At 44.0% G+C, this 144,179-nt stretch overlaps 2 protein-coding genes and 1 long non-coding RNA gene across 3 annotated transcripts; 2 read left to right on the forward strand and 1 right to left on the reverse strand.

Annotated features, from left to right (window-relative positions):
• The first annotated feature begins 4,074 nt into the window (after window positions 1-4,074).
• On the forward strand, window positions 4,075-10,106 carry Hebp2 (heme binding protein 2). Its single transcript, XM_005065843.4, has 4 exons — window positions 4,075-4,476; window positions 4,958-5,093; window positions 5,572-5,752; window positions 9,306-10,106. Exons 1-4 carry the CDS (start codon window positions 4,369-4,371, stop codon window positions 9,502-9,504), a joined length of 624 nt encoding a protein of 207 aa, XP_005065900.1. The 5' UTR covers window positions 4,075-4,368; the 3' UTR covers window positions 9,505-10,106.
• A 7,339-nt stretch (window positions 10,107-17,445) lies between these two features.
• Nhsl1 (NHS like 1) lies at window positions 17,446-78,970 on the reverse strand. The gene is given in 10 exon segments (XM_040728438.1): window positions 17,446-19,372; window positions 22,677-22,806; window positions 23,386-24,331; window positions 24,333-24,510; window positions 24,512-26,645; window positions 35,872-36,003; window positions 39,817-40,009; window positions 55,217-55,341; window positions 75,496-75,648; window positions 78,612-78,970. Coding segments are annotated over 10 exon segments (4,776 nt in total). The 5' UTR covers window positions 78,670-78,970; the 3' UTR covers window positions 17,446-18,645.
• Window positions 23,345-86,677, forward strand: LOC106020776. The gene is made up of 4 exons (XR_001196206.3): window positions 23,345-23,475; window positions 80,298-80,459; window positions 80,825-80,881; window positions 86,422-86,677. It is a non-coding gene; the product is annotated as an uncharacterized LOC106020776 (long non-coding RNA).
• The last annotated feature ends 57,502 nt before the right edge of the window (window positions 86,678-144,179 follow it).

Below are 144,179 nucleotides of genomic sequence, written 5' to 3' on the forward strand. Positions count from 1 at the left end.
GAGAATTGAACTTGGGTCCTCTAGAAGTGCATGCAGCCAGTGTTCTTAACCGCCGAGCCAACGCTCCAGCCCCTGTGGACACTACAGGGGCAACCTACATCTTCTCCAGAACCTCTAGGGTCTGTCTCAACCAAGACTTGAGGGTATCTGGAAGTGACTCACTGGAAGGGGCTGAAATTATCTGAATACTTGTTAGTGTCATTTGAATGTAACATAACCCGTATGTACTTGTGAGATTGATCACTTGATCTCCAGTCAATGGCATTATTCTGGGATATTGTAGAACCATCATGGGTTGGAAGTTGACTAGAGAAGCAGGCTGTGAAAGCACACGTGGGCCTGACTTTTTAGAGCCTGGTTCCACTTCCCATCTTCTGTTTCCTGACTGCAGACTGTGATGCCACAAACCACCCCACTTTCCTATTAGCACATCCTCTCCATCATGGTGGGCGGTAGCTCCATGAACCAAGAAGCTGTTTCTTGTCAGTAGTTTTTAAACAGCACCAATGAAAGTAACCAGTACAGAAAATGGGTACCAAGAGTGGAGCTAATACTGGGGTGAGCCTGGCAAGCCATTTGTGAGCCTTTAGGACTACTCTGCAGGAGGAATATAGGAGAGTTGGGAGTTGCTAGGAGACAGCAGAGGTCTGTATTCATGAACTTTCCAGTCTTTCCTGGACATGCACAGAGCAAGGACACCTCTGGATTGCCATTGTACACCCCGCCCCTCCCCCCTGAGGTCAGAGAGGCTGCTCTGCCTTCTTGTTACAGATCACACATTCCAACAATGACCTGGTCACAGTCCACTCACTTGTCATGGTTTCCTCCTCCATGCACTCTTAGCTGGGGAGTCTCTGTGTGCAATGGCCTCCAGGTACAATCACTGCCCACTGCCCCTCAGTGCAAGAGAAGGTTGTTAAGAAGCCTTGGGGAGAAATTACATGTGCCAGAGGAGCTTCCTTCAGGCATAAGGTAAAACGCTATCCGTCATGAGTCCACTGTTTATGAATCAACTGTGTTATGTGGTGTGTGTGTGTGTGTGTGTGTGTGTGTGTGTGTGTGTGTTTAGTCAGACATCTCTATATAACAAGTCCGGTACTGATTGGCTGACAAAAATGTTGTAGCCAAAAGCTCACAGGAACCTACTCTGTATTGCCCTAAGGTAAAGGTTCAGGATTCACTGATCTCGGTACTCATGGGGACTGTGTAAAACGTGACTACCACAGACATGAAGATTCAGCTACTCTGAATCACAGCAGATTTGTTGTAACACCTAGACAGCAGTGTGCAGCCTGAGGTCTTTGCAGAGTTCGGGCAGGGAAGAGCGAAGAAAGAAAGTAACTTAAACTACCCGGCCCGAACAATGGGCTATTTTCTAGCAATGAGTGAGGATAGAGGATTGATCCATGACCATAGCATGCGTAGACCTTGAAAACACTAGTTCTCTCAGTAAGTGAAAGCCAGTCAAGGGGGAATCACACACTGTGTGGTCTATTGATACAAAATGATCAGAAGAGGCAAATCTATAGATGTGGCATTCTGTGGCTGTGATAAAATACTATCCAAATGCGACTTGGAAAGAAAAGATCATTTGAGTCCCAGGGGTTGGGACGAGGGTATGGGTCAGAAGGGAGAGTGACTACTCATCTTCGAGGGCTTGCTTTTTGCAATGGTAGATTACTCTGGGATTAGATAGTGCTGCTGGGTTTCCAACTTAGTGAATATGCTAAGTGCCACTGAATTGAACACCACATTTTGTGGAATAGAAATTACATCTACAAAGTCAATTGTATACCCCCGAAATACAGTTTTCAAAGCCAGGTAACTGCGAGTATGTAGGGAAACTGAGCACCCACACTCTGCTGGTAAGAGTCTCAAATGGTTAAAGAACAGCTTGACTCACCACTTGACCCAGAAATTCCACCCAGGAGAAATGAAAAAACCTATGTCCACACGGAAACCTGTACACAGTTTGTCTTCTCTTCCCCCTTCCCCCCCCCCCCGTCTGACCTTCTCTGCACAAATGCTGATGGCAGCATTATTCATAATAGCCTGAAGCTGACACAATCCAAATAACTACCCATTGATAAATGAAGTGCTTATAAAAGGCATTATTTGAACATACAAAGCAGGGATGCTACAGCATGCCCTAACCCTGACAATATTTTAAACAGAGGAAATTTGTCACCTAGGAGTACACACCGCCATGGTTCTGCTCATATGAAGTGTCCGGGAGGTAGGTGTGGACACGGTGATTTTGGGAGACTCTTACACCATTCTAGTTCCTTGACATTTTCCAGAAAGGACCTAAACACAGAGTCACCTGCCAGGATGGGAGGTGCAGGGTGGATAGGCCCTCTGTTCTGCCTTGGTTTTAGACTTTTGGGTTTCCAATCAAACCATCCAAAGGTTAGGTGCAAGCTAGCACTTAGCAGATGTCTCTAGGAGTCAGGGGTCAGTGTCCTAGTTTGCTTTCTGATGCTGTGATAAAGTACCAGCCTAGGTGACTTGGGAAGGAAAGGGTTTATTTGGCTTACATTTCCATACCACAGTTGGTCACTGAGGGAAGTCAGCAATCTGGGGGCAGAAACCGAAGTAGAGACTTGGAAGAACACTGCATGTTCCCAGGCTCACCGTCAGTCAGTGGTCTCTCTACATAGCTGGCTGTGCTGGAGCTCACTTTGTAGACCAGGTGGGCCTCAAACTCAGAGATCTGCCTGTGTTTCTCCAGTGGAGTGTTCGAATTAATGCCATGCATGCCACCACTCCCAACCCCAGTTACCTTTTTTATATTTCCCAGAACTACTTGCCCAGGGGCGGCACCACCCACAGTGGGCTGGGCCCTCCCACACTAAGCATTAACCAGATAAAATGCCCCACAGACTTGCGTACAAGCCAATTTGATGCAGACATTTTCACAGCTGAAGTTCTCTCCTTCTTCCCAAGTGACCCTAGTTTATAGCAAATTGACAAAACTAACTAGCACAGGGGTTGAGGAAACACTAAAGGCTGAGGTGGGGTATTGATTTAAAAAAAAGTCCTAGCATTGTAATGGTTGCATAACTCCATAAATATGCTTAAAAAGCATTAAGCAGCACATTTTATTTTTATTGATCTTCTGTTTTTGAGGCATTCTCACAAGGTCAGAGTGGGGAGGGCAGTGACTTCAAACTTGGTGTGTAGTCAAGGCTCACTTAGAATTTCTGAGCTTCCTGCTTCCAAACCATAGAGCTGGGATCTCAGGGATGTACCATCGTGTCTGGCTCACTGACTAGTAGGGGTAAATTAATACATATGCATGTAATTCATGAGGGAGGAGGACCTCTGGAGTCTCTGACCCAAGAGCTGTGTCATTACTGGTTGCTGGGACATGGAGGGTCATTTCTCTTTAGGAGTGTGGGCATCGGTAGGTTCCCCGAGCCACAGAGGGTGACTTCCGCTCGAGTGCACAGAAATCGCACTAACTGAATTGGGTGGGCTATACAGATAATAAATAAAACGATTTGAAGTTGGGAGGGAGATGTAATGGGGAATCTTTGAGGGGGTTGAAGGGGAGGGCGGGAGGAGTGGCTATGATCAAGATATATTATACACAGGTATAAAACTTTCGAATAGATGAATTATGTATGAATTTATTTCAATAATCTTTTGGAAAAAAGTAAGAAACCCAAGCAAAATATCTAAATAGCGCCGTTGCGTGCTCTCGCCCCCCCAGTGATAATAAGATGTCTCAGGACTTCAAATCATTTCTGGAAAAGGTCAAGGAAGCAGATAGCCCAAGACTTCTCCCAAAGACTCTGGGTTTCCACTGACTTTCCACAATGAACAGCTCTGGAAACTGTTTGGAGACCCTGGCTGCCTTACATGTATAAATGCGGCAGTTTATCCCAGTTGGGACTCCAGAGTCTAACCCACAGCAGGGGTCAGAGTCACTAGTGCTGGCTCCTGCTAGTCTGAGCTCCGGCTGCTGTGGCGGGGAGGAGACTGGTTTTGCAGAGGAGATGGCAGTAGGGAGAGGCGCCCGGACCGGTTCCACAGAAACCAAGGGTGCAGTGGCTCAGGTCTCCGCCCACTGCTACCCACAGCCGAACTCTGAAAAATCTAGACGGCAGAGACTCTGCAGAGGAGCCGGGTGACGACAGACCAGCTGGCGGATCCTGGCCCACCTCCCTATCCCTGCCGAGGGGCGCGGCCAGGGCTGGTGCACGGGCGGGGCCCCTTCCCGGCTCAAACCCCGGATTGTCCTACCATCCCCAGCAGTCAGGGCTGCAAGGCAGTGCACCCGCGGGGCGGGGACTTGGGACAAGGTGACTAGTGCGCACAGACAGGGCGACCCAGTTGCGCACCCCTCCGGAGTTGTCATTGCCCATGGCCGAGGAGCCAGAACCAGAGCCAGACCTTGGGGCAGCCCAGGGCGGAGTGGAGCCTGCGGTGGAGATGCCGGACTGGAAGGCTCCGGAGGACACAGACCCCCAGGTAGGTGTCTTCCAGGGTCCAGGGTCCGCAAGGTTGCATCTGGGCTGCTTTACAGTGAGATCGAAGAGTCAATAAAGTCACATAAAAAGTAATATTTCAGTTCCTGCACAAACCAGGCAGGAGATGAGTTGTTTACCACCACCACCCCCACACTGCCCAGTTGAGAGCCATGTCTCCACTTCCTGTTTGGGGGGGCGGGGTAAGGAGGAACTGGTTGCAATGCAGACCCAGTACTTCTAATATAAAGGATGCTTGTTTCATTTAACATAGCCTTAGGGCAGTATCAGCTCCCCCATCCCATAGGAAGCTCTCCGGAGAGGCCCTTCTTGTCTTAAAGCCAATAACCTCAGGCTAGACCTTGGGGCCCCAGCAGTCCCTGGGTAGGTGGTCTCCTGGTAGACCAGGGATCAAGGCTACTGGTCTTTCTGACTCTCCCGATGTCCAGGAGTTGCTTCTGGAAGTTTTCTCTGTCCCATTTTAGCCTGGAAGTTATGAGATCAGACACTACGGACCAGCTAAGTGGGTCAGCACTTGTGTGGAGTCTATGGACTGGGATTCAGCCATCCAGACTGGCTTTACAAAACTGAATGGCTACATTCAAGGCAAAAATGAGAAAGGTAAAAGACCATTGAGTTTAAACTTACTGAAGGAATCTCGTTTGTAATAGATGAATAACCAGACTATTGAAATCCTAATGTTTCTACACACGATTGGCCCCCGAGAAACAGTGTAGCTTGAGGAAGGTGCTGCTGGGTCTACCTTTCAATTCTATTCGCCCCCAATTTTTGTTGGATGAAATGGGACTTACCGGTGGCAAATGTCTAATAATTTGTGAATGATAATCAGTGGTACCAAGTGACAGGAATTTGTGCAAGAGCACTAGCCACAAGTCATAACTGTGTGTGTGTGCGCGTGTGTGCGCGCGCGTGTGTGTGTGTGTGTGTGTGTGTGTGTGTGTGTGTGTGTAATTCTACAGGTTTCTTAGTCTAGAGTATTAGGAATAAAGCACATGGGGAACCTTGGCGGATTCCATGGCTTTAAAAATTCAAATTAGCTGTGAACACGCTAAAGGTGCTTTCACGTTTCATGCGGCAGAGATGAAAATGAGGAAGACGGCTCCGGTGACAAGCTACGTGGAGCCCGGCTCAAGTCCTTTCAGTGAGTCTACCATTACCATTTCCCTGTATGTCCCCTCTGAGCTGCAATCCGATCCACCCAGGCCCTCAGAGTCAGATGTCTTCATTGAAGACAGAGCTGGAATGACTGTGTTTGTGCGGTAAGTAGTAGATAATTCACAGCCCGGCTGACTTCAGCCTGTTTTACCTGTGTGCGTTCACCATTTAGCTCCTATGCAGGCTTTTTACCCTTCTGTAAGTGCAATCTAATGCACTCATGGTGTTTTCCCACTGGCTCACCTTTAAAATGTCAGTGAGGTCTATTGCAAGATGAAATCTATTTATTGAAAAGTCTCTTAAATACCTTCCACATATAAAATATAGCACAAACTATATCACACAGAGCACAGGGCCACCCTTTCCCATAACCCAGGTAGACCTGAACAATAATATCTTCAAAAATACAGTATATGATGTCAGCTTAGTGTTTGGGCTGACAAAACAAATACTATACACTCCGTAGCTTATAGGAAACAGAAATTTGTTTTTTGTAGTTCTTACTAAAAACTGGGTTCGAGTTCAAGGTACTGAGAGTTTTAGTGACTGGCGGGACCATTCCCTGGATATATGAGCACACTTGATCCTCTTTGTAAGGCTGATAATCCCTTTCATGAGGCTCACCCCATGACCTAATCACTTCAGAGGCTCTTAAAATCATCACAGGAGCTTTGTGTCTTTCTCATACAAAATGCATTCAGTCACATTCTATTAACCCCAGAAAATAGCCAGATTTTCCTTGTGGCCACCAGCTCACAAACAACAACATGGAGACTTACTATTAATTATGAAAGCTTGGCTTTAGCTTAGGTTTTTCCCCCAACTAAACTAGCTCTTATAACTTAAATTAACATTTCTATTAATCTATGTTCTGCCATGTGGCTTGGTTACCTTTCCTCTGTACTAAATGTCCGACTTCTTCAGTATGTCTGCTGGCATCTCTCCTGCATGCCTAGATTCATCCCGAGTACCTCTCTCTCTCTCTCTGGAAGTCCCACTTACTCTTTCCAGCCTAGCTATTAGCCATTCAGCTCTTTATTAAGTCAATCACAGTGGCACATCTTCATACAGTGTAAACAAATACTCGGCAACACCAGAATCTTAGCTCATTTCAGCACTGACTCAAAGACTCATTTAAATATCATCCAAATAAAATCTGGCTGAGACTCAAGGCATGATTCATCCTGAAGCAAATTCTCCCCAGCTGTGGGCCTGTAAAGTCAAACAATCTGTGGGCTTCCAGAGTACAACAATGTGACATACATGGGAGAGATAGCCTCATTCCAAATGGGAAAATAGTAATAGGACTCAATCAAGACCCAAATCTCAAGACTTTAATCTTTTTGACTCTAGGGTCTGTCCCCCAGGTCCATGGGACTGAAGGTTGAACATCCAAAGCTTTGCTGGAAAAAAAATTAGGCTCTTGATGCCCCACACAGACATATCTCATAATTTTGGGTGCCCCCACGTTCGGCAAAGTTGTCATAGTTTAGAGCAGTGATTTCTCAACCTGGGGATCGCAACCCTTTTGGGGATCATGTATTAGAAATCTTGCTTATCAGATGTTTGCATTACAATTCACAACCGTAGCAAAAATACATTTATGAATTAGTAACAAAATAATTTTGTGGTTGGGGATCACTACAACATGAGGAACTGTATTAAAGGGCCACAGCATTAGGAAGACTGAGAACCACTGTCTTAGCGTCACCTCTCTGTAGATTCTACCAGGTTACTCTTCCAATATGGTGTTCCATTAGGGATGACTGTGTAGTGGGGACTGTCTGTGGTGGCCCAGCCCTTGCTATTGCCCTCTGCCAGTGTGCCTCTAGGAATAGACAAACACTGTTAAACAGAATAAACATGGTCATTGATCTTCTTGAAGGATTGTGTTTTATCTGAATCTGCCAGACTGTTTTTTTTTTTGGTTTGGTTGGTTTTTGATTTGCATTGGTACATTTGTAAGGAAACTTCTACCAATGAAGCATATTAAAAATACTTTTTAGTTCTCATTTTTAAGTAAAAACCATTGTTCTAACTTTTACTCTCTTTCCCTTCCTATCCTTGTGGTGGCTCCATTCCTGTTAATCTGGCCTGTCTCTCAGCCCGTGTTGTTCATACCCAGATCTGGTCAGGTTCCTTTCTGCTTGGCATCATGCAGCATGATCCCAAAAGGTCATAGGTTAACATGCAAAGTTCTGGCTTCAGCTTTCCTTTTGGACCCCGTTTTATGCTTCCCTGTGACAGAGCTTTGTACTTCGCTGTTTCCATTTTTCTTATCCCCGCTTCCTTTGTCCAGGAAAACCATCCTTCATTCTAAGACCAGTTCAGAAGACCACCTATTAGCCTGGACTGAGTGACATCCTTAGTATTCCCAGAGCCCTTTGATCCTGTCTCTGTTAAAATACTTTCTCAGGATGTTTAGATAATGCTGGCAAAATGTTAATCTTTCATTGGACCATGAATGTGTAGACATACAAGTTATATTGTATTCATCTGTAACCCATTGTGTGCCCCAGAGGAGGAAAAAGGGGGAAGTAGTTAATTGAATGTCTGACTCCAGTCTGTTGGCATACTCTCGTAAGTCCCAGGTACTTGGGAGGCTGAGGCAGAAGTTAACTTAAACCTGAGAGTTCTGACCCAGCCTGAGAAATTAACACTCCATCTCAAAGTTTGAAGCAACAATAACAGAACAAAAGGAACACGATACAACAAAGTCCAGCTTGATGGCACATTCTATAATACTAGCATTGGGTTGGCTGAGTTGCAAAGATAATGAGCTTGAGGTTAGCCCTGGATACATAGTGTAATCAGATTTTTCTTTGGGCTGCCAGTTCACAAATAACCACACAGAGACTTATTATAAGTTAAGAAAGCTTGGTCTTAGCTTAGGCTTGTCCCACTAGCTCTTATAATGTAAATTAACCTGTTGTTATTAATCTATGTCTTATCATGTGGGTTTTTACTTTTCTTTCATCTTGCACCTCCCATGTTCTCTCCTTGTCTCCTGGTGTCTCCCCTGCTCCTCTGTCATCTCTTCCCCTTCCCCTCTCTCTCCCTGGAAGTCCCAACTATCTCTCCTGTCTAGCTGTTGGCTGCTCAGCTTTGTATTACACCAATCACAGAAAATATATCTTTACACAGTGTACAAATATCCCACAACAATGTATTGCCTCTAAGGGTTACCTGAGCTATATAGCAAGACTCCCTGATGCACAGTGACTTTTGAGGCAGCCTGCATTGTGTATGAGAGAGAAAGGGATGGGAGGGAGATAAGGAACTTGGAGTGTGGAAGAGGAGTGAGTGTCTGAGGGGCTTCTGTGTGGTTCTATAAATTGAAGCATCAGCTTGTTTCTGGGAAGTTGCACTCTGGTCCTATCCTGCAATCCTCAATGTACATTTTAATAATGTTCTGGAGTGACTTTTGTATATGTTAGCCCACACAAGAAGATGTGAGTTCCAAATGTGCCAATGGATGGGACTTGAGAGTTTTCCTGGGTCTCTTCTGAATGAACTTAAATCCTGGACATGGAAATCAATGGCTGCCTAGGAGCCATTTCACACAGCTTTCAGGGCCCCAGAGCCCGCTGTTCATCTTAGATTAGCGTTGGTACCTATAGTAGAACTATTCATGTGTAATCGCTTTCTCCTCCATAGGTCTTTTGACGGATTCTCCAGTGGCCAAAAGAATCAAGAACAGCTTTTGACGTTAGCAAACATTTTGAGGGAAGAAGGAAAAGTTTTCAATGAAAAGGTCTTTTATACTGCTGGCTATAGCAGTCCTTTTCAACTACTTGATAGAAACAACGAAGTGTGGTTGATTCAGAAAAATGAGCCCTCTAAAGAAAATGAGTAAGAAAATGAAGATGACTGCCAGGGGCAGAGCTTCTGTCGAATGCAGACATCAGCAGCACCACAAGTGAAGTATGTAGTGTCTTCATAGTGTAAATACCTGACATACCGGATACGTCTGTGACCCCAAAGAGGTCGCAACCCGCAGGCTGAGAGCCGCTATTCTAGGGTATCTTATACTAGATACCATCTTGAATCATGCTTATTTCCAGTGTGCCTTTTTGAGAAGCTTTATTTAGGTCTAGGTACCAAGACAAATCTGCAAACAGGTCATACGTGAGATGGCCTCTGCTTCTATGAGGATTAAGGGAAACACCATGCCATTTCCCTCTTATTCACACTATGACCATCAAGTTGCCTTCCTCTGCTTGGACCTATGACATTTGAACGCTCTACCTTCCATATAGTAGCAATAAATATGTTAAAGGTTTGTCCTACATAGAAGTAAAATTATGTCAGACACAAAAATAGTCTCTCACTGCTACCACTGTTACATTTTTCTGGTGAATCCATGTCCCCATCCAGCTACTGCTCCCTGCATAAAGAAATCTCTTACCAGAAAGTATTGACAAAATTTGGAGACAGAAAATAAACTGATGAAATGGTGACATGTCCTCTGCTATTTGACAGGTGTGCCTTCTGAAGAAATATATACCTAATTTCAGCATTCACTTGAATTTTTAAAGCATGCCACGTAGTCTTTCTAGAGGTTTCATGGAAACTCTTAGTCTTTCCAAGTGTGGGTTGGAAATCAAAGAGGTTGGAAAGCCTTGCCTCCTTGTTCTGTCAAGTCTTCTCGTTGGGAAGATCAACTCACATTCAAGTTCCTGGAAGTTGTCCCGAGAAGAGCTCTCACTCTAATGTGGGTTCCTGGGTTGATGGCTTTGAGAGCAGGGGCCAAGCAGGTTAGATTTCAGGAACATCCTGATGATTAAAATTGCTCACAAGTGACCTGGCTCCCACTTCTCATTGACTGTGTAAGCATGGGCCACACAGTCACTTCCTGAGAAATAATCATAGAGGATGCTAAGGGGCCAGGAGATTGGATGGGGCCAAGTGATGCATGAGGTGCCCCAACTTTAATGCCAGAAGGTGTCTTTGTAAAATTAAACTCTCTAGAACAGTGTTCTCAACCTTCCTAATGCTGCCATGTTGTGGTGACCCCCCCAGTATAAGATTCTTTTCATTGCTACTTCATAACTATAATTTTGCTACTTTCATGAATCATCGTAACTATTTTGGGAGACAGAGATTTGCCAAAGTGGTCCCAACCCACAGGTTGAGAAGCGATGCTCTAGACCACCATAGTTACACGCTTCTAGATACCTGATTCTGAGTGCTTCGCCTGAATCCTCACAGTTAAACTTCAGAATAAACCACATGTGAGCATCATTATTTTATACAAGGGGAAACTGAGGCACAGAGATCTTAGTTGCCCCAGACAAAACTGTAAGGGCAGAGGTTGTCCTGGTGTTCCTTTCCTTCCCTCACCAAGCCAACTGAGGTAATAGCTTACACAAAGAAACCCTTGAGACAGTCATTCTTGATACAAAGTAAGCTACATTTCTGGTTTTTAAATTACAGGAGATATAAAAATATTCAATCGTCAGTGTTATTTCCTTGAGTTGCATGTTGAATTTATTGATTTCTTACAAATCTATGCTTGCCAAAAAGAAAGCACTTTTATAGCGTGGATATATATGATCACTAGCTGGGGGATGCTTTTTGTCTCTCCTACTGATGAAAGTTCACAGTACTAACTTCTGTTAGGAGACAAATATTTCCAGTATTTAACATTAAGTCCTATATGAAACATTCATAATTTCTGTTTTAAATGGGAGGAACCTATTTATGATGACTAAAATGGAAAGATGTTAAAAAAATACCTGATTTTTGCCCCATTCAAGTTCAATGTATTCCATTTTCCCTTTCTCTTCCTCTAGAAGCTAACATCATTTCAAGTGTAAATTGGTAGATCCAGACAGAGTTTTTTCTCTCTGGCCAGCCTCTAGGCTATTTGGTGAATTCTAAGATGGTAAGGAACCTGGTCTCAAAAAACAAACAAACAAAAAGCCCAACAACAACAAAAACCAGACTGAACATCTCCTGATGAAAAAAATAGCCAAGGTGAAAGACACTTAAAGTGCTCAGCATCCTCAGCCATCAGGGAAATGCAAATCAAAACAACTCTGAGGTACTATCCTGCTCCTTTCAGAATGGCTAAAATAAAAAACACCAATGACAGATTATGCTGGAGAGATGTGGAGAAAGGGGAACACTCCTCCACTGCTGGTGGGAGTGCCAACTCGTACAGCCACTTTGGAAATCAGTATGGTGGTTCCTCAAGAAACTGGGACTCAGTCTACCACAAGATCCAGCAATTCCACTCTTGGCATATACCCAAAAGATGCGCATTCATACAACAAGGATATCTGTTCTAATATGTTCCTAGAAGCATTATTTGTAATAGCCAGACCTGGAAGCAACCTAGATGCCCCTCAACTGAAGAATGGATAAACAAAATGTGGTACATTTACACAATGGAGTACTACTCAGTGGGGTTAAAATAAAACCAATGGAATCTTGAAATTTGCAGGCAAATGGATGGAACTAGAAGAAATCATCCTGAGTGAGGTACCCAGTCACAGAAAGACAAGTATGGCATGTACTTACTCATATATGGATTTTAGACATAGAGCAAAGGATTATCAGCCTACAATTCGTACCGCTAGAGAAGCAAGGAAACAAAGAAGACTCTAAGAGAGACATACATGGTCCCCCAGAGAAGGGGAAAGGGCAAGGTCTCCTGAGCTAATTGGGAGCATTGGGGGGGGGGAGAGGGAGTGAGGAGAAAGAAGGAGAGAAGAGGAGGGGAGAGGAGGATATGATGGAGCAGGAAGATTGAGTCAGGGGAAGAATAGAGGAGACCAAAAAATGAGATACCACAATAGAGGGAGCCATTATAGGTTTAAAGAGAAACCTGGCACTAGGGAAATGTCCATATATCTACAAGGATGACCCCAAATAACAATCTAAGCAATAGTGGAAAGGCTACCTTAAATAACCTTCTCCAATAATGAGATTGATGACTACCTTATATGCCATCTTAGAGCCTTCATCCAATAGCTGATGGAAGCAGAAGCAGACACCCACAGCTAAACACTGAGCTGAACTCCTGGAATCTAGTTGCAGAAAGGGAGGGGTGATGAGCAAAGGGATCAAGACCAGGCTGGAGAAACCCACAGAAACAGCTGACCTGAACAAGAAGGAGCTCATGGACCCCAGACTGATAGCTGAGAAACCAGCATAGGACCAATCCAGAATGTGAGTGTCAGCTAGGAGGCCTGGGCAGTCTATGGGGCCTCTGGCAGTGGATCAGTATTTATCCCTAGTATACGAATGGACTTTGGGAGCCCATTCTACATAGAGGGATACTCTCTCAGCCTAGACACCTGGGGGAGGGCCTAGGTCCTGCTCCAAATGATATGACAGACTCTGAAGATCCCCCATGGAAAGCCTCAATCTCCCTGGGGAGCAAAAGAGGGTGGGGTAGGGTGGTCAGTGGGGAGACAGGGGAGGAGGGAAGGGAGAGGGATTGACATGTAACACAAGATTGTTTCTAATTTAAATTAAAAAAAGAAAAGATAGCCAAGATTGTTCCCTGGCCTCCAAATGTACGCACATATCCATGCATGCTCCCACACACATATGTGCCTGTTCACACAGAGGTGAACACAGACATACTTGAAATGAGCCTGTGAGACAAAAAACATGGAAGGTTGTGTGGCTGTCACACAGCATGGCCAGGGAAGGTCCTTCTGAGGAGAGCCCCAGGAGAGAGAATGATAGAAGCCAAGAGCCGAAGGGTACATCTTGGGTAGATGCGGTGATGGCCAAGGAAGAGGTCATGCTCAGTGACCACACAAAAATGCTGGACATGCTGCCTGCTGAGTGGGCCAGCCAAGCCCCTAGGGCACTGGCTCTATGGATAAAGAAAACTGCTGACCTTACACAGGGCTTTAGGATATCCAGAATCCAGGGATTAAAGGGCTTTCTAAAGCATGTATGGATTGAGTTGTAGCTGAGGAGGTACAGTTCCCAGAGTTGGGACCTGACTTAGAAGTGGGGTTGCTGATGTAAAGCTGGCAGTGATCCTACTCGTCACTGTGACACTTCCTTCCTGAGATTTGGCCAAGGGAGGGACTCAAAACAGGAGCACAAGTCAGACACCATGGAGGAGCATTGCTAAGTGGTCCACTGCCACTCCTGGTTGGCTCAATTACCATTCGTGTGCAGCCCAGGTTCACCTGCCCAGAGTTAGCATTGCTCAGGGTGGGCTGGGCCTTTCTGTGTCAACTCAACTGGCAACCAAGAAATGCCCTCGCAGGTCAATCTGATGAAGGCAATTTTTCAACTGAGGGTCCCTCTTGCCAGGTGTGTCAAGTTGACAACCAAGATTAGCCATCACACCCACTATACACAAGAGCCTACGCCCTATCCCCAGTGGCTTAAGAAATAAACAGATCAGAAGGACCACTTTTAAACTGTCAGGTGTGGTGCTTCGTCCTAGGAGTCCTACTGATGAGGAGGTGAATTCAAGGAGATTGCTGGGGCTTCGTCAGCCATCCTAGCCTACTTCACCAATTTCAGGCCAATGGGAGCCACTGCCTCCAAAGTTAAGGGGACAACACTGGAAGATTAGCTCCTGAGGTGGGCTTCTGGTTTCCACATGCATAAACACACACGAATATGCAGATGCACACAGAAAAATAAACGATTACAACTCCTTCACCCATACAGCCAAGCAGAAAACCCTGCAGGTCAAGTGTGAACTCGGATGGTGAAATTAACTACAAGACCAGCCAATGTCCAACCAGACCAGGTCTGTGATGCCTAGATAGATTCAAATGTCTGAAACACGGTGAGGACAGGCTGGCAGGACCCCGCCCCCCCCCTTTCTTAAAGAACAGGTCTCTAATCCAGGCTGGTCTTGAATTCCTTGTTTTCATTACTTTTCTGTTGCCGTGATAAAGCACCATGAGCAAAAGCAACTCACAGAAGTAGGGGTTCATCCGGGGGTGGGTGGGGCAGGAAGTTGAGAGTTCATATCTTCAAAAAGCAGGGAGCAGAGTGAACTGCAAGCATCTGTAAGAGGCTTTGGCCCCTCGAAGCCTGCCTCCAGTGACATACCTCTTCCAGCAAGACTCGAACCCTCCCCAAACAGCACCACTAACCGGGGACCTAAATCACTATATCGAACAGGACCTTGACTTTCTAATCGTCTTACCTCCGCCTTCCACGTGCAGAGATGTCAGGCCTGACCACTGTTGTAGGAAGCTATCCTCTGAGCCAAATGGCTGCCATCTTCAGGCATCCAACGCGGCCTGCTTACCAGATATCGTAACTACTGGGCTTGTCGAACTGTCGATGTTCCCTCTTGGAAGGAAGGGATGGGAAGGGTCATTACCCTCACCTGACTAGCCAGCACTCCCAGTTATATCCAATTCTGCCCTAATTGCTTGCTGCAGGAGTCTCTGGGAGGGGCTACAACTTGTGGGTGGGGAAAGACGAGGGGCGGGGCTTCCCTGGGGAAGGGAAGTCATCAACCCAGCAAGGTGTACACTTTCCAGGATGGATACTGTAAGGTGACCCATGCTCCTACCTGTAAGTAAGCCTAAAAAACTCATTGACTCTGCTGGGTAAATGTTGGTGAAATCATACCCCAGTTTGTTACTGGGACCTCGGGAGGAGGAGTAGACATTGTTTGTCGTTTCCCAAGGGAAGACATCTTAGCAAGAGCTAACGCACCTAGTTTATGTGGTACTAAGGCTCAGATCTAAGCCTGGCGCACGTTAAGCAAAGATTCTAGCCCCACCCACACAATTTTGACTCCCTAGAAGATTGTGAACATCTTGAGCCTGCAGGAGGACCACTTTCAGTTATTAAAATAGAGAACTACCCATCCTCTGCCCTAAAATAAGGAAAGGCAGTGTGAAATTCTTTTCTCCATAGAGCAACAGGTGCTGCCCAAAATCTCCTCTTGGCTTCCAGGATTTTAACCACATTTAAATTTCTATCACAACCTGCTAAGGCCATGCTGGCTCTGATTTAGGAATAAATGGCTATGTGCCAAAGATGCCTGGTCACCATGAAGAAAGTAGCTCACCAAGTGATTTACAGACTCTGGAACCGGAAGGAGCTTGTGTCACCACTAAGCCAGAATAGGAGTAAGGTATGCTAAGGTAAGGCCCCCAAGTGAATGTTGTCATAGTAGAGAAGCTATATGACATAGTTGAAAAGTGTCTTCGGAAGTGACAGATGTAAAGGAATTAGCCACCTGAGTTTGGTAGATCCTGTGGTACCAGAGGTATCTTTGGTAACGAAAACAACACATGGGGCTGGAGAGATGGCTCTGCGGTTAAAAGAGCTGGCTGCTCTTCCAGGGTTCCTGAGTTCAAATTCCAGCAAACACATGGTAGCTCATAACCATCTATAGTGGGATCTCATGCCCTCTTCTGGTGAACAGTTGTACAAGCAGCTAGAGTGCTCCTATACATAACCTTTAAAAACTATACAAAGGCAAGAAAACAACACAACAGACCACTTGCAGTGTGTAGTGAGTGTGGAATCAGACGGGAGGAAGGTGGCTCTGCTGGTGAGTGCTTGATACACAAGCATGAGGGTCCAGATTCAGAGCCCTGGCACCCATGTAGGGCCCTGTGCTCTGTAATCCCAGGACTGGGGACATAGAAACAAGCAGATCCCTGGTGCTCACTGGCCAGACAGCCTTGCCCAATCAAGTTCCAGGTTCAAAGAGAGACCCTGTCTCAAAAAATAAGATGGAGAGCAACAGAAGACGTTCAACATCAAACCTTTGGCCTCCACATCCATGCAGATCATGCAGATCTGGCTAGGTGGCTCTCTCTCTCTCTCTCTCTCTCTCTCTCTCTCTCTCTCTCTCTCTCTCAGAACTGTGTGCATGTTCCTGGGGTCCTAAAAGCAAGTGGTGCTAACAATAAGACTGAATTAATAGCTTCTGGAATACAATGGGATACTGGAGGAGACAGAAACATGGGACTGTAAATGGTATCATGCCCCCAACTGTTGTTACTTGGATCCTATAAGAATTGCTGCATTATAAAGTTGGCAGAGCAAGCAACACCCATCATAAGATGCAAGTGATGGATCCTCACTGGTACAAACATTTATTTGCACACGGGCTGAGGAAAACATTGATGCACAAACAATGAGAGCTATCTAGCATGTCATCTGATTCCCAGGATACTAGCTACAGGGTATCACCTGTGGCTGGAGATAATGCAGACACTGCATTATCTTTCCTTGTCATTATAATTCCTCAAATGAACTGTTACAAAATGTCTAGTAGTCCCTATTGCAGATGTTTTTTGATCTATAGTTAGTTGACTTCCTGGATACAGAACTTATGGATCCGGAGAGCGTGTGTGTGTGTGTGTGTGTGTGTGTGTGTGTGTGTGTGTGTGTGTGTGTGTGTGTGTGTGTTCGTTCTTGCCCCAACATGAAAGGGTTCACGTACATTCCTTTTTTTTTTTTTAGGTAGGCAAAACCCAACATGACCTTTCTAAGATTTACAAGAAATGATCTGTGTGCCCCAAGTAATTGAAAATTAACCCAAAGGATTAAAAAAATCTCTGTGGCCATGTGTCAAGCTGTCATTTGGTGTCAATGGCAAACCACAGCAACTTTAGAAGCTCCGTGTAACCACTGGGAGAAAAAGGAGGAGCGTAGCTTATTTTGGGCACAGGCAACCTGGAATGAAGCAAGGGGCACAAGGTGTCACAGTAAAATAAATACTTTGCACACTCTCACCCCAATTCTAAAGCATGTTGGAATTCTGCTGGGAAGAACCTGGAAGGGGACTCAGCAACTCAACTCATAAACAAATACAAAGACCACACAAATCAAATGGTGCAAAACAATCTTTTTAATCTAAAAACTCATTTCCCAGGGCTAATTAATAGCCAAGCCCTACCAATTTTATCAGTTTCTTCCACTAACAAGAGTCAGCATTTTCTCCAAAGTGAGAGATCCTATATAATAGAATTTTGGTAACTCTTCTAAGTTAGGACATGATGCTGCAAGCAGTTCAGGGGGGCAGGGGAGATAGCTGTATTATTTTTCTTTGGTATAACCAAAAGGAGACCCAAAAGTTAGCAAATGTCGACATTGCAAGCGACAAGCTGTCACATGGAAGTTTAAGCTCTGGTTTGAAAACAAAAGAGCTCTTTTGAAAGGAAAAGTCTCACCCACCCACCATCTACACAGTGCACGTTTTCCGATTCAATTCTGAAAATATTTTATTTAATAAGCAGGAAACAAGCCCAACAGCATCACTCCCCCCCTCCTCTCACGAGACCCTGCTCTTCTTGCCTCTCTTCCCTCACTCACTCCAGTACACCACCACTTCAGCTACTATAGCATCATCACCTCTGCCGGACAAGGGCTTGGCTGCAACTCAAGGGAATTCATGTTTAAAAATAAAAAATCCACCCATGCTTCCGACATCAGGTTAGAAGCGTGAGCAGTAGGCACAGGACATAGACTCAACACTTCCAGTCGGGGTATTTTTACAAAAGAAGGAGGAAGCAGCAGCAGCAGAGCCCCTCCGCCACAAAGTACCTGAACCAATGAGTTGCTTAGCCATTTCCCGGTCTCTTCAGGTTTCCATGTTGTGTCTTGAGCTATAGCACATGCGCACACGGCCATGTTCACGGTTAGAATCCGCCTCGCTGCCTCTTAGCTTACTGAACTTACTCACTCCCATAACCCATAATGCATTGAAAGCAGTTACCACCATGGTCCTGAAGTCTATCTACCTTGACTTCCATTTCTGTACACAATGTTAGTGTGTGTATGTGTCAGAATGAAGTGTCCAGAATGCACACATATACACACACCTGGCATTTTTGGGAAAAACCAACAAACAAAAATCTTCCCCAGGAAGCACTTTCAGAAGTTGAAGCTTCTACTTGCTTTTAAGCCACATGGCGAGTGAGTCCTAAGTGACCGGCAAGGTTGAGACCTCCCCAACACCGATGCTGAGTGGGGTCCCCACAAGCCAGGAAAAGGCCACATAGACTTCCGAGTGATGCACTTCCCTCCACCCTCACTCAAGAGAGGCAGGTTCTGACCCTAACTCTTCACTACCCGCACAGTGCTCCAAGAGACCTCTGCCCTCTGCCCTTCCCATCCCATCCACAGAAGTGGGCTCCTCCCTACACGGCAGGCTGTCTGGGTCCACCTTCTTCCCCTCTAGCCTGTCCAGAGAGCACCCCCTGGCAGCATCCAGGGCCCTGTGCGTTTTGTTGTCCGCTGGCTCCACAGGCTCTCCCTCTCCCTCGGAGATGACAGTCATCGGGCTGCTCTGGATGCGGTTCCGCATGCTGTACCTGCTGCTGGCCGCAGAGGGTGGCGTCCGGCTACGGCTGTACCGTGGGCCTGAAAAGGACAGACTCCGAGGCATCAGGCCTTCGTTCTTGGCCCACTCCTCCTGGGCCCTCCTGTTCTTGTTGGGGGAGCAGCTGGACGGGCTGTCCGGGACGTCTGGTGAAGGCTCCGACCTGGATCTCTGGAATCGAGGGTCCGTGGACTTGAGCATCTCTGCTGCCGACATGCGAGCACTGGTGTCCGAGCGACTGCCTTTCTTTAGCAGTAGAGCTTTGAAGTTGTCACTGCTGGTAGCACTCTTTTTCATGCTTCTCTGAATGGACCCTACTTGCTTTGGAGAGGCCAGGCTAGGTGCAGCACCCGTGGGTGTCACTGGCGGGGAGGGAGAGTGATTTCGGGTGTGATCGTCTTCTGAGTCTTTGCGGCCAAGGACTTTTCTTTTAGATCTAAATTAAAAACAAAGTTGAGATAAACGTCAGTCCTCAGCCACCCCTGCTGCAATCACCTGCCATCTTCCTGTCACCTTACTGAACAGACAGACAGACAGACACACACACACACACACACACACACATACACACACACACACATCAAACATTCAAGATGAGCCCAAGAGCTTCTCTGATATTATTTACTATCGAAGTCAGGGCACCAGAAGTCCCTTGCCCCCCATAGCAGCAGAATGTGCCTAAAGTACCTTCATTTAACAGTTCTGCCCAATGGAAGGGCAATGAATGAAAGAACAGTTTCAAATTTATGGAGCTGGAATAGAACTTAGAAGGAGTCTCATCTAGTTGTGTATTAAAAAGGGAATCTAGACAATGACCCCCCCACAAACACAGACGTACTCAGCACAACTTGGTCTTGATGCACCTTCTTGCCATGCAATCATTTATACTGATTACCTCCAGAGCAACTCTGTCTTCCCAGTCTTCCAGACACTAACCGGTGCTATTATGTTTTGATTTGCTTTTAAATAGAGTGTGCTAAGGCACAAAATGTCACAACCATACTCTCTGGAATTTAGAGCCTTTAATTGTAGATATTGAACTAAAAGAGATGGCAAGGTTTACAAAAACAAAACAAAAACAAAAACAAAAAACCCGGTTGTTTCTCAGGGAGCAGCTGCCTCCAACAAAATGAGTTAAATTTAAATTTCTGATGTCTCTGCATATCCTCTCTCTCTGTCTGTCTCTCTGTGTGTGTGTGTGTGTGTGTGTGTGTGTGTGTGTGTGTGTGTGCGCGTGCGTGCATTTCTAAAGATGATGGCTCTAGCAGGCAATTAAATAGTTAACACTGGCTTAAAGTCTAATTGCTTCAATAAATATAAAAATTTCACACCTCAACTGCTGTTCTACACTTTCCATCTGGCTTTAAATCTGAAGGGAGTTAATTTGCATGATAACACTTGAAAGTTGTGCTTCAACTTGGATAGTCTTTATGTGACATTATGAATTTAGGTGCTGAAGGTTGTGAACGTAACATTCTAAGAGTCCCAGGTTTCAGATGGACTTTGATTACATCTGCTAATTTGGTATTAATGCTGACAACAGAAATTAGCATATAACTGATTTCTGTCTTTTCGATCCACTCCTAAGCTTGGCCTGTAATTCTCCCATGTGTGCAGGGAATGTTACAAACTGGCTGATTTCTATATTTGTAATAGATGGCACTGTCCCTGTAGCAGAAACCACATTCTCCAGTGCCTTCTGAAGGCTGCCAAGATAAAATATAGAAGAGACCTCTGGAATATTTTTAGGAAAAAAATCTTCAGTGATTTGGCTCCACAACAGTTGGATTTCCTTGAGACCAAGTATTTAGTACACACAGCAACTTGGCAACACACATCCCTGTGGCTTGTGATTATAAATACAGATTCCTGTATATTTAGAAACTCAGTACATTCCAACCTAAATGAAAGACATTAGGTCTCAGAAGAATTTCCTAACAGTTAAATTCCAATTGGTTTCATTTAATTCAGAAAATACTTATTATGTGTCCAACATGGCCATAGTTAGAAACATCTGCGTAAACCTCTACAAGCATCACTTAATTTGCTTTCCAGAGATGCATTTCTCATTTCCCAGTTTTGAGAAAGAACCGGGTAGCTAGCTCCCTTTTTATTTCTAATGATATCAAAGAAACCAAAGAAGCAACAGAAAAGGGGCTGGTCTTTAGGGTCTGTTAGACCAATACGACAGTTGGGAGACAGGAACTAAACGAAGACAAGATGCGCATAATTCTTTGTCAACTCAACTTGGTCAGTTCATTTCCCCACATTAGATGATTCTGTGTTGCACAGCGTTCTAGTGAAGGGAGGAACTTTCTTCCACCCATCCGGGAGCTGTACTGGCACGGGTTATCTATACAGAGAATCAAATGATTCTATGGGGTACTTGGTCTCAGAAGGAAATAAGGGGCCATCACTCAGGTCAAAACGAAGTCTTGACAGCATAGAAATATTCACAGGAGTTATCAGAATACCTGGTAGTAAGGAAACCTAAGCAGCAAGAACATTTCTTTATACAGCGTTAAAATGTTTGTACATATCTGAATCTTATCGTTTTCTACTGTGATGCCACTGTGGAGAGACTCGGTTGTACACAGCCAAGCAATGTAATAAACAAGGCTGCAGTGTGCAATCAGTTACTCTCAAGGGTAATCATCTAAACACAGGTAACAAATAAGTTCCTTTGAAAAACCTACTGACTGTACTTCTTTAAAAAGCCAGCAGGTGGTGCTAGGGGTATACGGTAACAAAGTCCTTTTTTTTTTTTTTTTGCTCCTGCAAAAGAACCATTAGAGACGTTGGAGTGCTCAACCCTGTCTCAGGACCAGCAAAGCTCTGAGATGTGGAAGAAGCAAGTGGAAAGGCTGTTAGATCTAGATGTGGTGGACGTCTTTAAGGAAATAGCATTTTCCAGACACAAGGCGACAGACCTACAAATGAACTCACAGTCTATATAAAAAAGCTAGACAAAGTCCCAGCACAAAAGAGGGAAGCTGGGCACAAAGTCACACCCCTCATCAAGAAGCTATTCACAAGTGATAGCTTCTTCCAGAGGAAAAGTCACACTGGGTATATCAACAACCACACTCCAGGGCAGCTCCAGGGTAGCTAGCTGGTCGACACAAATTGGACTCCATGGTTTCTAGTGGCTTTGAAAGAAAAAGAATTTTTTTGAGAGAGAGAGACAGACAGGAGGGGTGAGAGGGGGATTTGAAGAGGCTGGGGCAGATTTGGGAGTAATTGGAGGACAAAAAGAAAATAAAACATATACTCTTGATGAAACATTGAAAGAGCAAAAAAAAAAGCAGTATAAAATTACGGGTTTTCTAAAAAACAAACAAAATGATAAAAAAAATCAACTAAAGCATTCTTAGTAAGATGGCTCTGTAGGGCTAGTCTATGTATCCTAAGTCCACAGAAGGCAGCCTTCCTCACCCTAGGGCAGGATCCAAATCTTGTAAACACTGGGTCACATGACTGACACACTAGGTGTCTTGCCAGCCACAGCTGTGTCAATGAGGAGGTACCACACTTTGTCCTCAATGTCATCATGGAAATCAATGGAACAAAGTAAATCAGAAATCAGACTTAGAGAGAAATTAAAGTATAAGAAAGATTTTAAAATGAGTAAAGTTGAAGAAGCCATGCCTGGTTGACAGAAGACACCTCAAGATGACAGAGGTGCGCCCAAAGAAGAAATTAGAACGCATACTAAAGTATCACAAAGGAGCTTGGGGTACCTGTGAATGGCTGCAAACAGGTCCTCTGTGGTCATGGGTCTAGTGGGGGTCATGACGTCATCACACCCATCTTCCTTAGAGAAGTCCCGGGAGTCTGAGGAAGAAGCTGCATTGGGTTCCAGCAGCCCAGCTAGAGAGAAGAAAAACAGGCAAACACGAGATGCTGTGAGTGACTAGCACTTCAGTCCTTGGCCCTGCCCTGCTCTGAAACATTCCTGACAAAGTGAGAGCCACGGGGAAGCGGGTGGGTCTGCAGGATGAGTCTTTACAGAGAGACGGAGATACAACACCGATAGTCGGGGCTCAGTGTTTCCTGCTACAGACTTGGGACGAAGTTGCTCTTAAATGTTGTTAGCACATTTCTTTGTAGCTCTTCTGAAAGGAGATTACCCCTGCTGCTGAATATCCAGCCTGCTGCGCTGGCACGGGCACGCATACACACCACACACACACACACACACACACACACACACACACACACACACACACACACACACACACACACCTTTTCCCTCTCTTCTCTTGGATCCAGAGTTTTTAAAATTTTCACGAAGCAGCTTGGGTAATGAGGTGTCAGAAGCCCACACGCTGCCGGCCCTCGCCTAAGTCTGGGCTGCTTCGCCTGCCTGCTTGCGTGGAGTGTTCGGCAGCCCTGTTTGGCTCAGCTCCAGAGCATCAGAGGAGTACAAGCGAGAGCAGCCAGGCTTACCTTCCCTGCCCTGTTGAGACAGGCAGCTCTCCGCATTGCCCTCACCATCCACGCTGCTCTCGGCTGACTCTTCTTCCTGTGTGGGGCCCGGTGAGTCACTGGGCTGGACCATGGGGGCATTGGTCTCCAGGCAGCCAGGGGACAAGGACCCTGCAGCTCCTCTTCCCAGAACCGGACTGCCTGGGGTGGGGGCCGTAGCATGAGAACCAGCTCGGGATGCTGGGCTGGGTTTCTCCTCTTGGCTGTGTACAGCCTCCTCCTCTGCCCTGGAAGGGCTGGGCACGCCTGGGAATGCTTCGCTCCCGTTCTCTGTGGGCTCCGCTGTGAAATCTCTCTGCGGAGGTGGTACCACCAGGAACAGTTTGGGCTTCTTGGAGATGGGGGGTGGCTTCCTGCTGGGTGAAGAGTCTGGGAGCAGAGTGGTCCTGAGGCTGGGCCCCGGACACGGAGCTCCATCACTGCGGCTCAGAAGGCCGCCAGGCTCGGCTGCACTGTCATGGTCACCCTGACTCTGGCTCTTGGCAGGCGAGCTCGTCACAGAGGCAGGCTGGCTTTCACTCTCCATTTCATTTATGCTATTTCGGGATTTGAGGAGAGCAGATGGCTTTAAGTGATACTGTGGAGCAGTCGGAGTTCGTTGTTCCTGAGCTGATGGTTCAGAAAACAGGGCTGCCTCGGCGCCTGAGTTCTTTTTCACTGGTCTCAACTGTACCATCTGCAATGCCTCCGTGGTGATCAGGGGCATGGGGGGTCGGCAACCCTCCTCCTTGTTGGCAGGCTGCCTGAGGGCCTCCCTGGAGGACTCGGACTGCCTAGAGGTTTTGAAAAAAGGCCTGTTGTCTTTCATGAAGTTGGGGTCCAGGGGAGGAGCTGGAGGGGGTTCTAATGGAGGTGCTGGCAAGGGAGGTGAGGGTCCAGGAAGGGAGGGGCTAAGAGCTGTGGGGGGGAGGAGAAAGGCACCTGTCACTGGGGGAGCAGAAGGAAACAAGGGCTTCTGGTGGTGGCGGGGGAAACACGGGAGAGGGAGGCAGGGGAGAGCCCTCGCAGCAATCTGCTGGAGGAGGAGGTGGTGGGAGAGAGGAGGACCTGTCTGCCAGACACGGGGGAGGCAGAGGGGGGGAGGGGAGGGGGAGGAGCAAGGGGCGAGGCCAGGGCAGAATCCAATTTCTTCAGGGTGCCACTTCCTTCTGTAGAAGTATTAGAAGAGAGGGACGTGGACGAGGAGGAGATGGACACTGAGGAGATTAGAGACGACTTCCTTTCTGGTACCTTGGGCTTGGCCTTCCCCTTCCCATTTGCTGGTGACATGGATTTTAAAAATACAGGCACAGGGGTGAGGGCTGTGGGCGTATTAGACTGGCTGGAGTACCCACTGGATGGAGAGGTCACTCTCTGCGACTTCTCCGGTGATGTGATCTTTGGTTTCACTGAGTCACCAGGCACTTGGGGCATTGGGACTCTGGACCCTTCTTGGATATGGCAGACTGGCCCATTTCCAGTTGGCGCCTCCCTGCTGGCCGAGCAGCCCCCTGTGGGGTTCCCTGGATCTTCCTGCAAGCTGGTGTAGTCAATGTAGTAGCCCCAAGGGTCTGTGTATTCTGACTTGACGCTGCTTGTGTCACTCTGCGATGGAGTGACCCCACACAGGGAGTACACGTTGGGAGTGGTGGTGGAGGTCATGCTGCTGCCCTCACTGACAATGCTCTGGCTTCTGGAGCGAGGGAGCCAGGGTTCCTCAAAGTCACTGCAGGGGCTCTGGGAAGGGGAGCTGCTGCCCTTGCCAGGGAGGCTTTGCTTCAGCGAGTGCTGGAGTGAGGCAATCAGGCTCTCATTGAGCACCTGCCCGTTGGACGGGCTGTTCTTCTTGGGAACCCTTCGAAGGGAGTCCGTCCGGGAGGGTGGCAGGGGTGGTTTCTTTGCTTTCTTCAGAGAGAAGTTTCTGGAAAGGGATTTATCCTGGTGATTGGCCTGATCCCCTTGGCTTCTCTGAGCCCTTCCATCAAAAACATTGACCATGCTGTGCCTGGGATTCCCAAAGCCATCACTGATGTTGTACAAGTTCCCAGTCTCGTGTCCAGAATCACTGTGAGTGGTTATATAGTAGCCATCGTGGTCCTCTGAATACAGGGACCTGGCATCCTCCTTGACAGATGTTTGGTCCAAGCTGCAACTGCTCATGTTACTCGTGGGAGTAGAGCAACCCGGTGTTGCCAGGTGTGGCTTCAGTGGGGATGCCCGCCCATTGCTGGAGGCTCTGCACTCCCAGGGCTCAGAACCGCCATGCCCCCTGCCCCCTGAGTAACTAGACTCGCTCTTGCCATCCACCTCTGGAAGGTGGGCGGGAAAGCTCAGGCTGTTTCTACAGTGGTAGGGTATGGCTTGAGACCCATTCTCCCTGCTGGCCGAGGCGCTCAGAGGGACCTCTGAATCACAGAGGGACACCAGTGCAGTGGCACTAGGGGCAGAGGAGGCTAAAGCCTGTGAATGAGTAATCTGACTCTCATTCCAGCGGTGACTGGGGGACTGACGGTCATCCTTCAGAGAACATCTGGGCATGGGGCGGTCTCTGGGCTTTATCTTCGAGTATGTGGATGAGCCAGGCATTCTGCTGTCCAGCTGTCCCATGCTCTGAGCAGTGTGAATAACAATGACCTCCGAAGAGGACAGTAGTGTGGCATTTGGAATGACACTGGTGGAGTAGGCTGCATGAGGCGAAACCACACACGCTGGACTTGCTATGCTGTCGCTCTCCGAGAACCTCAGTTGCTGGGATTTAGGCCTCGAGAGCATTCCAGACCTCTGGGCGCCCCCTACATGTGCAAAGTTTTCATGCCCTGGGGAGCTACCCCCCTGGTGGCGGAAAGTGTCTTCCATGTTGTCAGCAGAGCCCAGGGCACCCATCCTTGCCTCCAGGGAATAGGTGCTTGCTCTCGCACCGGACCGTGGGAGACTGTGGAAATCAGCATCATTATTGAGGCGCGATGGGAACACGACACCAGCAGAGTCGCTCAGCACAGACATGTTGCCGGAGGAGCCGGGGAGGTGGCTCATCTGGGCAGCGATGCCTAGCCCTTTGTGGGCCCTGATCCTCCTCATTGATGGTGGGATGACTTTCACATCTTCTGTCTGACAGCTGGAGTCCCTGGTTTCCGAGCACTGCCCGGTAGACCGATAGCTATCAAGCCTTCCTAGTGTAGAGTAGCCGTCTGGGGTGTACATTGAGTGACGGTTATCATCATCATCTTGGCCAGGGACTGACACTGGAGACAAAGCAGAAAGAGGCCTGTTATCTGAAAAGAGAAATCCATAGGTTACTATCACCTGTAACCTTCCCTGATTCTGTTGTAATAAAACAAAAAAGAACACCATCAGCCTTTTTCTAATTGACTCCGTACACTGTTGAGCTTAACTCTTCCTGGTATCTCCAAACCATTACCATCAAGTTCATGTAATTTTTTAAATTGGAACTGTAACTCATCCGATAACATGAATGATGCACATGACATTCTTGGGTGCCTAAGAGATCATCGACTGAGTACTGTCTGTGGAAGATTTACTTTTCAAATAAGTGGGTTTTGCAGAGTGTGGTGGTGTACACCTATAATCCCAATCCTGGGGAGGTAAAGCAGATGATCTTGAGTTCTAGGCTGGTCTAAGCTATATAGTGACACCTCAACCCACAAACAACAGGACCTAAAGAGATAGGTCTGGAAGTAAAGTGCTTGTCATGCAATCATGAGGATCTGACTTCAATCCCTAAAAGCATGGTGGGTAGCAACCTTGACTAGGGAGGTGATGGGTAGCCATCTTGGCTAGACAGATGGTGGGTAGCCACCATGGCTAGGGAGGTGATGGGTAGCCACCTTGGCTAGGGAGGAGGAGTCAGGTGGTCCTACAGGGAAACCTCTCTAGCCTATTTGGTAAACTCCAGACCAATAAGAGACCCTGCCTCAAAAAGCAAAGTGGGTAGATCCTTTTGCTTCCACATGCACACACATCTGCATAGGCACTTGCCCCCCCAACCCTGCCCAACATCACAAACACACATTCACACACACACCCCAAACAACAACAACCCCCAAATAACTGTTAGTAAACGCTTCAATGTAGCCTTTCCCAGACTAGGTGACAGAGCAAAGTAGAGCATCCTTCAAGCATCCAATAAATAGAGCAGTCAATAGGGCCATAGAGATACCATTCAAACGATATTGGTCTGAAACCAGTTTTAATTACATTGATTCTTTGGTCAGAAGGAAGTCCTAAGAAAAAGAAAATTGATTTATGGGCCCATCTGTGTTTCAAGCATTTCATTATCCATCTTGAGCTATTATCATCTGTCTGTTGGTGACATTCAAAATTCAACAGCAATCTGCTGTGTTCTGGTTGGGGGAAGAGCTACAAAACTGATCCAGGGAACATTTCCTCAAAATAGGGATATTTATTTCTTGGAGTTTACAACCAACCAGAGAATACTATGTTCAGAAGAGAAAGAAAGAAACATAAGAAGGGATAAACCGAGAAGGAAGTGGATCATAAAAACTGTAACTGTAAATAAACAGATGCCAAGCTACATAGGAAAGGACAGAGCTTAAAAAGAAAAAAAAATCACAAAGCCAAGAACTTATCCAAAACATACTAAGAAATAGACTCAATCCCTAATACAAATCAAATCCTTAAAAAATAATGCCAAAACAGTGGTTGCATGTTTTTTTTCCTTGTCAATGTGAAATATGTATGGGGAGGGTAGATAAAAATAATTATACATCAACAAAATAATTGTAAAACGTGAAAACTCCTAACATGATAGTCACATATATTACTGCATCATCTTGGGATAAAGGGTGACAGGTCATATGAAAGGGGAAATGAAAAAAGGGGGAAGTTTTAAGTGGGCAGAGAGGGAGGATAAAAACCACTAAGGATGTTTGAAAAAGCCACAGGGATTTTCATATTTTACATTTGCCTAAAACTACATATAAAATGTATGTGTTGTGCACCTGGGTTTAATGAAGTGAAATAAATTTACAACACTTAGGGTGATAATGCTCTACCAAGGAGTTATAGACTATCTAACAAAAACCTTAGTAGCAGGCATAAGAAACTTCCTTTCAAGTTGTTGGTCAGGGGAGTCCAAGAAACTTCCCAAACACTATGAGGTATTGCTGTTGTCCGTGGTTGCCTCCCAGAAGTCGAAGGTCTATTGCTGAAGACACCACACTTTGGACATAGGACTTGGTGACTTGGAGGAATGGAACTGAAAGCCTCCTATAGGATTAGCCTTCATAGGGCTATAAGTTGGTTAAGGGTGAAAAGCAACCAATAGTCATAGCCAGCTGTGATATTTAACAAACCACAACAATAACTAGCATGGCAAGATATCCCCAAAATGCAATAGTGGCACTTATATGTAAGTGGTAACCAACAACTGTTTAATTCAGTGGATCTCAACCTTCCTAATGCTACAACCCTTCAATACAGTTCCTGAGATTGTGGTGACCCAAACCATAAAATTATTTCATAAATGTAGTTTTGCTACTGCTACGAATCACAACATAACTATCTGTGTTTTCCAATAGTCTTAGGTGACCCTTGTGAAAGGGTCAGTTGACTCTCAAAGAGGTCTTGACCCATAGGTTGAGAACCACTGGTTTAATTGGCCACAAGGATTTACTTAAGAAAGGAGTTGAGGCCTGGTGCGGTAAACCTAATCAACTATCCATGGCTAGTGAAGGTAGGGGTTTTAAATGCAAACTTACTACTTCCACTCCCCTAAACTAATGTAATTCCTAACTACAGTCTAAATACTTATCCTTATACCCACAGGGAAGTGTAGCTAATATCAAAGGAGCTTCTTTTTGTAGCAGATGAAGACTATTACAGAAATCCACAACTTGTCAAGATTTGGAGAACAACTACCCGTGGGGTGTCCAGATCCAACTGACAGGTTTACAACACAAGCCAAACACCTAAGGCTCAGGAACATCTAAGAAGACGGAGTGCAAAGGTTGTAAGAGCCAGAGGACCAGGGAGTCTGCTTCATGTCAATATATATAATTGCTTCACCCATGAAATCTCAATAATATAACTGGCTAAACAACAGTGATTGGCATGCCAATGTAGATGGGGGAAATCTCAAAGGGCCCCACTTCTAGAGGAGGAGCTATAGGCAGTTAATGACTTCTGATAGAGAGAAAATTAGCCATTCCCATGGATGAACCTCCTGAGTGGTTATCCAGCACCAAGCAGTCAGTCCTAAAAGCACACAAAAGAGCAACACTAAATGAACTCAGCAGGATGTATTTACATATTCATTAACGTGTGTATAACACACGCACACACATATACATACACATACACATGCATACATACCTACATATATGAAACCATGAATTTGGCATGGGGTAATGGGAGGGGTTGGAAGGAAGGGGGAATAGTGTATATACAGTACACATATGAAAACTTAAAAGGTAAATTTACTTAAAAAAGAGAAAGAGTAATGAAAAAAGTGAAATTCTACTCCAATTAAATGGAAAGCAACAAGTTATAGGTCATCAGATACGCTCTGGAAGTAAATACTAAAGGAGTTGAGCCCCAGGCTTTCGCTGAGCACTGCCAGCCACTTTCAGGACAAGATTTCCCCTGCCCCACAAAACAAACCATCTTTGTGTGTGTGTGTGTGTGTGTGTGTGTGTGTGTGTGTGTGTGTGTATGTGTGCGTGCACGCGCTCCTGCATTAATCCTAGAGATGTCACAGTACAAAGAAGGTTCCCTAGCAAAAAGTCCTTTCCTTCATGGTGACAATGGGGACTCATTTTATACCTGTGCTATTAACAAAGGTGGTCTGTCACCTTTTTCTACCCTCTTTCACGTATTCATTGAAAACAGGTGGTGATGATGTACACCTTTAATCCCAGGACTCCAGAGGCAGAGGCAGGCGGGTCTCTGTGAGTTTGAGACCACCTTGGTCTACAAAATAAGTTCCAGGACATGCTTCAAAGCAACACAGAGAAACCCTGTCTCGGAAAACAGAGAGAGAAAGAGAGAGAGAGAGAGAGAGAGAGAGAGAGAGAGAGAGAGAGAGAGAGAGAGAGAGAGAGAGAGAGAGAGCGCAGACAGACATATACATAAAGGCATCTCTTAGCAAGAGGGCAAGTGACATGGTACAACTCAGCCTCATCAACATCAGGCCCTAGGAATGAGCCTCCTGGCTCTGAGGAACCTTATAATATTTAATAAATAATATGTGGTTCCTACATGTTCAACCTGTAATGCTTGGTCAACAAGAGGAACTGTTCATGAGAATGCTGGGAAAGAAGATGTTTTGCAAAGACTGATGAACAAATTAGAACTATCATGATGTGGAGAGGTTGGGATGTTGCTGATGCAGAGACTAATTACTTATTCTGAACAGCTTTAACCCCATCAGCAGACATTCCATGCATGCCTCTGCGTTGGAATTAACACCCTGTGACTAATAGATAAAAGCCTTTTGGAATCTATTAAGTTAGAAGACCACTAGCTTCTACCAACCCAAAGCTAAGAGTATCATCAAGATAGCAAGTGAAGCCTATGGAAATGCTTCCCTGTCTTGCAGTAGCCACCCCTCTGGTGTTCTCGTCAATACTCTTTAAACTTAAATTGATTGATGAAAGACTTCTTTGTTGTATATAAATGTAAAGCTTCATGAAACATGGAATTTAGGGTAGCCTAAATCTGTGTTCCTGGGCCATGTTCCCTTAAACTGGAGGGAGGGAGGGAGGGAGGGAGGGAGGGAGGGAGGGAGGGAGGGAGGGAGGGAGGGAGGGAGGGAGGGAGGGAGGAAGGAGGCAAATGGGCAGGAATGGAGGCGAAATATTTACTTTAAGTATAGAAAATTACAAGGTACAAGTTTCTAGCACCTGCTGGTGTTGAAGGCAGGAGGCTGGTTTGTGCAGGTACAGCTCAATTTTGAACATTCAAGGGTATCTCAATTCTATTTCATAAGAGATCTTTTTCTTTCAATACCAGAGATGTCAGCTGGAGATGTAGTTTGGGGATAGAATCCTTTAGTGCCTAGTTTGTGAGACCCAGAGCTTGATCCCTGGGTGCGTGTGGGGGGGGGTTAAAAAAGAGAGTGCTAAATAAAAGTGCAACCCCCTCCCCATAAGTCTGTACAGCTTTGTAGTAGATTTTCAATCACTACGATGAAACTGTTCAAATGCCACAAACAAAGCCAGATGCCTTTGGGTAAAATTTAAGGTGTGAAGCCGCTCTAAGTTCCAGCAAACAGAATGAGAGACATCGTATAGCTGAGTTACAGCGTTCTTATTAAAATAACAATATTTCTTAAGGACACTATAAAAACGGATGAGGAACAACTAACATAAAACCTATCAGAAGGACCACAACATTTCTGTTCCCAAAACAAACTCTAATATTTCCACAGGATGAATTTCAGTTGTCTCAGTGCAGGGCACAGATGAAGCAATGTGATAAAACACAAAGCTAACTACAAAAGGAGGACTAAGAACAAAGGTCAGTCATTCAGGAGCCACCAGAGCTATGGAGCTTATTTGAATTTAAAACATATAAGTAGAATCTTATCCAAATGTTACTTCTCATTCTATCCCCCAAACCTACCAGTCAATATTTAAAAACAGAATGCAATAAAATCCATATGGAAACTTAACTACTGTAGAAGCTTAGACAGACACAAAGAAACCATAAAATAGGGGAAGAGAATGCCCCAACCAGACATCATACACCACCAGCTAAAATCCCTAGTACCAGAAATTGGCTGTCTTTTTGAGTCATTGGCCAAAGGGGTCCCACAGACCATCCATCCTGGCTGAACATGACAGGCTATTGCCAACACTATTGCTTACCTTCTACATCCTGATGGCAAGACCCTATTCCTGAGGATACAGCATAAGTTATCAAACCTGGAGAAATTGAGCTGGAGCCCAACTGGAATCTTCACCCCTACTGAACAATGTTCACAATGCTGCCAATGGAGAAAAGCAAACCCCAGTCTCACCCAGCTATGAACCCTTCCAGATACATTAGCAACCTGCCTGTGTGATATCCTGGTGTACACATGGTATGAGAGTAACCAAGCACTTTCTGATTCCGTTTAAGGCCCACGAGATGGAACCAACACCTGACACTGCTGAGTGGTCAAGAAAACCTACCGTTATTATTCTGCAAAAGGAACACAGCAAAACTTGACTCCCAATGACACACTGCTATACCCACAGATGAGAGCCTTGCTCAACCCGTATCAGAGACAATTCTTCTTGCAGTACGTGGGAACTAACACAGAGACCACAACTGGCCAATGCATAGAGAGTGAGAGACTTTGGAAGACTCAGTCCGAAGTGGGATTTTTTTTTCCCATCAAATCTTTCTCTCAAGACTCAGGAATCTATTCCGACAATAAAGTGGGAAGGTTGTGAGAACCGGAGGTGATGGATGCCTCCAAGGAATCAATGTCTTCTAGACAGAACAGCATTGATGCACACAGGAACTCACAGAGATTGTGGCAGCACACACAAGGCCTACCCAGGTCCAAGACAGACAGGATCCCAGCACTGAGAGGGGAAATTGGACATAGGCTCCCTAACCAATCGATACTTGCTGGGAGAGGGAAAACGAGTTTTTTAATGGAGTAACAATGGGTCACTACACTCTGGCTCAGGAGCCATTGGCCAATACAAGACGGCTCCCATGTTGGCTATAACTGTGTGTGTGCATACGTGTGTGAGTGCACACACATTTTACTTTGTTTTGAGAAATGGGTGGGTGGGGAGAAAAGGAAGTTCTAGCGGGAATTTGTGGAAAGGTAAGAATATGATCAGAATATTCTGTATGGAAAATGTTTAAGAACTAAAAATTACAAAAGAGATGCTATCTAATTGCTTCTTTTTAAAGAGTTTAGCCCAGACTTGACCCAAACTCTCTGTGATGCTGAGCATGAGCCTGGGTTTCTGATGGTCCTGCCTCACCTCCTCAGTGCTGGGGTTACAGATCACGTCTCTCTTAGGGAGAGATGATGATCAAACCGAGCGCTTCACACACAATGCGCATACACTCTACCGTCTGAGCTACGTCACCAGCCCCAACTGTTGTCTGGCTTGTTCGTTTTGAATTTTTGCCCCAGTATTGCAGATTGAGCCCAGGGTCTTGTGCATGCTAGGAAGTGCCCTGTCACTGAACTGCAGCCCAGGCCCCCTCCCCCTTTTTATTTATTTATTTATTTATTTATTTATTTATTTATTTATTTAATTTTTAGCTTTGAGACAGTCTCACTAAGCTACCTAGGCTGACTCTGAAGCCATCCTGTAGTCCCAGGAGACATTGAACTTGTTATTCTCCTGCCTTGGATCTCCGGAGTAGCTGGGATCACAGACCTGAGCCTCCTGCTCTTAAACACAGTGGCCCCCAGGTACATCATTGGCCATAGAACAATGATACCAATTGCCCCTCCTGTGTGGCAAAGGTAACAGAATAGGTAATATTGACCAAGTGATCACTAGTGGTGATCCCATGTCCCATGCCAAAGACCTGCAGCCAATGGCAATTCATCTGCTTCCAGGAACCTCCCATGCGCTGGGACGCCAGGTGAGAGTCACCATGCCTGGTTCTGCCTTTGCTGTTTTGTTTGTTGGTCTTTGCTTGCCCCCTTTATTTTTAGTGTGTGGGAGCATGCATGCACATTTAAAGGGGGAATTATGAGAGTGCAGGTGACCTCAGGGGTCAGAGCTGTGGGATCCCAGGTGGCTGCTGTCCACACAGTGTGAGTGGGAACCAAATCCTGGTCCCCTGTAAGAGCAGTGCACTCCCTTAACCTGAGCCATTTCTCAAGACCCTCCCTGCCTTTGCCTTTAAAGTCTTGCGTTGGAACAAGGTCACTGGAGCTATGTGTGGCAGAGGCAGAGCACTACTGTTTTGTTGTTGTTGTTGTTGTTTTTTGATTTTTGTTTTGGCTTTTCGAGACAGGGTTTCTCTGTATTATTTTGGAGGCTGTCGGTCCAGCCTAGCCTCGAACTCACAGAGATCTGCCTGCCTCTGCCTCCCGAGTGCTAGGATTAAAGGTGTGTGCCACCAACGCCCGGCTGAGCACTACTGTTCGTATGCAATGTTTCTGCAGTCCAGAAGGCAGGGTGTAAACACTCTAGGACTGGACGCTGGTAAGGGGAAGATGCCGGTTAAGGAAGAGTGGATCTGTCCTTCCTCCTGCAAGGTGTTTAGACATCAACCCTGGAGGGAAACAAATACATGCAGTCTCTAACAGGACCTCAAAGCTTGTAATTAATATATCACTGTTGCTAGGGTAAGCTCATTTTGACTCAAAGACTTATAAGCAGTTTCAGAGATAATGACTCTTGCATTTCTCGGATGTAACCTTCAACAGTAAATAAAAGTAAATGGAAACACCAGGCTAAAGTCATGAAGCAAGTCACAGGCTGACAAAGAAGAAGCGAATTTCAAGACAGTAACATTATGTCCCACAGTAATAACAGTGACATTACAGTGTACCAGAGACCAAGTACATGGTGTATATGACTTCATTTGTTCCTCAAACAACCCTATGAGATAGACTCCATTAAGGTCATCATCCCAGGTGGATAATGGAGAAGGGGACGAGAAAAGGTGGAAGGATGTGTTTCCTGTGCTAAGCTGTCCCTGCTGGTTCTCCTGCTGGGTCCCATTGAAACATGAGGGAAGGAATGATCACAAGAGGCACATGACAGCATTATCGCAGCATATGAAAAAATAAGTATGAACCCAATGGTCAAGCAGACAGTGAGCTAACAACTCCACTAGCCTGATTTGTTTCCAAGTTTAACAAAAGAAGCTGTGAAATTGTTTGCCTTACATGCAGATGTTGCCAAACATATATGAACATATTTTACACTTTTGTTACATGTACTTATTACGTGTGTGCCACGTCACATACACTTTTAGGAGTTGATGCTCTCCTTCTACTGTGTGAGTCCCAGGGACTGAACTCAGGCCAATAGCCTTGGCAGCAGGTGCCTTTACCTGCTAAGCCATTTCAGCAGCCTCATGACCATTTTCTATAGCATTGACATTTACCATTACATAACCTCACACTGCCACCTCTTAGGACAACATGACACCAGTATTGTCGGGTTTATAGCCAGTGTTTTTCCTAAGGTAGACTCTTAGAACGAGGCTTCCATCTGTGAAATCCTAGGAGCTAAATAAAAAACAATCTAAATAGAAAGGACATGGAAACATAGAGTCAATTCTCAAGGTCCCTGGAGACGATGGAATTCTTAACTTCCACGGTGCTAAGTTCCCATGGAACCTTCCCCATCCTTCTTCCCCAAAGCAGCTCCACTGCACAGGGACCGCGTCCCCTAGGACCTCACCCAGAAGCTGGCCACCAGACAGTATGGAATTGACAGCACCACATGGGGTTAGTGCGGTAAATTGGAGCAGCAAGGAGGGGCAACAGAGTGCAGTGCTGGTGAGTCATACCTAGCTCCTTCTGAATGGTGTCAGGGATTCCTGAAATAGTCTTTCTCCTTTTGACTTTCTTCGGTCGTCTTACCAGAGTGTCTGTGTAAATTAGAGACCGCCGAAGGCTGGCCTGACGATCAAAGTTCTCCCCTAACATAGAATGGTAGAACAAGCAAAAGCAATGTTATTGTCAAGCAAGCCGACACCATGCACGTCCTTCCAGAAGCTTGTAAAATGATAAAGAAAGTATTAATAATGAGGTTAGGCAGTCACATGATGATGGGGGCTGAAGGACGAGTAAAGAAGGAAAACACATTATCATCAGAAGGCTGTCTCCAGGGTCGACTGTGTGTCCTCCAAACGAAGGCACCTTCCATCTCACCTCCAAACAAGCTGCAAATTTGCTAATGACACACTGCAAGGATGATTCTTTGTCACTGGAGAATGAATCACCTGGCAAGTGAGAGTGCTTTGATCACATAGGTCAATCTTTACATCAGTGTGTATGGACCAGTGGCAATAAATACATTGTGTCCATCTGGTCATCCCATAGAGACAAGTGTCATGCTTACAACAAGCCTAAGACTGAGCTTACCAGATGTCAGTCAAGAAGGCTAACAATTTGGATGGGGTATGAAATCATTGCAGTATGCAAGATTAAGTCAGCCCAAAAGGCTAATAGCTTGGATGGGGCGTGAAATCATTACAGTAGAGACGGGACTGCGATGGAAACCAAATTGCCTTATAATGATAAAGTACTTCCACCATGGTGAGACCAAGCAATACCACTGTTGTCAAAGCTGAACTCTTCCTTTCTTGCTCATAATTTCTTAAGGCGCTAGGGCTTGAACTCAAGGCCTGACACACCATGGGCGAGTGCTGCATCCCCGCGTCCTAACTGCATCGTTTAAAGTTTAGTGCAATCTCAGAGGGTAGAGCCCCAGTACCACATCCACAGAGCAGTTTGCCCAAAGATCAAGCCAATCAGCACACTGTGGGAAACCAGAAAATAAGGTCTCTGCTGGCATGGGTTACAGACTCATCCCGAATTATTTGCCATTTTAAGGGAAGTTTTGTGGTATTGGCCTTTTTACATAGGTATTCCCTTAAAAATGAGATTTTTTGAAAACACACACATTCATATAAATCCCATACTTCTCTTGTCATCTTATGCACGAGAAAAGTATGAACCGGACACTCTTGTTTAGTAATATTGTCATCTCTTCAAAGTGGACATGTGGTGGACAATGAAACTTCATAGAGGAGATGAAGTATGAGCCTGGCCTCATTAAAACGAGGTAATTTTTAAACACGCACCATCCATTGAGGAGCAGACTAATAAATGCTTGTAAATTTGCAAATCTTTGCAACTTCGTTCTGAACAGAGAAAAGCAGAAGCAATTCAGAGCCGGGCCTGGAACGCCAGTAGGTACCATTTTCTGATAAATAGGCCACACAGACGCATCTTTAAAAAGCACTGCAAAGGGGAAGTCTTCCAGTGCTTTATTAGTTTATTAGCGAAAGAAAAGATGCTCCTTTTACGGAGGCATTTCAAATGGGCAAAATATTATGAGAAAGCTGCATCTAGTGTCCAGTTTCCTGTCCCCATGCTGTTGGGAAGAAAAAAACAACAACAACCACTACCCAATTACTAAGAAAATTGTGAAGCCATCCATATGAGGTCTCTACAACCTTCATATTGATTCACGTTGTGACCTAAAAAAGGCTATGTCACAGTCTGGGGTCTACACATCTCACCAAATAGAAGCTATGACTTGTGTACCCTGGCATCCTCGACGGCATTCACCTAATGCACAGTGCCATGTAGTTAGAGATAATTATCTATTGAACTGAACTGACACTGGCCCAAATATCAGAGAGAAACAATTTGCGAATGCTTTCCCAGTGTGTTGTTGGCATGTACACTAGTCTTTTAGGTGGAAGACTTGATCCATGGGGCAGGCTATGGGGCATAGTCACATGTTCTTTTTATTTAAAACATTCAAACTTCCCCTCCTTAACCTTTAGAACATACCAAGGCTCTGCAAGACGGCAACTAAAGGGATTAAATGGCCTTGCAGGCCAGCGGCTCATCGTGTTGAGTTCCTAGCTCCGTGATCTGTAGCCCCAGCCCTGATCGGCGCCACTCTGGATTTAAAGCCATACATGCACTGGCATTTGTTTTTCCAAAGCCTCACTGAAAAAGCAAATTAGGGGATCAATCATCACCTAAATTTCCGACAAGCAGTGGCATTTTTATCTAATTAAATCTGTAATTTTAGAAATAAACAATAAAGAGAAGGAGGCTGGAGAACCTGTGCCAATCCAACCACCTAGAGTGAAAGCTTTAAACTTGTGGTTCTTTGGCTCTTTGGACCAGACTGGAGAAGTACATCCTTAAGAAACACGTGTGTCCCTGTGAACACACAGATCAGTATGTATCCAGATGTTATGTCAATGTTGGTGCTATGTGAAAATGCCAACCACTCAATTAAAGATAAATTGTGTTTTTACAGAACTTAGGCTGTCCAGTACATTCTTAGCATTCATTCACCTTGTGTGGGTGGCATCTAAAAGCCTCCTTTTATATCCATGCAATTCACATCTGCTTAGATGCCAAACAGGTGAGAAAGCTCGGAGAAACACCTCGGTGAGCCATCTGTGAGGATGCATCCCACTACAAACACTGCTTTCTGCCTGAAACTCTCCTTATTCTAATTTCACTCTCATTTCAAGGCAGAACCTTTTACTCTAATTCCTCTAAAGGCTGTAGTCCTTCATGGCACAAAATGCATAGCTTATGGCATTACTATGCAATCATAATTAATTACATTTCTTCTGTATTTAATCCAGCAAATGACTCTTCTCCTGTAGAAAACACAAGCACACCGACGCCCAGGGAGAGAAGGAGGCAGGCACCACACTGCTCTACCCCATGGCTACTTCTGAAAACGGTATTTTAAAGATGCGAGCTAGGTGGAAGGGAGGTGCTCACAGACATTAACAGTGCTCTTTACAAAGAGAATGAACTAAAATGTCACACTGTTTCTTTAAGGCTTAAGTTAGAAAAAATGGAAAATATATACATGGAATTGAAAATAATTCATGTACTTATTTATTAAATTTCCATGGACATTTTATGCATAATTTCTAAATATACTCTTAAGATTTTTTTTAAACAAATCTTACCTAAATGTTAGTATCCCTTGCAAGTTTACTGGTACCATGGTAACAAGCCTTCCAGCAGCAATAGTCTCAAAAGACAGAGGGATGCTGTGGGCTTTCATCCTAATAGTTAATGAAAACTTCCTCCTCTTGGTCAGCCAGAATTAAGAGCATAGAGACCAGACTTTGTGTAGATTTTGTGTATATGACACTAAATGCTTATTTCTATGTAATACACCATCATACTTAGTTGATGCTACTAACCTGTGTGTGTGTGTGTGTGTGCGTGCGCGCACACTGAGGATGACACCCGTGGCCTGGTCCAGCTACTATGAACTTTTTACCATTTGTATTGTGTGCCCTTCCCACACCGCTTACCAACTCTCTTTTCCATTTGAACAAACAAAGGGTAAAAAAAAAATACCTAGTATACACAGAAAGAAATATTTCTTTCCATTTCTAGAAAGATTTCTTATGGGTGCATACAATTTTTGCTCCTGAGGATCACATTTACAGGATATTCCTACAGAACCAAATCTTAGCTAAGAACGGTGCAATTCAAAAGCCATCCCATGCATGAATGGCTGAACCATCGAGTTCTCCCTTATTTAACAAACAGCAGGTGTTTTTCATGCACACACATATGTAGTTCTAGTCTTTCCTTTATCAAACAAGATCAGGAGGCCAGCCCATAGTTCTTCACTCGGATGCATAAAGAAAATGCTAACAGCATACAGCAAGCAAAGCCACGGACGCTGTCCCAAAGACATCATGACCCTGTCTGTCCCTGGAGCATACCAGTTATGTTAATAGGAACCACATCAGCCTGGACTGTCTGGGCTTGCTGCCTTGTCTTCTCTTCTGGTGTTGGCAGCGGAAGGGACTTGGTCCAGTTCGTCTGAGTATGAAGGTCAGAGAAGTCAGCTGAGGTTGGCGTTCTAGGTCTCCTGATGCTGATAAATCTTTCTTCTTCAGATGAAGAGATAGAACACTGCAGAGAGAAATAGAGAAAACAAGTGTAAATAATTAGCAGGAATAGTTACAAGTAGTTATTTAAAAAATTAGACTAACTTAAAGCAAGCTCAAGAATGGTTCCCCTTCTAAGAACAGAGAGATAATCTCTTCTTGCACATGACCTTCCACGTGTACAATTCACCTTGCCCTTCGTCTGGAGAATGTCAGGGTGGCAGAAAGTTCTGCTGACCCACAGAACCTTTACAATCTTCCAGTTTTGCTTAACTCTGCTGTGGTTAGAAAACCTATGGATTTAGTCTAACATTAGAAGCCCGGAGAAATGTCGCTAAGGCCACCACTTTCTATTTGTATTAAAATTCAGTTTTGTTCAAAGTAATTTCTAGCTTCCATCTTATTTCCTTTAGGCTCCGACCTCAAGGAACATTTCAAAATGATGGAGTTCAACCCCATTATGCACGTCTGAAGCCATCTAGACCGATAAAAAAAAATGAGTGTGAAATTGTTACATTGTAAGAGGCTGACTGAAGCTGGGCCCTATCAGAATTCCCTGACAACATTCTAGCTGTGTCTTCTGTGATAGATTAGCACTCTCACCAAAGAGCCCTTTTTTCAATGCCCTTCCCTGCAACACCTGAAGAAGTGTCAGCCGAGAAAGCTTTGTTGGTAAGCATTTTAAACAAGACTTCACCAGAGCCCTGGGCAGTCAGTTCTGTAAACTGACGACCCATGACCCAAAGACCTCAAAATATATGCACCATGCTTAGGAACAAAAGTAAAAAAAAAAAAAAAAAAAAAAAACAACAACAACAAGAGAGCAGCTGGCTTATGTGAGGAAATTGCCATCTAAGATACACAATAAATGTAAAAGGACTAAAGTTTATAGAATTTAAACTGAAACACCACTATGTATATAAGGTGTTTAAGAAGAATTCTACTGCTCTGGGTGTTGGTGGTGCCTTTAATCCCAGCATTTGGGAGGCAGAGGCAGGTGGATCTCTGTGAGTTTGAGGCCAGCCTGGTCTAAAGAGCAAGTTCCAGGACAGGCTCCAAAGCAATACAGAGAAATCCTATCTCAAAAAAAAAAAAAAAAAAAAAAAAGAATTCTACTGAAGAAAAAAGAGTTGTGAACCTACCCAAAGTAGGCACCTGTGTAAGCAGCTACCAGATCAGCTCAACCTATCTTGGTCTAGCCTCTGCAAAGCAAAGGTAACTGCTATCCACCTTTGTTTATGTTATTTAATAAAGGGTCACATACTGTCCCCTCTCTCTCTCTTTCTCTCTCTCTCTCTCTCTCTCTCTCTCTCTCTCTCTCTCTCTCTCTCTCTCTCTCTCTCTCTCTCTCTCTCTCTCTCTCTGGACTTGTTCGCATTTGAGAAGATTTATCTAGCTTTAAATGGCATGTCTGGATGTCTTCTAGGATCTAAGGAAGATCTCTAAAGGGACACAAAGAAGAAATAGAAACATAGAAAGATATCAGTCCATCACTATCATGTGATATTTTGATCACATTCTGACAATAAAGCTTGCTTTGAACCTGAGGGTGGAGCTAGCCACTAGATGACCAAAATTAACCACAGAGGTTTTGGAGGACTCAGAACAGACAGACAGAACGTAGAAGGGCGGGGCTTAGAGAGGATCTCAACCCTTTTGGATGGAGGAATGGAAGAGATAGGATGTTACTGGTCACTTCTCTGATCATTCAGGTGCGTACCCCGATATTTGACTCTCAACTTTTTATTGATAAAGAATAATTACATGAACACATCATGTCACCTCAGACACAAGACTACTGCCACCCTGTTTAGTGCTTGAAAACAAACTGCCTGAAAAATACCCATCACTTCTACTACTTGAGGGACACAAACCTGAAAAACGGCCTAGGGACAAGGCTGAACACTATGAAGTTCCAACCTCCTCTGAACTCTGAACTTTGCTGGGAAGGCTTGCCCTGCCCACCTCTGCACTGGGAGGTACTGTTGGGTCTTAATAAATGTGCATGCATTGTGACTTTAAATGCGATGGCAGAGAGCACATCAGACATAGAAAGGACTTAAGAAAAGCAAAACACATGAATTGAAACTTTCTTTTATTGCAAGGAGAATAACAATAATAGAAACACCGTAGAGCTAAAAATATAAATCATAGCAGGGCAGTGGTGGCACATGCCTTTAATCCCAGCAAGTGGGAGGCAGAAGCAGGCGAATCTCTGATTTTGAGGCCAGCTTGGTCTACAGAGGGAGTTCCAGGACAGTCAGGGCTACACAGAGAAACCCTGTCTCAAACAAACATGTGTATGTGTGTACATGCACGTATAATTAAATGTCTCAGTATATATTTTTACTATTGCTAACTTGCAAAACACAAGAAGACCATCTAGTGTCTTTTCAATCTGGGGAAAATGTGGATTAATATTTGTACTGGGACAAATTCATTCAATGTACAAGGTAAGCATGTGTCACTGACAACTTACTATGACACCAACTTGAACACCGGTCTGATTATCAGATCACACACAGATCCCGACAGAATTCCCAGAAAGACGATTTAGCTGGCAAAGTTCAATCCCTGGAACTCATATGACAGGGGAGAACCAAGTCGTGCAAGCTGTCCTCAGACCCCCACATGCCACAGCATGGCATGTGCTTACTCACACTTGTGCAAAAATAAAACAAAGATTATCAAATGGATTTCGGAGGCTCCCGACGCTGAGCCCATGGATGCAAACCCATTAGTTCCAGTCTTTTTGCAGTTTTGACATCTCGTTAAGTTTGACTTTTAACACATTTCTCTAACTGCAGACCCGCCCAAACACATATTAAAACTGATTTTATTTGAGAATTCCATGGCAGTTTGTATAACAGTGTCTGATGTTGAATCTTAATCAAGTGAGTTAGAAGGTTACTCCAGCAGAACAGGTGCCATAAATTTGGAAAGAAGCAACTCCTGGCCAAAAAGCCACGAAAGAAGGGACAGTGAAGGCCTGGGCTGGTGGCGGACAGATGAGCTCCTTTGCCAGGTGAGCAGTGACACCAAGGAGCAGTGACAAGCACGATCTTGTGTCCTCAGCACCCTGAGGTGGCTCAGCAGGTCCACTAACCTACTTTTATGGGTGACATCGGTGTCTACAGCTTTCCCAGTGAGGCAGATCTTGCCTGCAGTTTTGGTTACCAGGGGAGGATTCCTGGGGCTGGCAACCGTGCGACAACTCACTCACAAAGCATTTCTATTTTACCAAGCTCCCAAAGCTCCCTCTTCTCTGGCCAGCCAATTTCCCAGGCAAGGGAAACACCAAATCAATATGCAAATGCGGCTGTTTCGGTACCATCATCTACTGAAGGAAAGGTCGGGATCGATGACTTTCAGAATGATCCAACTCCCACGCCTAATCTGTTTATAAACACAACAGGGACCAGGAAAACCCTGCTGAGTCCAGTGGCAGTCTTTCATATGGGTTCTGTAGAACCATGTATTAGAGGCCTGCTTCCCAGCATCATCCTACCAAACAGTGTTGGGACTGTAAGAAGATGGAACTAGGTGAGAGGACTTTGTGTCATGGTGGGGATGCCCTCAAAAGGAAGAATGGAGCTTTGGCTCCTTCCTTTGCTGACCTATTTGTCCTCTGCGCACAGACGGCTGTTTTTAACGCCTGATTCCTCATTTCTGCTATGCAATGCTGCCTCTCCACAGGCCCCACAGACAGGGAGGCAGCCAATCATGGGCCGAAACCTCCAGTCTACAAGACATTAGTAACCCTTTTCTCTGTACAAAAGGTGTTTTAGTATTTATTATGACGACTGGAAGATGACTAACAAACTCTTGTAAATCAGTGGCTCCTACACCAGCCCCGTAACTGGTTTCCTCCTCCTGACTTTGTCCACCACCCATCTCCACCCCTCCCTTTCCTGGGCTCACATCATGGCACTTCTCTCCCCAAATCCTCCAGAATCCTTACTTAGAAATATCAAATAAACCAAAGATGGAAAGACAAAGCCGGTGACAAAAGTGAAGAAACTGGGGGACGGGGAGCAATGATACCCCTTTAATAAGGAACATGGTACAATAAAAAGAATTTGAATCTGAGACGCCCTGGACCCATCTCCTCCCTGCTGACGTCTAAATATGCGATTATGTGAAAGTATTCCCTGTTTCTGAGATTCAAGTTCCAAACAGTTAAAACAATGGTCACAATTATTAAAACACCCATTTCGTGGGATTCTTAAGGAAAATGGGAAATAATATGGGGACAAACTCTGGAGATGGTTTAAAGTGTGCTGGCTGCAAGGATTACAAAGTTAGAAATTGCAGGACTCCTGGAGGAGTCGTACATATGGATGACCTGTGAAGCCAGGATAATCAGATCATTTTTTTTTAGTAGCTGCCAAAAGCACTCAAATCCATTGCCTCAGGCAGAAAATTCCATGTGGGCAGAAGAAGAGACAAGATGATTGGGAAGGTGGCCAAATTTTCATAAAACAGACATTGTCTATTGTGCCGTTTTCTTTGATGTCTGGCTTGGAACGTTCAATACAAGTAATCATCATTATCCAAACACACAGTATGCTGTTCCGGGCGCTACACACAGGACTTTACAGACACTCACTCATATAACACTCTTGGGGGTGGAGGTAGAGCACAACAAGATATCATCTACATCAAAACTCCAATACCTTTGAGAGCAAGAGTCGAGCTATTAATAATTACACAGGCGAGCAGCTGCAAACCAGGGTTGTCCCCCGTGAACCATACGTGGTTTCATCTCTTTACAGTTAAAGAAACCAAAGCTCATGTAAGGGAGCAAAGGAACCGGCTTGAACAGGTACGGAAGCTGCCTCGAACCTGTGCTCTCTGCATCGTGTTCAAATGAGCAAACGAGCCTCCAGTGCACAGTTACGGCCATGACAGAGGCTCCTGCCGTTGTCTTCAAAGTCTTCCTTTGATTTAAGTATTTCCTTTAACGAAACCTAAAACACCCCCGGGGTGCAGGTTCAAAAAATAACAGGAAACAGAAAAGACAATTTCAGTTTCTGTTACTACCACCAAGGCCAGCCATTTATTGCCAAAATTCCAATCCAACTCATCACTCTGGGGATGAATTTTAAACAAGAGGTTGAGTAACTGGCACCTGGTGCCCCTTCCCTAACACAATGGGGCCTCTGTGCGCGGTTCCCAGAATCGATGAACACGCCACAAATGCAGCCTCCCACGATGGCACCTGGAGCACCCCCCTGTCTACTTGCAGGAAGCATTCTGGCACCTGTAACAGATCGCCCTTCAAACCTCACAGGCACTGAACACTGAAGGAAAAAGTCAACACAAGAACAAAGAGCAGGGGGACTTGTTCTGTGGTTCCACAGTTGAGACACAAGGGCATTTTCTGGAATTTCTAAGAACCTCTGCTGACAGCACTTTTCGCTCCTGGCGCATTTGTTTGCTGTGTAGATTCATGCAGCGCAAACAATTGGAAATAATTTAAACATTTTTTTCTTGCCACACCACATTACTGCTTTTAATATCAAAGGCGTGTGGCTCTCATTAGCAAATTACCTTTCTTCATCCCTTAAACAGATTGTAGGGTCTTAGACTTGGTAAGAGATCTTGCATGGGGATAATTAGGATAATTACTCTAGGACGATTAGCCTGAGTAAATAAACAGAATGCATACCCTTAGGTTCTCTCTTCCAAGGGATGGGTCCTCACCCTCTGCTCTATTAACAGCTTTCATTTTAGGGCAGAGCTCCAGCCTCAAGCACTTCAGGAAGTGTAATATTTGCTGGGTGCAAATCAGATGCTTTTCATTAGGCCCTGTGCAGCCTAAGCATGTGTTAGCTCCTGCACTTCCTGTATTCTTCAGCTTCCCTTACCAGGCTGCCCCAAACCTCCCTAGGAAATACAAAAGGGTTTTCCCCCTGGTAGAATTTGCCCTGGAGAGTGGCTTCCTCTGCACTCTCGAAAGTTGTCAGCCTGGCTTTGAGAATAAAGGTTTTATTTTTGCTTTGTTTTGTATTTTTTAAACACTGTAAGAACTGAATTGCAGTGTTGGCCTTAACATGGAAGTGCCATAGACTGCTGGCGAGGAGAGCCCTCGTTGCTTGTGGGATCCCATCGGATGTGAAGCATCAGCTGGGTGATGGATGAAGCCCAGTCAAGACGGCAATCCATTTTGTTTCTCTACTATCTTCTTTCTGGCTTTGGTGTCAGGATCTGCTGGCTGATGCATTCAGGGCCTACACTGCAAGATTTCTGACTGCTTGCCAATCAGCACAGGCAGCTTCCCTGTTTTCCAGTCACCCTAGCTACCAGTCCCCGGCCCAGCCCCCATGGTCCCCTTCCAATAGGCCCAAGAAAGAACAGAGCAAATCCACTGCTCGATAGAGTTAACTTAGTAAACCAACTTTGGCAGAAATGACAGCATGTGTGCACCGAGTCCTCTGGTCTGAGAGCATTTCCTCTCGTTACATTTCTGCTCTTTCACACACTATTCTAAAGCTTGCTTGTGTACATAACATACACCCTCTACTAAATTTACCTTTGGTTCTTCTGTCTGACATGTAATTTTATAGCTTCATCTCTTATCCTTACTATAAATATGAAAGCTACTGACTGATGAATAAAACACTGATTGGCCAGAATCAGGCAGGAAGTATGGGTGGGGTTGCCAGATGAGGAGAATTCTGGGGAGAGGACACAGAGGGTAAGTCACCAGAAAGATGCCATGTAGCTGCTGAAGAAGTAACAGGTCCGGACATTCTCCAGTAAGATAAGGAAATACACAGATTAATAGAAATGGGTTAATAATTAAGAGAGAGCTAGCCAATAAGAATCCTGAGCCATCAGCCAAACAGGTTCTAATTAATATAAGCCTCTGGGCATTTATTTGGGACCAAACGGCTACAGGCCCTGTCAGGACAGAAACTATGTCTACATTTCTTGCATATTAACTTGATACCTTCCTAAATCATTGAATTGCCTGTATTATTTGTAACAACTCAAAATATATATATTTTTTCTAAATTTAACAAGTACACATACATAAAATGTGCCAAGAGTAGTAACCTCAAAGGTTCCAAATTTTGTGCTTGTTTCTTATATGAGACATGACATCTATCTGTCTGTCTGTCTGTCTGTCTATCAGCGCTGGGCATGGCACTCACGCTCGCACAGGAATGCTAAGCACTCAGTCCTCCTCTTACGTCCCATTCTAACTGAAACAGCACACTTATGGTGAGGACAGAGGAAACCATCTGGGATTGGATTCTCCCCCTCCTTTTATCTTGGGTTCGGGGGATAGAATTCAGGTCATCAGGTTGGCATGGCAATCATTTTACCCTCTGAGCCATCTCCCTAGACCTCACTCCATTTTTGTGGTTTTATCGGGAATGGCTGTTAAATTGTAATAAATACCTTGTCAGTATCTACTATTTTAATTACATGATTTTTATCCCAAGATTTATTAATACATTCAATATTAATATTCAGTTGCTATACTTTATCTAAGCCCATATACTGTCATTAAAATAAACCTCAGTTAACTGTAGATTACTTGTACTTTAATGAGCTGCTGGTCATGTTTCCTAATGATTTATGATAAAGCTGATCTTCATCAGTCAGACTGGCCAGTTAATCTGCTTCCTATAGTCTCTGGCAAACTAGTCTGTTAAAAAAAGAACCGAACTTGTAGTTGAAGAGATGGCTTAGCCATTAAGACTCCTCACTGCTCTTACAAAGGGCCTGGGTTTAGTTTCCAAGACCCACATGGCAGCTCACAGCTGGTGTATAGGTAGAGATCTCATGTACCCGCAGCACTGACCACGCCCGTTTGGTCACTGGTACATGGGGGAAGGCAGAGATAAAGTTCAAGGAAGGAGGGGTCACTTTCTGTCTTGAGTGTTGGGACGAGGTCGGAGACCTCAGTTCTCAGCTTCTCCCGTAAGTGATTTCTCCCTAATAAAATAACATACGACATCCCTATCCTGTGTATGGTAAACCTCTGCATCACTGGTGGAACTTACAGTTCTAGAGGCTCCAACACCCTCTTCTGGCCTCTGTAGACATTGCACGTGCGCACGCACACACACACACACACACACACACACACACACACACACACACACAATGTACATACACACATGCAGGCAAAACACTCCCATATGGCAGAAAAGTAAATAAATCTTCAGAGAAAGAACTGAGCTTTTCCTTTTGCTCTGGAAGTTTCAAGCACTGGAGTCCACCCTTCCCACTTTCCCTAAGACAAGCCTGTAAAAACATTCCCTCTCTTCTGGGGCCAGATGTGATGTATCCCGTAAATTATAAAATCAAATGTGAGTGATTTCCTACTACCCACACAACAAGTCAAACTCCTTGATTCTCTCTCCATGGTTCCGGTTCCTACTCCAGGTCAACTCAGGACTCACAGGACTGACTACCTCACACCAGCCCAGCCCTTACATCTCACATCTAACTGGCTTTACACCTACTCTCATGGACACACATCCTGACCTGTGCATTGCAGGATGCCCACATTTAAGATTTGTTTTTCAAAGGCAGTTTAAGAATTAAGCATCCTACAGAATTTTCTGACAGTGGTAGAGAAAATAATCAAAAGGGCCAGATGTTTCTACCTGAGACACCACTTGGGTGGGGTGGGTTCTTGTGACGGAGGAAGCTATAGTGACTGGGCTTCTTTTATTGTGGTTTTAAGAGGATTTTGAGAATTACATACTTGGATTTGGGCAAATCTGTGGTAAGGGAAGATGCCCAGTCAACAGACACGTGTTTAAGTTCAGGCAAGAAATTGATATTTAAAGCTGGGCAAGGCAGCCAACACCTGTAATGTCAGTATTGAGAGACTAAAGCAGTAAGATCATCAGAAATTCAAGCTACATCAAGAATGCCAGGTCGACCTGGGCTACAGTGTGAGACTCTGCCTTAAAAACAAGATATTGAAATTTAGAAAGCTTCCGTACACGGGATTTAGAAATAGGAGGATTCACTGAGATCACCCAAGGCATGAATCTGTTGCGGAGGAGCGGAGATACAATGACTTGAGCCTACAGTGTTGATTTAGACACAAGGAAGAAAGTATCCATGACTAGGAAGTCATGCAAGTAAGGGACAAGGCAACCAGGACACAGTGTGGAGCTACGGGAGCTAAGTGAGGACTCCAAGCAGATTCGCAAATGATGTCAGACGATGCCGAGAGGAGAGGATGGATTGTTAGAGCCACCCGTGTGGCTCCACGGAAGTGACTGCTGGGCACGAGGGAAGTTTCAGGAGTGAGCTGAGGACAGAGGCTTCGAGGGCTTCAAAGGAAGCTGTGGAGACAGCAAGTCTAGACAGTTCTTTGGAGAAATCAAGAGGAAAGGAAAATCTGGTGGAATTGGAGGGAGATGAAAGGTCAAAGGAAGCTTCCTCCAAGATGAAAGAAAACTCAGTGTGTTGGTATAATGATGGTTATGGGGCAAGCAAGAAAGCACCCATCTGGCCAGGGAGGGAGGGGTAAGTTGCACATCTTAAACTCTCTAGAGGCTGGCCTTATTCGTTCCACTGGGAAGAAGCTGAGTGCCTGCTGAATGCCAGGCCAGAAACTGGGCACTTGGGAGATAATGGGAGAGAAAAGGATTAGCAACTGTCTACCCACCGTGGTGGCAGGACAGGAGGGGTGTATACAGAGAGAAGAGGTGCAGGCAGGGCAGTCATGTGGTTGGGGGAAAGCTGTCTTATTTTGGTTTTCCAGAGGCTAAACCAGGCATGGGTTAGCAGTGGACTAACGTGCCCTGGTGCTTTTCTCTAGCCCCGTTGAGCTAATTAGGCTGCAAACAAGAAGAAGCCTGGGTCAAAGTGGGGGTGAGAGGTTGCTGGTAATGCGACAGGAGGAAGAACTCCGGCAGAGATGAAGGAACACACAAAGAAGAGGACATGGTGATGGCTACATGGTAGAAACTAGGGAAAGCCTACCGCAGACGTGGAAAGGGTGGGGTTGATGGGCTGGATACTTACAATGATGAATTCATAACGAGCATCTTGAAGGACCAGGATGAAAACCGTACAGACTCATCCTCACTTGCTTTCTTTCACTTCAGCAAATCCCACGGGACACACTTTAGAAACAAACCTAGAGCTTCTGCCACCGCCACCGCCACCGCCATCCCTGTCCCCATGCTTGCTTTCTCCCCTGCAGTAGCCTACTGTCGGGCCTCTCTGCATCAGTCACCAACTCCCCATGAATCCATCTTCATAAACTACATCAATTATCCATTCAGATGACGTTACTTCCCTGCTCTGTTCACCCAGTGACGTCTCTTCTCACCCAGGATCAATCAGTCTGAGGTCATTGGCTGCCTCTCCCGTGGTCCTCATTCCTTCTCTTCCCTTTGTCAGCCACCCTCCTGCCCTTCTCTCCAGCCGTTCTCACAGGAACCATTCTACAGTCTCCAGAATTACTGTCTCTCCTTCCTAGAGAGGTCTGGGATATTCGAGATGTTCTTATATGTCATCTCTAACTTTTGACACTGCCACTGTGTTGGATGTCTCCAGCTAACATGGCAGTCTTGCTGTACTAGAAGAATCCTAGACACTGCTTTGTTTGTCCTCATGATGCACATCTCCACTGGTACTTACTATATTTATTCCAACTGTTCTCTGCTGTTATTCCTTCAGTGGCAGGGATCTTGACTCACTTGATGGAGCCTTAGGATATGGAACTGCTTGGTGTACTGAACTGCCTTATAAATATTTGCTATAAGTGAATGAATAAACTGCCCATTCAAAAAGATCAATCTTAGCTGGGCAGTGGTGGTGCACGCCTTTAATCTCAGCACTCAGGAGGCAGAGGCAGGTGGATCTCTGTAAGTTTGAGGCCAGCCTGGTCTATAAAGCTACCCAGAAAAACCCAGTCTCAAAAAATAAAAAAGAAAAGGAAAAGGAACAAGATCAATCTTATTCCACTTCCAACATTCTTTTTTTTTCCAGTTCTGTTTTGTTTTTTAAGATTTATTTATTTATTATGTATACAGTGTTTTGTCTATATGCTTGCATGACAGAAGAGGGCACCAGATCTCATTACAGATGGTTGTGAGCCACCATGTGGTTGCTGGGAATTGAACTCAGGACGTCTGGAAGAGCAGTCAGTGCTCTTAACCTCTGAGCCATCTCTCCAGCCCCCACTTCCAACATTCTAAGCAGGGGCATGAAAACATTGCATGCCTAGTAAAATAGCTACAGAAACAGTGCAGCAGAGATGGAACCTGGAATTGCTCTCCCAATAATAACAAAGGGAACTGCGACTCGCCGTCTCTTCAGCACTTCCTGGATCTAATTCCTCAGCTATCTCTTCCCTGGTGTGACAGCTCGGGTCAGAAGACTTTCTCTTTCAAATATGACTAAATGTCAAACACCTAGGTGATCTAAGAATACCACACTGGGTACACCATACTGAGATGCAAATGAGTGATGGTATGTTCAAGGGTGTATCTGTGTCTGTGTGTCTCTGTGTGTATGTGTCTGTGTGTGTGTGTCTGTGTGTATGTGCCTGTGTGTCTGTGCGTGTGTGCCAGAGAAAATTGTGGGACTCTGTTCTCTCCTTCCACCGTGTGGGCTCTGGGGGTTGAACTCAGGTCATCTAGCTTGGTGACAGGTACCTTCTTTGGCTGAATCATCTCATCATCCCCAAGTGAGTTTTTTGTGCGGCACAGAATCAAGAAATGATGGGCGTTAATAGAACATGGAGTGATTTAGCCCAGAGGTGGGGCGCTAAGGGGAGGAGGTAGAAGGAAGGGAAGAAGAGGGATAATAAGAAAACTAAAGGGTGGATTTATGGAGGGAAGAAAGAGAACCAGACAGCAGAAGGGACACAGGGTGAGGAGATGCAGACTGGGACAAATGGGAATAAAGCGTAATGACACCCATGTATGATGGTGCCAAGATGAGACCCACTACCTTGTATCCTAACCTAAAAGAATTAATTTTTTAAAAAGTACGATGAAGAAAAAGGAGATTTAATATGATGGCGGTATGGTTAGGTTTAATTGTTAACCTGACAATCTAGAATGACCTGGGAAATGAGTCTCGATGAGGGATTGCCTAGATGAGGTTCCTGTGAGCACATCTATGAGGGATTATCTTGATCAGTCGGGAGACCCACCCACTCTGGATGGCACCATTCCCTGGACGGGGGATTGTATAAAAGTGAAGAAGGCAGCCGGGCGTTGGTGGTGCACGCCTTTAATCCCAGCACTCGGGAGGCAGAGGCAGGAGGATCTCTGTGAGTTCGAGACCAGCCTGGTCTACAAGAGCTAGTTTCAGGACAGCCTCCAAAGCCACAGAGAAACCCTGTCTCGAAAAACCAAAAAAAAAAAAAAAAAAAAAAAAGAGTGAAGAAGGCAAGCTGAGCACTAGCATGAATGTATTCATTCATTGCTTGCTGCCCTCGGCTGCAGATGTGATGTCTCTAGATGCTTCAAGTCCTTGTCATCTCGACTTCCCTACAATGGTGGTGTAACCTGAAATCAACCCTTTCCCCCTTGAGTTTCCTTTGTAAGGGTGCTTTATCACAGCAACAAGAAAGGAAGCTAAGATGGCATGGTTTCTTAGTTGTGATTAAATTAATATGTATCTAATACCAACACATTTTATAATACAAAATATTTTGGTATTTATTTTATTCTGAAAGACATTTATTACGATTTCTCTTTTGGGGGAGATGTTAGTCATGACTGGCAAGCATTCTACCTTTAAACTATTCTTCAGATCTGAAGTAGACTTCTTAACAAACTGCCTTGAGATTAAATTTAGACCTAACAACCAAAACAAAACAACCAAAATTGATAATACTTAGTGTATGTTGAAAAAAAAAATAGTTCCCGTTAAGCATCAGTAATGGTGTCTTCCAAGGATTTCAAGCCAATGAACAAGTATTAACTTAGACTTTTTAAATCACAAAAGTAACAGAGGGAGCCTTCGAAGTTCTTAGAAAACAGCTCTCCTTCCACACACGTCAGGGGGCCTAGGATGTATCTGACAGAAAGGAAGAGCAAGCGAAGGGGCTGGCGAGACGTTCAGTGGGTAAAGTACTTGCTGTGTAAGCCTGGGGGACTGAAGGTAGGACCAGTGGTCGGAGGAGAGGACTCCCTAAAGTTTTTCTCTGACCCCCACATGTGTGTACACACACACACATACACATACACACACATACATACACACACATATATACACACACACATACACACATACATATACACACATACATACAGACATATACACACATACATACACACACATATACACACATACATACACACACTATATGCACACACATGCATATACACATATATATACACACATACACACATACACACACTACACACACATACACACACATACATACACAAACACACACATACACACACATACATACACACATATATACACATACATACACACATATACACACACATACACACATATATACACACATACACACATATACACACATATATACACACACATATATACATACATACACACACATGCACACACACACACACCATCACATGTAACAGCAAATAAACATTACTTTTTAAAAAGGAAAGAAAAGAAAGGACACATAGGCTTCAAGAGTTCTGTCTGTGGTCCCACTTTCTGGTTCCTGGTGAAGGGATAACAGTCAAATCTCACTGCATTGTCAGCATGAATAAGCAGGTCTCCATCCTATTACAGATCTTGGAGAGTTGCCAAGATAACCAAGCTGCTGCCAGGGACCCCCTTACACGTGGATACAGCTTATACAACCATGCCACGCCCAGACACCATTTCTGGCTCATGCCTAGGCGCTATTTCTGGGCCCACCATTGGCTCTTCCTCCTGTGGGCATCAGTGGAAGGCTGAGGTCTACCTGGATACATACGGATCTCACTGTAGGCTTCACTCTTCATTTTCCTTATCCATGCAATAAAGAATAAGAGATTTTGATATTCAAGAACAGGCCAATTTTGAAATGGCTGTTTGTCCCTTTATATAATAGTAAGTAACCATTCTTGTATGCCTTAGCAAAAAGACTAGCCTAATAAGTCAACCCATCCTTTAGGAAATAAAAGAAAATCCCAGTATCCAGGTGGCGAGGAAGACAATGAGATCTGACACCCTCTTCTGGCCTCTGAGGCATCGGCATGCTGTGTACTTGCATACAGTCCAGCCACACACGTGCCCATAAAGTAAAACAAAATAAGTCTTCAAGAAAGTGCTTTCTGAGCCAAACCCGATCCCTAAATCTTACTTTAATTAATTCCACTGTCTGTCCGCTTCACTTAATAAATGAAAAGAAAAATCTCCACACACTTTCATTCTCTCATGTGCATTTAGAACTGATGTTGTTTGTGCTGCATGCAAGAGGCTGCATGAGAAAAAGGAACCCAAAGGTACACAGAGTCCCAAGTGAACTGGCCAGTGTCATAAAACTAAGTAAGGGCATTACCTACACACCTGGCCTATTCCAGCCTACCACTCTTGAAACGGTGGCTTTTACATTTTGTATGCGTTTGAATATATGGTTTATGCCTCTAAAGCCCGTGTTTGAAAGCTTAGTCCTAAGAGGACAATGTCAGGTTCAGGATTGTCCAACAGTCAGACTACCGGGAGGTTGACAGGTCATTCGGGACATGATCCTGAAGGGAACTAAGGTGGTTTTGGTTGAACTTTCTTGCATCCTGTTATGAGGTGTGACCTGTTCTCTCCACCATGATGTGAGAGTCAAGAAGACTCTCACCAGAACTGTATGCCATGTCTGTAGTCTCCAGGTCAGAAACAGCCTTCTGTGGTATTTTACTATTGCCTGGAACAGACCTCTGAGAGGTGACTGAGCTCCCAGTCATATGCGAAACAAAACATTTTTGAAAGACATCTTCTGCTAGTCAATAGATATTCAAAGTGCATAAATACGCAGAGTAAACATTGCTTTTGTGAATTTCTTGGATCCTGGCCTTGGCTCTCTTTTGTGTAAAAACTAGAACAATTTTACGCTTGAGGATAAATTGCAAACATGTTATTGAGAGCTTCTGGTGGGCTTTTCACCCATCTCCCTGTCTGCATGAGATCATACATGAGTCAGAGTACTCATGTCAAAACCAAGGAACTAACCCGTGACAGAACTCAACCGGAGGAAGGGGTTACTCTGAGTCCGTCAGCTTCCCTCCGCTACCGGGTGCCATGCAGATGCGGAAGTTAGCCTCACCTTTCGGTCTGCGCCGGCATCCTCGTCTTGATACTCGTCGCATGGGCTGGAGCTGGCTGCAAAGGTGGGTCCCTGAGAATAGTACTGAGAACTTCGGCACCCATCTCGCCTCAGCTTGTCACATTCTACAGAGAGGGCAAGAAGTCATTAGAAACCAGAATTTCTGGAAGTCCATTTTACTTAACTTTTCCAGTAATATTTTCCCTAAGCAAAATAGGATTTCAAAATAATGATATAAATGATTAAGGGTTAAGGCACTAAATACCACATCAATGCACTTTAGGTGAATCTTCAGAGGGTGCCACTAGCCTATGCAGTAAACACACTTGTCAGCAACTCTGTTCCCAGGAAGTTGAAGGTTAGCATAATTAAAACACTTGTTCGGTATGCTAGGCAAGGAAGCAGTGAACTCAGAGTGTTACCCTAGGGCCTTCGTTACTGTCACAGAACTACTGATTGTATTGTAACAGCTTTTCCAAACCCACAACAAGAGTGATGGCCAAGCCATGCTTGTTTCCAGGACTTACCACAAGTGACATGTGAGATCACAGAATGACTGTGATACTGTAGCTTTGCAGGGAGATGGGGTGGGGGAGGGGAGGGAGAGCTCAGGGGGCTGGAAGCAAAGTCACAGCCCTGAAGATGCTAAGCACTTGGCCTGTAATTGAATTCTGATATCAAATCTGCTGTGTGGCATTTCATAGGAAGCTATGCGCTAGCCAGAGCTATCTGCCAGTCCACAGAGGAATGCCTGGCCAGCAGCATGGACAGTAACAAGTCCACGTGCCTTGACTGGCAAGAGGCTGGGGTCACAAGGGACACCCATGCAGGGAGGACTCTCATCATCTGGGCTAGTGTGTGGGGAAGGCTCCGATGGCTTCTCAAAGCACCAGGAGCTTCCCAATCATCACCCAGACCCATTAAAGGGGCATTTGCCAGACAAGAGGACCTGCAATGAAGTCCCTTAAAAACCACCTTTCAAAAGCAGCGAGAAGTGTGTTTTTCTAGGAGTTTTCTCTTTACAGGGCTTTTTGTTTGTTTTGCTTTGTTTTTCAACAGGGTTTCTCTGTGTAGCCCTGGCTGTCCTGGAACTCACTTTGTAGACCACACTGAACTCACAGAGATCCTCCTGCCTCCTGAGTGCTGGGATTAAAGACGTGTGCCACCACTACCCGGCTACAGGGCTTTTAAAACCATAGAACCAAAAGCAGAGCCACAACAAGGCCTCTTCACTGCTCCTGTGTTAACAGAGAACCTACAACTCTCACTAGAGAAGGACAGTCACTTCAGTAAGAGATAAAGTGGTGAGGGTTTTGTCGCTGTTTATGAACAGAAAATAAAAGTCCTCATTCTTTATTGCAATGGGAGTGGATGGAGGAAGTTTCTAATTCAGAACTATTTATCAGATTTAAAAAAGAAAAAAAAGTCCCAGACAACAGTTACTAAGCTCTGAAAATGTCAAGGTAACTGTAAGATCACTAAGTAACAACTTCCAGTCACTTACGGGCTGGCAAGTATTTGTGACACTTTTTAAAGCGCAATATTCAAGTGTCTGATGCTTCCAGAAGCCAAAGGATTTTTAAAGTTAGATTTACTTTATATTTATTTACCATGCATGAGTGTATGAATGAAAATTCACTCATGCAATCTAGCCCTTTAGATGGAGAAATATTTTCACAACTCCCCAACAGTTATCAATTTCCCTGAGATAAATACAAACGATCTATATCTACTGAGATGATGTTATAGGAAACAGGAAGGGTAGCTTTCAAATGGCCTTCCCTGAAAAACTCTGGGGTCCTTGAATATTTGATTTGATTTTCTTTAAATACCCACCTCAAGGAAAGGCTAAACTTGGTAACACTCAATTCAATAGTTTTACAAGCTATATCTTATCACATCCCAGGATCTGGCACTTAACCTCCTGCTAGATTCACTTTCCCATGGCCCAAGAAATAGACCATTCCAACCATCTCTGTACCACCGAGTCTTCTAAGGGCTGTGGTAAATCTTGCAAAATGAACCACCACAAACTATTACCATCTACAGTTACTGCTTCAGCAATGCAGGTTTTTCAGAGACCTGACAAATAAAGGAAAGGAAAGATAGACACCAAAGCCTCTCAAGTAAACTCCGTTGTCCACAATCATCTCTTCTGTCCGCACTAACTAACCATGTGAAGAGTCTGAATCGGAAATGTGGCACACACCAGTAACCCCAGCATTCGAGAGGTGGAAGCCCAAAGAAGAAAATTTCGAAGCTAGCCTGGGCTAACCAAGACAGAGCATGCCTCAAAACCAACCAAACAAACAAAAAAACCAATCAACCAAACAAAAAGACTGTATTTGAAATATAAGATTTATTTCTCTCAGAAGTAGGGACTCCTGGGCTAGCTCATTTTAAGAGTGATATTAGTCCTTATCATGGGAGAAATGGCTAAGAATACTAAATGCAGCTAAAATGATTGACACATCTTAAACTTAAACACTCAAAGTACTTCACAACAGCTTCCCAAACACGAAAAATCATGACAAGTTAAACCATGAGTTCTGTACTTCTCAGGCACCCAGTGTAAAAGACAGTGTGTGTTTTTTCTGCCATGGCATTCATATCAGAAAATGTGTACACTGAGGCCCAACAAACACTAGTGTAGGCTGAACTGGGAGATGATCTTTTTTTTTTCTCTTATCCAATTTCTGAAATAAAGTAAACTCACAAAACTCCAGTGTTACCTCTTCCAACTCTAGGGGAAATTTAGGAGCATTTCCTTTATCAGCTTGCAATAGATCTTGGCTTCTAAAACCATGGCTTTGTTCATTAAAGCTGAATGTATTGTATGCAGAATGAGACAGGACTGGACCAAACCACCATGAATAAACAGACAATGGGGTTGATGATACAGATGCAAGTCAGGCTTGGTGTGGGGGGGTGACATCTGAGAAAGCATGGCCTCTACATCCTTTGATGTGGGATGTCCTTCCGTATGCTGTGGATATGCGTTGCTTTTATTGGTTGATGAATTAAGCTGATTTGGCCAATAGCCAGGCAGAACAGAGCCAGGTGGAAAATCCAAACAGAGATACAGAGTGAAAGAAGGCAGAGAGAGGGAGACGCCATGTAGCTGCCAGAGAAGCCGCAAGCCTCATGGTAAAATGCAGAATAATAGAAATGGGCTGATTTGTTTGTGAGATCTAGCCGGTAATATGTCTGAGCCATTGGTCAGACAATTATAATTAGTATTAAGCCTCTGAGTGTATATTCAAGAGGAGAAGGAGGGAGGCGAGGCTTGACAGAAAGGAGGACAGACAGCAGCGCAGGGCCTTGTGAGTTACTGTCAGAACTCTGGCTTTGAACACAAAACAGGGGTAGCCTTTGGTAGCCCCGAACAGAAAGGGAGCCCAACTGTATTTGCTGTTACCCCCTATTCCCACCAACACCGAACTTAAGGCAATGGGATTCAGTTCAGACCACACGGACATATGAAGCCCAGATTAAAACAAACAAACAAAAAAACAGATAGAGTTTGAATGGAGAGAAGTCACCAGTAAGACCTGGAACAACACATGGTGCTCACCGCTGATATCTATACCTTGTCATAAGCAACTTCTTTCTCATAGATTTAATCTGTGAACTGAGATTCAGGAGAGAGGGGACAGTCATACCTGTGTCAAGCATTCTACAAAGCTGACTGTAGGGAGACAGAATAGCATCTTGGGCCATATCTGGTGTTCTCATTAAGCCATACAGCCCACCTCTACCTGGGGCCTAATAGTCACAATTCAGTGTTTTTGGAATGTACAAAGAGTCCCTTAACTTCCACCAGTACCAAGGCTAAGAATGTCATCAGATAGCATCTCGGGCTAGAACAGAAGTCCCTAATTTGTGTCACTCACCTACCTGATGTACCCACCAGTGTATTTGAAAAAAAAAAACTTAAAAAAAGGCTTGAATTACAACTTATTTTGTTCTTTTACTTATAAAAATTTCACAAAGGGCAGGCCAGTTGGCTCAGAGGGTCAAGGTTCTCACCCCCCAATAATACAAGTCTGGCAACCGGAGTTCAAGCCTCCGAGCACATGTAAAGATGGCAAATGAGAACAACTCCACAAAGGTCCTCTGCCCTCCACATGCATGCTGTAGCACCCATGCCCCCTCCCCCATATCAGTAATAGGAATAACTTTAATTAAAAAACCTCCATGAAACTGTGTTCACATTTAAACATGATATTTGCACAGTATAGGAGGAAAACAATGCCGCCATTAACCATGTGACTTACTAGAGGCGCATACAGATGAGGTAATAAAAGAGAGGTTTACCACACCACTAACCACACCCACTTTAGCCATGACTAAAGACGTATACAGACGTAGGCGGTGAACTACGTCACTAGCCAGGCCCACTTTTGGGCATAGCTAGGGGAGTTACAGGAGAAGGTATAAAAGACTGAACAACTGAAGTCTTAGTCTCTTTTTCCGGCTTTCGGCTTCCAGTTTGGCAGCGGAAAACTACTCGGCTCATATGGGTTGCTTGTTTGGTCTCTTGTGAGTAATTTCTACAATAAATACTTATTTTTACTTTCAGTAAGTGTGCCGTTTTTCGTTGCAGCATCAGCACAATGGTTACTCTTACTGGCTACAGAACAAACTCTCTCCTGCTCCTTTAAGGTGAGAACTATGCTTCTCTGTGTTGACCAATCTCATGAAAGGTCTGCTATGATTCTCGGGTTCTGGAGCGATGGCTCCACAGTTAAGAACAGTGTCTGCTCTCCCAGAGACCCAAGTCTGGTTTCCAGCACCCATATGGCAGCTCACAACCATCTGTAACTCTGGGTCTCCTCACACAGTCATACATACAGCAGAATATCCAAGAAATTAGAAAAAAAATGTTTATTGGAGCTGGAGAGATGGCTCAGCAGTTAAGAGCACCAATTTCTCTTCTAGAAGACCGGGGTTCAATTCCTAGCACCCACCTGGCAGCTCACAACTGTCTGTAACTCCAAGATCTGACATACATGACTCACACAGACATACATGCAGACAACGTAAAGTAAAAACAAATGAACTATTTTTAGAAATTAAAAAATTGTCTTGATGATTTTTATAATGATTTGGAAATAGTCTAAGAGAAAGCTTTCAACTTCGACCGATGGCAAATGCCTATGACTTGTGACTGAAGATGTGACTCAGTGGTACGGCATCTAACGTGGCATTCACAAGGGCATAGGCCCAGTCTCTGGTACTAAATAAAAAAGTACAACCTGCCTCAATCAAGATGATGGGTGATACTGGGAAGGAGAGGAAACAGAAATTGAATGCATATTGGGAAGAAAATGGGATTGCTTTCTGTGGTGATGTATTGTCTATGGTTTATTAATTCTAAGAAAACAACTCACACAAAAGTGATCTCAGCATTAGCATTTGGGATGACATGTCTTTAATCTCAGCATTAGGGAGGTGGAGACAGGAGGATATGGTTGGGCAGAGAAAGGAAGATGAGGAGGAGGAGGAGACAAGAGTTCAGAACCTGCCTCTGAGGATTTGTGGAGACAGGGTTGCCATTTCAGCTGGGTTGAGGTAAGGTCTACTGGCTTGGCTGCTTTGCTTCTCTGATCTTCAGCTTGCAGCTTGAACCCCAACATCTGTCTCTGGGTCTTTTATTTATTGTGCTACAGCTTTTCTAGTCTCTGAGAAGATAATATTGTAATACGAAGGGCGTGAGTGCTAAAAGAATAAGCACACATACACACACATACACATGCACACACATGCATGCACACGCAGTCTACTGACTTGCTACATCATGTGAGAAGGATGAAGAGAAGATGAAAGAAGGATTTGCAACCAAAATGCCAAAAGGACTCAGAAAGTTTTCTAGTTTATCATTTTCCTGGCCAGTGGAAGAGGGAGGGGCAGTTCAGGTGAGGATGTATTCCCTGGGACCCTGAGAAACACTGGGGTCAAAAGCACTATCCTAGGTCCCACAGCAGCACAGGGTTCAAGACATGTCAAATTTTAACATCTGAATATCGTTTTCCTGTAATAGTATTCAATCTTTCATAACCCTCTTACTAAAATTCAAGGTCATAAAACTTAGGGAGGACTCCAGTTCCAAAGTTAATTACAAGGGTGACGGCCATAACATACTGCTCAGTGAAAATGCCCGGCCAGGAGCCAGGGCTAAAGCATCCTTTCTTTTCAGATGGCTGCTTTTCAAAGCCAGGATTCCTGACATTTTTTTAAAAACAGAAAGTCCTTTGCCATCATTACTTGATTTGGTTTAAAATGTGTGTATGTGAACTAAGAGAGCAGCGTGCATCTTATCTCTCTCCTATATCAGGAAGCCCAGGTGCAAAGCTTCTCATAGTCCAGGTTTCTATATTTCTATCCTGTTATTTTCCACCAGATAGAGAACAGCAAGGTCCAGGGCCAGTGCATCTTCATCTGGGGCCAGCAGGACTGAGAACACATGGGCTACAGGCATTTAGGTCCAGGAAAAAATCAATTCCAGCCCAATGCTGTGCCAGGTATGATGGAGCTAAAGTAATTCAGCTATGTGCTTTCAACGAAGCACATAGGAAAAACTTACTGCACGTAAGTATCCTGCTTTGTAAGTATTCAAAACATGTTTCCTTAATGAAAATCAACATAAAATACAATTCTTAAACTGACCTCTCACTTCATTAATTTATTGGGTTTGACAAGATTGTAAAAGAGAAGGAAATCTAAGTGATTCCATATGCCACTTACGGATAACGAATTTGCCAAAAATACATTTGGATTTTCCAAAAATCCCTTAATGCAGTTAACTTCAATTTATTTAAATTATGTTGGAGCATCAACAAACTTGAAGATAATTAAGGGCTTATAGATGTGCCAGCATGTTTCAAGTGACTCACTCACTTAGTGGATTTCACATGAATCTTGTCCATAGGCATTTTCTCTAGATAATATGACTGAAATTTTAAATGCTAATTCAGATGAACATACCTTTTTGGTTTACTGTTGGACTAATGATCCATCTTTTCCACACTTTCAAGTAAGAGTTGTTATGCAATCAAACAGGGATATTCAACAATGGCATCAGAGCACATTGTTGCATTCCAGGTACTCAAATCAGAGCTATCCTGCAACGCATGTATGCAATGCATGTATGCAACGCATGTATGTTCAACACAGAGACCAGTTTCTCACCAGCCATCGCTTCATGGAGCCTCAGCATCCAAAGCAACATAACACACAAAAGGACAAAGTGAAAATGTATAGCCTTAACAGGAGGCCGATCTGCAGAAGATCTGCTTAATATCAGGTGAAGAAAGCCTGGTCAACCTGAGTGAAGTCAACTCTGGCCCAAATGTCAAGGTGGGAAAGAACACAGGACAGGAATGAGTCTAATGATGTCTGGACAGCAGAGGACAGTTAGCCAGAGTTCTGCTCCAGGAGAAATTCTGCTGACAAGCGCTCTCTGTCTCCATCCATCCGTCCGTCTGTCTGATTGTCTGTCTGTCTGTCCGTGTCTCTCTCTCTCTCTCTCTCTCTCTCTCTGTCTCTTTCTCTCTCTGTGTGTCTCTCTCTCTCTCTCTCTCTCTCTCTCTCTCTCTCTCTCTCTCTCTCTCTCTCTCTCTCTCTCTCTCTCTCTCTCTCTGTGTGTGTGTACGTGTGCATGTGTACATGTCTATATATGTAAGTACACATGGAAGCTGAAAGTTGACAAGCGCCTTCTTCAATCACTTCTCCACGTCATAATTTGAGACAAATCTCTCACTAAGCCATTTTTGCCAGCCTGGCTAATCAGCAAGGCCCAGGGTCCTGCTATCTCTCCCTCCCCAACACTGGGATTACGGGTGTGTAACCCTGAGCCTGGCTTCTTCCCTATGTGCTGGAGATCGGAACTCAGGTCATCATTTCCGTGTGAGGCCATCCCCACAACCCCTTCCCCATTTCTTAGTAAATCTCTGGATGGTCTTCTTCCACATCTGAGACCCTGTTAACTTAAGAGAAAAACAGAGTAAGTAGGCAGAGACACAAAAGCCCAGACTCCCAAGCCACTGCCACAGGGTGATGGGTTTTGTTCCACTCTTCAAGCTACCTAAAACTCAGCTGTTTAATGAAGTAAGTTCCCTTAACTTGGACAGTATTTCTCCAGATGAAGGTCCCTCAGAATCCCCAGGAGGGCTTGTTAAGACATTGCCAGGTCTACTCCCAATACACAGTAGGTCTGGAGCAGGGCCCAAGACCTTTCATTTCTAAGAAGCCCCGGGTGATGCTCATGCTGCTAGTCCAAGGGCCACCATATGAGAACCAAGTTCAGAGGCTAACAACTGTCTACAAAATTAAAGGTGGCTGGTGTGACACCACTTATGTGAAGGCAAAAGAAAATGAGGTCTTCTCTACTTGGAGGAGGTATCAAGGAGGGACTCCACACACACTAAAGAGGACAATAGAATTTCTGCCTTAGTTTACCCAAGGCTCAATACAGAATTTAATGACTTCCCAGTAAATGGGCCCTTTCAGAGCTCAGAGTAAGAAGAGGAGAGAACAAATGGGTGGGATGGGACAGTGACAGTCAGTCCTCAGCCAGGCTACCTACCCAAAGGAAATGAGTCTCAGTAGAATTCCAGGAGAACTGTTACAGTTTGGAAATGAAATGTCCCCAAAGACTCATGTGTTGAAAGGCTAGTCCCCAGACAGTTCAGAAGTGGGGCTTTAAGAAAATGTCCAACCACCCAGATGCTAAAATTAAAAGCTAACTGCATTGTGGGTGATTCCCAAAAGTTTTCTGGTCATCTAGAACAGATGTCCCAGGAAAACTAAATTTCCAGAGAAAGCACCAGAATCAGTTCGGGGGAAGAATAAAATAGGAGAGAAGATGACAGGATGACACCATTCAAATAGATGGTTTTTCCTGCTAAGGGAGACAGGCCAAAATGTATTTTTACTCAATTCCAAGTGACTCCTCATTTCAATTTATACAGCACGTTCAACAAAATACAGACTAAGACAGGAAAGGTGGGGGTCACAGAGAGAAAACACACTGCTTGCTGGTCATTGGCTCAAACGTCAAAATGAAGAAAGTTTGCTGACTAATGTGTTAGCACACACTGTTTACCTTGTGTGCTGGGACCAATGTCACCCTCGCTGACATTAAACACCAAGGGCAATTTCAGGTAGACAAATAATTGTATATACATATATACTCTGTGTGTATGCATATACATATATATATATATCCATATGTAATTTTAAATTCAGATTCCATATATGAGAACAATATGTGGCAATAAAGGAGCTTCCAAAAGCCATTTTGATTAGTATCTCCCTTTACAGTTAATGAGTAATGAGTAATGAGGTGGGCGAGGGACCTCAGTAAGTAAATACCAATGCCTAAGCCATTAATCCTCAGCTTTTTTTTTCAACACACCATCAAAAGCATCACTATTCAAATGTCATTTGCCACCAAGAAAGCCTAATTGTCTATAACCTCTTCTCTTCACACCCCCAAATTAATTTAAGAATGCTTGCAGAACGGAATCTGACTGAAATGGGGATGGTGGAAGCCTTCTGGCTGGCACCCATGATGAGTGTCACAGTGCAGGCAATCTCCTTTCACATTAGAATCAGGACAGCTATCTAGGTAGCTGAGGATCATGAGCAAGGTCACTCAATATCAAGTAGCCCGCCGAGATTCCCCGCCAACACTAGAGCCTTGACTGTACAGGGAGCCATGGCAGCCCTTATCTACGGACCTTCAATATAGCATTTTTCTACCACAGTGGTTAAAGCACAGAGGCCACTCGAGTTACTTTATCAGTAGTGAAAATAGAATCGCTGAGACAGCAGACTGACTGTGGACACAAAAACAAAACAAAAAGCCTTTGTTTAAACAATCCATGGTGCTTTGTTAAGAGCCGGATCATCTGAAGGTCTGTACTCCACGGTCTATCTTTTGTGTGTTAGTAACCATTAAAGATGGGGGAAGGGAGTGCTCATTTACCTGTCTGAAAGAGCACTGGAAAGCAATGAAGTTTCACTTTTCCAGCCCCTGACTTCCCTCTCACAGGTGACAGGAAAGCAGTCATTAGCTTCATTGTGTGTGAAGTAGTTACTCGAAAACATCAAGTTCAACAGGACGCATTGACCAGCCTGCTTTGTTCGTAATTTCCACCTCTTAACATCATATTTCTCTCTTTAACCCTTCTCTATTTCTTAATAAGGCACTGGCCCTTCTTTCAAGCATTTCCCCCTACAGATGAAAACTCCAAGCCTACTGAAAGCCAAAGGCGGAATGACTTCAATTGTATTATCATGCCCTTTGAAAAGTTAACCTAACTAAATTGACAATCACTGGGCACAAGATCATCACCTAACGTCATCCTTGTTACCAAAGAGCCACATTTCCACCGGGCCTCCCGTGCCTCTCTTAAGGGAACTACGTGATTTCTGACTCAAACCATGCCTCTCCAGTTCCCTAAGAAGACACAGGTCACCCCTCTGCCGCTACCCTTTGCTCCCCAATTCACTGCCTTTCAACTGCTCTTGCAAAGGTCACCAGCAGCTTCCTAGTGACCGATTCAAAGCCCTGTCCATATGTATCAGGATGACCACCCTGTCCTGCTGACTTTCTCCTTCCCCAGTTGCTTTCTGGCACCTTCTGCCACTGCTACGGACCTCTAACCGTATGAAACAATCAGGCTTCCGGGGTTGAAATCCCCACCCCCTGCCTGGTTCCCACTCTTGTCACCACCACGGTCTCACAGTTGCTCATTGGCTTTGACTCGGCTCTCTGAGGTTGCAGATGACTGGGGCCTCCAGAAATGGAGTAGCATTTCTATTACTGTGTACAGGACCGTGGGCTGGAGATACACAGGACGAAGTCTGGCTACTAAAAGTCTTGCTGTAGAGGAGGAACACATGTGGAGACATACCGACTCCACTGGTTTACAGCTATTTGAATAGAGAGCTATCAGGCTCTGTGGAAACATGAGGAAGAGTCGAGAGGAGCTGCTGGAAAGTCCAGAAGAGCTCTGTGCAGATTCAGACACTCTTGGGACTATCAAAGAGAGGCAGCCGGAGCTAGCCAGGCGTGAGAGGCCATGGTTCAGAAGGGCAAAGATTGGATAGGAACACACAGTAGAGAGGGCGGGGGAGAGCAAGCTAGCATTGTAGGCAAAGAACTTTACCAAACTTCCTTGTAAAATTACAAAGACCTTACAAAGAGTGTTGGAGGGCCGTGAAAAAGAGACCGTGATTTGGTACAGGGACACAGATGGCAGGGGCCACTTCACACAGACTGTGGCGTTAAAGACCTGAACAGAAGCTGGAAAAGAATTTCAAATGAAGCAGAAGAATGTTTAAGTTTATTCTTTAAAGCCTACACCCAAGGGTAGGGTGAGGCTCAGTAATACCACCATCGTAAACCCTGTACCAGTTAGTTATCCATACAGCCTTATCGCTCTGTCTGGCTTTGAGCCTCTGGAAGAAAACAACAGTTACTCATCTTTGGCTCCATTACAACATCCAGCCCCGTGACTCACTTGCAAGACTTGCCTACAAAAAAAAAATCTATGGCAACAGAAACTTGATTTTAGACAACCTGATTTGTTAGGACTTAGGCTTGGCAGTTAGTATGTCTCTATGCCAGTAATCTGCACATATGTCACCCTTCCAGAGTTGCAGCTGATCGGAATTTTGCAGCTTAGGAGGAAGCAGAGAGATAAAACTATAAGCTGTTTTCCAGAACCAGGAACACATGTGAGATAAGATCCCAAGATGGCCCCACTGTGTACTAACAACTCTGAGATCAGAACTCTGGTCCCCCATCTCAGTTTCTGAAGCACTTGCTGACCATGGACCAAGACTCCTACCCAATGCGGCTGTGGTTGAGCGAAATAAGACAGCTGGATCTCACACCTCCGTGACTAATATTCTATGGCCACCTCTGCCCCAATTCTATGCCCATTTTTGCTTAAACTAGAAAATAGGAGGCAGGTGTGCTATTGTGCACTTGAAATCCCAGCACTCGGGAGGCTGAGACAGGAGGTTCACTGTGGCTTTGAGACTAGCCTGGACTACAAAGACAGGAGGTTCACTGTGGCTTTGAGACTAGCCTGGGCTCACTACGATTTGAGATAGCCTAGTCTATATAGTGAGTTCAGGGCCAGGCTACGCTGTAAAGACCCTGTCTCAAAAGAAAAAAAAAAACAAAAAACAAAAAAAACAAAAACAAAAGTGATTTTGAATAGTATGTAAATAAATGTAATTTAACATTATTTTTGTGTAAAAATTTAACATATTTTTCCTTTGCTAGCAATACCATACTCATCTTTTCTGCAGGAAGTTGGAAGCTAGCCAGAGTACCAGCTACAAAAGGTTAAATTATTTCCAAGCTTTTATCATTTTCCCCTTGTAACCTACACTCCATATATTTTAAGTCTATTGAGGTACTAGAGCCTAACATAACCCTAAAACCAAGCACCAAATGGCATTAAGATGTGCTGGTCACACCTGACATCACACAGTGCTTCTTTGTTTCTCCTGCACTAATTTGAATGCTAATGAAATCGGGGTGAGTGAAGAGAAGATTCCAGGAACAACTGGGAAGCTACAATGAGCTCATCGGAGTCTCCTCAATGAACTGCCTCCAGAAACCAAATCCATCTTGGACCATTACACTCCCAGGGTGAGCCCTGTCCCTGTGAACTTGAAGGAAGTTGGCAGCAGCTAAAGAGGCACCAAAAGAACAAGTCTCCTCAGGATGCCCAGCGGTCTGAGACCACGGTAGGCCTGCAGAACGGACATCCCGCAGCTTCTCAGGGCTTTGGTTTGTCTGTCTTCGGAATGCGAGGGATAGCTGACAGGTTCCTCCCTGCTCTCCACTGTAGGTGTTATCCAGAAGCTGCCAGGGAACGTGGATGACAGAGAGCCACAGCATCATGCCTATGGCTTTCCTGCCATCTTACACGGCTCCCTGTTCTAGTCCTCCCTCCTCCTCCTCCCGTAGCTCATGACCGGAGAAGAGCATTCAGGGAAGGAACCAACTAAAACCTGACAACCATTTCAGAAAGAGGCCTGTGTTCTATTCAGTCGTACCCATGTGCACCCCTCCTTCCACAAACACGGAGGGGCAGTACTTTGAGATTGTTTTTTCCATATTGAAGTTCATTTTATTCTTATGAAGATGGATACTATGACATTTAAAGATGAAATGGAAAAAGACAAGTTAAGTAACTAAAGGAACCAATTCCAATAATGTATGCCCAGTATATACATGTCAGGACTGTAGTATAGATGTGACCTAAGCACTTTGCATTGGACTCAGACTTCTCTTAGAAAACAAGAATAGACACTTCTACATTTTAGCTGGTATTCTATTTTTTTCTTAACGTAGGAATGGTTATATTAGATATGTGCTTTAAAATGATTTGTTAAGCTGTACCTGTCTTACGTATTTGGTATTACATTATGTTTTTAAATTTTTATTTTATTATTTTTAAAATTATGAGTATGTGAGCGGTGCACTTGAGTACAGTGCTGGTGGAGGCCAGAAGAAGGTGTTAGATGCCTTGAAGCTGGAATTGAAGCCAGCTGTGAGCCTCCTCATGCAGGTGGTAGACACTAAACTGAAATCCTCTTATTAGAACTGTATATGCTTTAATCCCAGCACTCGGGAGGCAGAGGCAGGCGGATCTCTGTGAGTTCGAGGCCAGCCTGGTCTACAAAGTGAGTTCCAGGACAGCCTCCAAAGCTACAGAGAAACCCTGTCTCAAAAAAAACAAACAAACAAAAAAATAGAACTGTATATGTTCTTAACTGCTGAGCCATCTTGCCAGTCCATTTCCTAATGCTTGAAAAAGTGAGAGAAAAATAAAAGATAAAGAACTCAATGTAGTTAGCACAAGTAGCCAGGCATACCTCTGGAACCCACCTGCAGTGCTGGGCAGATGTGTTATCCCAAGAGTATGAGTGCTCAACCAATGCCTACAGAGCCATGTCTATAAAGAAGCCACGCCTACAAAGCCACACCCACAAAGCTGCTGGTCACAGGATTTCCAGGACAAGAATCTACTGGCCCAGATGCAAACGCTGTCTGAGGTCTCAGAGACATACCTGCCCAAAGAAGGTAGATGCAAAACAATACAGAGAAACCCTGTCTCGAAAAACAAAACAAAACAAAAACTAGCAACCGTTGATCTTCCCCATCAGACCCAGAGAAAAGACTGGATGCAGAAACCTGGCAAGCCCTATTAGGAACCTGGTCCGTAATTTGTGGAAAGCTATCCCATGTTGAACGTTAAACAGGTTGAGATGTGCACACACACACACACACACACACACACACAAACACACACCTATTTCTAATCAGCGGAAAGCTATCCCACGTTGAACATTAAACAGGTTGAGATGTGCACACACACACACACACACACACACACACACACGCGCGCGCGCGCGCGCGCACACACGCACACACACACCTATTTCTAATCACCTCAGGAAAGTGGTCTCTTTCTCACATTGTAAATCTCCAACTCTGTACTTTGAGGTGTAACAAACTTGAAAGGCGCATGGCCCAAATTCAACACTCCTCCGCACCGTGCTCGCACTTCTGTACCTGATAAAGTGTGAGCCTGAACCTGCAGCCACGGAGCAAGCTGACCTGCTAAAATGTATTTCTCAGCAAGGAACTGTGACTACAAGAACATCCCTGATACCAACAGCAGATGCTCTGTGAACTAATTCAGGCAGCAGTGTACACAGTTACAGTGACTAAATTGTCTGTTAAACATACTGTGAGAAACCATATTTATCTCTCCTAAGTTGAGCTTTTTGGAGACTTAGACATGATGTCTTTATTTCAGTCTTTAATATGCTCATTATTGTCAAGTGAAGTCTGCAAACTCTAGAGAAACAAACAAGGACCCTCCCTTGGTACCAATCCCTACCTTCTGATTCCCCCTTCCCACTCACCTGGGATTCTTTCTAGAAACCTAAAGGCTGTGCAGATAAAATATGGTTTATAGAGGGGGTATCTTTCATCAAAGCTGTCTCCAGCAACATCACGAAGGTTCATGTAGTTACAGAGATAAAAGAGTAGAATTTTCTGGAAATTCAGTACAATGTTAAGTGAATTGATAACAGAATTGTCTTCAAAACCTCACTCTTCTCTGCAAGCCAGATGTCTTGATAAACCAAACAACAAGGGGCTGGAAAGATGGCTCCACAGATCTGTTCCCAGCACTCACATAAATAACAATCTGTAACTCCAGCTCCAGGGAATCTAACACCACCTCCTAGCCTCCATAGGCACCAGACATGTTTATAATACACATACATACATACATGTAGGCAAAACATTCACACACATAAAAATAAATAAATAAATAAAGGAATCCAAGAAAGAAGCCAACCAAACAGTGAAATATTATTTTCAAATCTAGGCACCATGTTGTCTTAGATGTCCTGTTGCTGAGGAGGCATCATGACCACGGCAACTTTTAAAAAGAAAACATTTAATTGAGGGGACTCGCTTACAGTTCACAGGTTCAGTTCATTACTACCATGGAGGGGTGTAGGGAGAGATCTTACGTACCCATAGCACTGACCACACCCATTGGGTGTACATAGAATGTATGGGGGCTAAAATGAGTTAGGGGGAGGCGACTCTTTCTCTTTGGGTTCCAGTTTCCGCCTAGAGAGTAGCTTGTGGACCTTTAGTTTTCAGCTTTCTTGACTTTTCACGTAGGTGATTTCTTCCTCAATAAAATATCATAGGGCATCCCTATGTTGTGTATCTTAATATTTCTGCATTATCTGGTGTCAGCAAGTAAGATTACCCAGCCTCCTGGTCCTCCGCCTCCCTCCCCTGCTGGGTGCCGGTGGCCAGCATGGCCCGGTTCATCTCGGCACCCCCAGAGGCCCTCCTAAGTCCCTGGGGTTTCCCAACTCAGTCCCATTCTCCTGCTCCGTGTGGTTTTCTTCTGCCAAACCAGGTTCCAGCCCTTTTGTTCATACGGCTGCGCCAAAGACCTACAGCGTTCTGGAGACCGTGTCTCTGCAGCCCTGCTGCCCACCCAGAAATCAACACTTCCTAGCCGGCATTAAAGGGAAGCATGGTGGCCTGCAGGCAGAGATGGTGCTGGATCTGAGACTGATACATCTTTCAGGCAACAGGAAGTCAACTTACTGTCACACTGAAAAAAGCCTGAGAAAAGATACCTCAAAGCCCACCCCCACAGTGACACACTTCCTCCAACAAGGCCACACCTCCTAATGACATGCCACCAAAACCAAAATTTGATCTAAAATGTTTTATCAAGTTGGCCGGAGATAAATACAAATGATCTCTGATGGGGGAATGTCCTTCTGTATATGTATGTTTCTCTTATTGGTTGATGAATAAAACACTGGCCAATAGAGGCAGGAAGATAGGTGGGACTGGGAGATGAGAAGAATTCTGGGAAAGGTAGGCAGAGAGAGACCACAGAGAGGCACCATGTAGACACCAGGATGATAGGACTCGCCAGATGTTCTCCAGTAAGATATGACCACGTGGAAATACTAAGATTAATAGAGACGGGTCAATAATTAAGACAGAGCTAGCCAATAAGAAGCCCTAGCCATCGGCCAACAGCTTTATAATTAATACAGCATCTCTGTGTGCTTATTTGGGGTTGAGAAGAGCGGTGGGATCTGGTGGGACAAGAAGCTCCCGCAACGGATCTCTGCTACATTTCCAGTACAGTGAAGCAGTCCAGGGGTCACCTGCTTCCCGGTATGCCACGTGCTGTTCTAGACATCTAGAAAGGCCAATCTTGCTGCAGTGTGAGAGCAAGAGACCACCTGGGAGAGCGAAGGAGACCGGGACAGCAGGGTCTCCTGGTGCTTTTCTTTTCCAGATTTCCCTGTGCACCTGCCACACTTCACCTACACAGCAGCCTGCATAGTTAGGGCAGCAAACTGAGCCCCTAATGCTGGAGACCCTCAAACTTTCATCGGTTCACTCTGAAACTCCTGGCATAGAGCTGGGCATGGCGGCACAGTCTTAAGATCCCAGCACCGGGCAGGCTATAGCTGGAGGAGTCAACATGCCAGGACAGCCCAGGCAGCAGGGCAAGATGCTGTCTGAAAAATTAAGACAAGCAAGCAAACGAGTAAGTACAAAACTGAGGCTCAAATCTCAGCTAATGGTGCCTATTTCCTGCCCTTGGGCATCAACTTAAATCTAACATTTGCATAGCACACTTTCCAATAAATGTGTGCCTTCCTGGGTCACTGGACTGACTGACTACTAAGCACTACTGGGTCACTTCAAGAAGTCTGCACTCAGTGTTTGTTTCCCTATTAGTGTACTCACTGTGCCGTTTCCATTTGCACTTTGTAGTCCTTAAAACTAGGCAAGCCTAGCATCCTCTCCCATAAAGAGTGGTGGAATAATTCCTAAGAGTACTTGAGTGATAACAAGACAGCACTTGTCCATTTAGCAAAAAAGAAATCTTGGAAACTCCTTTCAGATTAAAGACAAGGTCATTGTGAGATTAGGCAGAAGGACAAAATAGTTTGTACACTGTACACTACAGATAATTACTTTTCTAAATTTTTCAGCAAAAAAAAAAAAAAAAAAAAGCTCAGGGAGAATTAACTCCAAGTGGTAACTTATACAATGTTGAGTCTCAACAGAATATGTGGAGACACTCGGGGACATAACTAGTGTCCATGTTCCCGCCACCCTGGCTCTTCACTCGTGTGGCCAATGGGTACACTTCTTGCAGTTCTCTCTGTTTGCTGAGGGCACATGGGACACAAGGTCCTGTGTGAATCAAAAGTAATCAGAAGTACATACTGAACAGAAAAGAACTTAGAAGTTCTCCCCAAATTTCATCCTACCCATCAGCAGTTCACAAAATCATATTTAAAACCTCAAAAATAAAAGTTGGAAAATCCAGACTTTAGTCCCAGAACTTTTCCAAAGTTATTGACGTTGTGACTAGAATATCTCTTTGATGAAATTGTTGAGGGCATTAAGGCAATTATGGAAACTATCTCGAAATTATCTTTTCAACATAAAATTCAAGTTTTGGGGGAACTGTTGGGGGGGGAATGAAGACTGCACAGACAGGTGCTCAGTCTTCTAAGGAAAGGAAAGTCCTGATGTGGGACTTGAAAATACATGAACTCCAAAGTGAGGCACAGTTTCCTGGAGAGTGATCAAAAAGCAGGAGGGCCTGAATACCCAGACTGGCGCATACCTTCACAAAGGAGCTTTCTACAAGCCAGCCCATGCCATTGCCTGACTGCTCCAGAGCTGGGCAGAGCCATGTGAGAGAGGCAGTGCCTCGAGGATTTGTCCTGGGAACCATGCCACCTTCTCATTAATTATCCGGTGGAGGCGGGAGAGCTGTGTTAAGTAGAGCTGTTGCCTGCTGAAGCTGCCGAGCGAGGCACCACCGGGGACTGAGTGGTCCTCGACTGTGGTTGGATTCACATACACGAAGCAATCAGTGCCATGAAGTTGATGAAGCTCAAAGCACGACTGCAAGGCCACATGGGTGAACAAAACGAACGCTGCTCTTCCCAAAGCACGACTGCAAGGCCACATTCGTGAACAAAATGAACGCTGCTCTTCTCCTTTAGCCTTGTAGTCATGAGACGTGTAAGTTACTCTGGCTTAACGGAAAAGAGAACCTGACAACGCCCTACGCTTGAGAGTCTCACTCAACATAGTCCGAGACACGCAAGATAAGCTACACATTGTAGAAATCAAAGGGGCGAGGGAGTGGCAAGATGGTCCAGCTGGGAAAGGTGCTTGTTACTAAACCTTAGGATGTGAGTCTGCTCCCTAAGATCCAGTTGGTGAAAGGGAAGAACCGACTCCCACAAATGAGCAAGCTGCCCTCTGATATACGCTTATTTGCTGAGGCACATATATGTATATATGCAGGTAGACACGTAATTAGATATAGATAGACACACAGGCAGATAGATGTTGGATGCAAAAGTAGTTAAAGCAAGACAAAACAGCAATAATTTTATGGCAAATCTACTGATTGTTATCTGACTGTCTCCAAGTAGAAATTATATGGGGTTTTGGTGTTTTTTTTTTTCATTCCCATAGAGCACTTTTTGGCATATTTCCTGAGTATTTTTCAGGGTGTGATTTGTACTACAAAGTATAAATTCAAGATAGTTAGGGTCCTGCCTTCGAAGTCTACACTTCCTTCAAAACAATTGATTGCCGATAAATAGCTATTAAAGTAGAGCAATCTGAGGTCCATGGTCTCAGGAGGTCCACGTTTAAGTCCTGATTGTTGTAACTAACTTTGAAGTGACAGGTAAGTTTGCCTTTATGAATTACTCCTTCATCTAGGTGCAGTGAGAGTAACTGTAGGATAACTCTGAAGATTAAATGAGATGAGACATTCAGTGAGCTTGGACTAGCTCCTGGTATTGTAATAAACTGTTTAACAGGCATGCACCAGTATCGTTGTGCTAAGGTGTTAAATAATAAATCACTTTGTAAATGACTGATACATCAGCAAAAATTCTCATAAAGCCAGAGTGTCCTCACAATGCTTTCTCCTTGAATCAATGACAGAAGTGTTCAAGACTCATGTCTTCCACAGTGGATAATAGAAACAATGCCCAGTTTCATTAAATTTCAAGTAAACCACAAATACTTCTTTGGTTTATTTATGTCCAAATGTAAGAGAGATCTGATAGGAACAGTCCGCCATAGGCTAAGAACTTTAGTGTGCTACTTTATTACAAAGTCTCTGTTTTCCAAGTGAATCCTTTTCCTTGGGAGGATGCCCTGGCCTCCCACTCTGTCATCTTTGCAAACATGCTTTCACTGCTCCTTTACTGTTTTAAACTCAACAATTAAAGTGAGAGTCTTGCACCCCACTTTCTAATGCGAACGAAGCAGAAGAAACCATTCAAAAGTTTTAACAAATTTGCTTTCAATACATAAAACAACTTTGAAGAGCAGTGGCCACACCACCCCCCCCCCATCAACACAAGTTTACTTTATTTGGATTAGATTGATGCTGGTGATTTAGACACTCGGAGGGGTTTCTAAGTAGCATGGGCTTCTTTAAGGCAAATGTACATTCAGTAAAAAGACAGGGTCTTCCGGGGACCAGAAGCTTTTAGCCATATGTAAGGTTGTATTTATGGAGACAATCAGTGCCCATGACTCTTCTTTTATAGACCGTGATTAAATAGATGCTGTCGGTTCTTAACAATTAGCAATTAAGCCAAACAAAACAGAGAGATGGCTGACTTACCCCTCAGCACTGATTTGAGGTTGAGCTTGGCTTGGCGGTGCAGGTCCTCAACACAGGGGGGTCTCGTGGTGGGAAGGAAAACATTCTCCTGCTGATGCCATGGTGCTGTGTAGTGGACAGTCCATCGACTCTCCTCATCTAGGTTGGAAACCGCTACAGAGAAAAAGAACAGATAGGCATGTCAGCTGTTGACCCTGAATTTGTTACATTAAGATAAGGCCTCAGTCACCAGGCACGGTAGCTCATGCCTTGAGTCTCAACCGCTGGGGAAGCTGAGGCAGGAGGACTGCCAAAAGTTCGACACCAGTCTGAATTACATAGTGGGTTCCAGGCCAGCCTGGAGTATTCTGAGTGAGACCCTGTTTCAAAACCACCAAGAGAAAGATCAAACTGTGGCATTTAGCACACCCACAGGTAAGAACCTGTCAGGAACAGGGGAACTAACTCTAGTGGGATTTCATCTCAGGCCCCAGTGGTCATGTCAATCTACTGGGCTGCATCTGTAAAGAAAAAGGGTCCACTGTCCATCTCCCACACAGTATGTCCATAGACATGTTTGCTCAGCTCCCTGCTTCCCAAAACCATAGCTCCTCCTCTAAATCCTGTGTAAGAAGAATGACGGACAAAATTGACAGGGAGCTCCCATTCCTCCTTACCCAGACACCACAAACCCAAGTTTTCCAACTGTACAATGATGCTGTAACATTAAACAAACCAGAAACAAGTTCCCCACATGAGGTTGGGACCAAACATCTTTCTTCTACTGCAAAACTTAAAAACACCACTGTTACAAAGCACAGGTAAAAAATGTTAAACTTAGTATATTCAGTTTGAACACCATCTAAACTATAAAATTCTCTCACATATGCTTTCATGGGATATTTCCATAGTAATTTTTTAAATGTCCAACGCAACTGACTTTATCCAACACAAACCAATTCAATTAAATTTTTTTCCAATACAAAACAAGCCCAAAGCCTTGGTGGGAAGCTGAGCCTAAAATGAACCACTAAGATAATTTTCTTGCACTCCTACTGGGGCTTGAGATCTCCTTTTGTTCCGTATTTCCCGCAACACAAGCTATGCTGGAGTATTAGGGGGACACATTCATCAGTGAAGCTTTAATAATGTCTACATGTCTGCTGCATACTCATGCATAGGAAAGACGAGACATATGTAAAAGGAAGCCCACGGACTAGGCATCTACCCAGGGTGGTAAAGCTAACTCATGTAGAGCCAGCAGACGTTAGGACTGTGAGTCAGAAGTAAGTCTACTCTGACCGTGCCCTACAACAGACAGTTGCTGGGAACAACAGAATGTATGCCTGGGAACTAGATCATAAAACACAGTCTCAAAGGAATATGAAAAACAAGGTGGACTAATGACTCTGTCTGAACATATTTACAGTTAACTAAACATACCCCACAGCACAGGACCTAGGACCACAGTAGAGCCTAAATGGGCTAAGGTCGCTCATGAAATAACCTGCGTGAAACAAGACTAGGGCAGAGACAAGGAATCCTGAACTATACCCATGGGAGAACTGTGCCTTCCTTAGCCTGGCTCCCACACACCTGTCACCCACCCTCCTAGTAATTTTTCCTATAGCTACCACATTATAAAAGTCTATGGACCTGAGAAGAGCTAAGGAGCTACTTTCTCCATAAATCGCTCGGTGGTAATAAACTAGACATAAAGTTAAAAACTGAAATGCTGTTTTCCACTTACAGTGTTTGACAGGGGCCATATATAAACTAGGCTCCTGCCATTTTACATATTGGATAGGGTCCTGCACGGCACATACCACCACCAGCCTTAATAAATGAAATACTAAAGTGTGGCCTTCACTCTGCTGTATGGTTCAGAGAGGGGCACAGCTCTAAGCAGCCAGAGGCCCCCTCAAAGTACACCCAGAATTCATTACAATGGTTTTTTGCTAATGCCTATTTACTTTTAAATTTTAATTGCCTTAGACAGAAAATGGAAACTTTCCCTCTTGGCTCATTGCAAATCAAATCCAAGTGATGGCATCTGAGCCCCTGTAATTGTACCATTAGCCCCGGGGCACAGACACAAACTGGCTCCTCTGAAAGAGCCCTTGCCTCTTCCTTCCCTGCTCTCCCTGCCTCCTGCCAAAGGGAGATTTGTATCGGTCCTTCCACAGACAGGCTTCAAGCTAGAGAGATGCAGAAAATGAGCCCGGAGTGCAGAGGCACCCCCTCACCCCGCCCCACCCCCAGCCACACATTTATCCGGGTCGTGTCACTGATCAAAAAGGCAACACAAAGCCACACCGAAATAAGTTAATAGAAAAAAAAATCCATGTCGCCGTAAAATTAAATTTTCACGGAAATGAAGAAGCACCAAGATTAAGGAAATTTAAACTGACAGGAAGTACACAATGGAGCCACAACACAAAAGCTCACTGCTTTACGACAGTCACTGATCCGTCTAGACAGTTTGTCCTCGGGCTCTGTAATCCATGACAGAGTGTACCAGGGGGCTTTAGAGGATCACCCCCACCACAACTATGTGACACATTACACATCGACTCCTCACCACAGCCACTCAGCCAACTGAATGCCCAGAAACCACACACTGTATATCAAGGCAAAGTCAACACAAAGACCTTCCCCTTCCTTGAAGGACTTCTTTTGAGAAGTATAAAAGAAATGAAGTCACTTAAAATCCCAAACACAAATAAATAAGACAGAATGAGGTCACATATACTGTCCAAGGCGCTGCGGTGACCTGGTACACAGTGGAAATTAATTCAAGGCTATTAAGCTCTTTCACTGTGATTTCAGCACTCAGAAAGGGACTGACTCTCCTCTCTCTCTCTCTCTCTCTCTCTCTCTCTCTCTCTCTCTCTCTCTCTCTCTCTCTCTCTCTCTCTCTCTCTCTCTCTCTCTCTCTCTCTCTCTCTCTCTCTCTCTCTCTCTCTCTCTCTCTCTCTCTCTCTCTCTCTCTCTCTCTCTCTCTCTCTCTCTCTCTCTCTCTCTCTCTCTCTCTCTCTCTCTCTCTCTCTCTCTCTCTTTCTCTCTCTCTCTCTCTCTCTCTCTCTCTCTCTCTCTCTCTCTCTCTCTCTCTCTCTCTCTCTCCCCCCAGAACTTACTTTTCTTCTTGAAACGTTTAAAGAAAGATTTAATCTTTGCATTCATGAAGACCACCATTTTCTTTCTGCAGCACCTACATAGGTTCGGAATTCAAAGTCACTTTAAAAGCTGGGTCCCGTAGGTCGGTGGCAAACGGTGCTCCACCGCCCCAGATTCTAACTTTTCTCACCAGGTTGTAGTCCTCCGACATCTGTCTCCCTAAGCTGCTGTAACTATGAGGTCAAGTTTACAGTCAGGTGGTTACAAACCATTAGCAGTCCTTGAACCAGAAAAACTCCCACTGAAATCTGATCTGTAAGACTGGGAGCAGCGGTGACAACAGGAAAGAGAAAGCCAATCACAGTCTTCATTTGCATAAGCACTGTATCAGGCTCTCCGCCTGGCTGCCCATTCATTCCATTTCCTCCTCACACACCAGGAGTTTCTCCTGCCCGTCCTCATCCACAAATGGATGGCAAGTTTTACTTTCTGGAAGTCACATCACGATGAAACGCATAGGTCCTGAGTTTTCATGAGGCCACCATGTACATCCAGATCGGCTGTTTGTTTGTTTTTACAGGATCCAGTAAGTCTGAACATAACCCCATGTTGAGTCTGTGACTTTCCGGCCCACTCTGGGAGTAAGGGATGTGAATGGATACAGGGGAAATGAACCAACCTTTGTTTCCCAACCACGCCCCCAGGTTCTGCCTCCCAGACCAACAGAACTTCCATAAGCAGGGTGGCTCTAGGAAAGAAACACCAGGGAGCTTTGCGAGATGACTTAGTGGCATTTTATGCAAATAAGGGTGCCCTGTCTTCTACCCCCTGCTAGTTACTACACTCTAGCACCCGGGATTAGGGAAGTGAGATCTCATTTGCATCTGGCCGGCCCAACTCTGAAAAAAACAAACAAAAACCCCTTAGCTTCCCCACTCCAAAGCAGAAATTAGATACATTACCCGAATCACTTTAATCTCTTTTAAATGCAGTAATTATCTAATAGTCTGGTTCTAGCAACCCTGCCACAGCTTTACTGGGTAGTAGTTTTAAACAAACATTATTTGAATTACTCTTTAGCTCAAATGTGCTAAATACTGGACTGAGGAAATGTAACCGGAGGGAAATCAAGGCAACCCAATGGGAAAGAGAGAGAGATGTGAAAAACTGAAGACAAGAGATCTGGCACTGAAGGGGAGTGAGCACAGGAAAACACCTCCCATCTCACCCCCCTGCACACAGAACAGTCTGTGAAGCCCTTTAGGGGACCTCTTAGTTCATAGCTTGGGGCCAGCCTTGTAACTGAATGGAAAAATGTAATAATCCCCTAATTCAAAACATTTACTTTATAACAAAGGCTCTTAAGTCAAAGAATAGCAGTTTATAGAAGGGGCTCCCCCTAGGGAAAGCTTGGGGACCATGGCGCCTCAGTTTCTCATACTTTTTTAGCCACACTTTTTGAACAACAAAAGCAAACAAACAAAACCCAAGGAAACTACCATAGTGTCACACACAAAGAAATCCGGACGTGTGTTCTTTTGTCTTTTACATGGCTTCACTTAAAAGTCACCCAAGTGCTAGATGGCAAATGAGTAACAGCCAAGATGTTGATTGGCAACTCAAACTGCAAGCTGGCGTACACTGAGCGCAAAGTCCCTTCCCGACTCATCAGTGACTGAGACCTTGCTCTGTGCATTCCATTACAGACGGGTGGTGTGCCATAAAGAAGCAATCTTATTCACCATCTACAAGTTTTTGAAGTTCAACGTCACTTTGAAGTTCAGAGACAACTTTGCAAACCTTGAATACGCCCAGTGCTGTAGAGCACACAGCCTTTAGTGTACGCAGTAAACGGCATGCAAACCCAGGTACATTCACTAAAGAGCTAAGTACTGAGAGCCTACTATGTGCCTCTCTCAACAGGCGTGTATTATTTGACAAGAAACGAATCATATGGCAGATCAGACAGTGGTAAATTCAGTGGGCAAAAGAAAAGTTGGGCAATGTAGACAAAAGAGGATGGGAAGGGAGGCTGAAGGGTCTGGGTGGATTTTAAACAAGTCGGGGCAGGCCTCACCAAAATAATGAGGTTTAAGTACTTGAGGAGAAGATGTCAATAAGCAAAACTCAAAGGCAAATCCCACTGGCTCTCATTTTCAAAACAGGTGGGGGGGGGACAAGCCTCCAACCCCCGCCCCAAGATTAGTTAAACAAGTTCCCTTTCCCTTCTTAGGAAATGAACTGCATCAAGAATGGAGCCATTTCCTTCTCTCTCCAGGCGGCCTGGTTGGTAAGTAGTCACAGTTAGGGAAGATAAGTCCTACTTGTTACACACCAGCCAATGAATGGTAAACTCAGGGCCAAGGGGCAGGCTTCCAGTCCAGAGTCAGGGCACCTCATCCTCTTCAGGCGATAAGCCAGATAAATGATCAGGTTTGTCAACTGTTAACACACTGCTATGTTTTGGCATTACACATTTTATTGATCATTAAGTTTTATTTATTATAAGGCATCCCCCCAATAATAACGCCATCTCACCCTTTATCTCTTATGTTTCAGCCAAAGAATAGGGACGTGTTTCTATCATATAAGTTGCATGCCTTCCCGCCATGATTTATTTAAGCAAATGTCTAGTATTTTGAAGTTGCTTGGTTTAGATGTTCAACGGGAAATACATGGTTCTATGGAACGTCCTATTCTAGCTGTAGACAGCTGTTTTAACAGCAGCATCAGCAAAACAGCTGGGATATCCTAGACTCTGAATTTAGCAGAACACACAAGAATGAAGATCTCAATTCTGCAACCACCAACCTCCTGTCCCGGGACAGGAGCACTCAACGAGATATTCAGGACTTGGTTAGGTCAGTGGTAAGGTAGAGGGTTAATATCAGAACTTAAGAAATTTTCTTGATAGATTCTATGTAATAGTTCTTGGTATGTGGTAAGCATTTGTGTTTGTTAAACACACAAGCAAAAATCTCAGAATCAGCAAAGCACCCTCATGCTTAATAAGGAATTGTGCTTATTTTTGAATTTTTACTTGTGTGTATATGTGTGGTGTGTCCATGCACATGCATGTGTGTGCGTGTGCATGCATGAGTGAAGGTCACAGGACAATGTGCAGAAGTTGGTTCTCGCCTTCCACCATAGGATCCCAAGAATCAAAGTCAGATTGTCAGGCGTGGTGGCAAGCAATTACCTTTCGACTCATCTCAGAGTTAAACTGTCAGCTCCTGGAATGACTGTCCCACCCACCGTCTCTGGTTTACCCCCATACGGCACCTTTTTCTAGCTTTTGTAAATGCTAATTCTCAAAACGTTTTCAGGTTAGAGAGCTGCTTAGTCAGTCAAGTGCTTGTTGCACATGCATGAAGATGTGAGTTCAATCCCCTAGTTGCCCTGTAGAAAGGGAAAGTATAGCTGTGGACATCTATAATACCAACACTAGGGAAGCAGAGATGGAGGATCCTTGGGGCTTGCAGACCAACCAGGCTACTTCTGGTTAAGTGGGAGATCTTCTTCACAAAAACTAAGGTGAAAAGTGATTGTAGAAGACATACAACAATGGCTTCTGGCCTCCACTCACAGAACATGTACACACACACACACACAGTAAATTAAAACAAAACAAACAAACCCCTGTGCTGCAACATTGGTTGAAAAATGTTGGTTGAACTGTGCTGACTGAATGGTTAAATCACTAATCTCCAATAATCTTGGTGGCTTATTCTGATATGGAATTTTGGAATTCTGTTTTCATTACTGTGCTGTGAAATATGTATCCTTACTTATAAAGTTCCAACTTTTCTGACTTCTTTAACATTAATAAAATCTTCTTAGTAATAAATGTTACATTTAAGGATTTTTCTTAGTTGAGTGGTGGTGGCACACACCTTTCATCCCATCAGAGGCAGACAGATTTCTGTGAGTTCCAGGTCAGCCTACTCCACAGAGTGAGTCCTAGGACTACAACAGAGAAACCCCATCTTGAAAAACCGAAATAAATTTTTTCCTTTAAGCCAGATATGGTGATATATGCCTCTACTTTCTGCTACACAGGAGGCAGAGGGCTTGTGAGCCTATGAGTTCAAGTTCATTACAGCCTGGCAGAGGGCTTGTGAGCCTATGAGTTCAAGTTCATTATAGCCTGGCAGAGGGCTTGTGAGCCTATCAGTTCAAATTCAAGTTCATTACAGCCTGAGCAAAGGAGTGAGAAAACTGTTTATTAACAAAGAATTTTCTTCAGGTATCATTTTATCACTTCCACAGGTATGTGCTCCCAACATATAAGTTAAAAAACTTGACAGTGGTTTATGCTCAATTTTTTAACACTTACTAGTATCAGCTATCTGTCCAGGATAAAATTGGGTCACTCATGACTACCGAGTGCACATGCCTATAATCTCAGCATTTGTTGGGTGGAAGCAAGAGAATTGCTGAATTCAAGGTCATCCTAGGCGCCACAGGGAGACCTTGTCATAAAAGTAAAAGTCAACAGATACAGCGCAGTGGTTAGGTGTGTACCTGGAATGGCTACAAGGCCCTAGATTTGATTGACTCAGGGAAAAAAAGGTCACAGTCCAGTGGGGAAGACAGGAAGCCACACCCCAAAAGATATATAAAACGGTAGTAGCAATGAGTAAGTCCAGGAGGAGCCAGGTTGACAGGAAGTTCCTAATGAAAATGATGGAGGAGGACCCCTGGTTTATTTACAAGAGGGACAGCTGAGACACAATGAAAGGAACAGTCTCAGTGAAGACGTGAAGGGGGGGGGTACTGTCACTAGACTCAGGCCGGCATACACTATGTGCATATACTCAGGCTCTTAGGACAATGGTGAGGGAAGAGCACACAGGACAGGACAAGAGCACACCCAAAGGCCCCTGCTTGTCACCAGGGGCTAGGTGACACTTTAAGACATTAGGGAAGGCCTATGTGTGTCACGATCCATGCTACAAGGTCTTTCAGGAAGTCATTTGTGGCTAAGGTTCTTCACAATGCTAACACTTGCCAGTCCATGCAGCACATACACACTCGTCGCCCTTAATCTGAGTATCTCCAACAGGAAGTGGTCCAAACTCTCAAAGTCTTTGAGCTCCTGTATGATGTCACCAGTAGAAAATTCCACACCTGACTTCAGCATGAGTCAGCACAGTCAAAATGGGGGTGAAGAGAATGTATGACCCCAGAGGTTCCTTCAAATTGTGAACGGGGGATAGAAAGCAGAACTGAATTCTAAGTTCGGACTTGGGTACCAAGGTGTCTCGCTGTGTCCACACACATAACTGGAATCTCAAACACTTTAGCTCCATAGCACTAAGAACACTATAATGTGTTTTAAGTCACGGATACTTAGAGTTTGAATTTAAAAAACCAAACAAGTAGGGTTGGGGGCGTGAAGTCAGGGTTGGCATTTTAGACTAAGCAAGGCTGTCTGGGCTCTACCCAAAGTACCACAGTAGGTGAGGGGAGGGGACAGAGACCCCAACTATCCACCGTTTGTCCACGTCACCACCCATGCTTTCATCTTAGACACAAACTTACCATTTTGAGGGACAGAAACTACATGATGAAAGTAAAAACTAAAAGCTTCTCAACAGCAAAGCCATGGAAGCTTCCAGAACTCCCCCACAGAGCCTCTACTCCCTTCCTCCCCATTCCCATTTTCGTAAAATGTCAGCTCCTTGGTACATTAAATACAGTGGAACATTAGAAGTCTTTTCAATCCCCAAACTTTCATTGTTAAATAATACTGATTAAAAAGGTATACTTTCAAATGTTATACACAGGAGTTTCATGCAGGAATTAGACACAGTTGTCACATATTATACACTCACACACATTCAACACACACACACACACACACACAGACACACTTTGAAGTCTTCATTAATTAAAATAAAATATGTAATAGCCAAAGAGTACTGTGTTTGACTGGGTTGGAAAAGGAAGGAAAGGAAGACGTCAGGAAAAGATCATGCCAAGCGGTGGTGGTGCACGCCTTTAACCCCAGCAACTCGGGAGGCAGAGGAAGGCAAATCTCTGTGAGGCCAGCCTGGTCTACAGAGCGAGCTCCAGGATAGCTAAGGCTGTTACAGAGAAACCCTTTCATAACATACATTTCTGGTTAGAGTTATGTAGTACAAGATAAATATAACACATCTCAGGGAACTTCAGCTGCTGAAATAGAAAATTCCTCAGCCCAACCTTATCTATAAGTAGTGGTTTTATTGTTTGCTATCCTTAAGGCTATTTTTACAAAGCAAGTTTACATCTAAATTAGAAAAATAGAGACTAGAGAGATGGCTCAGTGGTTAAGAGCATTGGCTGCTCTTACAGAGGGCTGGGATTTGATTCTTCGCACCCATGTGCAGTTCACAGCTGTCTGTAACTCCAGTTCCAGGAATCTGCAACACTCTTTTGGCCTTCTAGGCACCGCATGTGTGTGTGTGTGTGTGTGTGTGTGTGTGTGTGTGTGTGTGTGTGTGTGTGTCTGTGTGTGTGTCTGTGTGTGTGTATAGGCAAGACACTAAAATACATAAAAATATCTTTTCAAAATAAATTAGAAGACTATACAACTACTTTAGATTTACTTATTATCTTTATATATAGTCAAAGTATAGCCTAAAATCCTTAGAAATATTCATCCCTTATGTTTTGGGGGCTCATTAGGCAAATCTGAAAAACACCTTACAATACAAGCCTTCTAAGTCAATTAAATTAAATTATATGTACATACTTGGCAAGAGATTGCAGAAATGCTAAAGCTAATACAATTTACTTTACACTCATACATATAAAGGGTGATATCTCAGAGATACTGTTCCCAGAATGAAAGCATGTGACAAACCTTCATGCAGAATTAGTCTAGCTGCCTCACTGTTATTTCACAAAGCACATTTAAATTCGTCAAGACTCCAGAACTGAACAGTGACATGTTCTTCTGTTTCCAAATTAATTTTTAATGATGTGCCCCTGACATATTGCAAAGGACGAATGGAAATCCCCCCTTACCAGTGTATGGTGGAGGTAGTGAGGGACAGAAAGGGAAACCTTCCGAGATGATAACACATCCGTTCTGTAGAGGGAACCTGATATGCTACCCATCCTGCCAGTTAATGTGGATGCTGAGAAACCCCCTCCACTCTGCATGTGATTCCTGGTTAATAATTTAACCGAATCCCACCGTTCCCATCTGCTCAGCCCATTTCACAATGCCTGCTATCACCGTGGCTAGTTTAGGCCAGCCACAGTATTCATGTGACAAACAACAAGCAAATGAATGGCGAGGCCGACAGAAAACATGCCTCGGGAGGAGAAAAAGGATCCCTGCACTGACACTGAACATCCAAAGCTCAGCTGGCCTGCGAGGTGCAAAGTCTCCCCAGCACAGGGTAGGGCCATCAAGGGCTATCCCGAGATGGAAGTGAAGTTAAGTGTGACACACACGAGGCAGCTTTGTAAGCAGCAAGCCTTGAGTTAATTGTGTCCCGAAGGGAAGTTTTCAGAGTGGGAAAGAGCCAGGAGGAGCCTCAGGACTCCTTGTTTCTTCAATAAGTAGCCCGCGGGCTGAACAGGGATGTTCCCAGATGAACTGAAGTTCTAGTTTACAGTGCCCTATGTGCTGCCTGTGTTAGAAAGGAATCCACTCTCATTTCATCCCTCAACATCCTTCAAAGGCTATCAGCTGCCCTAGATGCCTCACCCCCAGCCTATGACCGGGCCTTTCTCTACTCACTGTTCAAGTTATGGCCAAAGCTTAACCTTACTGAAGTGTTCCTTGATGATGCTTTAATAACTTTATCTTAAAAATATGTCATTTTATTTCAGGTACGACTTGAAGAAAAAGCAAGCTGTGGGGCTGGAGAGATGACTCAGTGGTTAGGAGCAATTCCTGTTCTCACAGAAACCCTGAGTTTGGTTCCCAGCATCCACACGATGGCTTATAAGTCCAGATCCAGGGGATCTGATGCTCTCTTCTGACCTCTGAGGGGACCATGCAGGGCATGCACGTGGTATGCACGCATGCATACAGGCAAAACACTCATACGCAGAAAATAATAAACCTAAAAATTTTTAAATAAAACTTAAAAAAAAAAAGAGCAAAGTGTGCCTTACAGAAAGAGAATGGACTGTTTCATTAACTGGAGCTCCTTACACCTGATTCAATTATTCATCACCATGTTGTGTAGCTTACACCCTTGCATCCTAGCATCAGTGATGCGTCAATTCATTCTACAAAGCCTGTATGATGTACATGCAGGCTCACTGAAAGAGAAACAATGCATGTGAGCATATTGGCATATAGATGAGCTTGATTACAAAGTTAACTCATTTTACTGTCTGAATACATATTAAGGGTCTAACTGCTCTAGTGTATCTCAAGGAAGAGAATCATTTTCAATGACTCGAAAAGTAAAACACAATTTTTATACTATCTAAATTCAACATAATTACATATTAAGAATAAAAACTAACTTAAGGGAAATGAATTTTAAAATCTGGAAAGAAAAAATGATGTCACTCTTTGGTAAAATCTTTGGGTAGCAAAAGAACATCTCAATGTGGAATAAAAAGCCAGAGTATAATAGAGTATAATAACCCTAGATATCTAACTGAGAAGCGACATGTGATTAGCTAACACTGGCTAACACTAAGCATCTGTTTGATTGATAGTGTTACCAAACCTACGAGAAATCTCTATACTTGAGAAGAATTTTCTACACGGGGGAAGAAAGAGAGGAAGGGCAAAGAAAGACCTCTTTAAAAAGATTAGCAGACACAACCAAAAAACAACAGAACAAAAACAAACAAACAAAAAACCACGGAGAGAAACGGACAAAATGAAGATGAGACACGGGAGGTTGCCACCTACAGGGGAGACCTGCACAGGGTGTGACAATGACCTTGGGCAGCCTTGGCTCCAACTTCTCTTTTATCCTCAGAAGAATTCCTTATCTTCCTCCACGAGGGAAGATCTATAATTTTTGTGGCCTTTGAGCTTGACTTTGAATAAGGTCGATACTGTACTTCCAGAGAGACTTATGGATAGTCATAAACTAAATATCACCTGCAATGAAGCCCAGCTAAAGAAGCGCTTAGTGCTTACATTATGTAAGTACTTAGCACTTACATTATTATGAAAAGGAGGTCTCTATCAGGTAGGGATACAAACGCAGGTCCTCCTAGTTGTTGTGTGACACTCAGCCACATTCCTGCCCCAACAAAGGGGTCTTTTGTTTATCTGTTTGTTTGCTTTTGTTTTCCAAATCAGGGTTTCTCAGTGTAGCTCTAGCAGTCCTAGAGTTCGTTCTAGAGACTATGCTGGCCAAGATCCACCTGCCTCTGCCTCTGGAGTGATGGGATTAACAATGTGCACTGATATACCCAGTTTTTAACAATGGGGTCTTAAGAAGAGTTTTTTATTTAAAGATGGCTCTGAAACACTATTCAAGAATAGGAAAAGCAGTTAAAGTGACCAGAGGAAAATCAAAACGTCTCGGTGACCCCATTTCTTCACAATCAATGATCAGTAAGCGTTAACACTTAAAGGACACTAGAATCGAGGGTTTGCTGATGCTTAGGATGGTATTCGGTTCTTCAAGGATGTGCAGCTAGGGCTCTGCCCCTCAACCCCAGCCCTTTACAGCTAAGACTTTCGCAAGCAATGGACGGATCTCTTAGGAACATGTGCTCTGCTGAGTTGCACAGCCACTGAGGCCTCCTTTTCTCTTTTTCTTGTGATTTCTTATATCGCCTCACATATGGTTCCGATGAACGTTGCAATTAATAAGCTGGTGTGCTCAACTGCTCTTGCAAAGAGACCTGCTGGTTAAAATGAGCTATTTTGGTTTGCTGATGAACTGACGGTAGTCACAGTTTAAAAGGTCCCACTGCATGTGGCTTTTTAGTGATGAAAAAGGTTCATCCAGCAAAGATAATGTGCATCTGATCAGCACTGAGCTTCCCAGTAGTAGTAGTATTTTCTTAAACTAGGGGAGAGATGGCAGCAAAATTCTGCAAACAGAAACCATAGCCCCTTATTACATGGGAAGCTATGGAGGCCTTGCAAAGCCTGCTGGAGGTGAGATACAGGGCAAGAGCAGCAGCCCAGCAGAAATGGACATTCGGGATCCATCAGTCAGCCAACCGAAGACTAAACGAATAAGACCTTCCCAAAGTCTCAAATTTCCACTAGTCTTTCACTCATTTTTCTTTGCAATTCGTGCCACCAACAACAAATGAGAGTGAAAAGAACAAAAACAGCCCTGAGTGGAGACGGACTGCCCAGCATCTCCGATGTGTAACTCTGCACTAAGCTTGACTTGGAGATTGCTGAGTTGACACAGCGGCGGTACCCCCACACCTGTTGGCACCCCCCTGTTAGCTGTCGGTAATACAATTAGGACAGAGATGGAAGGAGAAGGGGGAACAGGTTGATTACGGAACCCTAGCTTATGCTAGGTAATTGTCATGATTCTCAAAATGCTATGTTTGGCCCCTCCCCCTCAGTACCATGGCAGCTCAAAATGGGAAGCAAAAAAATTAAATAGATAACAAGGGTAGTTCTCCCTACTTAGCAAATAAAGTAATCATAGGCCAGATTAAGATGAGCCATCTTCTTCATGTACCTAATACTATGTTTAACTTATGGTCAAGGTGGCTAGTTCATAATTTGGATTGTTGTTTTATTAATCTCTTTCCCTTTCCTCTTTGGAGACAAGGTCTCAGTAATTAGCCTCATCTGGTCTGTAACTTAAGACATTCCCACTTCAAGCTCCCAAGCGCTGGGCTACAGAACTAAGCCACCTGCTATCTGTCTTCCATTATGAAAAAAAAAGTGGGGAATGTGGGGAGAAAAAAAAATCATCTGAAGAATTTAACCAGCAGTGGGCTGGGGAGTGGCTCTCACCACGCAAGTATAAAGTTTGGATCCCAGCACCCTTTTAGATAAAACTGGGCACAGCTGTGGATGCTATAATCCTAGCACAAGGAATTCAGAGACAAAAGGATCCCTGGACCTTGCTGGCCAGCCAGTGTAGCCAAATCAGGCCAGTGAGAGACACTAATCTCAGAAAAATCATAGGGTAGGGTCTGGATAGATAGCTCAGCAATTAAGAACAATGAATACGCTTGCTTCCAGGGAACCCTAGTTTTATTTCTAGCACCCACATTGTGGCTCATTATCATGTGCAATTCCAGTGCCAAAGAACCTAATGCCAATTCTGACCTTCGGGATGGGTACCAGGTATGCACAATGTGCGCAGACATACATTCCAGCAAAACACCTATCTACGTAAAAAACGATAATTTAAAAGTGGTCAAGAGGAGTCCTCTGCCCGATAAGCACACAAATACATAGATACAAACACACATAATTGGAAAATTTTAATAAAGAACTTAGCTAATAATTAAGACATAAACAATCAACCAGAATAAAAAGGAAAGTAAGATAAATAGCCAGTTAGGCCTGATGGTATTTGCCAGTAATCCCAGCACTTGGTAGGCAGAAGCAGGAGGCCTGACCTACACAGTGAGCTCCAGGTCAGCTGGGTTAATAGTAAGAACCTGTCCCAAGCAAACAATCCAAAGACGCGTAGGAAGAAAATAAATAAAATAGGATCTTACAGTGTCAAATAGTTCTCCCAAATCTCTCCAATACTATATAAAGTCCCTTAAAAGGGTCAGACTGAGGACTTCACTTACTAGTGGGTCTGAGACACCTATCTCTTTGAATGCAGCATGTCACAGAACTCACTACATGATAAAACACAAAGCTCTCTCTGGGTTGGATCCCCAGGACGAAACTAAAAGGAAATATTTACAAAACCATCACAATCAATTTTCATTGGCAAAGTCTCTTTAATCATCTTCTCTGGCTATCGGTGTGGTTTAACATGTTTTCCCACCCTTGCTAGATGTTTATACACAATCGCCTCAGATCTAACTGACATTTCATTATCTCAGCTGGAGAGACGCATACTCACCAATGGCACCCCACTGGATAGCGGAATCAGCCACAGACTCCGGACTGTATATTACATTCATCGTCAGAATGAAATCCAGGGCGTCTACGCAAATCACACTTCATCAGCACAGTCCATGTCAGTAGAGTATAAAAGGCACTTCCTCCCCGGGTAACCTCCTATATCTCAGCTAGAATCCCGACTCCTCCACTGGATTACTCTGCATTCTGAACTTTTAGCTTCATTGAGATGGCATTTCACACACACACACATACACGCCCTCAAAAGAAAAAAAAAGTCTCTTCACTTTGCAGCTGCTGACCGATACAAATAGCTTCTTGTATAATTGCACTTAGAATGCATCCCAGACCAGACATGTTGAATGGCAACCTGAATGCTTCATTCATAGGGACCGCCAATGTGTAGAATGTGCTAAAAACGTCACAGTGGTGAAGGGGATCATTGGGAAGTCTTGGGGCAGAAGACTGCTTTTCAGCACCCCCCTGCAAATTCTTCTCAGGTCTATGCAAATGGCGAGAGAGAGGTTTCAGAAGATTCCCACAGTGATCAAAGAAGGACTGGAAAATCCCCCTCCACCCTGTCTAGTTGGGGTCTCCCTCCCTGACCATGACCTCCATTCTCCACAACAAACGCGTACTCCTAATAAAACACGCTTGTCCTGAATCCATTCACATTGCACCATGATTATCCATCCCTGAACTTGTGCATTTTAAAGGAGCTTTGTTTTACACCCTATGCACTCTGCACAGGGTAGACCCCTTGTTTTCATCTCTTAGAGTCAAATCCGCACGGCTTGCTTTGCATGGTGCCATCTGGGTGCCAGGCCAAATGGGCAGAATGTAAAATCTGGAACCATAACAGAAATGTGTGGGGTCAGAAGGAGCCTAGGGAATTGAAAAGGCATAGTTGTCACGGTGCCAGGTTTTTCTAACTTGTACAGAGTTGTCCCTTAACGAACAGCTTGCAATGGGGAGAGGGACCATGGCTAGATAACTGAGACCTGGAAGTTTCAGACAAAGACCTGGTGGGATTTTTCTCCTGCTAGTAGGCCCTGGGGCTGTGGATCAGTCTGACAAATTCAAGATCAGACCAGGATATGTTGAGCCCAAAACTTGTGGACTTATCCTTGACTTTCTTTGTTCAAACCAGCCAAACCTAAATTGGGGTAAGAACCCCCACCAAGGACCCTTGCAACCCCCAGCCTTCAAGGAGAGACCAGCTTCTCTAAGTCCCCTGGTGTTTCCCAGGGTCTTTTCTGTGTGTTTGCTGTTTGTATGTGTGCTGTCCGATCACCCCCACCAGGAGCCTTGCGTTATTGGCAATCACATGAGCACAGAGATGGCGAGCTAGCGGGGAGCACTTCATGAGAAAGCACTTCGAGGGTTGCTATGGAAAGATGAGGGTGGAGGAGACCTTGAAGTACCTTTTCACTGGCTCTTTTTCTGTTACCCCTTGGGTCTCAGATTAGGTTGTCATTTATACAGACATATCTACATATATGTATATATACATATGTACACACATATATGTGTATATATATATGTGTGTGTGTGTGTGTGTGTGTCTAGTATTTGCAAATTCCATGACAGATTCAGCGATTTCTACCAAAAACTTTGACTGTTGAAGTAACTCAAGTCTCTGTGCCTAGCTGCTAATTTTATGGAGGTGGGAAGCAGGTGTATGCCAAGTTATTTGGCTGACAGGGCACACAGCTGAAGCTGTGTGGTTTTGTGCTCAAAAACTGGAGAGCAGCTTTGCCAACAGTGAGGGTCAGTTCCCAGGGCCAGCCAGTTCTTAAAGAGTTATTCCTGAAAGTTGGGTGTGGGCCCAACACCCAGCCTCTTCTGCCCACCCTATCTATCCTTCTGCTTACACTGCTGTCAGCATCTGAGCCTCCTCAGACCACCTGAGGGGTGACAATGTGCCGTGGGCAGGGATGTCTGGAGAGATCTCACTAGCGTTGGATCATGAACAGGGGCGAGGAGCTCTGCCTGCTGGGCTTCCCTCAGCCACAAAGAGTTGAACATCAATGGTTTTGTGACAGAGATCTGTGTATTGAGAAAAAAAATTAGAGGGCTGAGAACACAGCCCCCCTGGTAGACTGTTTAGCATGCACAGGGCTAGAAGCCAAGAGTCCCAGCACTTGGGAGGCAAAGGTAGGAGGAACAGAAGTTCAAAGTCATCCTTAGCTACACAGAGACTTCAAGGCCAGCTTGGGCTACAGGATATCCTGTCTCAAAAGCGAGTGGGAGAGCTGACAAGATAGCTCCATAGGTAGAGACACTTGCTAGGCAAGTCTTACAGTGTGAGTTCAGTCCTCAGGAGCCACGGAAAGGTGGAAAGAGAAAACCAACCCCATAGAGTTGTCCTCTGGCCTCCTGCATACCTCCCCCTCCTCTCTCCCCTCCACACTTAAAAAAAAAAAATTCAGAGGTGGGTGAAAGTGACTTGGGAAAACAACAGAACAAAAGTGTACACCCACAGTAAGCTAGTGTTGATCAAAACGCGACAGAGCAAGGTGGTCCCCACAGTAGTGAGTCCCTCTTTGGGTGGGGAATGCAGAGACTACAGTCATGCCCAGAGTGGCTGCCCTACAACTTTTCTCTGCGATCGTTATTAAAATGATGATTTCACGACAACCTTAATCACACACAACTCTTGAAGTACTTCAGAATTTTCCGATAAAGGGCATGCACCCACATCAGGGCAATATATTTATCCTGGGAAGAAATATCAGATCACTGACCCAAAATACACAGCACTTTTTAAAGGTAGACATGAAGGCAATGCCAGAGCACATTGAGGCAAACAACCGAATCCACTCCAGTAATACTGAGAATAAAAAATAACCCGCAAGCACACATGCACCACAATTAATAAAGGTTATTAATTGTCTTGCAAAATCTCCAGGCAGGACAGAGACTACATTTACCTGCTACCCAGCCCGAGCTGCTTCAGCAAAATGCAGCTGCTGCCACCTGCTGGTCAGCACGGATGGCATGAAAGTCTGAATACCACTCCCAGACTGGCAGGGGACCAGGGATGTTCCACTCGCCAGCAGATCCTAACAACCTGCTCAGTTACCGCCTAACACTCCTGGTATGGAGTCCGCCAGCAGAGCCTTGGTTGCAAACCTGAATATGGTCGCAAGAGCGTCTGGAAGCCAGGCCAGCCAGGCAGAATGGGAAATGAGTTTGGCTTGGGATAGCCCCCACTGCAAGCGAAGGGCTGCACCAGGATCAACTTCTGACATGCTCCAAAACCAATGGGGAAATTTAGGTGCCCCGCCCATCAAGTCTGTTCTAAATCCAGTAGGAGCTACTTACACTAAGCATCCTGAATCAGAAGCTAAGAAAGACAGAGCAGCCTTTTGCTCAAATTGCATCAGTGGCCCAACAAGAATTCACCCAGCTGTTTCAGCACCCCAACTTGTAAGTGTGTCAACTCAACACAGCCCAGGTTTCTTTCTATGGGTGGCATTCATAGAGAACTGAAAAGCAAAAATGCAAAATCGATTTTAAAGACATGTTCTAAATTCAACAAAATTTTAAGAAGGGCCACAGAGAAAAAGAAACAAATTACGTGGAAATGACTTTCCAAACAGCAGAGCTCTCAGTGAACTGCTCATACCCCACAAAGTAAACTTGTGATTCCAGCAGTCACCCTATGTAATTAAAGTCGAAGACAACTGGGAATAATACGATAAAAGGACAGACTATAGAATCTACTTTGAGACTAAAAAGCAACTACTAGTCTCAAATATTTCACATTGGTAAGGATTTTTGTATACTGATACAAATTTTAGGTTATTTTTGTTATATTGTACATATATTTCTACTCTTGTTTAAGATATTGTACCTGTGCAGCTCATTTAAAAGATGTAATGTATAATTAAGAAACACAGGTTAGTAGCTAGTCATCTATAATAATCAAACATATAGTCATGTTAAGTATGTTTTCAAGGCTTATAAAAAGAGATATATTTCAGATAGATAGGTGGTCTTCAAACACTTCGGAGACCTACAGAACATGGCATTTAATGTTTTAATAACGTAAGGCTTTTCATGACCTTGAGGCATATCTGTTTCTGGCAGCACCAATTTACTTAAAAAAAAAAAAAAAAGGATGATGGTCATCAAAGAAACTCCACATGGAGTTTGCTTTCATTGTGACTGGGCAAGAAACTGCCCTTGCCTTCACTGCTGACAGTATGGTGTCCAAACTGGACAAGCAGAACACACACAAAAAAGGTGATTGTTTAACTTTGTCAAGACAAATAGGACAGTCCTTTAAATTTTTGCTTCACAAAAATCTCAGTCAGATATTATAGGCCTGTAGACCAGACATGAATACCTCAGTGTTGCAGAGAAACCATGGGTGACTGTCCAGGCAGCCAGCTAGTTCTGTCATTTCTATAGTTTTTGAAGTTGCTTGCTCTGTACTTCCTGTTTACTCAGGTAACATTTTATCTTTCTCAGGAATTTGATGGTGTTAAAGAGTAGATAGCTATAGTTACAGTTTTCCTTGTTATCAAATTCAGAAAAGAAATTCACAAAAGAGATATAAAATGTATAAGGTTGAAAGACAAAAACTTTAAGCTGTTTATCTAAGAAAATGTTTTGAGGTCTAAAGAGATAGTTTTAAGCTTGTAATATAAGTTAGGATTAAAAAGTGGTTTAGGTATAAAAAAAGCGAACTCATCAAGATAAGATAGAAAATAGAGTAGTGTCTGCAAATTTGCCAAGTACAAATGGACTGGACATTGTAAATGTAATCCTTACTTGCTATTTGTTCTTACTGTATATAGTTTTACTGTGTTAGAGTTAAAACTCTTTTCTTTTTATCTAGACAAAAAGGAGGAAATGTTGCAGAGTATTTGTACATTTTGTGAAGATGTGTTGCTGTAATTGGTCTAATAAAAAGCTGAATGGTCAATAGCTAGGCAGGAGAGGACACAGTATTTTCTGGAAGACAGAGGAAAAAGAGAAGGAATCTAGATGCAGAATTTGCCAGCAGTTTCAGAGCAAGTTGAACATGCTGTACTGAGAAAAGGTAAAAGCCACACACATGGTGTAGCATACATTAATAGAAGCGGGTTGATTAAGCTATAAGAGCCAGTTGAGGAAAAGCCTAAGCTATAGGCCAAGTTTTCATAATTAATAAGAAGTCTCTGGGGACTGGAGATCCAAAGATAGTCCAACAAAAAAGTTTGCTACAAAGCTAACACACAACTACAAGTGTTTGCTCTTGACTCTCTGTGTGTTCTTATGCAAAGGGGTGGGCAACCCAAACAATGATATAACAACCTTCTTAAGATGCATACTTTTCACACACACACACACACACACACACACACACACACACACACACACACACACCTGTGCAAGGTCTCTTTCTCTCATATCACCTTCTCTTACACCTTCCTTCCAAATCTTTCCCCAGGTTCTGTCCTGTTCTTATGTCCTTGGTTTTGGCTTCTCACTTCATTAGCTGCTTGCATAGGCATAGGGTGGGAGTTACTTGATTAAGTGGCTACACCACTGAGGAATGTCACTCCCCCCTCCCTCTGCAACCTTGTAGTGTCTATAGCTCCTCTGGGAGGGATGGGGTCTTACGAGGAAGGAGACCCTTCAGTGACACATAACTTTAACATGCACACATCCAAAAATACTAATAGAGAAAAAACACACTCCATGGCTAAGCATCTATTGACAAAATATATTTTTTCTGGGCACCACTGCATAAATAGGTCTCTCTGACTAAGGCTGGAAAAATGCTTTACCATATATGTAGTAACAGTGTCAACAGCAACAGTATTTTTTCCAAAATATAATTTACCAGGAATGTAATACAAAGTGAGTCTTGTAAAGAGAATTTTAATCTCCTGTCCAATTTTTCATTGGAAAAAGTTTGTTTAACTTTTACTAGAAAGCTAGCCATAGTGGCACATCACTGTCATCCCAATACTCAGAAGGCAAGAGGATCAGAACTTCCACCTAGCCTGAGTTACAAAGCATACTGTAGAGGCTAGCCTCAGCAAGGCCATGCCCCCAAAACCAAAGTTAGGGTTGGAGGCGTGACTCTGGTAGAGTGTTCACCTAGCACACCCAAGGCCCTGTCAGATGCCCAGCACCGAGAAAGCAAACTAAAACAACCAAACAGCAAAACAAATGCAATTTTTATGTGTCTCATAACTCAAAAATAATGGTTTCCTCATAAACATTCAAATATTATAATGAAGCATTAAATATTCATACTCCTGCTTTCTTTTAAATCAGAGAAATGCCATCTTGCATGAAGAGAGTGATTTGCAGCCGCCACGATCTGTAAAGGCTGGAATGATATTTGCACAACACAGATTCATCCAGAGATCAGCTGGGGAGCACAGGGAGTGAGGGGGCTGAGGTGGGGGGAATCAGTGACATCTACAGACCATCATAGGGTCTACAGGCTGAACCAAGTCAAGTTGCACTTCAAGACCCTTTATGCCAATGAGGGACAAGGGACCTAGAGTGTAGTTAGAGGAAGAACCAGAACCACTACTTTGAATTCCCTCCATTTTGACATTCAGGTAGGGTGGATCAGTAAATATTTGCTTCATTGCCATATTATTATTATCATTAATAATAATTATTATTAATTTGCAGAGCTGGGGATCATACCCAGGGCTTTCTGTATGCTAGGTTCTAACACTGAGCTATACCCCCAACCTTGAAACACTCTCTTACAAGGAGACAAATAACAATAAAAATTTTCAGAGCCATCCCTCGAAAAGTCACTAGGAAGGCCAATTCAATTTTCCCTATTACCTTTTAATTTTTTTCACTGTTTATTTTTCCAGGTCCTTAAATTTTTTTAGAATAAAGGGAGCAAACTTTCTAAGTGCTTTTCATTATTAACTTTGGCACTCAATAATGTAAATTACTGCCCCAAATTCAGTTATGTCCTTTGTTAAATTTAATGTTAAAGCGAAATGACAGTAACATAGCAAAGCTGAATAGCTCAGTTTAAACAAAAATAAATAAAATATTATTCCATGGAATCTTGGCACACAACGAATACTGAATAAACAAATAAAAATCCTAGAACAAATCAGTAAACTTCCGCCTAAACACAGTTTTTTCCTAACACCAGGGCTACAGGCTGGCTTAATCCCAGCTCTGCATTTCTAGGTCACCTTGGGAAAGTCACCTGATCTCTTTGTGCTGGCAAACATTACAGTGGTGATTCTCAAAACGGCTTTCCAAATTCCCATTCTATCTGTCCTGTCTGTGAACCGAGGCCACTCCCACCTTGAGTCCTTCTTCTGAAGCAATTGCAGGAACTTCTCAGTGACCACTGGCATGTGGAGAAGCTTACATACGGACTGAGCAAGAAGCTACTGCCATAAAGTAGACAAGAGATGCCTGATGAAAAAGGGACAGGTGGGTGGGTCTAAGATACATTCAGAGGAAGATTAGAAACTTAGCTGTCGGATAAAAGACACACAAACCTGATGACTCAGATGAGCAGCTTTGGGATGGAAGTTACTAGATGGGAGACTGTTGTCACCAAGTTGTGAGGCAGGTAGACAGGCAAGGGGAAAGTCTCCCATGAGCACACAAGTCTGCACATACAGGGCACAGAAAAGTGAGATTTGTATTAGGCTGTGGGGGAACTGTGAATATCCCAGAAGAGAATCAAGTGTGATGAAAAACCAAGAACGCAGACCCAGGCAAGCTGAAAAGAACACATGTAAATCGGGGAGATCACGCTGTGGGCTTCTTTTATTGCTAGCAGGGTGAGTCAATGCTTGCTCTATGTAGCCCACACTGGCCTGGAGCTTGCTATGTAGTTCAGGCCAGCCTCAAATTCACCAGCCTCCTGCCTGCCCTCCAGAACATTGAGATTATAGGTTTATGTGTGCTCACGCCTGCCTGCTCGCCTTTCTGTATTCTGAGACAGGGTCTTATATTGTGAAGCCCAGGCTCTCTTGGAATCTGTATCCCTCCCGCTCTAGCCTCCTGGGAACTAGGATGACAGGTACAGAGCACCACAACCATCCAGGTGGCTTTTTTTACTAACAAATTATCCTCCAAAGATAAGGGGGGATAGATGGGGACTGATAGATACACTAAGTCAAAAATGTAATTGCCGAGTAATTTCATAAGTTTTGGATTCATATATCAAGACTCAAAGGTCTAGATTAATGAATGACTTGCAATTATTTTCTGAAATAATGAGTCTCATCAGTACACACACACACACATACACACATATGCCCACACACATACACATGCATGCATACACACACACACACACACACACACAGAGAGAGAGAGAGAGAGAGAGAGAGAGAGAGAGAGAGAGAGAGAGAGAGAGAGACAGTCAGTCAGTCAGTCAGTCAGTCAGTCAGTCCATGGCCCTCAGTCTATCCTATCATGATTTTTCTGCACAACTTAAGGCATCTCCACCAACAAAGTGGCTAGGACTGGCTCACAACTCATCCGGCATTTTCAGTAATAATTATAATAATAATAATAAAATAACAGTAAGGTCAAGGATTAGAAGCTTAAATAGAGATTGTTAACATAACAAAAACTCCACACAAAAGGCTGTAGGCATGGAAGACAGGGGACTCTTGATTGGCTGTACTGATGGGAAATCATTATGTCTGCAGCAGTGACACCGATGGATAATGTGTGACATGACTCCTCAGAGGCTTTAAAGTTTGGAAAGCCCAAATCCTAGGAGATGGCTCTGTGCTGTAGGTCTAGCCTGAGGCCAGATGGCAAGATTGCCTCATGTTTTAAGAAGCACAGAATACTCTTTAGGGAAACAAAACAAAAATAAAAGCTAGAAGTGAACAGCCCTTCCTCTGAGCTAAGCATTTTGTTTGCATTACCTCACTGAGATCTCATCGCGCCCCTGGGGTGTGTCAGCTCTTCTTGGGCCCATTTTTCTAAGATGAAGAAATGGGAACTATGTGAGAAGCTATGCGATTTTTGAACTAACCAACTTGAAATGGGCCAAGCAGTGGGCTGAGAATTCAAATCAAGCCCAGGACTCTGGAAGCTGATCTTTACTACCCATTAGATAGGTGTCCCACTCAGACAAAGCAGCAGGAGCTATGAAAACTAAAATCAAACCTAAATGCTAAGTGCGCACTTTGACTGGGTACAGAGACAAGCACGCACTATGTCCAAGTCTCCAGGAATCACCACGCAGTGGGGGCTGACAGAATAGCACACGGGGGTAGTAACCCCCCAACTGAACCATCATCGGACTGAACCAGCATGGCTAGCCTTGCTGCTTTTGAAGCAGTATGACTGGAATCACACTCTTCTCCGTCTGTGACATTCAACTATGTGGCTGTGTGAGACAGCACGACCTTTACTCTTCCCGTCTTATTGTATGAATGTGGTATGGAATGGTGTGGTATGGAATGGAATGGTGTGGTGTGGTATGGTATGACATTGTATGAACCTCCTGTTGCAGTTTTAATGCACGTTTGGTTTTGTCCAAGTTTAAGGTGTTTGGAAAAGTGTGGCTATGGACATTTTCATACCCAGCATTTGGCAAGCATTTGCTTTGCCCTCTGGTGGGTCTGTACCTGGAAGAAGAATTTGCAGGGTCAGAAGTTGAACACACAGCTGGCTTTCAGAAGGACTGCCAATGATTTTCCAAAGAGGAAACACTACTAGAGTGATTTAAAAAGTTTTTATCCCTAGCAGATGGACACACAGGGGGGAAAAAAAAAGAATTAAAAAATTAAACAGACTGTGGGGCTCAGAGGTGGCTCACAGTTAGCAGTGCTAATAGTTCTTCCAGAGAACACAAGTTCAGCTCCCAGAACCCACAATGGGCAGCTCACAACCACCTGTAATTCCTCTTCTGTCCTCCACGGACAGCTGCACAATGTGGCTTATACACATAATTTTTTAATTAACTAGATAATGAAAGTATCAGAGGGTAATCCATAGATGTCAGAAATAGACTTTATAAAAACTTTTAATAATGTTTTCAAAGCCTTATGTAATCGATGCCAAGGAATAGTTGGTGGTAAAGGTCTCAGAGGGGTTTACGTGAAGTAGCAGTTGGGCTAGCTACAGACTCTGGTGGACAGTTGCCTTTGAATGAGCATAGACACTCCTAGTCTTCACTTTGCTCAGTGAGACCAAAATGGTGCCCCCATCCCCCCTGGGCCTTGGCCTTTCCACCCCTGCAATTGCTGCAGTGATGACAGGGTTAGACCAGTAAACTCCTAGTTCTATTTTAGGCACTGTATAGTGTGTGGTGCAGATAAGAGAATGTTTCTGGTCTCTGAGAGAGAGAAAGGACTCAGTCTAACACGTGTACTAAATGATTCACCCAAAGCTAAAACGTAAGAACGGGGAAAGCACTTTGCTGTAAAATACAAAACTAACAGTACAAAAAGGAAGGTTAGCTGGCCTGATGCACCAGGACACATGGGGCAGTTTTAGCCTCAGCTCAGGACCGGGTAAAGAAACTTTTAGGTGAAAAGGATTTGAAAATATTTGACTATATTGATTATAATAATGAAAATTAAAATGTAAATACACTCGTAAGTTCTCAAGTTACTATATTAAAACATTTTCCCACATACACCCTAAATTTCTTTTGTTTCATTAGTGTCACTACCCTACATTTCCCTCTACCAAGAAAACCTTCAAATAAAGGAAACAAATAACAGTGTCTGCCATTCCCCTCCTTCTTATAAACACTTTCCCCCCCCAACAGCTATGTTCCCTTCCAATTTTCCCCAAGTTGAGACCTTATGTTTTATTCCTTTGTTATTCATGTCCCATGTCATTAATTCTGAAATGAAACTTTCTATTGTTATTTTTTAAAAGTGTTTTGGGATTTAACTGTTTCTTTTCCCCTGGCATAATAATGAATTCTAAAATAAACTGACACATGGTTGTGCATCGAGCAAAACCCCATCCTGGGGGTATGGCTACATCTCTGTTATTCTTGTTAGCTTTTAAAATTCCTCCGCCTTCTCTCCTGCTGCTTGGTACTTCAAGATAGTCTTCAAAGGGGGCTACACCCTGTCATGTGTCTAACATTCACTTCTTTGTCTTTGCTTTGTAGTGTTTAAACAAGAAAGCAAATCGAGCCAGCTGTATAAGCAACATGGAAATCCCTGGGGAGGCTCTTTAGCCTCCCCTGTTTAACCTGTTGACATAGAAGGTCAAGACCAGAGCTGAGGGCTGCTCTGTGTCCTGTACCCATAAGGGCATCTTTGTAGTTCTGTGTTTTAGAAACTGAATGAAGATACAGAAGGAAGAAATCACTGCTAAGCACCAGAGATGGTTAGGTGGAGCATGCTCAGAACTGGGTTCTGAGAGTCTGACCAAGAGAAGGCAAAAGTGAAGGGGGTTGGAGGTTCTTTTCATTTTAAATCTAAAATGAACGCCGTAAGGCTTCTGAGGTTAGCAGCAGCCTCATTTACATCTGTGGATAGGGCCTGAATTCATGGCTGAAGATAAATGGCAAGTCAGAGGGCAGGGTAACCCTGTCCTGGCATTTGTGCGCACATTTACATATGAACAGTAAAAGAGACGGGTACACACTCTGCCCCATAGCAATCCCCTTAAGAAACTGAAAACCCAGGTGAAAAGAGCCTTGTTTTTTTGTGCTGGCAGTGTGACAACTACTGTCAGATGTTCAGGGGGCTGTGTGGAATTTAACACACACATAACAGCAAGAAAAGTAGTGGTTAACAGTCACTGGGTGTAGCCAAGTTCCAGACAAGCTGTGTGCATATTACCCCCATTGAAAGTTGAGACGGTTCTGGTGGGTTACGGATCACTCATTTAAGAGGTGAAAAGAACTGGGCCCCAGGAAGTTAAATGACTTGTCCCATTGCCATGCACATCCGCTGATGGAGCCAAAGTTATTAGTGATTAGAAAGCCCCCAAACTCAATGCCAAACCCTGCTCCCCATCTGTACCTTCCCTACAGACATCTGAAGTACACAGGCTGCACTCCAATGGGTATTTTGAAATCTGCTAGAAACTAGTGAATTATACACATAAGACTCACATGTGATAATTACACAGAGAAAACAAGCTATTTTGACATAATTATAGACTGTGTAAGTAAATATAATTCCAGATGATTATGTGATAATGACTATATGAATACCAAGACTTTATGTCTTACATTACTTTTTAGATAGGTTCATGACAGTCAGAGAATCGTTCTGGTGATGGAGAAATAAAGGAGGGTGGCAGACTAGAGGGAAAGGTGGGAGAGTTTCTATTTAGAAGGAAGAGATAAAATGCCCTTTGGAGGGGTGAAAAGCTCAAAGCAGAGCTGGGTTATCAAGAGTGCTGAGTGTTCCAGTTGAACAAGAAGAGGGATAGAGAGTGACAGTTGCCTGCCAGCAGGGCCTTCAAATCTGAAGTGCGGAAAGTCTGCTGTACACTAAACAAGGGCTTCTTTGGGGAAAAATAAATCTGCTAAGTTCGAGGAGTCTTCAAAAGGCAGGAAGGTGGATGCATACCCTACCTAAATGACCAAACTGCAGTGCAGAAGCATTTACCAGCAGGGATGGAGCTAAGTGGTGGGATACATACTAAGTGTGTGCAAGGTCCTGGGTTCAATGCCAACACACACACACACACAACTCCTCTATGATAAACTCATTTCCAAAGTGAAGATAAGTCTCTAATTCATTACACATATAAAATGACAAGCAAGCAAACAACATGTATGTTTTCATAACCTTGTAGTCTGCAGCCCGTCTTGAATTTTTATTCTCTGACTGGTCATGCAAATGGCTTTCTACGATCATGTTATCCAGTGTTTTGAAGAGAGTATTCATGATTTATTTTATTTTTTTTTTGCTCTAGGCAAATATACTCAGTAGTCACTTGAATTCTACAAACGTGAGAGCATAGTGGGAGTTAGCAACTCTATTTACGTCTAACTGCTGTCACCATCCGACATAGACAGAACTGTTCTTAGCTTTGATACTAAGTCAATTGTTCTACCAACTGCCAAAGACTTGGCCTATCCTGTTTATAACAGTTAAAATGAATGGCTTTTGGAACTGCAGCAGTAAGAAAGTTCAGTTGGTGTTTCTAAAGGGAGGTAAAAATCAAATTTATGTCTGATTGACAAAAGATTAGTATGTTTCAAGCATCTGAGGCTCAAAGGGGGCCCTTTGACAAGAAAGCCCCTCGAAGGCAACATTAGAAAAACAGTGTTGCAAAGAAGAAAACATCTCCAGTATGCTTCAAAAAAGCATGAGATGTTGAGAAGGCACCTTTTTACTCTACCACCAAAAGCAACCTCTCCTCCATTGACTTACTCTTATTAACGTTCCTTAACAACGTTGGCAAAATAAGACAGCATACGGTGTTTTTGGTTGTTTTTCCATGGAGATAGTCAGGAGTCTGAGACACACTCTGGAGTGTACCTTGGATGTTTCAAAAGCTATAAAAAGGTTTCTTGGATCAGCCAGAAATAAGCACCTCAGACAGGTGCTAGAAAGGGCATTCAATTTAATGTCTGTCAGAGACTCAATATTAAGGCCTTGTGGACGTGAGATCTTCCTCACAGAGAGGTTCAAGTGGAGGCGATCCCTTTTCTGGCCCCATTTATTGTTTATCTGATGTATTCATTTCTATACCCTGTAAGAGGAGCCATTCACTCTCAATCAGTCCCATCTTTATGAAAGCAGCATACTTCAGCAAATTACCATGAATTTGGCACCTTGAAATAATACCCATTACTGCCCACTACACTCCTGTCAGTTGGTGATTCAAAGGCTTGGCTAGGATCTGTGGAGACGTCTCAGAAGGCCGAAAGTAAGGGGTGGAAAGGACAGGTATCAGCCTGGGTGCCAAGGAGGAGGAGCTATTCCGTTGCATATTCAAGTTGGTGGCAGAAGCCGGTTGCTTCTCTTGACTTCCTGTAGGCCTGCTCCTTCAAGCATCAGCACACAGACACATGCTTTCCCCTGCTCAGAATCTCCAAACTTTCCCTTCCATCATCAGCTGGGGGCAGCTCTGCTTTTTAATTGGTCCTGTGACTGCAGCGGGCCAGCCGGGATAATCCAGGCTAATCACCCGCTAGTATGGCTGCCCTTTGTTACATATGCAAAGTCTCTCTTCACCTTCAATGTACAGCATAGCATGCTAGGAGGCGCAACATCAATGGATGGCCAAAAGTTTTCCCCACTGCAACTGGCACAGTGGACTAGAGAAAGTTCTGTTACTCATATTCATCAGTTCCAGAGAATACCCACGCAGACCATTTGCGTTAATAATCAATTACAGATCGGAATGGAATGAAAGCTTGTCCCCTCCCATATTCCCATGTTGAAACCTTAATCCCTAAAGGGACCACATTAGGAGGAGGTGAGGTCAGAGGGTGGCGCCTTCACAAACAGTGCCCCCAGAGAGAGTTCTCTCACTGTCCTGCCATGTGGAAATAAAAAGGAGGCTACAGCCCACAGCACTGAAACCTCTGGAGAACCCCTGCGGGCACCCCATCTCAGACATCCACCCTCAGCGGTAGCTGCTAGCTATTTGTAAACCAACCAGTCTATGACACTTTCTTACAGCAGACTAGGACGTGAGTCAATGGTTCAGGGCATTATTCTACACCTAGTCTTGAGCACCTTGCTTTAGATGATAGTATCTGTGCAAATTTACTTACAGAATAGTGTGGTTACGTCACACGAATAGACTTTTCCGGGAGGAGGTAAGGGGGAATCCCAATTATTTTAGGATTTTTCTTTCCTTCTGGACTACAATCTTTTCTTTTCCAGATGCATAATCTTACTTGGAAGTCTTTGCTTACCTCTACATCACAAGTAATAAGTAATTATTCAGAGACCAAAGAGAGTAAGTGGTGATGCCATTCCTGCTGTGAAGAGCACGGAACTTCTAGGAGGGTTAGGCTAATGCTCTCTATTTTGCTTCTAATACTTAGCCAGATGGCATGCTGAAATTCTTCTTTATATTTTTAATGGTTTTCCAATTAATAATTAATTGATTCCGCCAACATTTGTGTGAGTCTTGGCAGTGAACCTAGTAAAAAGTTCACAGGCCTTGTGTTCTAGGTTCTAAAGGACAAGCACAGATGGCGACAGAACAGAGAGGGGTTAACAATGTTGTGGAAAGCCTCCAAGAGGAAGAAATAGCTGAAATAGTCCTCTGAGCCCCATGGAAGCCAAGGTCCTTGTAGGCAGAGGGAGGGTCATGGGACGTGAAAAGAAAGATGAAGCCAACAGGGACAAGAAAAGTAGGAGAACTGTGGTCGGAAGGGAGAACAAGCGAACACCCTCCTACAGAAGCCCCTCTGTGTCACGGATAAATTTATACTTTATCCTGAAGGATCCGGGGTGGTAGTGGTTAAGACTCGAAGACTTTTAACCAGAAAAGAAATACACTGTGGTCTGACAGTGCCATCAGATGGACTTTGGGATCTAGGTAATGAGTCTAGAGGATGAATCAGGAATCCCTCTCTGTTAAGCAACAAAGGAATGAGTTGCTAATCATCACCTAAGGCAGTGGTGGCTTGGAGGAAGAGGGGAGAGACCCGGTCATAGACGGAGGTGCCATTAGCAGGGGGTAGAAGAGGAGGCAAAGTAGATTCCTAGTCTCCAGGCACCTTATCTCTTTTAATCTCCCAGTAAAACCGCTCCATCAGGTAGGCAGGCAGAACAGTTATTTCTACTTATTGGAAGATATACCTGAGAGTGGTTAAATAGCTTCTTCATCATCAGTAAATGCTAGGCTAGACCCAGGGTCTGCAGCCATCTCTTATTCTTAGGTTAAGGGTCTTCTGCTTCATATGAAAAAGTCTTATGTAATATCAGAGCTCCTAGGCTCTCTTTGTTTGTGTGTGTGTGTGTGTGTGCGTGTGTGTGTGTGTATGTATGTATACACAAGCATGTGCACACATATGCCTCTGTGTTGAGACAGGACCTTCCTATGCACCACAGGGTAGCCTGAAACTCATAATCTCCCTGAGCCTCTGAGTGCTAGGATTATAGAAGCATACTGCCATGACAAATGGCAAGCCTTTCATGAGCCAGTACGATAGATCTCTACTGGACATTAAAATGATGGATACAGCTTTAAGGCAAAGCTGCAAACAGAAACTGTCAGAGAACAGACGATCCTATATTTATTAATATCCAAAAGAAAGGGGGAAGAATAAAAATAAGGTCTGTATTACAAACCAGCACCCAGACACATTCCAGACATTAAAAGACTACCCTCAGGTGCACTCTGCCATGGGTCCTACGTAGGAAATGGCTGCCTTGCTTGGTACCCAATGCAAGCACATATGGCTGCCAGCCAGGTTGTGAATACTTTTATAGAGGAAACAGAGAACAAATGTTACAACAACAACAATGATGAATCTGGAGTGAAGCTAAAAACCTAGAACAAGGGATAAAGGACCAAGACTATAATGAAATTTCAAATAGATATTGTATAAGTATATTTCATATTTAAATGATTGTTTCCTAAGAGAAAATAACCTCATAGTTCTTAAAACCATTCCCCCCCTGTGATCAGCTGTCCACTCATTAGATTATACTTGGGGATTCCTTCTTAAAACACTGAACACTCAAGAGGGAGGAAAGTTCTTAAGACAAAAGGTGTGTTTGCCCTACCTGAGTAAGTCCTCGGTCCTTTGAGAGGAGAAGGTAGGACCACTTCTGAGCGCTGCTTAGTAAGAGGGGTCAGGAAGCAGTCCTTTGCCAGAGGCTAGCCAGGCACTTCAAAGACCAAGTGCTCACCTGGTCCATGTCCCCTTCTCTATCACCACCAAGCCTAGGATCCTTTGCTCAGACACTGGAGTTCCTAGAAACACACGAACCTTTCCTTTACCGGCTCTTCTCTCTGCAATTGTGGTTCCCGTAATCAGAGATGAAACTGTCTCATCACATTGTTTCATGTGGTTTTTGGTGGGGGAGGGGGTGTTTTGTTTTGAGGCAGAGTCTCAAGAAGCCAAGGCTGGCCTCAAACTCTCTACATAGCCAAGGATGACAGTAAACTCTTGATCCTCCTGCTTCTATCTCCCAAGCCCGGGAATTACATTTGTATGCCATTATCCCAGACTTCACTGGAATTTTCTGCTGGGCTGGTCTAGGAAATAAGACTCAGAAAATAACAATAACAAAACAAAATTCAGAAAAATAATAGTATTTCTTATTTTACTTAATGCTTGTGTACTTCCGGTCATGTTGGGAATCATCCCACTTTCATATTGTAAGCTATCCTCAAAAAGTGTGTTCTCAGGAGCGATGGTTAATGTCCTTTTAAACATGCCATTCCTTTAATGGGCAAGTACCCAGAGACCCTTCGTGGTTAAGTTAATTAGTTAAGCTCTGGAGGGACCTACTTAAACCCTGCTAGGGAAACCACAATGCCTCGGTGCATTCACACCAAACAGAAAGTGGTCCCTGTCCAAAAGAGCATGTAAATCCCACTCCGTGAGGCAGGGTGGAAGCCGCCCTCCATCTAAACGCTGCTAGTGAAGAGAAAGCAACATCCTGCCCTGGGTGACTTTTGTCATCTGACCACACACCAAACTCAGCCCACCAGACAAGCACAAACCTAGCAAAAAGGCTGTTAAGACACATCTAAGTTCCTTTTCCAGTTTAGATATGCCCACACCCCTACTGTTCAAGCTAACTGGCTCCCCATCAATAAAGCCATTAGAGTCAATTTTTCAAGATTCCAACAGAAATTCTATTAAACGTACTTAATAAAGCCCAAAGGGAAATCTCTATTGCTGCATTTAGCATATAGAGTGTTACTCTCAAAGACACAATGAGAGGGAGTGATTTTTTTCCCCTCTCTCTTACATTGTAGGAAAATATGAAGTCATTTTAAAGACATACCTTCCAAGAGCATCAGGCAAGAACGTGGCTCGTCTGAGACCACAGTTCTGGCAGAGAAACCTTTCTTTTTTCCTCCACAGTATCAGATGCAGGGCAAGTTCTGAAGCTTAGGTCTGTGACTGACACCCTCAAAACAGAGACTTCGCCAGCAGGAGCCATTGTGATTATGAATGAGAAGGGGCGGCCACAATCTCATTTAAACCTTAGAAGAGTTCCTCAGCTACTAGGTTGAGAACAGGCTGCAAAGGGAAGCTGTTACCAGGGTCCAGGAAGATCCAGGCAGCACAGGCAAAGTTCTGAGAGGGAGTCGGGTTTCAGAAAGCGTTTACTAGAAGCCAATAGGACGGAGTTTTGAGTAACGGAGTTTTGAGTAAGGAGGAAAGGGCAGGACACAGGAGTTCAAGGTTTGGAGTATAAACAACTGGCAAGATGGATTTGCAGTTGGAAAAGAAAGGCTGAGGTGGAGTAGAGGTGTGCTTGTGGTCAGGGAGGGGCTGATAAGGAGTTTCCACATACAAATTCCTGAAGTGTAGTCAAGGCAGCTACACGGAGGAGGTGGCTAGATACAGCACTGGAAGCTTCACAAAGACGTGTAGACTGTCACTGACACAAACTTTGGAGTTGCACCAAATACTGAATTATCTAACTAGAAAACACAACAGGACTTTCCACCCTGACTAGAAAATTCTTTTTTTTTTTTTTTTTTTTTTTTTTTTTTGCTTTTTGGTTTTTTTTTTTGTTGTTGTTGTTATTGTTGGGTTTTTTTTGGGAGGGTCGGTCGTTCAAGACAGGGTTTCTCTGTGTCACCCTGGCTGTTCTGGAACTTGCTCTGTAGACCAGGTTGGCCTCAGACTCAAAGATCCACTTGCCTATGCCTCTGGAGTGCTGAGATTAAAGGTGTACGCCAGCCTTGCTGGCTCGACTAGAAAATTCTTAACATGACAATTATAGCTAGAACCACTCTGCTTCTGCAAGGAGAGCCTGCCTCTCATTTCTCTGCAAAGCGTCTATACAATCTGACCCAACTGTAGACCTCACAGAGCTTCTTGTGGTCCAAGTCAAGGCAGCTAGCCGCTCATTACAAGGCCCAGAATTTGAAAGTCACTTCCCAAAACCGAGAGAGGAAAAAAAATTAAAGGATCTCATTAAACGAGCAGACGGAGAATCCTTGGGTACATTACATACTGAAGCAACTTTCCCCCCATCCCCCACCTACTGTAAGGACTTCTCCCAGCTTTCAGATATCTTTTTCAAATAACATTCCAACAATGAACTCATTCTACAGTTTCATGGAGATAAGTGGGCTCTCAGGAATAACTAGGACACCCTCATTCTCAGGAAGATTGTTATCCTAAGTGGGAAAAAAGACAAAAAAGTCTGTACTATTGGCCACAGCAACACCACTACTTTGGGCTGTGGAAAAGACAATTCTAGCATCAGAGACACGGGAACACTAACAAGAAACTATCATGAATAAAAGAAATGGTCTTGCAAATCCAGCCCTAAAACTGGTGATAGATATCAAATTGATTGATGTCTTATATTTGATATTCTTGATACACTAATTTAGATATTTGATATTCTAGTACACTAAAATGTACTTATTGGTGTCCAATCCTTACAATATTTATAAATGCTGTGATTTAGATAGAGAGAGAGACATGATGTCATCTTTTCATGTGTATATAAGGATTTGGTCCCAAAATGCTCATGATCAAAAGTCGCTCAGATTTTTACTTTATTTTTTTTTTAAACTTTTGGAGGCTGGGACTGGTGGTGCAGTGAGAAATGAGATGTCTTAAGGTAGGCCCCAAGTGTAAACCAAACAAAAGAAAAGAAAAAAGAAAGCCCAGGCTGTCCATAAGCTCCGTTTGTCCAAGTATACCTTGTTCATATGGAGCCAAAAAGTAATTGTATAGTACATTTGTGCCACTTGTGGTTTTGCCTGTGGCCAAGTCCATGATGGCAGGTGTGGAATTTTCTTCTTCTAGCATTGTTTTGGGTCTGTGAGCATGCATGGGGATTTGCTGACATTAACACTCTTTTCTCTCAGATGCAAAGTGGGCTGCCTGACAGAAGCACACAGAACATAACCCCCATGTCAAGGGGAGCTCATTACCAGCCCCTTAGTACAGCACTCATCGAAAAGGTAGGAATGAAACCATCCACCCGCCCGTTCCTCTCATCTAGATGCGGAGAGATTTTGTAACAATAAGACACTTTTATAAAAGGCACCATCTGAGCATTCCAAATCTTTCTTTACATTTTTATCAAGTACTTGTTCTGCCAGGAAACGTTTCCCAAAACGAAAGGTTTTGTTTCTGTTGCTGTGGCAGCAAACACTTCCTTTGGAGCATTTAGAGGGACTAGCAGGAGGCTATTCCAGCTTCCATGGCTTGCAAAGTATTGTTCTACTCTAACGCTCCTCTGCCAGGATATTCGACTTGTGATACTTTTTCTTCATCTGGATGTATTTATACAGCACACAGTCCAGAAAAATTTCGTAAATCCTGGTGTAAAGACGCTGCAATGGAAAATGAGAAATATATCTAGCTGCCTGTGTCGAAACACCAGATTTGCACATTATGCTACAAAACAATCTTTAGTTTCAAAAGTCAAAAGTGGGTTAATCAACAACTCTTTAGAACACCTGAATCAAGCTTAAATACAACTGTTGCATACTTCACAGAAAACCCCCCAATTATATATATATATATATATATATATATATATATATATATATATATATGTGTGTGTGTGTGTTATTGTTGAATCTTCATTGTTCTATTAGGTAGACAGTGGCTTAGGAGATCTTCCCCTGAAGGGCTACACTCATCTGATCAAAGGAGAGACGAGATTTCCTGAATTTTCTTTACTAATGGATATTAATCATGTTAGATATCTGGGTCACCACTATCAAAGAACCCCCCTTTTTTTGGTTTTTCAAAATGGGGTTTCTCTGTGTAACAGTTCTGACTGTCCTGGAACTTGTTTTGTAGACCACCAGGGTGGCCTCCAACTCATTGAGATCCATCTGTCTCTGCCTCACTAGTGCTGGGATTATGGGCCTGCACCATCACCACCCGGCCTCCAGGAACCCTCTTTAGAAGACTCTGGCAGGGCTAGAAAAAATGGCTCAATGGTTAATGGGTGTTCCTCTAGAGGACTGGGGTTCAATTCCCAGCATTCACATGGTGGCTCACAACTGTCTGAAACTCCAGTTCCAGAGGACCTATGGCAGTAGGCAGGCACATGGTGCGCATACATATTCACGCAGGTAAAACACCCATACAAATAAAATAAAATAAATCTTAGAAGAGACTCAGGCTTTGCTTTGCTCCCAAGTCAACCCTGGTGAAGGAAGAGTCTCCAAGAGCTCGAATGAGCAAAAGCGCCTCTAGGATGGACAGCAAAGCAGCTGGGAGTCTTGGGGTCCAAAGAGATTCATGCCAGGGTGTGGAGCCAGCACATTTGGGATGAAGGCTTTTGTGAGTAAGGGGTGATGATGGTCTGTCAATATCAGTAAGTTAGTGTTCATACCCAAATTTCTATCAAAATGTTTGTGCTACACTTGAAGAATTTCAGAATAGAAACAAACTCTGAGTAAATCAAGATCTACAAAAGATCTACAAGTTAGCTGTCCTGGGATAATATTGAGCTTTTTTTTTTCTCATAAAAATGCTGGAAATTCTGGATACTCTACCACATTCCAGAAAGTATGGACCAGAACGTCCATTAGATAAGGGTCTGCTCAAAACAAAGGAGGGAAGGAAGGAAGGAAGAAAGGAAGGGAGGGAGGGAGGGAGGGAGGGAGGGAGGGAGGGAGGGAGGGAGGGAGGGAGGGAGGGAGGGAGGGAGGGAAAGGTAACTTGGTAGGACAAGAAGGGATGAGGGGACAGTACCCCTGGGTACTAGATGCCTCCACATACTGCATTTTCTTGGGCAGTGCTTCTTCTGCAACCAGTCCCCTCTGTCACTTAAGAATGACAGGGTAACAAAAAAAGTCACTATTCTCAGCTTCGACTCATATTAGAATCTAGTGTAATCCAGCTTCCCTAGTCATCCTCTCCCTTCTTAGTGATCTCCTGAGCATGTCAGTCTGGCTCTTAGCAATCTCCTGATCATATCAGTATGGCTCCTTGGAGGCTCTTCTGTCCCCTCCACCTTGAAAAAGATCTTAAGAAGAAATTTTGTTTGGGATTAGGTCATTCAGGCTGCCCTGGAACGCACTATGTAACTCAGACCAGCCTCAGAATCAAGATAGTCCTCCTGTCTCAACCTCCCCAGTGAGAGGATTACAAGCTTGAGTCAACACACCAAGCTTTCTTTGTTAGAACTTCTTTCTAAAAGTTTGGGTGGCAATGAAGCTGGCAATAGAGTATTTGTTGCTCATAAATGAAACAGTAAGGGGCCCACACAGCTTCTTTCCATCACAAAAGATGATTTTCTTGTTTTCAAAACCCCACTAGAACAAGTACGAGGTCTTTAGGAAAACAACTGCCGGTGTAAAAGTATGTTCAGGCCCATGACATCACAACTCATGATTCCTAGAGCTCACTGCATGCTGCCCATGCCTTTGTCATTGGAAACTACTCAAAAAGTGGCCATGAGTGTTTCTGGTTTTCTCATCCCCCCTTCCCCCGCCCCGTTCAACCAATGTTAAACTGGCTCATCCTTTTGTTTTGATGGCCCTAGAGATTAACAATATTATAATAGTAAGTGACACCAACAAAAAAGTCTAAATTCAACCTAGGCTAACAAAAACTGGTAATATTAGGTAATCTCTAGATAGAAGACTAAATCGGTGACATCTCAAACAGCTTACTTGGTACTGTTGCCAACTTTAAATGAATAGATCTTAACTGTTGTGTATGAACTTATAAAAGTTTACATTTTTCAATTTACAAATATTCCTGGTGCCCTCAAGACCACATCTCGCCCAACTGTTTAACCATGCCAAAGCTGTAGCTTAAAGACTTTGAGATTTTTTATAAGCATTCATTTCTCTGGCTGTTATTCTGAATACCTTTATGCCCATTCCATGGCTGCAGCATGGTGGCTTTTGTTTTGCTTTGTTTTGTTTTTCGAAACAGGGTTTCTCTGTGCATCTTTTGGAGGCTGTCCTGGAAGTCACTCTGTAGACCAGGCTGGCCTCGAACTAACAGAGATCTGCCTGCCTCTGCCTCCTGAGTGCTGGGATAAAGACATGCACCACCACCACCCAGCTACATGTTGGCTTTTATAACACCGCCCTAACCACCCCAGCGTCTCTCCGATCCCCTTACTAAGCCATGCTCAGACTACTACTCACGTATTTGTACCAGGACAGATTCAGTAGGACCTAATTGGGTATCACTGAGCATCTCTGACTATGTGGTCGTTTGTATATGAAATGTCTGTAGACTCCTATGTTTGAACACTTACTTCCCCAGCTAGTGGAACATTTTTGGAAGGCTGTGGAACTTTTAGAAGGTAGGCTCTCACGGAAGCATGTGGGGTCACTTGGGATCGTGTCTAGAGATTTTATATCAAGGTCCCAATTCTTGCTCACTCTATGCTTTGTGACTGTGGGAACTATGTGACTAACCACGGTAAACGAGTCTTTCTCTGTCCCACCAGCTCCCCAGTAATAACATGAAGACTTATTAATTATGAAAGCTCAGCCTATAGCTTAGGCTTGTTCCTAAGTAGCTCTTATAACTTAAATTAACCAAGTTCTATTAATCTACGAGCTGCCACGTGGCTGGTGGCTATTTCCTCTTCCTGCCTGTCTTGTTTGTTCTGCATCTCTTGGCATCTTTCCCTCGTGTCTCAATTCCTTCTATTACCTCTCTCTGTCCGGAAGTCCTGCCTATACATCCTGCCTAGCTATTGGCCATTCAGCTTTTTTTTATTACATCAATCACAGCAATAAATCTTCATGCAGTGTACAAACATCCCACAACAAACCACCTCAGGCTCCTGCCTCAATGCCTTCTCTCCATCCACCATGTTGAGCTACAACCACCCCCCCACACATACCTTTGAAGATTTATTTATTATGTATACAGTGCCCTATCTGCATGTTTCCCCACAGACCAGAAGATGACACCAGATCTCATTACAGATGGCTGTAAGCCATCATGTGGTTGCTGAGAAGTGAACTCAGGACCTCTGGAAGACCAGCTAGTGTTCTTAACCACTGAGCCATCTCTTCAGCCCCAAGTTATATCCCTTTTTAAACGGCAAGCCAAAAGGTGGCTTTTCTTGGGTATTTTGGCTCAGCCCCAAGAAAAATAGTTAATACAGGCTGTCAGAGAGGAAGACAGCTAAGAGGGGAATAGAAAACAAACAAACAAACAACAACAACAACAAAACCCAGAGACATGAAAAATCCACAAAGAAATGAAACAAGCATAGGTTTTAAAATGGAGAAAAGGACATAGCTCCCTTGATCAAATGTTTGCCTTGCTTTCACAAGGCCTAGGTTTTGTCCGCAGTGTGGCAATAACTAAATGGATGTGATGGCACGCCTATAATCCCATCACACCGGCAGTGGAATTAGGAGTTGATTCAGGGTCATCCTCACTACACAGTGAGGCCCTCCCTGTCCCTCCGCCACATTAAAATGGAGAGCCAAGGTGAAACATATTTTTGCCAAGGTTTTCAGGAACTGAAGTCACTGGCTTCAGCCCCCCGGAAAGATCCATGGCTTTATCTTTGCACAGAGCAGGAGCACAAATGGACAGATCTGATGCCCTGTGCACTTAGTGCAGTAAAAGCAGCAACTGTTCTTTTTGCCCGAAGGACAGCACCTCCTAGATTATGCCACTGCTCAGGTTGGTGATCTGGCTTCCATTGTAACAGTCACATTATCAAGAACAGATCTGGCTCCTTGTAAACCACTTGCTTCTCTCTGGTTTCAGAAATGCAAGACTTCACCAGTGCATCTATTAAAAGTGCTCATTTAAATTGCAGGTGCACATCCCTTGGTAGCTGCAGATTACTGGCTATCAATTAACAGGCAGTTTTTAAATGAGTGGAGAGTGAAGGAATGGGGGACACTTTATGAGGAATGGTCTAGAGCATCTAAAGACACTATTAATTTACACAACATCCAAGTATCGAAAGCATGACAGTAAAATGCCCAGAATTCCACAGCTGTGATATCCCTGGTGTTGCTTTGCTTTTCCTGACTTCGGTGATGCTAAGAATCAATGAAGAAAGCAGCAAGAACTTTCCTCAATGGCTGCTTTCTGGCGCCTTATGGAATTGAAGGAACTGCAACGTCTGGGTATGGTGTTCACCTAAAATTCCAACACTCAGGAAGAGGCAAGACAGGAGGAGTGTGGGTTCCAGGTCATCACAGCGAGCCTGTCTCAACCAAAGGGGGTGGGAGTGGAAAGAGACCTTCCAAAGCAAATGGTTGCTTGTTAGCACCCTTGAAAAATGCACTTGTCCCAGCACAGAAAAAACAAATCTGTTTCTGATTCCTGACACTGGTTTCTAAATGCTGCCAAGAAAAGAATCTAAGGAATTCTTCTGCATATACAACATACACGAGACAACTGGAAAGAGGCCTGCGCTTCATCCCAGGGAGCATGTCTAAGAAGGGGTGGGGACTGTTTCCAGCATGATCAGCCCTCAAAGGAGCAGAAGCACATGCCTGAAATGGTTCATGGCCACGCTCCTGCTCTCCGGCATAACTCTGCTATTATTAGACAAGCCAGAGGCTTTCCCAAATCTGTAACTTGGGAAGCAGAGGAGAGTACCTGCAAGACTCCGCCATGTAGAGCATGCGGGCAGCTGGGACATGCCCAACTGCACAGAACTCGAAGCTCCCCCCCCCCAAACCTGCTTTCTAGATCTTGGAAGACAGACTGATGCCGAGAAGGGAAAGAATCCAGCCCTACCAATCCCCGCGTCGAAATCCCCGCTAAAAGCGAAGAACCACGGAAAATCCAGTAATAAAATTCATCCAATTAAGGCTTATGGTATACCTTAAATACTGAATTGATTCTTAGGCCAGCAAGCGATGTCTGCATTCATCCTTCCCATATTAACGTCACTTGTTACACATTGTTTTACTTTTGTAACTCAAATATCATGAACAAGAGAATTTTGCAAGGTAAATCATCCAATAGCCTGAACTATCTACTACAGTCATTTAAAGTTTTGGCTCACATTGAGTTGACTGAAGCGAACTTAAGTTCAATTTTGGGTTTTTTGTTTGTTTGTTTTTCCCCTTCTCAGCAGGATAAAAGTTCATAAAGGAAACAGGATAGTGTAACGGAACTTAAGAGCCAACTCTCTGTTTTGCATGGGTGGGCTTGAGTAGATTTCCAATCCATCTATGTACAAATTGGCCTTAAACATGCGTTGTCAGGTTTCAAAAGCACCTTCAAAGCAGCTGCATGCGCTGGGCAGATGCCGCACCCCACCAGCACACCACTTATAAACTCTATTCATGGACTTTATGTATGTTCTGCTATCCTGGTCATATGGCCTCCTCCCAGAATCTACATCCACCAGAACTTCAAAATAGGATTTTATCAGGAGACAGGGTCCCTGCAGATGTATTCAGTCAGACTGAGGCTAGACATGGGATTAGAGAGGGCCCTAATTAGTTCTTATGAGAAAGCCGCTCAACACACACAAAAAACAAACAGTGACATACAGGACAGGTCTCATGAAAATAAGCAGAAACTGGCGTGCTGGGTGCTGTTAGAATAAATGGGATACCAGGGTCCACCAGAAGTGAAAGAGCCAAGAAAGACTCTTTTCTAGAACCAGGTTCCGTGACTTTTACTGGGAAGATGTTTACAACCGTCTATTCACTCCAGAGAGGGCACTGATGACAAACCAAAGAAGTGAGTCCACCTAAGTCTAAGGGCGAACCAGGGAGGCTGCTGGGATTCTTGAGAAGCACAGTGACTCCAAGGAAGTTGGATCATTGAAACGTCCATCCCTGCATGAGTGACAGTTCACAAAAGCTACATCCTTACAGAGCTTCTGCCAAGGGGACCTTGTAGGCAGCTCCACCAGGGAGTCTCCTCCTTCCCAACAATGGCTACACACACACACACACACACACACACACACACGCACTCACACACACATGCACACTCACACACAGACACGCACACACACTCACAGACACGCACACACACTCACAGACATGCACACACACTCACAGACACGCACACACACTCACGGACACGCGCACACACACTCACACACTCGCACAGACATGCACACACATACACACACACTCGCATACACACATACACACACTCACGCACACACACTCACACACACAAATGCACATGCACACACACAAATGCACACGCACACACACACACACACACCCTTAGGGAAAGGCCTTCTTGTGTATATAATGCATGCACATGTGTGAATGTGGATATGTACACACCACAGCACATATGTGTATGTCAAAGGACAAGCTCAGCTGCTAATCTATGCTTTTTGCCTTGTCTGAGACAGGGTCTCTTATTGTTTCTACATAGGCCTGACTACCTTGCCTGCAAACTTGCAGGAATTCTGTTTCCACCACGCATCATGCATTAGGAATGCTGGATTTATAGACATGCACCATGACATCTGGATTTACAAGGGTTCTGGGGATCCAAACTCAGGACCTCACATTTACAAGGCAAACACTCTACCCACTAAGCCCAAACCTTGCATTTTTTCTGAGTTTCCTAAGCTTTGAAAGTTCCCATAGCTTCTTTCTCTCGCACAGAGAGTAGAGGTGTCTACATGCCAAGATAATGCCTTGATTTCAGATATCTGGCCTTGTAACTAATTACAGCTGCTCTAGTAAATTAACGCACATTTTTCTGCTAATAGCATCATTGTGACAATACTTTGTTGAAATCCAAAAAACAAGTGTGATTAGTATGTGACGTTGTAGTGACATCACACAACACAAGATTTGATGTTTCTGAGACATCAGTCTGTGATAGATTAGAAAACTTTTAAACATCTACCCCATATAGCAAAGGCACTTAAAGGCAATATTTATAAAGATGAAGTTGGTGTACTGTACTTAATAAATTTCTGTTTGTAACCATCTTAGAGATAACTATGTCCTGTGTGATTTCAGTGGTAAATATTTAATTCTAGTTTTTTTTAAAAGACAGTTATCTGTAACTACATGCATGTGATAAATACATGGTAGCTTGCTATTAGTTATACTGTTTGGTCAGCCAGAAACTTCCATCTTGGACCATGATGGATCACTGACTAGACAATACAGGAACGTCACACCATGCCTTTGTTCACCCACAGGAGCCTCGTCAGAATTTCAGAAAGCATCTTCCCAGAGACAAGGAGCTCAGATGTTGCTCAGAAAAATTAATTTGGGTGGAGTGGATATACTGTGATACTTCAGTGTTGACAACAAACAGTGACTAAATTTATTAAAGGATTTATCAGTTTCACAGATACAGAATGACTATATGCTATTCTAGTAATAGTAATGGCAAAGGTAACTTCTTCTACACAGACATTTACTAGAACAAAAGTGACAGAAAGCCAAGAAAATATGACTTGAGAAAAAAAAAACTAGCCTCAATTAAAAAAAGGAAAATTGCGTCAGTGTGGAAGGCTGATTAGAATGTTTTCTTTCAGCAATTACAAGAAATGCACAGGAACATGATTTAAACCAAAAGAAAGACAATCACATTTCCTCTAAGGTCAATGTTAATCACGTCCACATATTCAATAGCTCCCAGGACATGAACTAGCAACAGAGATAAGCCAATTATTGAAAGGACTCTCCCCCCCTCTCCCGTTTTCCAAAGTAAGAAGAGCAGCAATCAACAAGTGGTCCTTAATATTCCTGGGTTTAATCTTCCTTCATCACGGGTTTGCCTCAATAGGTCACACACATGGTTATCTACAGTGCACCAGCAGCAGGCTGTAAATCACACGACGTGTGAACTGTCAGTAGTTTGTCTGATGCTTAGGGATCCAGAAAGGGTCTTTATTCATGCTGCTCAAGCCAACCCCATGTTTAAACACACACACTTCGGCATCAAAGTACTTAGCTGCCAATGGATGCTATGCTCTTTCTTTTTAAAACTGTCCTAAGTTGGCACAGAAGCTAAGTCTGGGATGTTGGTCAATTCTCTAAGAAAGTGAAATTGCTTTTAAGGGATGGGTGGTAGAAAAAAAAATACATTGAGCCTCTAGATGTCATCCCTAATAGCAATTTCATACATTCATTCAATTAAAAATTCTTAACCTTGAGCTAGCATTAGATCACAATGACATCAGCTGCACTGTGGAAATCATACCAAGATAGCTTGTTCATCTATCCAATAATATTGTTCACGTCCTACACCTTTTCCCCCAAGAAAAAATAAGTTTAAAGAAACAATTTCATAATCCTTTTAATCAAAAACTACTTTTTAGAAATATTCAAATTAGTTTAGACTAAGCATCCCAAGAAATTCATTATGACTCTACTGTAAGAATTAATTGAGGCTGGGCAGTAGTGGCACATACCTTTACTCCCAGCACATGAGAGACAGGCAAATCTCAGAGTTTGAGGTCAGCCTGGTCTACAGAGCAAGTTCTAGGACAACCTAGGCTACACAGAAAAACCATGTCTCAAAAAAATAAATAAGTAAAAATAAAAATTTTAAAAAGACAAGGAAAAAAGAGAAGCCAGTAATAAGAAGAATTGAATGTCTGAGGAGAAAAAAAAAATGTGATATTCTTGTCTCCTCAATTTGGTCAGTTCTGTACCTGGCCCATCAATAAATATCTTCAACTTAAAGTAGACCCTGGTGAGTTTTAACGTGTCAAAATTAGGCTGGACACACAAAGCCAGAAACCCCACAACCCATGTCCTTACCCCATTAACAGACGGAGAACAGGAGTGATCTACACAACAAACAAACCAGGGACACCTTCTTTCCCAAAACTGAAAAGCTGTCAAGAGCTTACATCACCAGAATGACAGACACAGAAAAATATGAGCAACATAGCTTGCTCAATTCCAAGGAAATTCATCATAACTCCCTCATTTCAACAATCTCATAGAAAAAGCACATTTTTCACACGCCCTAAGTAAGGATGTTGTGACAAGAGCTGAAAGAAACATAGCAATTTAAGGAATAAAATAATTATCTAACAAAGAAAATCATCAGTTACCCATCAATACAAATACTCGGTTATACACCACATAGAATACTTGGCAAGTCTTAGAACTCACATGTAGCCAGAACAAGAAGTGTCCTCTGCTGTACAATCAGTCTCATTTCTGAATTCATGTGTTAAGGCTGAAAGCAATGGACTCCTTTCCCTTGATCCTCCTCTAACTTTGTGTCTCTTCTAGGACTCCCAGAACATCACTAAACAATTTTTACATTATGGAACTTATTAAAATAAAACAACAAAAAACTTTCATCTTCAACTTTTAACCACCTTTGTCTATGACAGAGCATACACAAAACACATGTAAACGGAGAAATCTTTCTGTCTAAAAGAATTCCATCTCTCCAGCAGGAGGTCTTTCTTCCTGTTTGCGACCAAAAAAAAAAAAAAAAAAAAAGAACAAAACAAAAGAACAATGACTTTTTTACTTTCATACTTACTAAACTCCCTCAAGTTCTAATTACAGTGGATCCAACCCTGTGGCTTGAATGACAGTTTTCCCAAAGGGACGCAAAGCCCCCTCACCTTTCAGACAGAACATTGTTCAGCAGTTTCATGGAGGGGCTGGTGTTCTGGGAGCCGATGCAGCCTGCAGTGCTAGGCACAGCTGTCTCCCACCCACCTCTTGAGCAGCCACCGCCAGAGAGCTCGGGGCAGCCAGCCAGAGCCTGTTACTACAGGAAGCCACTACCCAATCCCAGCTTTCTGGCCGGGCTGCTGACACCTCCCTATCTGTCCGGTCGTTCACACCAGGAATGAGCCCTGGATCCTCTAGAAAAGAGAGGGGAACCAAGGGGCAGCGGTCGCATTTCATCCCGTCCAGTGCACCCCGAGGGACCATGGAGAGCCCATTTGTTTGTGCTTATCTCTCAGCATTTTCCAGATGTGGCTCTTCACGTGATCAACAGCACGGAGATCGCTGGATTCCATTTAACAGTTTGCTCTTCATTACCACTTATCACCTTGCCTTCCCTCATCCTCGTTTGTCATATGCCCACCTCTCTTCTCTGATGTGGAACATGTACTAGCATGCGGTTAACACTGAACATTAGATACTAAACTCTCCACATAGTTGAATATACATAAATCAATGAAAATGGATAAAACATTCATATCATACCAAATAGAAAATCCCATGTACATGTTGACCATCATTATTCATAGCCTGCTAGTGTTATAGATAAACGTATTAGTATAGAAATGCGAACTATGTCACGCTTGCCATGTGACATTGCTACTTTTTCAGATGAGGAAGTGAAGTCGGTATTGCAGTGTGTGTTTCTAACTATTATGGCATAACTGGATCAATCTCTTCACTTACAATGGAAGGCTAAACGCGCCCTAGCAGATTCTCCAGCACAGGTTTTAAATGAAAGAAATAGAGTACAGATGCTGGCTCCCGGGGTCTCTGAAGTTCCATCTGAACCCTGAGTGGCCCTAGGGGTCCCTCCCCACATACATGGTAGAGTCCCCTGACTGCAGGAAGCGACCATTGTTCACAGGCCCAGCTGTTGCTGTTGGGTCTTCCTCTGGACACCACAGGATGCAGGAAACTGACTCACAGACCCAATCTATCTATCTGTGTGCTGGGTGCCAGCATGATCCTTGGCCTTTCAGCATCTGGCTCGGCACATCCCCATTGAATTACTCCTCACTATCCTGTACCACCAACAGCAGCTAGTCAATACGTTGCCTATGCCAGGGAAGTCACTGAACTATTTCCTATGACCCGAAGAAATAGATGATGAGGTTTCTGGCCAGAAGAAGTTAATACACAAAGAACTTGAATGTGAAATGAACTTGCAAGAGACTTCAGGGCTCCGTTAGTCCAGTAAACCATGAGGCAATCTGTTTACCTAAGGAGCAGCAGCAGCACATTCAAAACCACACTGGGCTCTTCCATGTCACACTGTGGCCCTCACCTGGTGAGCTGGAGTCATTCAATCTTGAGTAGTCTTCTGTGTGGTGTATGAATTGCAAAGGTCCTCCTAAAATGTTATTGCAATGAGATGCAACTTTTTACAAATATATATTTGTTTATCTTCATGTGTGTGGGTGTCTTCCCTACATGTTATGCCTGTGTACTGTGTATGTGCTGTGTCCACAGAGGTCAGAAGGGGGCATTGGATCCAATGGAACTGGAGTTCAGGCCAGTGTTAACGGCCATGTGGGAGCTGGGAACCAAACCCAGATCCTCTGCAAGAGCAGCCAGTGCTGTTAATAACTGAGTCATCTCTCTAGGCCCAGATTCAACTTTTTAAATGGCACAGAGAAATTCCTACCTCGGAGAGTTAAGACTCTTGAACACAGGCTCACACAGGTGGTTGGGGATGTGGGTGTGTCCTATGTATTAAATAGACTTTATGCACATCCACAGATACCCACATTTTAAGCCTTTTTTCCTGCTAGACATGACTTTGTATACAGGAATGTATACTGTGGTGGAAAAAAAGAGAATCGGATTCTCATGGCATCCATATCACCGTCTAGATGGTCTCCAAGCAGTTCACTGTCTATAAATGTGAAGATTACATGAAATGTACTGGCATACTCAAAAGATTCTAGCCTGCCCCATTAATTTTTTTGGTACAGTACACAGATGCAAACTGTTAGGTATATCATGTCAGTTTGAAAGAAAAAAACAATTTGACTTTTCGTGTTTTTGTGGAATTGATGAGTGGACTAGGGGCAGGGTTCTATTTCAGTGGTAGAGCACTTGTCTAGCATGCCCTGGCTGCATCCCCAACACAGCAAAGGTTGGGGGAAGGGCAGAAAGGGGAAGATAACTGGAATAAATAATTAGGAGTCAATTCTGTAAGTAAAGCTGAGCAATAGAAGCCCAAACTAATAATGATCAATGGTAAGTTCTTGTCTGTTAGCATCTAATTCACTTGCTTTTGTTAGCCACTCACAATAAAGCACATTTGTAGTGACACACACATACACACACACACACACACACACGCACGCACGCACGCGCACACACACACATACACATACGCACACATACGCACACACACATACACACGCACGCACGCACACACGCACGCACACACACGCACACGCACACACGCGCACACACACACGCACGCACACACGTGCACACGCACACACACGCGCACACACACACGCACGCACACACACGCACGCACGCACGCACACACGCACGCACGCGCACACACGCACGCACGCGCACACACACACACACACACCCCTCTGTAGCACTGACCACACCCTTTTGGGAGTGGTCACAGGTGCAGATGTGACCGAGAGGAGGATTAGGTCTGGGGTTGAGACCCAGGCTCTCTCTCTTGGTTCCTGTCAGGTCACGGAGAGCAGCTGTGTGGATTCTTGGAGCGGGAACTTGCAGTGGTCATCTGTTTCTTGTGTTAAATGCCTTCTTCTCCCAAATCAAACTATATTAACCTATATTGAGTCTAGTCCAGCGAGTCTTGATCCACACATCCATACACATATAGCTTGGGGTTCAATTAATAGAATGATTGTACTACTTTGTATGCACAAAGCACTGGATTCTATCTGCAGCATCACATAACCTGGGCATGGTAGCGCAGACAGGAGGACCCGAAGCTCAAAGCCATCCCAGCTACACAGTCAATTTGAAGGTATCCAGTAGAGGATACACGAGACCCTGTCTCAAAGGGAAAAGGGGAGGCAGTATAAAATAGTGCCCACCCAAAATTCTCCTCTCTCTTCACAATGTGACGCCACCCTCATGATGTGACCTCATTTTGAACAAAGTCTTTAGAAATGTGACTAGGCTCGGGGTGAAGATGAGGCGAGATGAATTAGGTAGTTGGTCCCTGTATCCAATGAGAGGATCTTAGTCAGAGAGGGAGATGCAGGAATGGAGAAGGGCTGTAGAGATGGGAGAGACAGCAGCATGATGCTCCCTCGGGCAAGAAACACAGCCAGACACCACAGTTGGGAAAGACAGGCAAAGAGCACCCCTAAGCCTTCAACGACAATGTAGCCTTTTCCCTCTGGTTTCCACCTATGTCCTCCTGAACTGTAACATCATAAGCCACTGCATCTGAGGTAACTTAATAAAGAAGCCCTACATTTAACAAGGCAAAAATCAAGGAGAAAGGGACATGTTTTTGGTGTTTTGTTTTGTTGTTTTTTTTTTTAGTTACCTTCAATGTATGATAACAGAGAAGTTTAAAATCTCTTTTCTTGGCCGGGCGTTGGTGGCGCACGCCTTTAATTCCAGCACTCGGGAGGCAGAGGCAGGCGGATTGCTGTGAGTTCGAGACCAGCCTGGACTACCAAGCGAGTTCCAGGACAGCCTCCAAAGCCACAGAGAAACCCTGTCTCGAAAAACCAAAAAATAAAAAAAATAAAAAAAAATAAAAAAAAGGAGGGCGGGGGTCCTAGAATATAAGGCTCCCAAATGACACAAACACTATCTTTTATTAAATTTGTGAGACTACAGATATCACCACCCACAAAATTCACAGCATTCATCTCAGATCACAAGTGGCCTTCTGTCAATGTAGATCATCACGTTTAAAAATCCCTTCTTTTTGAGTATAGTGTAATTGCTCATGCATTTAATTCCAGCACTGAGGAGGCAGAGGCAGGTGTATCTCTGTAAGTCAGAGGTCAGCTTGGTCTACAGAGTGAGTTTCAGGACATCCAGGGCTACACAGAGAAGCCCTGTCTTGGAGAGAGGAAGGGGGGGGGGACCTGTGATCTAAAAATATTAAGGACTATGGATTAAAATTATTCTGCCACTACTGATCACTGTTACTGAAGTAGAAAATAAATACTGAAGTATATAAACTCCTGTATGGAGGAACAGGCTGGAATGCTGCACAAGGCCCAGAATTCAGAGCCCTTTGGACAAAACAAAGCTCTTCCCTGCCAACACTGAGGCCAGGGCGGCAACCTCTTTGCTCCCTTGTGGGATTACAACATCTAGTGTCATGTTAAAGTTTAACATGACCTCTACAGGACAGAGTGGTAACCACACACACAGCCAACTTTGCTGAGATATATCTTCCCAAGCACTCCAGTGATGGCCACTTGTACACCAGAATATTGATTTCCACAATGTGATGAGGATAAATTAGGGATAAATTTACATAACACATAGCATCAATGAGTAAAGATTGACTCAGAATAAATTAGGGATGAATTTATATAACACATAGCATCGATAAGTAAAGATTGACTCAAAACTCTTATTCCATTCCTGAAAAAAAAAAAGATAAAATTATGGGAGAAAAATAGGGAAAACATTCTTTCCCCTAAGAATTCTGGCTCTTCCTCTAGTCAAAAAAGAGCCAAAGAGGCATGATAACCCTAGTTAAACCCTGGACACCACTTAAAAGGCCAGATGCCAGCTTGTATCCATAATACCAGCACTTGTAGGATAAAACTGGAGGCAGAGATAAGAGAATCAACAGGGAGCTTCTATGCACAGCTGCGGAAACAAGGTGGAGGATTAAGTGCATGTTATACAAGCATGAGGACCCAAGTTCGAGCCCATCCTACGATTGTACATATGACTTCATCAGCACTCAGACTCTGCCAGAGAGGAACTCAGTCAGACCTTGTCCATCATTTGTTACACCCACAGACACAAGAGAAAGAAGGTACCGAATTATAGCATCATAACTTTAAATCGATTAATTTCACTTTTCCCCTGGTTGGCTAGTCCATCCATTTATTCCTCCTAGAATTAAATCTAGGGTTGTTTTTTATTTTTTACATATTAAACAGTCTTTCCATCACTTAAGTGCTAGGAATTGAACTTAAATCATCATGCATGCTAATTAGACTCCTAACCCCGCCCCACCCCCCATAGTTTAATCCCAGTCTGGCCACCCCTGTAGACAGAATAATCCGAAACAGATTTTCAGTCTGAAAGCCTCCTCCTCCTAACATGATCTGGGCCTGTATCCCCAGGCAAGGGGCCTTGCAAGATACTTTAAGACAAATATACCTAGGTCTGAAATGTATGTGGGAGGGAGATAACCCTGCTTCCAGGACCAGCTTCTCAGTGAACTCAAGCAATTCTGACCATTTGCCAATATAATATTTATTATATTAATTAAAAAAACAAACAACAGACTAACATAGAAAATCGGTACCAACAAGTAGGGCCCTTGTTGTGACAATATGCTGACCATCATGGAGTTCAGACCTTTAGAGCTGGTTTGTGCAAGCCATTTGGAATAGTCTGGAGATGGAGAATAGAGAATATTGAGACTGTTACCAAGGTGACTGGGGTGGGAGCCCCAAGGACTAGAATGCAAAAAAAAATGCAAGCAACAGTAAACCATGTTCATACAGTTTTAGATGGGAACAAGAGCTCTGCTGGGAATTGCACTAGAGGCCATGTGCTGTGACATTCTGTCAAGGAATATGGTCACATTTTCTTCTGTGTCCTAAGACATTTGTATTGACATCAGGATAAATTTAAATTTGATGGACTACTTAACCTAGTCAGGACAAACTTGCAGGCTGTGGCATGAGTATCGCTGGCTACTTTCAACCATAATTACAGTGAAAATATGAACTTAAAGCAGATTAGAAAGATTTGGGGCACGTGGGGTTAAGGCCAGAAAAGGAGTGTGTTAAAGTGACCGATCAGGAGGACCCATTGCTAAAGAGACCTGTGCTTTTAAAAGGAAGTCAGGTCCCCTGCAGTGGTGAGGACAGTACCTTGAGGATGCCTGGGAATCAGCGCAGCCTCACCCAATGCAGGCTCAAGACTAGCCAGGAAAGCTCTTTGGAAGACTTGGCTTGAGCAGTGTCCTGCTTCACCTTGCTGTAAAAAAGCCTTGAGAGTGAAGCCAGAGCTGCTAGGGAGACTCTAGAAGTCAAAGGGGTCAGAGAGGTGCAAGGCTTGCCAAGGAAAGCAGCAGGACACGAGCAGACAGTGCAGGAAGGAAGTCCTGTGGGCTGCAGCCTGCAAGGATGCTGGAACTCCCACCACCCCAGCTTCCAGGCTGGGATCTGCGGGACATAGCATTTACAAAACCTGATGGGCTTTGCTCTTGCTTAGTTATACCCTTCCATTCCACCGTCTCCGTTTATTCTGCTTGAAATGGGAATGCCTACCCTGGGCCATTGCATGTGCAACATATATAACTAAAATAATAACAGCAACAACAACAGAAAACAACACACAAAGAAATGGGTTCATAGTTTGAGTCTCAGAAGAGATTTTAGGTTACAAGTTCTCAATAATGTTGGGACTGTTGAGAGTTTGGCAGGGCTTGCAGTTTAGTAAAATGTATTTTGCATTAGGAAACGGGCACTAGGCCAGGGGCAGGATTTGTTATGGTTTGGATACGGTATCCCCAGGAAAAGGCCTGTGTGCTAAATGTCTGGTTCCCAGCTGGTGGGGCTACTGAACAGTGATTAGATCATGAGAACACTAACTTCATCAAAGGGTAACCGGGTGATGAGTTCGCAGTTGAGTGCACTCTGGGGAAGCGGTCCTAGGTAGAGGAAACAGGTCTCTGGGGGAGTAGGAGGAGCATGTCTTCTCTCTGCACCACTCCTCCCTACCACAAGGCAAGCAACAATACCCTTTCTCCCATGATGCCCTTCTGCCATGGGTCAGCCTTGCCACGGGCCAAAAGCACTGGAACCAGCTGATAACCTCTGCGATCATAAGGCAGAATAAATCTTTCCTTTCCTAACAGCTAAACCCAAATGAGTGCCTTTGGTTATTTTGCTTCAAGCTAGACCCTCCTTCATACCTTTCTAGTCATTTTTGTTTCTTTTCTTACTAAATCTAACCTCAATCCACTTTTATTCCTGGTGCATCTTTCTAAAAGGAATCTAATCATTCCATGTCTTCCTTGAGGAGAAAACTGTTTCTCCACTGATGTAATATACCCACACACACACACATACATACATACCACATAGATACATATACACAAATACACACACATACATACATACCACATAGATACATATACACAAATACACACACACCATACAGGCTTATAAAAACATATATACCTACATGCATACACATATATACTAAACACGTATAGACATACACACATACACATGCATACATATGCATACACACAAAGTACAAATCCCACATCCCTCATCTGGCAATAAAAGCTCCTCTAGAATTAGAGTAAATTCATTTTGTCAACTCTATTGAATACACCTCCTCTTATGTGGCCCTTCCAGTAGGCTTCATGCACAGTCCACACAGTCTCCTACCCTGGCTCTCTCCAGTGAGTCTGTCACTTGCTTTGTCTGGAATGCAGCCCCACTGCAATCTGTTTTCTCACTTCACTACAGACTTATTTGAGCAGCTCCCTCTCCAGAAAGAACTAATCCCCCCTGGGCTCTCCACAGCATTCACTCACCCAGCTATCCATGTCTCACCTAAGAGGAGAGTTATGCAAAGTAAGGACCTGCCCCTTTGCAGTTAGCGTTTGATACTCAAAGGGTGCCTGGAGCATGATAGGCCAGGTGAAACATAACCACATGCAATCACGTCATTAGTGCATCCAAAAGCAAAGAATTAACAGAAAGATACAAAGCCCAGATGAGACATATGCCCAACACTACAGGTATTTTCCCTATGTAAACCTTTATTAAAACTCATTATTGGTAGGACCTGGTCGCTCATACCTTTCATCTCAGCACTCAAGAGGCAGAGGCAAACTCAAACTCCCCTAGAGTTTGAGGCCAGCCTGGTCTACATAGTTAAACCCTGTCTCAAAAACAAAACAAAAGTTGTGATTTAATAAGCCACTGACACTATTACACAGGAGTCACACTGTCATACCATAACCCATAAATTTGTTCAATCAAATGAAAATGCCCTCTTGAGTACTCAGTGGATGACCATTAATAATTTGGTAGAATTTTTCGGAACAATTCCATCTTTGGTCTTATTTGCAAACACAGATAGAACCTCTCCCAGGGCAAGTCTACCACAGCAAGCTTGGAAAGCAGCTGTCCCCGCCCTCATTCTGCATTAATTAAATATTTGAAGGATGACAAAAGTGGGAAAGGAAGAATTTTTCTGGAAGTCTGTATTATAAGAATACTAAGGCTAGCATGTCCAGCTGGAGGGAGGATGCCAAAAGATGTCACAGAAATGACCTCAAACCCCACTTCTTCGGAAAGTTACAGTGAAATGTGTAATAGGAGAGAAAAACACATCTGCCAGAATCTTTATTTTCTCTCAAAGCTCTGCCCTTGTCACTGTGGCTATGACACACAGATCATATGGTGAAGGGTCCAGGTCAAAGGACATAAAATAACCACACAGCACAGATCCAGCATCCTCACTGTCGTCTTTATACTTCATCAATGTGCTCCGTGCGGGACTGGCTTCCAAAATACACAGATCAATCACAGTACTCCCCCAGACCCTCAGAAAAATCGACCCCCCAAAATAAACCATTGAGATCATGTGCATCTTAATTCTCCAGACACCGGAGTACTCCAAGAGTTAAAGCCGACCTTCCCACAGCAGAAACAGAACCTCCTCTCCCACCTCAGAAGACACCTCCCAAATTGTTCTTAGAAAACAGCCTAAGTCAGAATTACTTGCTCATGTGGCAGCCAGATGACAGCCCCATATTCTGCAACAATGTATATACTAGTAAAAAAAAACTTAAAACCAAAGAGGGTATCCAGCTATCACCACTTAAAACCAAGCATAAAGGTTACAAAAAAAATGACACACTACTATATCTATTAGTAGGATATAGTAAACTAAATTAAAATTCCTGATGATTTTTGTCTAGAGAATTAAGTATATTGTTCTAATATTTAAGTACCTTATGACTTAGAAATTTAACATAGTTTTTTAAATAACCAATTGTATATTTGGAAAACTCAGAGCCCTAAAGAGAACTACACAATTTCAGTGGGGTGTGGTAGCTAACTCCTGTTATCCCAGTGGTCAGGAGAGAGAGGTAGGAGAACTGTGGAAAGGGAGAGCCTATCTCAGAAACAAACAACAAACAAAACCTACAGAATTTCTATTAAAGGGTAGCTTATTCTTGAAATCCCCACATTTGCCACATTTGACCCACTTTAACCCAAGTGACCACACTTCAAGGAAGAAACTACAAGTTTCCCTTCCAGCTGCCAAGCCTCCAAAGGAGCCGGGTGGTTTGAAATGGGAAAGTTACTTCAGGACCCATAGCATTTGGTAACGACAATGGTTTGAGGAAACCACTGCAGTTGGCCTCTTTGAGTCTTTTCCTCTGTCCTTAGGAGTTTCTAAATAGGCAGGAAAATGATTGCTAAAATTGGTAGGGCAATTTCAGGGGTGGAGTGCACGCTGCAGCCCGTGGTAATCACAGAGTCCCCGGGTCTGCAGAGCATACGTAGTACATCCCACAACACAGCCCTCCTCTTTGATCAGGAGGAACATGGCCAGGACCTCTTCATTTTTCATTCCTGCTATTCCCTCTCTCTCTCTCTGGCTTAACATCAGTAACGTTAAATTTCAACCTGAGTGATTTACAATTCTGTTATGAGTAAAAGGCTGAAATTTACTGGTGCTCTATTTTTATTCTGTGTACCTACAAATTTGACTATTAGCGATAATGAATCTACAATCACTCACGAGGAAGAAAAGGTATCTGCCAAACATAGAATGCCACGTTGAAAGCTGAGAAATATGTTTGCTTCTCTGGAGGCAGGTGTGACTCTGACAGCTCCACTGAAGTCACTCAGCTGCCTCCAGGGACTTCAGTTTAAACAAAGGAAAGGCCGCATGCAGCTTGGGGTTTGCTCGCTCCACCCTTTGCCTTTTTGCAACAGAATGAATGCGTTTTGTCTTTCAGTGAAATAAAATTGACACTGAGAGCCTGTTGTCAGGGCCCAAGCTTCTCCCCTCTGCCTTTGCAAAGCTAAGTTGCTTGTCTGCTTAGAAACCTTCCGGGTGACACAGAGTAAATGCAAGCTTCCAAAGCATGCCGGGTGAGGTCAGCAGTGCAATCCATCATTTGACCTCCACATCAGTGAGGAACGTCAAAACTAAAGACAATAATAGAAGAGTATGCTCTCAATCCCATTTAAGATGGGAGAAAGAATGTAAGGCCAGGCGCCCCTGCTGGTCACGGGTCTAGAGTCATTGCACTCACCTGTCTGCTCCTTGTTTCTTCCGTGGGGCAAGGAATGCCACAGAGCTGTATGAGCCTCAGCCCCTAAGCCTGTTGGGAAGGAAAGTCTGATGGGAGTCCTGCACATCCCTCATTTGGTTATTACACATAAATAGTTACTAAAACGTTCTAATGGAGCTTGGGAAGGGAAATATATATATATATATATGGTCATTGCTGCAATAATTTTACTTCTCGAATTATATAAGTTGATTTTCTAATTAGAAAGCAGAATTCTTTGAATTTTCATTTCACCAGAAAAGAGACTTTAAACATGTCATTCACTCTAAGCATTATAACCAAGGTGGCATCAATATGTTGGGAATGAGAGATTTCCCTATCAGGAGAGAGCCTCATTGATGAATTCGCCAATGTTTACGAAAAAAGAAAATTGTTATTTTTCTCAGCGCTTCAATTCTTGTGTCACAAACATTTTAAGTTCTGTTTTCAGTTAGTTTAAATTGCATTTTAATACTTTTGTATCCTTCTTATAAATAAGCCAGAGTACAAATTAAAGTTGTATTTAAACATTTTTTCAGTTCTCTTATGTACAAACTGAAGTACTCACTGAGAAGCTACAGTGGGTCCAAGATGGGGCTTGCATCGTTTTTTTTTAACAGATTATTGAGAGACCATGTAAATATTGTATATTGGAATCATTAGCAGCTCACAAAAGAAAAAATAATAAAAATCAACTCTTGCAGTCTTATTCCATGTAATTCCCATTTGTATTCATGAGGGTCAGCTGTTATTTGAAGAGTGGGTTCATTGGAGAGGTAGCTGTCAGGAACAGAAAGCTATCTTTCTTCACCAACTCTCTACTTTTAAAAACTAAATGATGGGAATGCAAGAAATGAAACAGTGGCGTAGTGGCCCTCCCTCGCAATCCTAGCAGAGGCAGAGGCAGGAGGATCACAAGTGTAAATACACACGGAATACATGATGAATCCTCATCTCATACAGAAAGACGGGAGGGAAAAACGAGGAGAAGAAAATCTGGAGAAGTGTCTAACAGATGAATACACTTGCCTCGATACCACCTGGAGAAAAGAGAAGGGAGCCATGAGGGAAGGAAAACTCGGCGTTGTTAGGGAGAGCGGTCAATAGTGAGGCCAAAGTTTGAGAAGCTAAACCCGAGGTCTAAGTAAATGATGCAGTAGACGGTGATCCAAGTTAACACAAAGGGATTACAGGACTGTTTAAACTTCAGTGTTTACAAAAGGAACCGGTAGGCCCACATGCAGCAGTAGGACTGTACAGTGATGCGAAAATGACTGATTCAATAGTACTGGAAAAGAAAAGCCAACAGAAGATTAACATGTAAAAGACAATTGTGTATCACAGGAACACGTCTCCGACAAACTCAGGCATTGAAAATGAGATCAAGAAGCAGAAGCCAGAACCTGGCCTCTGACCAGGGGACTCAGGATTGTGGCTTAGGATCTCATTAGTCTCTAGATCAATACAGTTGGGATAAAATGGACTGCTTAGACCCTCCCCACAAGGTCACAAATTAGAAACACCGAAGCACACAGCATGGTGACCCAAATGCACAGGAGGAAGAAAAAGAAAGCATGACAATGAAAGAGGAAAGTAAAGCAGACACTACACTAAAGGACAATGCAGACACTACACTAAAGGAGATTCCGTTCCCGCCAAGGTAAAGATGCTCACAAGCCCAGTGACCATCAGGACCATGCCAGATGGCTACTTCTGGCGATTATTCACAGACACTAAAGAGTCCAAAAAAAATTAAACTGCATCCCTGAACTGTGTAGTTTCACACAGGAAGAAGGTGGAACTACACCCCAAGAAATGGGTTCAAATCCCCCCTCTATCATTTCTTTCCTGGCTGGCTGCAAATGAGTCATCTAATCTTCCAGGACCTACCTTCTCACCACAGAAGGGGATAATGTCATCACAATAAAATGACATCATATATGTGCAGGTACTGTGTAAACTCTGACCTGCAAACAGGCTCTAGACACAATACAATACAGAATGATGTTCAGAACCAAACATTTTGGATCGTTTTACCTTTCCACAAGGCAGATTTCTTTTCTTCCTTACTTAAAAAAAAATGCTCATAGAAATGCCAACAACAACAAAAAGTGCAGTGTCAACAGGATTGTCTCCGACCAACTACCAGTTAATAAAGTATTTGATGTTGTTTAGAAGATGCTGCTTCTAGTTAAAACAGGCTCTTCGCTACGGACAGGCTAGAATTTAACAATGCAGGGGTAGATTTAAGTGGCTAGAAAGATGAGCAAAGTGCTTGCCATACAAGCATGAAGTCCTGGGCTTTCTCCCCAGCATGCATGCAAAATGCTAGTGCGGCAAATCTGCAACCCCATCACTGATCGGGGCAGGGCTTGTATGGAGACCAGAAGGCTTCGGGAGCTCACTGGCCAGCCATCCTAGCTTAATTGGTGAGACATGATGAGAGACACTGTCTCTAAAGGTAAGGTGGAGAGCACAGAGGGAGACACTCAATTAACATTGGCCTCTGGCTTCCACATGCACACACATGCATGCACAAGCATGAATATGCATACACACACAAGGAAACCTAAGTGAATACAATGTCTCCACTAATTTTCCCCTACTGGGGGGACGGACAACAAGCATAATGAATAAGGCAGACACTGGCCAGACATTGCTATTCACGGACTTCCCCTGGGGTCAGCCAGCAGGTGCGAGGAATCAGCTGGCATGATTAGCAGCCACTTCGGTGTCACTGGATGTCATGCCAAGGCAGGCAATGAGGCTCACGGTGGGAATTGCTCAGCCCTGCTGCTATTTTTCAAGGGCTGCTCCTTACACTCTCACTTGGTCCTGGGCTAGTGGCATGGAGGGAAACCCAGAAGAAGAATTTTAGCAGTGGGAAAATGCTTCCGTATTCACTGTCACAAGTCAGTTTTCTGGGGTGCAACCCTAATCCGCACTGGCTCTCGGGGTACCTGAGGCTTTCTGGACCTTTCTGTAACAACAAGCGGCCTGCGAGTTGTAACTTCTGCTTGTCACAGAGCTGTTGGGTACACAGAGAAGACACCACTGAAAAGTGACGCTGGCACAACGCATCATTTGACTGACTCAAGGCTGTGACCCAATGAGGAATAATACAGCCAGCTAGGTCAGGACTAACATTTTAGTCTCCATAAGGGAGAATAAGTGAAAATAAGGATATTACTCTAGACATTGGAACATATCTGACTGACAATCAACTGCAACCAACATTTTAGTGACTGAGAGCCAAATAGTCACACTATGGTGACGGGGAAGTCCTGTGTATATGTCAATAACGCACTGTTGGCCAATAGGGAAGCAAGATAGGTGGGACTAGGAGTTGAAGAGGATTCTGGGAAAGAGAGACACAGACAGACATCATGTAGCCACCACAGAAGTAAGAGGTCTGGACCCTTTCTCCGGACCTCTTACTTAAATTAACAATTATGGGTTAAATACTTAAGTCAGAGATAGCCAGTAAGAAACAAATGGCCAACAGCTTTATAATTAATACAGTGTCTTGTGGTTATTTGGGAACTGCAATATGGAAGAGCCCAGGCAGCTGGCGCAGGGAGGGGGGGGGAAGGGGGGAAGCCCGCACCAAAGCGGCTGGCAAGGAAAAAACTACACTCTACACTATGGTTCCACTGTAGAAGATTCATCTCTCTTCTAAAATGAGATTTATTTCTGGGGCAGTGGGGGTGGGGGAGCAGCTTAAGTTTTAGAAATCAGTTTTTTTTTTTAAAAGCTATCTAATCAAATTTTTGTTCAGAGTATTAGTGGTTGGAACAAGAACACAAGTATCAATGTTTCTCAAGTAAGTGGTGCTAGCCTTCCCTAGCTACAGTAACATTTAAGGATCAACTTAATAAACCAACACAGGCCTCAGACAGTGGGGTGTGACTGAGGTCAGATGATCCAAAGGAATACACAGCCTCACGATGAAAGAAAGAAGTACTCAAAACAGGCATAGCATCTCAAAAGCCACACAGACAGAATTTTCAAGTCAGGCAACATTCAGGCAAACACACTAAGGAAGCTAATAACAAAAACAAAAGCATTTCAACCATCATTTTATAGTAGGAATGGAGTGTGTTGACTAACTAAGTAATACAATTGCTTTAAAACAGAAATCGAATCACTTTCTCCTGGAAATCAGAGCTCTACTTTCTATTGCTGGGGATGGGGTGGAGGAATATGTAAATAAGAAACCTTCAGGCAAGGTGATCCCAGCAACCAAGCCCAGCACCAGCCACAACCAACCTTGAAGGTGAACTTGCCAACTGTCGTTGTATGCTTTGTAAAAGGATCCCCGGTCAATCAAGACTAAAGCAATACTCACCTGTGTTCGGGAAGAACTCCAGCTTATCTCAAAATGCACCCCCCCCCACACACACAAACACTGGAAACCTAGTTTCTGCCAGAGCCGAGGAGTTTCTAGTTACAGAGAACCTCAGGGGACAGAGGAGAGGGACTGGACAAAAATCAAATCCAGTTGAAATCTCGGGGCTTGTGGTTGTTACTTTATCCCTCAGGAAGGACAGACATTGAACTCACACCTGCTGGCTTCCTTGCACAACTAGAAATCTTTAACCAGGGTTGAGAAATGTTAAGCTGGGTCTTAAAACACATCTAAAACATCCAAGACACGCAATTAGTCATGCAGGAAGCATATTCAGAAACCCAAGCATGTTATCGGAGATGGACCACTCTTCTGCTCTCCTATGGAAATCTCTACTGTGAGTGATCTCCACTCTTAGAGCCTATTCCTTCTACTTTATGAGCATCCTTCTGCTATCATCCACTCATCAGGGCTTTGGTGTAGTCTTCTTCAAAACTAAGAGTGCAGCAGGAAAACGGCAAGGTTGAGTCCCACCTACTGAGTGCCTCCTACAGGAAAACTCCAAGGGACACTCCACTCCGGGTACCCTCCCAATTCAAGCCATTCTCACATAGCACCTGGGAGAGGCTTGCTCCTGAGTGTGGCCTTCTCAGAAGGCTGGTTTACTGCATCTGGTGAGCAACAGCAGCTCTTAAAACACAAAGTCCCACTAAGTGCCATCATGGAAGATGGGAGAAAATGTTCATGAGATCATGAGGGTAAGTGGCGGGGAGGACATAAGAAGTACCGACTGGGAAATGGGACCAACAAACTCCTACTTCCGGGGAAGACAGCCTTCACCGGGACCTCAATGCTGCGCTGGATGAACGCTCACCACTCATCAATCACGTTTAAACATTCGAAGTGTGTTTGGTAAGAGCAACGGGTTTTAACAAGAACCAAATAATTGTTGGTTTACCATCCATCATAACTAGTCAGTTGTCAGACAGCCATGAAATGATCAGGACTGCTCTGTCAGTGTTGAGTTTGATGGCACGGAGGAGAAATGCGGTGCGGAATGTCCAGGTCTAACCAGAGACATCACATAGCCACCTCCAAGTTCCTCCAGGCACATGCATGTATACAAGCAGTATGGGAGTCAGTTATTAAAACACTTTCCTATTCCACAGATTAAAGCAGTGACCACCACGTACGTCACCTTAAATGAGAAAGAGTAAAAATCTGCAACCACCTGCCTTCCACAGCTAAAAGAAGTTTTAAAGTAATTTTTAAAACGCAGGTGTTGCTGGGCAGTGGTACTCGCCTTTAATCCCAGCACTTGAAAGGTAGAGGCAAGCCTATCTCTGAGTTTGAGGCCAGCCTGGTCTATAGAGCTAGTTCCAGGGTAGGCTCCGAAGATATAGAGAAACCCTGTCTTGAAACACCAAAACAAACAAACGAAAAAGAAAATAAATTAAAAAAAAAAAACCTCAGGTTTCACTACCTCCAGGAACAAGTCATTATTCACTACCTCCAGGAACAAGTCATTATAAATCTAAGAAGTCCCCTAATACAGACAGCCTAACCAGGAAACCTGTAGCTCCACAACTGCTTTCTTTGTGTGACTTTGTAGCAATTTCAAATGTAGTCATCTCAACCGGTACTCTGTCTCCTCTCATGAGCGCAGTCCCTAGATGGCCTGGTTCTAGTCCTGGACACTTTGTGTTTAGCCTGCTGTGTCCCCCATGGTCTACTGACCCCACTCCCAGCATGCCTGCGTAGTGATGTAGAAAGTATACAACACAGGGTAGGACACAGATGAAACTTGAATGAGTTGCAAGTCCAGGAGAGACAGGAAGCACATACCCCCAAAACAAAAACTACTGAGCCCATGGCCCTATTTTAGGGTCCAAGGTACTGCCGATGTCACTTCTCTGTCTAAATGATTACTCGGGGTCCCTGTCTTACTACAGGGAAATTTTCCAGCCAGTTCCTTCCTAATGATCTGACCCTTTCCTGATTATCAAATCAATTGTTACTTTTAGTAACTATTTCAGATACCTGGACAATATCTGTTAAACAAGTTAATGTTCTTAGTAGTGTAGCCCTCTTAAGCTATCATCAGACATCAGCAAATGTTAATAATTAGGGGTGAACTGATTCAGACATGGCCTTCAATTAATATTTTATTTATCTCAGGATTTGACAAAACTACCGAAGTACAGGTCCTTTGGAGGACTTTGTAAAGGAAGACACAGCTTACGCCTGGTTATACAACCACCTCAAAGACCCTTCCTTATTTCTGCACTGAAACTTCTACAATATATGCTATCTTAGTAAATGTTCTGACTCACTTCACTGTTGAGACCGAAGAGATACAACCCAACAGCCAGTACCATTGAATCCAGCCACATCCAATCTCTAAGGCAGCAGGTCTTAACCTGTAGGTTGTAACCCCCTCTGGGGGTCAAATGACCTTTTCACAGGGGTCACATATCAGATAGTCTACAAATTAGATACATACATTAAGATATCACAGTAGCAAAATTACAGTTATGAAGTAGCAACAAGATAATTTCATGGTTGGGGGAGGGTCACCACAACATGAGGAACGGAACTGAAGGGTCACAGCATTAGGAAGGTTGAGAACTACTACTCTGCAGTAATATCTAAAACTCATACACATTTTCATTTAAAAACCACACCTGTTACTGATCTATGAATAGATAGTATACCATTTATCAGAAAGAGTTTGTGACTTGTCCCCAATTACACAATTAGCAGATGGCAGAAACAAAGCATTCAGAGGTTTTTGAGCAGCCACCAACCTCATTTACTCCAGTTAAAATATACCGAACACCTACTAAGTATCAGGTTACCAAGCTGGGGCACATCTCTCCTGTTTGGGAGGCTAAGTTCTAAACAGGAGATAGATATCACTGAACACAAACACATAAAACATGGGCTGGAGAGATGGCCCAGTGGCTAAGAACACTAGCTGCTCTTCAGAGGTCCAGAGTTCAATTCCCAGCACCCAGATGGTAGCTCACAACCATCCATAAAGAACAAGAGAACACCACCCAAGGCTGACCTGTGGTCACACACGTGAATTAACCCATACACAAATAAAAAATAAAACATAAAATATATTAGATGGTGGTGAGTGCTTTGCAGGTGGAGGGGTAGATGACATAACAGTCGGGTGGAGAGCCTATCGTGACCACCTAAACCACAGTGACCCAGATGACTGCTGAGTGACGACTGACAGAGGTGACAGAGAAAGGGAAGCGGATGCAAAGCATCTCTAGAAAAGGGGAGGCCAAGTGCACTGCCTGCTGTGAACAGGGAGAAGCGTAGTGTCCTAGCAGAGGAGGGGAGGCTGGAAAACTACCAAGTAGAGACTAGCATTGATCGGCTTGCTCAGGGTTACCGAGGCTGTGTTAGAATCAGCCCAGCCCTCGCAATGGCAAAAGCAAAGGGCAAATGGTTCGGCGTAGACCACAATAACACCACGCAGCCTCTCCTTACAGATGCCCACTGAAGTCAACTCTACTCATCGGTCAAAAGGATCAGATGTTTCTACAAGGTGCCTGATGCGTTCACAGCTCCAGAGCAGGCAGCCACAGCAAAGAGCAGGCTGCCGCCACAGTTTTATTCCCACGAAGTCGACCTTGGCTTCTGTTTCTCTCCGAGTTCAGCTACTGAACACAGGGCTACATCTAACCTGGTGATGCTTTAGCCAAATTCACGAGCATGCAGTGCCTGGTTTGTGAGCCACCAAAGAATCCCAATAGGTTACACCCCCCATTCGGCCATAGTTTACTAAGCACCCAGCCTTGTGGGGAGGAGGGATACATTTCTGTCCTAAAAGCCTTGGCTGTCAAGCTCAAAACTCAGACAAATAAGTATACCCCACTGTATGATAAAAGCAATTACAGGGGATGAGGAAGACAGAGAAATAACAGAGAAGGACATAATCAGCCTCGTCTGGAGGGGGTTAGGGAAGACAGCCCAGAGGTTGTTCTTTTGTTGTTGTTGTCCGAGACAGGGTTTCTCTGTAGCTTTGGAGGCTGTCCCCGAACTCACTCTTGTAGACCAGGCTGGTCTCGAACTCACAGAAATCCACCTGCCTCTGCCTCTGGGATTAAAGATGTGAGCCGCCGCCACCACTACTCAGCAACTGCCCAGGGTTTTACGTTGAGTTTGGAAGGTTAAATAGGAAGTCAGCAGGCACAGGAGGAGCCTGCGGCATTCTGGGAAGAGAAATAGGAAGGGATGCCATACAACTCCTGGACTTGGGAGAGAGCAGTGAGTTTGCACCTTGTCACCATGTAAGAGTTAGGATGCAGACAGGCTGGAGCACAGAGGTCCTCTGCTATGCTAAGTGATGGGACCTCTCTCTGTAGACAGTGGTGAGCCCCAAAGGCTAATCTGAGTAAATATGCATTTTGGAAAAACCGTTCTGTAAGTAGTACAGACTCAAGGATGAATCCAAATGGAACAAGAGTGAGTGGGGCAGGGAGGAGAGAGGCCCGGGAAAGAGCTGAAGATGCAGCTAGATAAGGACGAGCAGGTGACTGCAAGCACAGCAGCCCCTGAGGAGGTAACACTAGTAAGACTGTACTGAAGTATTCCATAGAAAACACAGTCATTGGAAAGATCACTCTACAGGCACGGTGGTGTATAGACACCTTTGCTTTCATCCCAGCACGTGGGAGGCCTGGTCTACACAGTAAGTTCCGGGACAGCCAGAGCTACAAAGTAAGACCCCGTCTCAGAAAAGAAAACAAGCGAAACCCCTCAAATTTGATGGAAAACACTATAATAGAAGGAAACCTTTAATATTACATAGAAATGCAGTGCAGTCTATAGCAATACAAAACAATATTGGATCCTTATAAATACACGGGTTTTCTCGAAATTATTTTACAACTGTTTCCTTAAAAAAAAAAAAAACTTTCGCCGGGCACTGGTGGTGCACGCCTTTAATCCCAGCACTTGGGAGGCAGAGGCAGGCAGATCTCTGTGAGTTCAAGGCCAGCCTGGTCTACCGAGCGAGTTCCAGGACAGCCTCTAAAACGATAACAGAGAAACCCTGTCTTGAAACAAACCAAAAAAACAAAAAACAAAAAAAAAACTGGGTTTTAGAACTGGATACAGCTTTAATTCCACACTCTGGAAGCCGCTGAATCAGGGTCAGTCTGGTTTACATAGCAAGTTCTAGGCCAGTCTGGACTACCTAGTGGGAATCTGTCTCAATGAATGAATGAATGAATGATGCAGCTTCAAAAATCCTTCGACATTTCTTTTTTTTTTTTTTTTTTTTTTTTTTTGGTTTTTCGAGACAGGGTTTCTCTGTAGGTTTGGAGGCTGTCCTGGAACTAGCTCTTGTAGACCAGGCTGGCCTCGAACTCACAGAGATCTGCCTGCCTCTGCCTCCCGAGTGCTGGGATTAAAGGCGTGCGCCACCAACGCCCGGCCTCTTTCGACATTTCTACAACAGAAAAAAAGCAAAAATTACTCACAGCTGAAGCCCTGGCGGACAGCCCCTTTTTTATTAACACACTTCTGAGGAAGTGTCTAATTCTCAAACAAGCCTGCAAACTTTTTATGGTTAATAAAGGGAGGATATTAGACCAAACATCATTTCAATAAAACCTCCACAACTTAATTACTTTTAAAAAAAGTCTTTTTTTTTTTTTGGCTATTTAAAAAAGGTAGTGAGGCAACAGAGGCTTCCAACCTCAGAGGAAAATAAATAATCACAGGTCAATAAAGGGCAGTGTCAGTGGACCAGAGAAAACAGTAAGTGGCCCTCTCTGTGTCTCTTTCACAGAATGCCAACTTCAGTAGGAATTTAAGAAAGAAACATGCCATCATGCACTGAGAATATTTGTCTTGGTGCTTTTGTTAAGATAAAAATCCATTTAACCACTTTCCTGATAAACAGAGTGACCCTCAGGATATAGAAAGCTTGTTTAGCTTGAAGAACAAATTTGCAATGTTCCTTTAACAATATTTACAGTGCCTTTTAGTCTTCCATAATGACAGCACTGTTCTCAAGTCTCATAGTTTTAAAGGGGTTTTACTATTTTTTTTTAAATAGAGCCCAGTTATCATTATGGAAATAGGAACTTGAACTTGCTGCATTGGGTCTTGGCAGGCCATTTTTCTCCATTATAATATCTGGTTATTACTAATCCAATTGTGGACAGTAGGTCTGTTCTCTGCAACTCTCTTATGAGAGGGGATCCTGGGATGAAATATTACAAAGCTCCTACATACAATTTACATACAGCTCCTACACACAAGAACTGATTAACAAGGGTTTTGAGGAGGCATAGGGCAGGAGGTGCCAAGGATTGAATCCAGGGTTTCATTCCCGAGGTGCACTCTACAAAGAGCTGTACCTCTAGCCCCATGTTTGAAGGTACAGGCCCCGAGGACACTGATATATAGACAAGTCGGGTTTGGTAAGGTTACTAAGTTCAGGGGATGATAAAATCCGCAGGGAAAGAATAAGAATGTTATTTAAAATGAGGGTTACCCTCTCTATCGGCAGAGCTGTCAGTTCCTGGGTCATCAATCATGACTCTACCCAACCAATGGAGAACAGGGGGTGAAACCACAATGAGAAGACACCCCACTGTTACCCCACCCCCTTTAATTTTACTTCAGTGAGCAGGAAAGGAGAGGCATAAGATGGACGCGGGCCATTAGCTTCTCTTGAGAACCTTCAGGGTGACTGGTGAAGAATTACTAATTAAACACTGGTTAATTCCATGCTAATGACCAGAAGATCACAGAAAGCATGAAAAGGGTTTCAGACAAAATTCCTCGTCTGGGCTTTCTCTACACCTTCACATCGTACTTTTCTGCAGTTGTTTTTTTTTTTTTTTCTAACTGTCCCTCAGAAACGTCGTGTGCTTTTCCACGGAAGCGTAAACTCCGAGAGCAGGGCCTGTGCATCTTCAGGTGCTCCGCCCAGAACTCAGTAAGCAAGGATCCTCCCACGGGCCCTACCTTCCCATCAGCTCGGAGGAAGCTATACCGCAGCCCCTGTGCGGGAGACAGCGGGGAGTGTGGTCCCTGAGCAGCCATACTACCCGCACAGGCGTCTAGTGATATTGCTCCTGATTCAATGACTCTCACTTCCACATTCTGGTTTTTACAGTTAATTAAGTTGAAACATAGTGTGCTGAACTGGGTCATATCACAGCGAGAACAAAAGAACTGATCACCACGTTAAACACTCACTCTTACCTCCCCGAGCACAAGTGTCAGTACAAGAGAGTTTTGAAACTCATTATGGACTGTGACAAAAATAAGTCCAAATGCTTACTGTAATGGCTTTGAGCCTATTTCTATGAGTCTTCCAGCAGCTTCTCTTGTTTTTCTATGACATGTACGTGGGAGAAGGAGAGACGTGCACATGAGTGCAGATGGCCTCTAAGCGTCAGATCCCCTCGAGCTGTAGTGACAGGCAGTTGTGAACCACCTGACCTGGGTCATGGGAATGGAATTCAGGTCTCCCGCAAGAACAGTGGGATTCTTAACCTCTGAGCTCTTTCTCCAGCCCCACTTCAGGCAACGTTCGCTACATGGGCAAAAGTCACACAGCAGAAAGATGCCTAATTGGTCACTTCTAATACTACAAAAAGAATCTGCAGAAATCTTATGCTGTCATTTTACCTTGGATTCTGGGGTGTAAGTAACAAACTCAAAGGTTAAGACACTGATAGACATCTTCCAAAGTAGCCACCTAAAGCACGGTGTCGAACATCTTTAATCCCAGCACTCAGGAAGCACAGGCAGGCAGATCTCTTTGAGTTCAAGGCACCCTGGTCTACATAATGAGTTCCAGGATGGCCAAGGCTCTGTAGAGAGACCCTGTCTCAAGAAAGAAATAAGTAAATAAACCCCCCGCAAAGTAACCATGTAAAAACTTGCATTGTGACTGTTACTCTTCAGCCTAGAGATTCACCATAAAAAGGCCTTCTACTTTGCTATTCGCCAAGGATGGGGGAGGGCGTGGGGGGTGCTGGCTGTGCTATAAGGTGTTACCTGGTGATGGAGAGCAGGAACCAGAGTCTGGCCTT

The sequence above is a fragment of the Mesocricetus auratus genome, unplaced genomic scaffold (assembly GCF_017639785.1).
Source record: "Mesocricetus auratus isolate SY011 unplaced genomic scaffold, BCM_Maur_2.0 Super-Scaffold_100018, whole genome shotgun sequence".
Classification (NCBI taxonomy): domain Eukaryota; kingdom Metazoa; phylum Chordata; class Mammalia; order Rodentia; family Cricetidae; genus Mesocricetus; species Mesocricetus auratus.

What these genes read in the sequence shown, in the direction of transcription:
- Hebp2 (XM_005065843.4), top strand. Translation starts at nt 4,369, where the DNA reads ATGGCCGAGGAGCCAGAACCAGAGCCAGACCTTGGGGCAGCCCAGGGC. An exon ending in CGGAGGACACAGACCCCCAG is followed by an intron (nt 4,477 to 4,957) that starts GTAGGTGTCTTC and finishes GTCCCATTTTAG; the next exon opens with CCTGGAAGTTATGAGATCAG. An exon ending in GGAATGACTGTGTTTGTGCG is followed by an intron (nt 5,753 to 9,305) that starts GTAAGTAGTAGA and finishes TCTCCTCCATAG; the next exon opens with GTCTTTTGACGGATTCTCCA.